This window comes from Diabrotica virgifera, chromosome 1, assembly GCF_917563875.1.
Source record: "Diabrotica virgifera virgifera chromosome 1, PGI_DIABVI_V3a".
Lineage (NCBI taxonomy): Eukaryota > Metazoa > Arthropoda > Insecta > Coleoptera > Chrysomelidae > Diabrotica > Diabrotica virgifera.
In genome coordinates this window covers 207254766-207366484 of record NC_065443.1, presented here as the reverse complement: position 1 = coordinate 207366484, position 111719 = coordinate 207254766, and the positions used below count along the sequence as shown (strand labels likewise).

General features: G+C 33.7%; 2 protein-coding genes and 1 long non-coding RNA gene across 5 annotated transcripts; all 3 read right to left on the bottom strand.

Annotated features, from left to right (window-relative positions):
- Positions 1-14264: 14264 nt before the first annotated feature.
- On the bottom strand, positions 14265-18223 carry LOC126882001 (myrosinase 1-like). Its single transcript, XM_050646769.1, has 2 exons — positions 15911-18223; positions 14265-15848 (listed from the first exon to the last, which is right to left on the bottom strand). The coding sequence occupies exons 1-2, from the start codon at positions 16389-16391 to the stop codon at positions 15745-15747; spliced, it is 585 nt and encodes a 194-aa protein (XP_050502726.1). The 5' UTR covers positions 16392-18223; the 3' UTR covers positions 14265-15744.
- Positions 18224-25194: 6971 nt separating this feature from the next.
- LOC126881980 (uncharacterized) lies at positions 25195-93481 on the bottom strand. 3 transcript variants are annotated; one of them, XM_050646754.1, is made up of 4 exons: positions 93143-93481; positions 33823-34204; positions 33668-33762; positions 25195-30280 (listed from the first exon to the last, which is right to left on the bottom strand). In XM_050646754.1, exons 1-4 carry the CDS (start codon positions 93190-93192, stop codon positions 30262-30264), a joined length of 546 nt encoding a protein of 181 aa, XP_050502711.1. In that variant the 5' UTR covers positions 93193-93481; the 3' UTR covers positions 25195-30261. The 3 variants fall into 3 exon arrangements, with proteins under 3 accessions (XP_050502711.1, XP_050502693.1, XP_050502702.1); XM_050646736.1 differs by lacking the exon at positions 25195-30280 and adding an exon at positions 30807-31913; XM_050646745.1 differs by lacking the exons at positions 25195-30280; positions 93143-93481 and adding exons at positions 30807-31913; positions 62716-63018.
- Positions 57244-58712, bottom strand: LOC126881997 (uncharacterized). Its single transcript, XR_007697076.1, has 2 exons — positions 57454-58712; positions 57244-57395 (listed from the first exon to the last, which is right to left on the bottom strand). It is a non-coding gene; the product is annotated as an uncharacterized LOC126881997 (long non-coding RNA).
- Positions 93482-111719: the final 18238 nt, after the last annotated feature.

Genomic DNA, 111719 nt, shown 5'->3' with positions numbered 1-111719 from the left:
AGCGTGACACCGACTAAAGTCGGTGCCTCGCTGCCCGGAACACACATTTTTAGGACACAAGTCCAAAATCAAGTCAAATAGGGAGAAAAGCTCTTCTAGCTACCCATAAAGTAATACAGAGGATGTGTTCCATTACCCAGTGCATCCAAGGTAACGTTCAGTACAAAGCCTCCTAAGGGTAAAAACATGCCGAAGATACATGGATAGCGCGGTGTAGGTCGCGATCGCGGTCGCTACATGGATATCAAAACAAACCTTCATTTTCTTATGAGATCGCACATACCAAGGATGTGTCACCAGTTCACCCTCGCGACCTTGCATCGCGGTTTACAGCGATGTCGATGCCAAAACAGGATACGGAAAGTATCTTTGGTAAGGGTAAAAGCATGCCGAAGATACATGGATGAGCTCGATGTAGGTCGCGATCGCGGTCGAAGTTTACATCGATGACTGGCAGAACATACCGAAGATACTTTCCGTATCCTGTTTTGACATCGACATCGCTGTAAACCGCGATGCAAGGTCGCGAGGGTGAACTGGTGACACATCCTTGGTATGTGCGATCTCATAAGAAAATGAAGGTTTGTTTTGATATCCATGTAGCGACCGCGATCGCGACCTACACCGCGCTCATCCATATATCTGCGGCATGCTTTTATCCTTATTCGTTATGTACTGCGATGGGGAGGGGTGGTGGTACAGCTTGGGGGGGATCAGATAGATACGGGGTCAGGTTACGCAGTGTGACCGGTTTGATCTTCGGACATGTGGGTCTCACTGTTCCATTTGAACACACATATTGTTCCCGAGGCTGGGGTTGTACGAGTATCTGTGTATGTGTGTGGGATGGGGGGCGCCTGTGCTAGTTTTGCAGGCGGGCACCTTATACCCTAGCGCCGGCACTGATTGGTCCAAAAAAGGCCTAACCCAGACATCCAAAGTAAAAGCTTTCATTCAACACCAAATTGTTCTATATGGTCCACGTATTGTTCAGTAAAAAGTTACACCATTTTGAGCGGCCGGTTTGGGGGGGAGATGGGGGAGAAGTCGGTAAATTAGTAGTTTTTTTAGATTTTGCGTCAATACTTCTAAAACTATGCATTAGCGTAAAGAAAAATTTTCTACATAAAATTTAAAACAAAAAAGGCTCTATACATAATTGTTATAAAATCAACGGTTCCAGAGTTACGGAGGGTGAAAAGTGGAGGTTTTCGATACTTTTTATATTTACCGATTTCTCCACCCTCTCCCCCCCCCCCCAAACCCGACACTCAAAATGGTGTGACTTTTTTCTGAACATTATGCGGACCATATAGAACAACTTGGTGTTGGAGGATAACTTTCATTTTGGATATTTGGGTTTTTGGTCAGGGCCGGCGATAACGGGCCTGCAAGGGATGCACTGCAGGCGGGCGCCTCTGCGGGAGGGTGCCAAAATGAGCTTTTTTCTGCTAGTGTTATAGAAAATACTAAAATAGAAAAATTAATTTTTTAAATGTTTAAATTCCAGCCCAAATACCCTAATCTGGGTACAGCTTGGGGGTCAGATAGGTACCACTCCATTATGGAGTATGATTGATTTGATCTTCGGGCATGTGGGTCCCACTTAGAGGCTAGAGCCTTATACAAGTGTGTGTGTGGGGGGGGGGGCGCCTGTGCTTGTTTTGCAGGAGGGCACCTCATGCCCTAGCGCCGGTTTTTGGTATAATTATACCATACATTGCCCAAAAAATATAAAAAGTATCGAAAACCTCGACTTTCACCCTCCGTAACTCTGGAACCGTTAATTTTATAACAATTATGTATCGAACATTTTTTGTTTTAAATTTCATGAAGAACATTTTTGTGTATAGCATTGTTTACGTTAAAGCATAGTTTCAGAAATATTGACGAGAAGCCTAAAAAAACTACTAATTTACCGACTTCTCCCCCATCTCCCTCTCAAACCGGACGCTCAAAATGGTGTAACTTTTTACTGAACAATATGTGGACCATACAAAACAATTTGGTGTTGAATGAAAACTTTTATTTTGGATGTCTGGGTTAGGCCTTTTTTTGGACCAATTATACTATACTACCTCTGTAACTTTTGAACCGTTCATTTTAGAAGGGTTATGCATAGGGCCTTTTATATTTTGAAATTTAATGTAGAACAATTTTGTATCGAGGGTTGTTCATGCTAAACCGCATAGTTTTAGAAATATTGACGAAAAACTTAAAAAACTACGAATTTACAGATTTCTGCCCCCTCACCCCCCCCCCCAAAGCCGACGCTCAAAATGGTGTGACTTTTTTCTGGACATTGTGTGGACCATATAGAACAATTTGGTGTTGAAGGATAACTTTCACTTTGGATGCCTGGGTTATGCCATCTTTTGGATCAACTATACTATACTATTAGAATTCGAAATATTTTTACGTAAAATATACTTACCTACCTACATATAACTAAAACTCACAATTAACAAAAATCTATTCTTTCAAAGAGGCCAACAACGTATACAACACAACAAATAATATTATAATAAATTAACTATCAATAAACACTACTTTCCTAAGAAACAACAAAAACGAATCCTTAAATTAACACACTACTGCACTGAACATATATCGATAAAGATGACAGAACAGATTAGAGAAAATCTGACGCAGGTTTGTCAAAATGACAGTGATAATTTCTCTATGTTGTCTAATTAGTTATTTAGTTATAATATGTTCGATTTCTTGTTAGAAATAAAAAATTTTAGTAGTTCCAAGATTACACAAAATCTAGGCATGGGATAAAAAAGTTTATTTGAAGAAAGTTTTTTTTCTTTTTATTGGCGGTACAAGCTCCTTTTTTCAATATTTTATTTAGTTATAGGCTAATTTCCACGTACTAACATATTTCTGAAATTGGGCTCTGTACCCCCATTCTTTATTATATTACGAATATGTGTGCCAAATATCTCGATAAAATATTCAAAATTAGTTCATGGAACGCGTTTGTTGCTACCTGTTGATCGCTACTGTAGCCTCTTAATAACCTATATGTTTCCTGCAGCCGATTTTGTTGATATATATATATATAGTTATAAACAAATGAAAATCAAAAAACAGTAAATTTTCGCTTTTTTCGTCTATTACTAAAAAGTGAAACATTCTAAACAAATTTGAGAATAAGAAACTCAAAAACCATATAAAAAACTTCAATATGGCGTTCACTAAATATGTCTATCCTTATTTTTTTCTTAGAAAATTACAAAATAAATCATAAATTGTGAGATTTTATAAATGTTCATAACTTATTTAAAAATTAAATTAGAGCCTTCTTATTACAAGGAATACTGAGACTTTTTGTGCTTAAATTATATTTTTAATTTCAACGCAATTGGTCAAATAGTTTAAAAGTTATTTAATTTGTTTATCTCAAATTCATTTTTTGCAACACTATAAGTCAGAAAATTATGAGGCTACAGTAATACTTCGAACAGTTTATGAAAGAAGAACATTTATACTATTAATTTAATTTAAAAAAATGACAAAAAGTAATTCTAAATACTGCAAAATTATTTTGCAAAAACATGTCGATTTTCTGCTTATTTATAAACAATTATAATAACTTTTTAACCGTTACCCGTAGAAAAATTATTTTTTTATATTTAGAAAGACTGAATTTTTATACACATTTAGAAAGAAAAACAATTGTCTTACAGGACAATTAGGGACAAAGTTAGCCTCCCTTTTTTTAATTCACATGTCCTTGCAAAATAATTTTGCAATATTTACAATTATATTTTGTCATTTTTTTAATTAAATTAATAGTGCAAATCTTCTTCTTTCATAAAATATCCAAAGTATTACTGTAACTTCGTCATTTTATGACTTATAGTGTTGCAAAAGAAATTAAGTTGGGATAAACAAATTAAATAACTATTAAAATATTTGACCAATTGCTTTAAAATTTAGGGTAAGATTTAAGCACCAGAAGTCTCAGAATTCCGTGTAACAAGAAGGTTCTAAGTTAATTTTTACATAAGTTATGAATATTTATATAAACTCAAAATTTATTTAGTTTTTACTTGTTCTGTATGATTCAAAATTTATGATTTATTTTGCAATTTTCTAAGCAAGAAATAAGGATAGACATATTCAGCGAACGCCAAAATGAAGTTTTTTACACGATTTATGACTTTCTTACTCTCAAATTTGTTTAAAATGCTTAACTTTTTGGTAATAGAAGAAAAATATATTATATTATCAAAATCGGCTGCAGGAAACATATACCACTTTAATACAATTAACTAATATTTGTGCAAAAATACAATTTAACCATATCGTGAAGATCAAATACAGACAATAGTTTTTGGATTAATAAAATAGAATGACAAATTAATCTTGTTTTGGCAAGTTGTATATTACATTCGTCATTCAGAGATATTTTGATTCATATTCCCATCATATTCGAAACCCGTCCAATCTACGACAAAAATTAATTGGCAACCTCGCACAATCATAACCTACAACTACAAGAAAAACATCAAAAATATGGTGCAAAATTTATTATTTGGTTAAATTTTAGCAATATTTCATTATAATCCAGTATTTTAATAAAGAATATGAAACATTTCGACATAATATAAAAAAAATAAAAAGTGAGTAGTAATATATATTTCTACTTTCCAAAAATATGTCTCAAATTAGTAACAGTTTAATCCTCTGACACCTTAAATTATTTAAACTCTTGCCTACATTGGATTTATTTTATTTAAAATTATGGAAATAAAAGGCAAATATTCAGCACCTAGTTTATTATTAGATGGATCCTAGACTTCCAAACAAACTGATAGAATATATTGCACATTTTATTGGAAATACAACATCAAATGATCCATATCATTCCAGTTATGTACAACAATATTTCCAAAGGTTTACAAAGTAAAGATAATTAATCCAGATGCTACTTTAACAGGTAATGAAAATTAAATCTCTTCATTTTTGTGAATTATGGGTTTATTGAAGTTGAAATAGGCAAATTTGTACTTTAATAGTGAAGTTTTTATCAAAATTATTTTACTTAAAAGTTAGTCTCTTCAAAAATTTAAAATCTCTTAACAAGATTACCTTGTTCTCTTCCTTAACTCAAATTCTGTATCTTTCTTCTCCATCAAAACCAATCAAATATAATTTTTGTCCATCGTCTTTCTTGTTCGCACTGGAACATGTGCATACCAGGTTGTAGCTATGATTATAAGGTGACATTCTAGGTTTCTTACCTATCCATAGCCCATGTGGAATTTTCCATTTCACCATTGACTTTTCTGTTCGATTAAGGATATAAATTGCTGTACCAGCTAGTTCTGTCCATAAATGTTCAGGAAACCATACTTCAGAATTGGAGTACATATATGTTCTGACCATTTCAACAATAGCATGATTTTCTTGTTTACTAGAACCATTTTGATCAGGTGATTAAGGAACAGTTAATCCCCAAGTGATTCCATTTTCTCTTAAAATTCTTCTGACATCTTCATTGTTGAATTCTCCACCATTATCACTGAGTAGTTCCTTAATCTTATGTCCTTGAGTTTTAGTATGAGCGATCATAGTGTTCAAAACGATTTTTGCTGTAACAGATATCCATAACGGACTCTGGTGAAATTTCTTCTCCAAGACATTTCAAATGGACCACAGATGTCAGTTGAAATTAATGCTTAAGGTGAAGTTACAGCATCTCTTGTACCAAAAGGGAGACAGTGGGCTTTACCATAAATGTAGGGCTCACATGCGTATCTTTCAAGCTTGATATTTATCTTAAGGTCATTCTTGAGCTTCTTGCACACGTTTCATATCTTGATGTCCCTATCGCTCATGATATGATACAGCTGCAACAAGGAACTCGCATTGTCTTCTGCAATGTTAATCTCATTCAATATTTTTTTCTTGTGAAATCATTGCTTCAATGGCACATTTGTTCCAGTAATAACATTTTTTTATTAATTGCTACTTGACAGTGTGTAACAGTAGATCTAAAAACACTGTTGGAATTTTTGTCTTGCACTGTTTGGTGAATTGGTCACATGTCTTGTTGCTTGGTTGTCAAACCATCAAGCATCTTTTGCATTTATATTATCAACCTCATATGCTTCTTGTGAAACTATCATCAGGATAATATTGTTAGTGTTTTCTTGGCTCAATTCTAGATTTGTTTTTGGATTTGGAGGTGGTCCATCGCCTCTGTCCATTTTCTGCAAACTTTGACCCAATGTCCTTTTTTTACAGTAATTGCAGAAATGATTGAATGTAGTGGGTTTGTTTGGTTTGTGGTAAACCACTAGGTCGATTTTTTGACCATGTATTAGCACATTCACTGACAACGCTGTCATTGTATACACGTATTGTTATGGAGCAAATGACTTCATATGCAGTCATGACTGTGAATGTGTTAAATAGGGATAATGCATATCAAAAAATGTTAATTAAAAAGAAAATAACTTCCGTTTTGGCTATTATAGCTTCTGAATTGCTATTATATTGCTAACAATCATTTTTGGTAAAATTCCATTCAAATCCACTTAGTTGAGAAACTGGTTCATCAAGAGTTTTATCTTTATCATTAGTTAATACAATATAGTAAAATCACATAAGCAATGCAGTAGATGTAAACATATAAGTTGACAGCAGTGTTGTCATCAGCCATGAATGAGAACAAGATCATATTTCCGTTCAGTTTTTGAATAACAGTTATGTACTTGTACAATCACGTAAATTATTCATTAATTTAAATAATTAATAGGATTATTTTTTCACTATCTATGTATTCAGTGATTAGAACAATTTATCTTCTTCTTCTTAAGGTGCCTATGCGTTCCAGATGTTGGTGATCAGCATGGCTATCTTTACTTTGCTTGCTGCTCTTCTGAATAGAACAATTTATATACTATAGAATAGAAACTAATAATCGAGAAAAAATTATATAAATATTTTAATAATATAGTGTTGTTGTGGAATGTTGAACATCTTTAACAACTTAAATCGTTTACATACACTGCATCGCTTATTGTAAGTTAGATTAGAGTTGAAGCTTTCATACTGATAAGGTAAAATATGTAAAATTTTGCATATAATCATTACATCTGGTACCTTACTTAGTTGCTTCATTTCAAGCCCATTATTTAGCTCTTTGAAAATTCGCTTTAACTTTACAATACGTGTTGACACATCTCATCTTCAATATTCCACAATAAAGAAAAGAAATCTGAGCAAAGTTTAAACAACTGATCTTTCGATGAGGCTTCAAACTATTGCTTCAGAGTGAAATAAATCAATAAAATACAATATAATGATTTTGCTGTATCCATTTTTTCCTCAGTCTGCCTTTTATTTTTTGTAGTATTCCTTGTTTTGTGAATTTTCCTTGTTAGTCTACTAGGTTTCATTCTCATCAGATGTCCATACCAGTTTAATTGTCTCTTTATTATTTTATTCATTATTAAGTAGTTCCTCTTTAGTTATCCCTAAAAGTAGGTAAAATAAAAGTATATTTCTTTTTATTTTTTCAGAAAATAAAGGCCATAAAATTTGGAAAAGAATGTGAGGATAATGGAATTTCAGTATGTGGAGATGACTTTACTGTCAAGGTCAAGTGCCGTTGCAAGTTCACAGAGTCCAAATCATTAGTTAATGATATGTTTTATAGGAACTATATCCTATATCATATATTTTAATGAAAGACAAAAAAGGACGACTGAAAACAAAGCACGATTATTACAACCAAATTCAAGGCAACTTATAATTAATAAAAAGGAAGGGGTGCCACCTAGTGATCTGGATGCCTTCAGAATCGATCATTTATGATGTCGGTATTGAAGAATGCTGGGAAAATAATATAAAATTGTTGAAAACATTTTCTTTGAATAAATAAGTATATAGATACCATTTTTATGTGGAAATAAAGCACTTTAAAATTACATTTTTTGTTTGTTTTATGTAGAATAATTTTTAATTTAGAATAATTTTTTATTTGCATAAACATATCTAAACATATACATATTGAAGATAGCAAAAATAGAAATTTATTATTTTTATTTTCCAGATTACATGCATAAAACAATTTTGATTTTAAAATGTTACTTGAAACTAATTAACTAGCTCATTGAATTAATTCATTCACTGATTCATTCTACAATATTTATTTCCATAATGAATGATAAAAAGAAAAATTAAAGAAGTGACTCTAATTATGTTACTGAACCCAATTGTGTTGCAAATTTCTAAGTAGATGTGGTTACCCATATTAAAAGAGTAAATCAATTGAAAGAAAATACCATGATTAGTAAGTCAATAACATATCAAGGATACATAATTTATATTTTAAAATAACATACATATAAAATCAAACTTTGGTGTTAATTTTGAGAGTAAACTAAATGTAAGATCAAATATGGGCCATTCAACGAATATAAATATGACTCTCTTGGATTATCTCAACAACAAATATTTTACTGAGCAACATAAGAAGTACGAAAGTAAATGGCCCTAGTAATTATTCCAATAAACAACAATGTAATTTTCAATTTACTTTCGTTCTTCATATTTTGCGCAGTAAAATATTCGTTATTGAGATAATCCAAGAGAGTTGTATATTCATAGAATGACCCATACTTACATGTCGGAATAGTATAATGGAGTTTTTTTCTAGTGATTTACTGTGTGACCCCTAACATGAGAATGTTACTGTCATCATTGCATGTGTTTTTTAAAGTCAAATCACATGCTATGATTTTTCTGACATGTATTCTTCCTTTAGCAATTATTGGTTTGGTGCAAATTGAGCAGTTGCTAAAAGAGTCCATTTTTTGAACTTACACCTGAAGGAAACAAATGGGAAACTAAAAATCATTTATCAGCAATTATTAAGTCACCTGATACCATCTGCTGCAATATACATACCAATTTTTTTTACTATCTTCTTGTCAAATACTGAACCTTACTTGCATAAGTAACTACCCCATTGAGAGCCACTCCAATTAGACATTTTAAAGTATTTCTATGTTTATATGAGCTATATGTTACTCAATCTGCTTTTCCAATTTTTTGGTTGGTTACAATAGATTTCGGTGCAGTCTAAAATTATTCTACAATTTATAAAAAATTTGAATCATTTTGGCATACAATAAGTTCTTTTTATTCCTGCTGTGAATATCCTTCATAATATTTTAAAATAATATTTCATGTAGGATGCTTAAACCAGGTTCAGTAGGATGAAATCCTCATTGAAATTTTAAATATAATGCCTAAATATTCATTCACAAGATTTAGTTTCAATTTCATCAATTTAAATAGTAACTGATCAATTTTAGGTACATTGACCACAGCTCAATCTTGATAAAAATTAATTGACATCAGTCTAAACTCATATTATAAACACATAAATACATCTTTGCATGGTAAACCAGTACAGTTCGTCCGCTCTACCTTTTCCCATGTGTCACGATTTATTTTCAAACAAATTAAGTCAAAACCTAAAGTGAAACGTACACTGATGTGTGTAGTATATAGTATAAGTATACAAAATGTATATATACACATTGACATTCGTTTCACTTTAGGTTTTGACTTAATTTGTTTGAAAATTAAGTCAAAACGGAAAAGTTGTGACGCATGGGAAAAGTTAGAGCGGACGAACTATATAAAACACAATTTTCTCATCACTACTTTCAGTACATCCAAATAAAAAACAAGAAGACTACTTTGCAATATTTACTGCTTCTTGAAGTACTTTGACATTCTACAAACAGTCATTTTCACCTTCCATAGTTGCAACCAAAGGAGTAGAAACTGAGTAGCTTCGTTGGCAGTGCCGGGTTGACTTTCTTCTTCATTTCTCACTGGAGAAGTAGGTGGATTTGCAACGAGAGGTACTGGGTCCTGGTAAAGGCCTCCTGGAAAGTACTGACTAATTTTTCATTTTTCACATTTTGAATTTGATTTCTACAAAATTTCAATACATTGCCGTGATCATATTGATGATGAAATATTGAATTCGTTTCCAAGTGCCAGCATTGGACCAAGAAACAAATTCAACATAAAATCGCCAATATCAACACAGCGAGCATGAGACCTTTATGGGTCCTTGTATTCTGCTCCTCTGCATCAGTAAATTAAAAAGGAATGAACTTCGGTATAAACACTTTATTTTCTCATTTTATTATGGTCACAATTCAAGATCTACATTTTAGAACTAATGAAGTTATTTTATATAAAAATAGTCTCTCTGTTTACAGGCAAGCTATAGATTTTATTAAGGAACTTAGCTTGTGGTCTGACGGCTTCTTCCGGTGCTGTCCTGGGTTATTTACACCCCAAGATCTTCTTCAGAAAGTGGCAGATGGTATGTCCAAAAAGAGACAATATGGTCACTGGATGATTGCCTGTGGAACTGTTAATTTTCCGACTATTCTCATTGGATGGTTGCCTGGGTAACTGTTAATTTTCTATAATACTCATATTTGAGGGTTAGGGTCATTTCCTTCTCCTGGGTGCCTAGAAGAGAAATTGAGATGTAGACAACTGCAACATAAATTTATAAAGGGCCTCTACCACCCAACCTAACAAAACCTTAATATTCCCTGTCGGCAGTACAGAAAAATTTACAGGTTACTTTTGAACTAAAATGTTTTAAAAATGAAGAACCATTTTCAATTTCGTTGCAAAACGAAAATACAGCCGAACAATATTCCAGTCCAATCAGAGAGTGCTGCAAGCACCTCTACCGGTTTCGAAACTTATTAGTCTCTCATCAGGAGGCACATATGCTGCTCTCCCTGATCCAACCAAAACAAACCCCAGCGTGCAGTCCCGAATTGCAACGAACGAAATGGCATAGATGCCCTAGCGGCAACTGCTAGCAAAAGACTAAGTTTTCACTCTAATGGCACATAGCATATCCCACCAGAATGAAAACAATGGGAACCTTCTCTGGTAACACCTCCGAGGCTTCTACAATTTGCAAGCCATACGGATGCTGAGACTAAGGAAGATGAGGGAATTCTACAATTTACAATTCACGTCCCATCTGCTCAGCGCGGTAAAGTTCCAACGAGACTGGTTCCCTTCATACTCCACACAGAGTAAATGTAAATCAAAAATGAATAACCATTTTCAATTTCGTTGCAAAACAAAACCTTAATATTCCCTGTCGGCAGTACAGAAAAATTTACAGGTTACTTTTGAACTAAAATGTTTTAAAAATGAATAACCATTTTCAATTTCGTTGCAAAACGAAAATACAGCCGAACAATATTCCAGTCCAATCAGAGAGTGCTGCAAGCACCTCTACCGGTTTCGAAACTTATTAGTCTCTCATCAGGAGGCACATATGCTGCTCTCCCTGATCCAACCAAAACAAACCCCAGCGTGCAGTCCCGAATTGCAACGAACGAAATGGCATAGATGCCCTAGCGGCAACTGCTAGCAAAAGACTAAGTTTTCACTCTAATGGCACATAGCATATCCCACCAGAATGAAAACAATGGGAACCTTCTCTGGTAACACCTCCGAGGCTTCTACAATTTGCAAGCCATACGGATGCTGAGACTAAGGAAGATGAGGGAATTCTACAATTTACAATTCACGTCCCATCTGCTCAGCGCGGTAAAGTTCCAACGAGACTGGTTCCCTTCATACTCCACACAGAGTAAATGTAAATCAAAAATGAATAACCATTTTCAATTTCGTTGCAAAACGAAAATACAGCCGAACAATATTCCAGTCCAATCAGAGAGTGCTGCAAGCACCTCTACCGGTTTCGAAACTTATTAGTCTCTCATCAGGAGGCACATATGCTGCTCTCCCTGATCCAACCAAAACAAACCCCAGCGTGCAGTCCCGAATTGCAACGAACGAAATGGCATAGATGCCCTAGCGGCAACTGCTAGCAAAAGACTAAGTTTTCACTCTAATGGCACATAGCATATCCCACCAGAATGAAAACAATGGGAACCTTCTCTGGTAACACCTCCGAGGCTTCTACAATTTGCAAGCCATACGGATGCTGAGACTAAGGAAGATGAGGGAATTCTACAATTGACAATTCACGTCCCATCTGCTCAGCGAGGTAAAGTTCCAACGAGACTGGTTCCCTTCATACTCCACACAGAGTAAATGTAAATCAAAAATGAATAACCATTTTCAATTTCGTTGCAAAACGAAAATACAGCCGAACAATATTCCAGTCCAATCAGTTCGTTGCAATTCGGGACTGCACGCTGGGGTTTGTTTTGGTTGGATCAGGGAGAGCAGCATATGTGCCTCCTGATGAGAGACTAATAAGTTTCGAAACCGGTAGAGGTGCTTGCAGCACTCTCTGATTGGACTGGAATATTGTTCGGCTGTATTTTCGTTTTGCAACGAAATTGAAAATGGTTATTCATTTTTGATTTACATTTACTCTGTGTGGAGTATGAAGGGAACCAGTCTCGTTGGAACTTTACCGCGCTGAGCAGATGGGACGTGAATTGTAAATTGTAGAATTCCCTCATCTTCCTTAGTCTCAGCATCCGTATGGCTTGCAAATTGTAGAAGCCTCGGAGGTGTTACCAGAGAAGGTTCCCATTGTTTTCATTCTGGTGGGATATGCTATGTGCCATTAGAGTGAAAACTTAGTCTTTTAAAATGTTTTAATTGAAACACCCCTTAATCAGAAAATACAATTTTCTGTTAAATTAATTGAATCGCGAATATTTCTATAAAGTTAACAAATTTTTAAGCCATTAAATGAAACTTGAGAAATTATTATTTAACATAACTGCCGATATATCAATGAATTAGGATTAACAGAAAATAAATACCCCACAAATATTTTCTTTACCTAATTGGATGAATCAAATTATCAAACAAATATATTATGCAAATTAGCAAATGAGTTAGTCAATTAATAAAAATGTGAACAGAAAATTAAGCAATATAATCAGAAAACCAACTAGGTTTGTTTAGGTTTCACTTGGCAGAATCTATACAAATGAACCTGAATGAGACCGGCTCATATTTATACGAGCAAAAGAAATTACCTGAAGGTTAATATTAGCAGATAGGGAAGTAGGTATTTCTATTAAGACAAAATTACAAAAAATTAAGCACTTGATAAATAATTTGTTTTGGAATAAAATATATAAAGAGAATGACTGTTTTACTGGAAATAATTTATAATGAAAATGGCCAGCTAAAATAGTATTTTCTCAATAAATACTATACTAAATTTACAATCAAGATATAGTAGAAATAAACAAGCCAAGACACATTATATGCTACACTAGGAGCACTCCTGAATCATAATTTACAATGTATAAACTTTAGAAATAATGATTTGGGATTTACAATGTATATACATTGTAAATTCTGTGCTCTGTGCGTAAAGCGAATTAAGTCCAAAAATGGTCGAAATTAGAAAATGCATTATCTGTATGTTAGAATTTGATATCTACATGTGTGTATAATTTGTCAAGTCCAATTCCATTTCTAAACTGAGATATTAAGGAAAAACAATATGTGTAAATCGTGTTAAGTCCGGAACTTAGACGCATGATTATTTAAGAAACAGGAAGACTCAGTGTGTTAAGTCCCACAATTTTGGGACTTAACACACTGTACACTAATGAGTTATTAAGTGCGCCACGGGACGTTGCAAACTTTAAACGCGTTTATCTCAAAACGGTGTTTTAGGACTAAACTCTCTTTACGCACAGAGCACAGAATTATGATTCGGGAGTGCTCCTAGTAGCATTTAACGTGTCTTGGTTTGTTTATTTTTACTGCATTTTGATTGTAAATTTAGCATATTTGAGATAATGGAAATAAATTTTGGAATTTAGGTGTACAAAATTGAAAATTTATATACCAGGCGGACAAAGTAAATATAAATGGACCAACACATATATTATAATACTAAAAATAAAAATCAACACGGCGAACTGAGAGGACCTCTAAAAAGTAGCAGATTTGCACTCTACAACATTGCAACAGATATTTCAACACAAGTAATAGCTATTTGTATAACAAGGGAGGAAAGTGCTACTTTTCCTCCCGAGAATGAAGTTTACTGCCCGACGCGTAGCGGAGGGCAGTAATCATTCAAGGGAGGAAAAGGCACTTTACTCCCATGTTATACATATGGTTTTTCCACCTTCCTCAAATAACAAGTCATTTTTTTATTTTTACTTAATATATTTATGTAACTAACCAACAAAATTTATTAGAACTAAAACCAACAAGTAGGTACATTATAACTGTCAACTGTCAAATATAAGTCAAATTATTAATGTAAACATTGTTAAATCAGAATAACAATCTACTGTTTTTTACCATTCTGCAAAATACAGAGTGTTTTTAAATAAACGTTAAAATCTATAGATACTTACGTAATAGAAAATAGATATTGTACAGGGCGTCAATAAGTTATATTTCATGAATGAAATACCATGACGTCACTTTCACTTTTCCTCCCTAGGGAGGAAAAATATTTTCCTCCCTAGGGAGGAAAAGTACAACTTTGCTCCCTACAATCAGGTCCGGAAAAGTATACTTTCGGTAGAGGTAGGTGGAAAAATTATTTACTTTAGTCTTTTAATTTGGATGTAAAGGTTGATTGTCCGTCAAAAAACCTTTGGCTTTGTTGTGCTCAAAAATTATTGGGCCATTTTGTTGGTCAGAATTCAGAAAATGGCAAGAGCAAACCAACAAAGAATAGACAGATGGTTCCCTATCTTTCCGTCTGTGAATCAATAATTATAAAACGATAAATTCAGTTCTTTCTCTTCACTATATTTTCTTACCTTAGTAATGAAATCAATGTCTTCTTTTTAACCAGATCTTGGGGAACAAGAAAGAATCTACATATCACATATCCCTCTTTCTCAATATTGTGTACAATCCGGGGCAAAGCACATTACCATTTTTATTATACAAAATAGAATGGTTCACAAAAGTTTGTAAACTTTGCTTGGTGAATATCACTAAAGAACTATATTTCATAGAAATTTAAGACCGAATTATGGTGGTATTATGTTAAAAACACTATACTTAAGCAGAAAAAGCTGCAGAGGAAGCAACATTTCAACTTTATAGGAATTAAAAAGGCTTTGAGATTGGGCAAATTCTGGCTTTGCAACTTTTGTTTACATTTATGAAGTCCTTTCTCCTTCTTGACAGTCGTAACCTCACATTTCGGCTGTTAACTTAAAAATCTCTTCCTAAGTTTGTATATTGAAATTATATTTATGTATTATATCAGACATTTTCTACCATATATATTATTTATAGCAAATTTCTTATGATTTATTGATACAATTGTACAAAAGTAGTAGTAATAATTTAAATAATCTCTTGTTTTTGCAATTCACCCATAAGGAATACACATAAGATCGTCCCACAAACAGCCACAGTGTACCACGTGACCATGTGTCAAAGTTAACGCTCCCAGCGGATAGGTTATTATTATAGATGTCCATACTACTCAAAAAATTTGGTTTCGGCCTGGAGGGGGTTGTGTCACCAACAGGATATTTTTTTCCTTATTTCTCTGAACTACACCGCTCCGGGCAATCTCGACCCTCGGCGAACCAATCGGTGGCTGTTGCTATATATGTAGAGGAGCGCATGCCGTATCCACACGGAGCACTGAGCACCAACGTAATGGATACGTACATTAAGATATATTCTGTTCACCAGAACAGAATTGCTGATCTATATTCACAATTTTTTCTTTAATCACTTTACCTCGAACTGAAACTTTGTATCTGCTGCAACTTTATCTTCTTGGCTATCCGAAGCTGGCACATAAGCGCTTGTATCAAGAACAATGGATATTTTTCCTTAAAGAAATACACATTATAAATAATTTAAAAGAATTGTTACAAAGAATGCATCTACGTACCGTTCTGAGTAGGTCTAAATTCTTCATCATATACATGCCAGGCTCTAGCGTGAGCTTTGAGCAAATTATGGGCACAGGTATATTCAAGAAGTCCCTCAGAATGAACAGCGGGTGGATAGTACCTGTAACCGTATCCACCCATACAAGTCTGCCTCGGTTTATTGAAAGTGATCCAGTATTTAACTTTTTCTCCAAAGTTCTGAAAGAGTACTCGGGCGTAATCAGAGAACCAGTGTTGTATATCTGAGTTCTGAAAACCTTCCAGCTTTTCAAGAGTCAGAGGTAGGTCCCAATTGGAGATGGTTACTAAGGGTTCTATATCATTGGCTCTCAGTTCTTTGATGAGCTTTCGGTAGTACGCTATTCCTTCTTCATTAATCTTATTTGGATAACCTAGAAATTCATGGATAAACATTGTTAATAAAGCGCAAAAAAGAGAGGAAGAAGGAAGTATATAGTAGAAAATGTGTCGATCACCCATCGCAGAATAGATTCTTCTAGAGAAATTAGTACAAAGTTATGGATACATTTATTATTTACAACATAATAAGCAAAAACCAATAAAAAAAATACCAACAAAATGGCATCAAAGTATAATTATTCCATCAAAAGGGCCATAAAAACGAGTGCTGTAATCATAGGATTAAATAGGCTAACACCTTCTGTATAGAAAATTTCAGGAGAATACCAAACCTGGGCCCGGATTACGTACACTCGATACGCATCGTATCCGCCATGTTTTACTGTAGCGCCTTATGGGAAAACATGGCGGATACGATGCGTATCGAGTGTACGTAATCCGGGCCCTGATTCAGAAAAAATAGATCGACCATAGATCAGATTTTCACTCTAAGGTAGCTTCTAGAAAAATAATGGGAATTAAATACTACTATCCAGAATATTTTCATATACCTATTACCGACAAGCGTACGACAGCATTAAAAGGAATCATATGTGGAATACAATGTCAGAGCTTTCAGTTCCAAAAATCTTATCCAGCTCGATATGTGTAAATAGATGTAGATTGAGGGTACGGACGGTTAACAAACTGTTAGAATCGATTGAAATCAGCAGTCGCTTAAAACAAGGAGAACCGCTGTCACAACACAACAGTGAACAGCACAATAGAACCCGGGTTGAGCTGCCCCCCGCCCCCTACTTGCAAAAATTAAAAAACAAATAATGCTGATTTATGAGCTTTCATATTCCGCAAATTAAAAATTTTGAGCTCGTTACACTGAGCAGGAATTTAACATTTTAGTGGGGCTGAGTCAGTCCCTACCCACTACCTTAAAAATAGGGATATTGAGTCGATCTTTGCGGCAGAATTACGAGCTATTTATGAGCTCTCGAAGTGATATAGTTTAGATTTTTGAGCTCATTCCCTTCACCCCCAAACAACCCTTTAATTGATTTAACTTAAGAGAAAAATGCTGAGAAAATTTAAAATATATCGTATCGCGGATATAATTCGTATAGCTTATATTATATTCTAAGAATAAACTGTTAAATCACGTGCATTTTGATTATTGAGCTGCAACCCCTTCGCAAGAAAACCACCCCATCGTCCCGGCTTAAGAGAGAATTGTACTTAAAACTACATATCGAATTAAATTAATTATTTGGCGACTACATATCGTTTAATAATTTATGGGCTTCCAAAATACGCGCATTTAGATCATTAAATTGCAATTATTTTTGTACAGTGCAGTCACTGAAGGTAAAAATCAACCATTACCTTAAATTTTGGTGAACCTTCACCGATTTTCACGAAAATCGGTGAGTAGTTAGACAATACCTCAAGAAACAAAGGTGACATGATGCCACCTTGCGCCTTTACCTTGAGGGTGGATACCATCCTTTCTCGGGGGTGAAAATCATTTTACTAAAAATAACTAAAATCAGAAAGTGGGGGTGGATAGGTCACACACTCCGAAAAGATAGTTCCAGTATAGCAAAAACTGCCCTAGAGTGGAATCCCCAAGGAAAAAGAAAAAGAGGTCGCCCAGCACAAACTTGGAGAAGATCCATCATGGACGAGATAAGAAGTCAAGGAAAGTCTCGGAATAAGGTGAAGGCCCTAGCGCAAAATAGAACCCGATGGCGCGTTTTCACTGGAGCTCTATGCTCCACTTAGGAGTTCAAGAATATTAATGGGGACCGCCCCAGCGTCAGCAACAACAGTATTGCAGTGAGTAGTGAAGTAGTGAGTAGTGAGTGTAGTGTCTGGAGCCTCAGGAGACTGAGACCCCGGAAGCCCTGAAGATGACGTCAGAGAGGACGTCGAAAGCTCGGCCTAGAAACCAACGACGCGGTTCAACCCGGAAGCCTGGTGAGTTTAATTTTAATATTAATTCTTTTGTTGATATTGATTTTAGCTTTAAGTTTCATATATATATATATATATATATATATATATATATATATATATATATATATATATATATATATATATATAAATAACTCCACAAATTGATAGAAGGACAAATTATAAGCAAAATTTGTTATAAGTTGCCAAAATAAATCAATACTTTTTGAGTTAATAAAGATCAAAGATTTTAATTTTTTGTGAAAAAAATGCATGTTTTAAAGCGGTTTTTCGTAAATCACTCGCTTTCGTAAAACAAAAAACTAATCGTTACGAAAATTATTGAAGCTAATAAAACATTGAGTAAACTCCTTACTTGAAAAACCTTTTAATATTAATAATTCAAAGTGAGTTACATATTAGGCCGGGCCGAAAAAATTTTTTTCTACTTTTTCTATACGGCTAGTTGCCAAAAGTTGTGACTAGTATTTATATAATGCTATACCAAATTTGGGCCGGTTTAAAAAATAATTAACCGGGCCCTGTGGCCCTTAAAATTTGTTTTTGGGTCACAATTTTTTTTTCAAATTCTTGTACAAGGTTAGTGGCTAAAAATTGGAACTACTATTTATATAATCCTACATCAAATTTGGGCCGGTTTAAAAAGTAATTAACCCGGCCCCCCGGCCTTTAAAGAATTTTTATTTTGTTAAAAAAATGCTGGGGTCTATTAAAAAAGCTTCTGTTGTCATATTCTATGGTTAAGCGAAAAAAAGATAATACAGTCGACAGGAAAAAATACTTAAGCTTTTAAATGCCGTTTTAGAAGATCTAAACTAAATTTTCAAAGATAATACAACGCTGGTCATCGACAAAAATAAAATTCGGAGAGGAGTTAAGGAAAACAGACGGCAACTCCAGCGCGAGAATAAAAATTTAAACAAGTCAATTGAAGAAATACTGTGATGAAAGAAAATATCAAACCATGTCTTCGGAAACGCGAGACGAATTATGAAAACCGAAGACCATAATAGCTTTAATCGAAGGACCCGGTAATTTATATTTTGGGTACTTAGCTCTTAGCCAGTCTCGTGTCATAGATATTGTCGAAGGATATCTATTATTATTTACAAAGCCATAATATAGATCTAAGCAGTTTAAGTGTTATGGGATGTGATGGTACAAATGTCAATACGGCTGGAAGGTGGAATCATTGGAATTATAGAAAGGCGAGTGCATAAACCATTACAGTGAAATGTATGCCCGTTGCACGCTACTGAACTTGCCTTGCGATATTTGCTGCAAAAACTAGATGCCCGCACAAAGGTCCCTATTCATATTCTGAGCTGATTGGATCCCCTCTTCCCAATTGCGAAAAAATGCCTGTTATTAAATTTAAACCCATAGAAGCTCTCCTGCCTCTTGTAAACGAAAATGATCTAAGTCCAGATCAACAGTATTTATTCAAATATAATTATATAGTTTTCTCCAATTATTATAATAATAATAATTTGAGATGGAATATGTTCTCAAAGTTTGGCAGAGAGAAGTCCGGAGAAGATGGCACAAACACGTTGGTTCACGACAGCGAATCGCATTCTTAGAGTTTATGTAGCTACAACTGATCCTTGTAAAAGCTTAAAGATTTTAGCTGAGTTTGTATTACAAGACAAGTATATTCTCGTATGAGGTTTGAGATAAAAACTCAGCCAAGATTAAAATATGGTGCCAGGCATCTATGGAAATTAATACAGGCCTCGAGAGATTTTCCGAGTAATGTCTCATCAATTATCAATAAAGTTATTCAAGACAATGCTTAATTTGCACACCCGGAAGTCATTCAAATTTGTATGTTAACAGATTCACGTTAACATATTAGAGAGGTTGCTGTCAGAAAAATTTTAAAATATAGGAAGGCTGGTATAAAAATTGCGTTTTCATAGTATCCCAAATCCCTAAATCAATTTCGATGCAGAAGATTACATACATCTCATAGTGGGCGGGTGGAACTCGCCATGCAGCTACCTCATCATGATGAGTTCTGGGTTAAATAAATAATAATATACAAAATAATGTTAAATATGTCCATAATAGTTCAATGTAACAACCTTTCATGCCGAATATTGATTCAAGCAAAGAGCTGCACAATTCAGAGCGCAAAAATAGTAAATAAATATGAATTGTTTACCCCTCTTTTATATTTTTAGTCCTGGGGGCTGGTTAAATTTTTTTAAATCATGATGAAAATTTTATAATGAGATAGTGGCATCGATATTAATATTTTCGACACTAGCCCGCCCCAAAAATAAAGCAAAAAAAATTATTTATTTTTAGGCCCCCGGGGGCCCGGTCAAAAATATTTTAATTCGGCCTATGTTTGGTACACAGTATTAGGACTACCATACACAACTTTTTTTACTAGCCCGTTTAAAATTTCCCAAAAAAATTTTTTTTGCCCTTTTTCGGCCCGACCTATTACATATGTACAGGGTGTTTACTAACTTACCTTAGTACAAAAGTTGATAATAACCGAAATACAGGATGTCAAAGTTAAACTTTTATTTTATTTATTCTTAAATAGTTCCTGAGAAGCATAGGATAACAACACGAAATTTGGTACGCGGGGGTTTATTGGGATGAGAAATTTAAATTCGCCAACAAATATGATGTATTACTGAGAGGGCGCCACATACATATTTCAGTGCTCATTTAATACGTTCAGTTTTTTTCATCCCCCACTCTACATACTTTTTGAATCAAAATTTTTATTCTCCCAATATTTTTACTCAAAAAAGGTATACTACATTCATCTCGCTAAACTCAACTGTTTTCGAGATAAACGCATTTTAAATCTGCGATACAACATATTTTTGTACATAATATTGGAGTTAGAATCGAAAAATAAACTTGAAACCAAAAAAATTGCGCCAGTGCTCAAATTTATGTCATTGCATCGCAAATTTCATTTGAAGAAATTTACGGTACATTTTTGTAAATTTTTATGGTTTTACGTTACTTTTTGGGTATAATTACAATGATAATAGCAGAAAATGATGTTGCCTCGGAGATTTAAAATGCATTTATCTCAAAAAAGGTCGAGTTTAACGAGATTAATGTCGTATACCTTATTTATGTAAAAATATTAAGATAATAAAAGTTTTGATTTAAAAATCATATCGAGTGGGTAATAAAAAAAATTGAACCTATATAATGAGCGATAAAAGGCGTATGTGGCGCCCTCTAGGCAACACATCATTTTCGGTGGCAAATTTAGATTTCTCGTTCCAAAAAACCCCCGCTTACCAAATTTCGTATTGTTATCCCATGCCTGTCAGGAAATATGTTTGTTTGCTACTGCTGCTTTCGCTTCCTTTTTCGCCACCATATAGTTCTGTAGTTCTGTGTCGGATCTGGTTTCTTGCCACTTTTTATATAATTTTCCCTTTTTATTTCCCACTTTTATTTTGCCTTGTACCTACTTCGTTTGACCACCACCAAGTCTCTTTATCGTCAAACTTTTTTCTTGACGTTTTACCAAGTATTTCAATAGCAGTCTCTCTAATACTACTGGCCATTATTCTTCAAATTGTATTAGGGCTCCTTTCATGTTCCAACCTATTTTTTTTACTATTCTTCTCCTGAATAGACCTTCTTTCTCATCTTTTAGCATCCACCACTTGATTTTTTGTGGTCTTCTCCGATATTTTTGTTTATTTTCGCTTTCTACTTCGATGTCCAGAACAAGCAGCTTATGTTGTTGGCTCACTATCTCACTAACTATTACCTTGCAGTCCTTGCATTCACGTGTGGCTTCTTTCCTTATCATGAAGTAGTCTATTTGGGATTGATGTTGTCCACTTTTGTAGGTAATAAGTGAGTGTCTCTCTTTTTAAAGAATGTGTTAACAATCGCCATATCCAGTGCTGTTGCTAATTCAAGCATGTCATCTCCAGCTTCATTTCTAGATCCAAAGCCTAATCCCCAATGTATTGCTTCGTATCCTGCCTTGGCCTGGCCCACATGTGCATTGAAATCACCTCCTATAATAACTTTCTCCTCTGATGGAATATCACTCAGGGCGTCTCCTAATTGGTCATAGAAAGCTCTTCTTTTATTCTCACCCAGACCTGTTTGAAGAGCATACACACACAACATTCAATACCTCTTTATCAATTACAAATTTCGCTGACATCATTCTATCACTCCGTCTTACAGCTTCCACTACGTTATCTTTCATTTCACTATCAGCAATTATATCAACTCCATTTCTAGTGTTACTACTCCCTGCATACCACAATTTGTAACCTTCACCTAGTTCTTTCGCCCTTTGTCCTTTCCACCTAGTTTCTTGAACACAAGCAATTTGAACTCTCCTTCGCTTGAGCGCATCCACTAACTCCAGACTCTTACCTGTAAGATTACCAAGATTCCACGACCCTATCCTGATTTTTCTAACCTGCAATGGTGTTCCCCCTGAGATATTCCTCACCCGGAGATCCGAACGGAGGCTCATTCTACTTCCGGCATATTTTACCTCAGCAGATGCCATCATTTCAGTATAAGTTTTTAACTAGGTACTTAGTACTAGGTACTTATTAAGACAGAATAGGTGCCCTGTCTGACACCTAGTCTGTCTTAATAAGTACCTAGTACTAATATTGTATGAGTGATGAACGCTTGTCTTCGTAAAGCTGGTTAAGTAAATTCGATTTTTTTCGATACACATTTTTCATTTTCTAAAAATATGGAAATAATCTCAACTGGTTTCAAAAAAATATCTATAAATACCCAAAACTTTTTTAAAACTTTTTGCAAAATTCTTTTTAATCTGGTTTTTGATGATAAAAAAATGTACATTAGCTAAACATATGAGTTGTATTTAGATTTTAACAGGTGTAACACTATCAATTAATAATCATTCACAAAAATGAAATTAACATGGAAAACATTATCATGCATTCCCAAATACTAAGACGTTTTGTTTCATTTATTCAAATGAACTACCTATAAATAAACATGTCCGATGAATCCATTTGTTGACAATAAAGTACCTAGTTGAAAAAAATAGTACTGATAGGCAATATCACTCCAAATTGTCAATATATGTTAGATATATGAGATTTTTTTTATTTAAATTTATGTGTCTCAGCAGCAATGGCCATTGACACAAACAATATTGGTTATACAATAATTAATTACAATAAAGACTTAAAACTAATTATTATAACAGTTAATTTCTAAATCTTAAATAACATTAGGTAAAAATTATGAAGAAAGAAATTGGATATAGGGTTAAAGATCATATTATGAGACCCGTTCCTAATATGAGACCCCTGCCTCTAGAGTCTTGTAGGTGCTGCAGCCTGGTGAGTGGGGTAAAAACTAAGCTCTGGTAGTGTTTCCAGTAGGCTGTGAATAAATCGAATGTCTTTTATTTAGTATTACCAGTCAGTGAAGTTTTTAAGTTTTTTGCGAGTCAGAAGTTTTTTAATCGGTGTAGCTCAAACTGAATTTTTATTTTTAAGGTGAGAGAAAAAAAATTACCTTAGTAATTAGTTGATAGCTACTTGAATCGGTTACAGAAACACGCAATTATAGTGGCGTGAAAACCAGTCTTAAATTCAAAATACGGACTAAAAAATTCACACGTGGTTGCTCCTAATATGAGACCCTCAAGTGTGCCTAATATGAGATATCACATATTAGAATACTGTAATGTTTTGAGTATAATAGCATCATGTCTTTTTACGATTTTATTAGGAAATAAGCCACAATTTAAGTTAAAAATGAAATTTATTGACCTTTAGACTTCCAATTTTTATTATTAGCTTAAATTGTGGCTTATTTAAAAAAAAAGAAAATTGCATAATATGCCACAAAGAAACAGCTTCAGAACAATAGAATCATGTCTACAGCATAGTATACAGTTTATATCCAAAACAATGCGTTACAATAATTTGTATCACCTTTTAAACCCATATAACGTGGTGTCTCATATTAGGATACCACATGGTCTCATATTAAGACACCTTTTTTAAGTTGGGAATTTTGACATTTTTAAAAAATTAATTTATTGGTAAAAAAATATTAGTTTAAAATTAATTGTAAACCTGTTGCAATATAATAGCATAACTATCTGACAAGTATTTAGTTTAAGACTTCTTGAATCCATACACTTTACGATTACCAAGTGTCGATTACCAAGTGTTGACCGTGCGATGCTTGAAATCTATATAGTGGCTCGAGCAATCGAACCAATTCTCCCTTCGCCGAACGTTTCAAGCGGTGAAGGGAGAAAGATTCCATGTGATTGCTCGAACCGCTATGTAGATTTCAAATATCGCACGGTCAAAATTCTTAGTGTGTGAAACAAGCGTAATAAGTATTTTTTTTAAATTTTTTTTCAAATTAAAAAAGCGAAAAATTTTCGAATCCAGAGGTAAGTATTTCTAGAAAACGGTGTATTCTACCTACTTAAAGCAAGATTACCTTTTAGAAATAGAATACATTATAATTTAATAATCCTGTATTAAAAATGCTTGAAAGTTAAAGACAAAAAAATAATGCCTTAAAATAACCGTTGCCCTACCCAAAATGGATGACTATGCCCGGTATTAGAAATTCGCAATTAATTGAATCGATTTATCTCTGGAAGATAAATAAGCGTACCAATTCTAGTTTTTTTTTACATAGAAGCGTTCTGGAGGTATTTAAAAAAACACTAATTACAAGACGCCATCTTCAAAGAACTCTAGCTCTCTAGTTCTCTAGGAAGCATTTTCGGACTAGGTGGTTTGGATTTAGCTTTAATAATTTGAGCCCAGGAACCTGTAGTTAAAATATTTTCAATTATTAATGAACCTCCCTATATTTTAGTATTTATGAATAATTGAAACGATCAATCTGAACATAAAATGTAGGTACTACCACTGACGCGAGTAATGTAGAAAAAATATTCATATTTATATAGTTTCGAATAATGTGAATAATGAATCAAATTATACTGTGTACTTACGTATATCCATACTGCCATTCAAAATGATCCATTATACTCCGTAGGGTATATCCAAACACTCTAAACTCCATCTTCTATCTTTAAAATTAAAATGAAAAAGAGCTTATGTTTCATTTCAATCATCCCCCTACATATGTTTCAGTCTCCTTAGACCTCTTCAGAGAGGATATGTGATCAGTTCTGAGGTGATCATATATCCCAGGGGTTTCCAACAGACGGCCCGCGGGCCTCATGCGGTCCGTTAGGCATATTTTTGCGGTCCACGAGAGTATTTACAAAACTAAGAAATAGACCTTTTTAAGATTTGAGAAAACAGGATACATTCTATTTCGTATAATGAGAACAGGAGACTAACCTCCTTTCCCTTTACTCTCGGAATAATAGACATTTTTAGTTTTGTTTACAAAAATCTAATAGCATATTATTATAGTGCGGCCCGCACCCAGACCAAAAGTTTCTAGTTTGGCCCTCAATACCTTGTAAGTTGGAAACCCCTCATATGGCCCCTCTGATGAGGTCTGGGGAGACTGAAACGTACGTAAGGGGATGGATGATCATATCTGAACTAGTGTTGCCCAAAATCGGTCTTGGTCTTGCAGTCTTGGTCTTATTCTTGCGTTTTCGCAAGACCAAGACCAAGACCAAGACTTACCGTGCAAGACTTGAGCAAGAACAAGACTAAGTCTGCGAGACTCTTGCGTCTTGCAGTTAGAACTGAGGGTCGTTTTAGGGAGTATATAAGTTCGGCTATATTCTTAGATACTCTATGAGAAACAAAAAAAATTGTAATAAAAATTTTGAAAATTGGACTTATGCGCATTACGAACAATACCATAAACATACATAGCGAATCAAAATATCCATTAAAAGATCACTCGACACATTTGACATGTACTGAGAGGTCATTATTATAATGTAAAAATAAAAATTTTTAGTCATACATTCTTTCTCAGCAGCAGTGGCGTACTAGTTAAACAGGGGCCCCGTATCAAAGATTTTCGCGGGGCCCTTTTCAAGAACTGATATAAGGTAGTGCTAGAAGATGTTCGATAGAACACCGTACTTATGTGAATGTGTACTCTTTTGTATGGTGTCGAAGGTTAGACTTTAACGGGTGCCCTTCTCAAAAACCTGGAAGCCTCTGAAACCTTGGTGTATCGGAGGATCCTATGAATAAGTTGGGTGGATAGAGTTCGTAACGAAGTTGTTATACATCGGAGGGGAAAAATTACGGGAAGTCATCAGAACAGTAAAAACTCTCAAACTTGAATATTTTTTGGCCATGTTATGAGGTTTCAAAAGGAAAGTACTTAGGAGAATACTAGGACCTGTGAGGGAAAACGGAATCTTCAGAAGTCGATACAACAAGGAGCTTTATCAACTTTATAAGGAAACTCCCCTGTCAGACTTCATTAGAGTACAAAGGTTGCAATGGGCCGAACACGTGATAAGAATGGGAGAGGATAGGCTACCAAAACGAGCACTAAATGCTAGAATGCAAGGAAAGAGACCGGTTGGGAAGCCACGAAAGCGCTGGGAAGACACAGTAAACAGCGACGCACAAGCCCTTTTAGGAGTCCGTGTATGGAGAAGAGCAGCCGAGGCAAAAAATAAAGGAGGCCAAGGCTTAATTTGGGCTGTAGTGCCATAGAAGAAGATGTTATGAGGTGCTATGTGCTATCCGTATTATACTACGAGACGGAAGCGTGGACACTGAAGAAAATTGACGTGAGAAGACCGGAGACATTCGAGATGTGGATGTACCGAAGAGTGCTGAAGATCTCATGGGTAAATAGAATAACCAACGTAGAGGTAATGAGACAGACGTATGCATAAGGAAAGAGAAGTACTTCTAACAATTAAGAGAAGAAAACTGAGATATATGGGACATGTGATGAGAGGAGATAAATATCTAATACTCTAGTTCATTATGTAAGTAAAATCCAGGAAAAAGATTTATAGGAAGCTGATAGCTGATTTAACTCATGGCTGAAGAATCTTAGGGCATGGTTTGGATGTAGTAACAACGAATTATTTAGAGCCGCACTCTCAAAAGTAAAAATCGCTTTGATGATTGCCAACCTTCGAAGCGGAGACGGTACCTAGAGAAGAATGCGCCACCCAGAGAGTTATAATATACTCCATTTAATAATAAAAGGCAAAGGAGACGAAATAAAAGGGCCAGGTCGAAGAAAAACGTCATGGCTTAGAAACCTAAGAGAGTGGTTTGAGAAACTCCAGCTTCCATTTTCCGAGCTGCCGCCATCAAAATTACTAGAGCCAATTTGATAGACAACACTCGATAATCGAGCACGGCACATGAAGAAGAAGACATGTGTGAATAATTTTATTTCACTTTAAAATTCCTGAAATTCAAATACTCATCAGTACGAAATAACCAGCATCTGAAAGAATTACTAAGAAGTGCTGTCACCATTTATTCGCTAAGATTTAAAGAATTATCAAAAGAAGTACAATAAATTTATAATATTTAAATTTAGTACAAATAGGTTGTACTTTTATTTACACGTGTTCAATTAATATTCTGTACAAATTTCTGTACATATTTTTTTAACACCTCTTTTGCATAACTTTTTAATACGCATTTAATGACGGCTTCTAAAAAATTTCAAATTTCTATCAAATAATATCAAGAACCTTGGCCACCCCTGTTACCGACGACGATTAGATAAGAATTAATTATTGTTTCATTAGTAGATAGAGATCTAGTACTTACCATTGCAACTTAAATCACTTTGAGAATCTGATTGATAGAAAAATGAAGAAATTTTGGGTATCTTCTTCAAAACTTCTTCCTTTTTTGTTTCATTTTTCTTTTCATCGCTCCACTCAGCTACTCTCTTTTTATTTCACTCATTTGTTTCACTTCAGAATTTAAAATTTAAACTTTCTGAATCGACTGCACAAATTGAACCTAATAAACCTAATAAACTCTAATAAACCAAACTCAAAAAATAGATTTGAAAACAGATTCAGTTTTTTCAACAACACTTGTTATATATAAGCCAAGGGTGACTGGACAATGAAAAAATGGGCTAAACAATAAATAGATTAAGTACACGAAAATATACCCAAAACAATACATATATCCACTGTTCCAAATCGTCAAGGATTAAGCGATGACAAAAATTGCAATTTGGCCATTTTACAGTGTGTCACCGTCAACGGTGAATGAGCAATGAAAAGTACCTAACTTGAAAACAAAAAAAGAGCTTTTTTGTTATGGAATACGGCGGCAAATGGATATACATAGATATATTATGATTTACAATACAATATTTTAGATAAAGAATCCATTACACGAAAAGGTCGACATCCAAACAATACACTGTTTCAAAGCGTTTTATTAGGGAAATTGTAGAATATTTTGTTCAATTTTTTAAATGGAAGTTTTGTTTCGACATGCAGCGCCGGGGCCCCGTAATTCATACGGTGCGGCGGTAGCTACGCCTTTGCTTAGCAGCCGACTTCTTTGCTCTGAAATTAATAATTGTCCTGGTTTTGAGAATAGTCGTCTTCTAATCATATTCATATAATACAACATTCCTGCGTTGCGACGCCTACAGTAATATGGAATATCGTATCAAAACTTTTTAAAAATATGTCACCTTAGCACTTATATAAATTTACATAAATATTTTTTTTCATTATTAGTTTTCTGGGAGTCTAAACACTAAATACAAATCTTTATCAGTATACATTATTATAGTAAGACTATTATGTATTGTTTTTGCTGACTGTGTCCTGTGTTCTGTGTTATGAGGTCACTTCGCTAAACAGAATTTGCCGAAACAGCGCGCCTATTATTTATAAGTGTCATAGCGAGACAAAAGTATAGAGATAATGCCGGATATCGTGTAGACATAATACCGAAATATTATTTTAACGATATAGGTACACTTCTCCAAGAAATTAACGCACCACCCATCTTTATTTATACGTCCATGGCACCACCTTAAAAATGGGTCATTTTTAATGTCTCAAATTTCCTAAACCTGTTGTTATTTAAATTTAAATGATTGTTTTCAATATTTGGTCTTATTCTATTCTTTATAAATATCGCAGTAATAATAGATATTGTTGCTAGACTGGTCAATTTTGTCAGTGTATACCGGGTGTACCAATCAAACTGTGTTTTTTCTCACTCGCATATCACATGCAATAAGAGCATACTGAAATTAAAGCCCAACTAAAGCCTCATATTTTCTTAACATTATGTTTTTTTATTCATTCACTTATACTGGATAATAAAAAAAGTTAGGTACTTTTTTAACTAGCCATGTTTTTCATCAATACAGAATGTTTTTAAATAAGTATGGCAAACTTTAATGGTTAATTCTGCACGAAAAACTAATGACAGTTTACTTCATAAACGTTTACTTTATAAATGCTTTGTTTACCAAATAGGAGGGGTTGAAATTTTTCTTACAAACTGACGATTTATTTATTGCTCTAAAATCGGTTGAGATATGCAAATGAAATTTTGTGGGTTTTAAGAGGTAGTTTTAACTTTAGTTAGTTAGAACATAGACAGCGATCACTTAGATCGTGGGTTTAAACCCCCCCGGTGTCAGTTGTTTAGATATTTATTAATTTGGCTAGTCTTTACTATGGTTATGATATTCAAGCTTAAAATGGACCTCTCTGTTACGTTGTTCTAAGATATGCAATAGGCTAATAGGCAACTGCGAGACTTGAAAGACTCTTGCTGCAGGACCAAGACCAAGACCAAGACCGGGAGCGCAATACCAAGACCAAGACCAAGACCAGGTCTACAGGCGCAAGACCAAGACCAAGACTGTCTAAGTCTCGTCTTGGTCTTGCATTTAGGCAACACTAATCTGAACCAAAATGAAATATAAGTTGTCATTAATTTTCTCAGTTTATTCATATTGTGAGTAGGTACACTGAAATAACTCGTTCCGTGTAGGTACCGACCCAACAACGAGCAGATTTTTAAGATTTCAGGATTTTCGTAGTGGTCTTTTATCCAATTTACAAGATTCCTTATCGTCCACGGGGCAATCTGAAATTAATAAGTAGGGAATTATGAAAATAGCTATAATCTATGGTTACTGAGATTCAGTAAAGTTGTCATGTTAATGTTAGTTTAAAATGTTTTCAGTTGGTATTTTTGCAATTTACTTTTTCCGATCCAAGTCGGATTCTGAACTAACTTGGAGTCAATCCGATTTGGTTTCAGTGCCTCTAAGCTGCCTGGTTATCAGATATAATTTTTATAGATATGTCCTGCAGTTTCTCGTGATTATTTTCTGCAGGCACCTCTATATGAGGAATGAGGGACTCCAACAAAAAAAAATAATAATAAAAAAAAACTTTTTTTTAGTACGAAGGGAACCATTCTCGTTGGAACTTCACCGCGCTGAGCAGATGGGACGTGAATTATAAATTGTAAAATTCCCTCATCTTCCTTAGTCTCAGCATCCCTTATGGCTTGCAAATTGTAGAAGCCTCGGAGGTGTTACCAGAGAAGGTTCCCATTGTTTTCAGTGTGGTAGGATGTAGAATAATATTTTAGGATGTTGTTTTATGTGCTATTAGATTGAAAACTTAGTTTTTTGATAGCAGTTGCCGCTAGGGCATCCCTGCCATTTCGTTCGTTGCAATCCGTGACTGCACGCCGGGGTTTGTCCTGGTTGGATCAGAGAGAGCAGCATATGTGCCTCCTGCTGAGAGACTAATAAGTGTCGAAACTGGTAGAGGTGCTTGCTGCACTCTCTGATTGAACTGGAATAATGATGCGGCTGTAGTTTCGTGTTGCAACGAAATTGAAAATGGTTAATCATTTTTGATTTACATGTTTACTCCAATTGAAGTACGAAGGAAACCATTCTCGTTGGAACTTTACCGCGCTGAGCAGATGGGACGTGAAGTATAAATTGTAAAATTCCTTCATCTTCCTTAGTCTCGGCATCCGTTATGGCTTGCAAATTGTAGAAGCCTCGGAGGTGTTACCAGAGAAGGTTCCCATTGTTTTCAGTTTGGTAGGATGTAGAATAACATTTTTGGATGTTTTTTTATGTGCTATTAGATTGAAAACTTAGTTTTTTGATAGCAGTTGCCGCTAGGGCATCCCTGCCATTTCGTTCGTTGCAATCCGTGACTGCACGCCGGCGTTTGTCCTATTTGGGTCAGAGAGAGCAGCATATGTGCCTCCTGATGAGAGAATAATAAGTTTCGAAACCGGTAGAGGTGCTTGCTGCACTCTCTGATTGAACTGGAATAATGATGCGGCTGTAGTTTCGTGTTGAAACGAAATTGAAAATGGTTAATCATTTTTAAAGTAATAATATTTTATTCCACCTTGTAAAATTAATTCGTATTTATCCGGTACCTTAAACCAACTGGGTTGGGTACTGTTGTCCCATTCGGAAGGTTGAAAGTCTCGAAAACCGATGTCTTGCCATTTAGAAGGGGGATTAGAAATTGCAGGGTCATCTATGTGACTGATCAAATTGGCAGTATAAATATTGACAGCAAAGAAACCTGCAGTTCCTTTAAGTAAGGCTTTCTCTTCCTCAGTGAATTCTGGTAGCCGTGATTGGTTCCTTCCTTCGCCTTTGCTGCGTTCGGCTACTCTGGTTTTTCATAATACCGGGGTAGTCCCCGAAGTGGAGAGGATTGGCGAACCATCCCAACTAAAAATAAATAAATAATAATAACTAATACAACTATAAAGGAATTGATTATTTGTAGTATTTTTATAACTGTTCAACTGGTATTTTTACAAATTTAATTTATTTTATTCTTTAAAATTTAAACGTATTCTTATTATGTGAAGTTAAACTTCGCCTGAGTGGACACTGGGTGAATTATTAAGTAACTTATAATAATAACAATAAGATGTAAGCACGAAGAGTCTAGTATGCCCATGGCTTGATGTACTTATTATTTCCCACTCCCTTTTGTCAGTTGCTTTTTTTCCCAGTTCATTACGTTAAGTCTTCTCATATCTTCTTTAAATACGTTTCTCTATATTGACCTCTGTCTTCGTCTTTGCCTTTTGCCTACCAATATACTAGCTACTACCATTCTGGAAATTCCAAAACGAACCATTCTCTGCACATGGCCCAACAATCTAAGTCTATCTGCTTTAATTACCGCTAATATTTTAGGTTCTAATAGAGCTTAGTTAGTTCAATATTTGTTGTTATTGTCCATTGTCCATTCAAGTTTTTCCCGCCAAAGATTTTGCGCAGTATTTTCCGTTCCAAAACTAATAACAACTCTTGGTATTTTTTTGTTGTGACACATGTTCCAGAAGCATACGTCACGGCTTGGCCTTATTAGGGTCTTTTATGTTCTTAGTTTTGCTCTTCTAGATAACAACCCCATTGAGAGCATATGTAGCGCGATTGCCCGACATAGTTCTTTTCTGTATTTCTTCTTCATAGTTATATTCTCTTGTGAAGACAGTTCCTAAGTACTCAAATTCTTCAACTTCTTCGAATTTAAATTGTATTCCCTTTGCTGTTGTCATTGTTATGTATTGACCCCCCAACGAATTGCTTATTTGACTATTCCATATACTGCGTGTTTTTACTTTATTTATATACAATCCTTTCTTTGCTGCCGCCTCTTCGAGTTTCATGACTGTTTCCATAAGTTATATTTTGCTTCTAACCAAGATTACCAACTCGCCGGCAAATGCTAAGCACTCATGTTTTTTGTGATAGATCAGTCCTGTTCTATTAATGTTTGCCTTCTGTATAACCTTTTCTAATATATCTGTAACTTAACTTAAGGAGAATAATTATTATAAAACGAGCCTAGTAATCTAGCTGGAGTAAACAAGAAAACGACATGATAGCCTATTAATGATTAAATATTTCAATGCTGCTCGAAATTGCGAAAAATATTATATATTTATTAACAATACTTTAACAACTCCCAATAACTAAGCCAACCGTGAAAGTGATCACAGCTTGTTTCGTGATAAAATACAAAGGAAAAACAAAGAAAAGCAAAGTACAAAATGTAAACAATTAAAAATTTGTGGTAAACATTAACCAAAAACGTATATCAGAGATCATAAACCACTTAATATTAGATAAAAAATGATTGAAATAAACACATGAATAAAACCCAAGAGCAAATAAATTAACAAACATAGATGGAAATAAATTAACAAAAGGCCAAAGTACCAGAAGACTAAAAAAAACAAAAATGTGGACTTGTGGACATCCAGTAAACATTTATTGGAAAATTAAACATGACCAGACCTGTTGAGGAAGTAGAAAGCTAAATGAGACCTAAAAATAACCTTATAAGAGACCTTAAGTTAAGTGCAATAGAATTAATATCAGTTCAAATAAGAAAAGTGATAAAGAATTGAAAAACAAAATTCAAAGCCAGTTTTATTTTTTACATAATTATGTTATACAAAGTTTACCTCGAAATGGAACTTTGTATCTGCGGCAATTTTATCTTCTTGGCTATTCGACGCTGGCACATAGGCCGCCGTATCAAGGACAATGGATATATTTCCTTAAAGAAATACAGTTAAACATTACTTATAAACTAATTACAAAAAATATTTTTATATACCTTTCTGTGTAGGCCTAAATTCTTTATCACACACATGCCAGACCCTAGCGTGCGCTCTAAGCAAACTATGAGCACACGTATATTCAAGAAGTCCTTCAGCATGAATGGTGGGGGGAAAGTATCCGAAACCGTATCCACCCATACAAGTCTGTCTCGGCTCATTGAAAGTGATCCAGTACTTAACTTGATCTCCAAAATTCTGGAAAAGAACTCTGGCGTAATTAGGGAACCAATTTTTTCAGGAAACATCCCAATTCTTCGAGGGTTAGAGGTAAGTCCCAATGTGATATAGTTGCTTAAGGTTCTATATCGTTGTCTCTGAGTTCTTTGATTAGGTTCCTTTAGTATGTTATTCCTGCTTAATTGATCTGTTCTGGGTAACCTAAAAATGTATGAATAAGGATTAGACAATTAGGAGACCTTTCAAATAAGGTATCTTGTGACCGAAAAATCGCGTCGCCAAAGTAAAATTGTGCATAACACGTTGCCATATTGTCAAACAACCGATGGACAAAACGTATTATCGAGTGAAGGCCACGAGAAGAAGCACTACGCAGCAGAGGTCGGCCACCAACCAGATGGGCCAATGATCTGAAGCATGTTATCGGTAACTGGATGCAAGCCGCACAAAACAGAGACAGATGGAAAGAGACCTATGTCCAGCAGTGGACGCAGTTGATTATGATGATGATCCAGTGACCTCGGTTTGTGTTCGATACTAATGATGTAATGGCCAACAAATATGAATTATAGCAATTTATGGTCATTCAAGCATTAAAATTGACGTATTTTAAGATTTTGTGGTAACGTCTATTTCTGGTGTTATGAATTTATTCTATACTTTTGCATAATATAATACAATACAAATTTGAAAAATACAATACTTGGGCCATGTATTGAGGGGGGGAAATATGAACTACTTCAAATCATATTAGAAGGCAAAGTACACATGCCCATAGAATGGAAAAACGGACATATCGCACCAATCTTTAAGAAAGGAGATCCAACTAAGTGCTGCAGCTACAGAGAAATTATGCTACTAAATACAAGGTATAAGCACAATTATAAGAAACCGACTAAATAAGTACACAGAAAAAATTATAGGACCATATTAACAGGGCTTTAGAAAAGAAAGATCAACAATAGATGCAATACACGTACTAACACAAACAATTAAAAAAAAGCTATGAACATGACATAGCATTACACATACTATTAATTGACTTCCAACAGGATTTCGACAGCATATACAGACAACAATTTATTAAAGGAAATGAAAAAAATTGAGATACCGGCAAAATTAATAAGACTAACTAAAATGACAATGAAAGACTCAACAGCAAAAGTTAAAACAAATGAGGGAGATACAAACGACATCAAAATAGAACTTGGGGTAAGACAAGGAGACAGTCTGTCAACGACACTATTTAATATCGCTCTAGAAGGAGTAATTAGGGATACAGAGCTAAAAAAGACAATTATTCAAAGCTCAACACAGATTACAGAATATGCGGATGACCTGGGACTGGTAGCACGAGATAAAAAAATACTAGAAGAGCCACTTTTAACCCTGGTAAGAGAAGCAAAGACAAGAGTATTAGTAATCAATCAGAATAAAACAAAATACCTTATTAGCACAAGAGGCAATGTAAATAGTATAACAGAAATAAAGATAGGTGAAAATACATTCCAGAGAGTAGATTGCTTCAAGTACCTGGGGGTGATGGTGGACGGCAAAAACGGAAGGTGTATAGAGATAAACGAAAGAATTAAAGCAGGTAATAGAGTATATTGGAAATATCATCGACTACTCAAGGACAAAACCCTGAGCAAAAAAACAAAATCAAAAATATATACAGCACCAATAAGACCAGTGATAGCCTATGGAGCAGAAGTAATGTGCCTTACGAAAAAGACGTAGAAAAGTTAAGAATAATTGAGAGAAAAATTATGAGAAGAATACATGGCCCAGAAAAGACAGAAACAGGGGAATATAGAAAGCTGATGAACCATGAAATAATAAATATAACTTAAGGAGAAGATATAGTAAAATTTATTAAAGCACAAAGGCTCAGATGGTTTGGGCACACACAAAGAAGAGGGGTAGAAGAACTGATCAGGAAGATATTGAACTGGAAACCAGTAAAAAATAGACCAAGAAGAAGACCAAAAATAAGATGGGAAGACCAACTGCTAGACGATATATCAAAGATGGAAATTGCAAACTGGAGAGAAAAGATTCAGGACCAGAGAGAGTGGAAGAAGATAGTAAAGAAGGCAAAAAAACATCACAACCTATGAACGACGACCTAAAGGAAACTGCGGACTAATTCACCGCGTGAAATGGATTAAAAGTGTTCATAGTATTTGAGCGACCTATACTCTAACAAGAGTGAACGGTCCATATATATGTATAAAGTACACGGCAAAATATCAGCAGGAAGACGCCAGAACTCGTGGCTAAAAGACATGAGGAGATGGTTTGACCGCTTATCTGCAGAAAGCTTTCATGCAACAGTTTCCAAAACTACAATGCCATTTTGATCGCCAACCTTCGAAGGGAGACGACGCCGACGTAATAAGAAGAATATAGTTTGTTGAGTACATAATTTTAGTTAACCTTGTAGAAATAAATATTGGAATAATACATCGTTGCACAAGCGATTAGACCTTTTAAACCAGAATAGATATCACAGTGATCTATGATGTCATGTATGATTATTACGTCAACTCTTATGACTAGTTGAGAAACCTACATCCGTTGATTTTCTTATTTCAAACTTATAAGTGTCACCATTCAAAAGTTACGAGAGTGGAGGGGACTTTTGGCTAGCGCTGTATACAGCGTGTCCAGAAACTCTCCTGACAAACGAAAACTGGAGATTCCTCAGATAGTGTTAAGACAATTTAGCGCAATGTTTAAACTCGGTATGGAAAAAACCTACCGGTTTTAACCTAAAACTGGTTTTTTTACTTCGCAATAACCGGTTTTGCCGGTTGTTTTTTTTTTGTCCCGGTTATAACCGGTTTTTTCTTTTTAAAGTAAAAACCTTTTATTACGTTTTTACGGTGATTAGGATTAGGTTAGGTATTATTTTGGATCACAATCATAATTATTATTCTCAAGTAATTATTCCAAACAAAACCATAATTCAAATTTTATTTTATACAGAAGCAAACTGAAAGTGCAAACTCACATCAGTCAGAAACAATTAAGTTTTATTATAAGATTTTGTTGAAAAATTATTTGTAATCATAATATTTACATAAGCATAAGAAGTGATCTGGTTGAAGTAGGCGCAAACATCATCTATTTTTTACACTTGACTCTTGACATTAAAAGTGGGTGAATGACTTTTTCTGAGTACAAAATAATGTTCTGACTATGAATATCGAATTACCGATTACGAATACGAATCTCCAAGTCTCCAAGGATTTCCCTAAGTTTTCAAAACGATACACCCATACAGGAAGTATTAAATGAGTTAAAATGTACCTATTATACAAATATACAAACGTGTTAAAAGAAATACATGATAATTGTTTTTGATGTTAGTAAAAATAAAAGATAAATTGCGTTATCCAATTTATTTTTAAGTAAAATATTTATGTTGATATTATCTTTTTTAAATCCCATTTGAAAGAGTCTGGGGAATTTTTTATAAGTTGAAATGGTTGGGTTAAATTGTATATTATTGCAATATGGATATATATTAATCTTACGCTATATTATATTTAATAATAATCAATAAATATATAATGATAATAAAATAATAAATAAATATAATAATTAATAGAATAAAATGGTTTTATTAAAAATTGTGTTTTATTTATATTGATATTGATGTTCTTTCGATAGTACTAGTTTGGATTATATTGATATCGAGTATCGAGTCGAGTGGAGTATCGCAAACTAAAGTGCATTGTAAATGTAACATTATAACCTATTGGATTAAAAAAACTAAAAACCGGTTTTTGGAAAAACCGGTTTTTTGGCCGGTTATAACGGCCAGGTTAAACCGTAAGCAATAAAAACCGGTATAACCGAAAATCGGTGTTTTGTCAAAAACCGCCATCCCTAGTTTAAACGGCAGCCTAGGTACTTGGCAACTTCAAAAATAATAACTTTTATATCAGTTTTCAAACCAAAACAGTACGCCTTTTCTCAATTTTCAGATCTTAATCCGATTATAACTCGAAAATTATCAACTTTTGACAAGAATTAAGAAAGTTTTTGTGCTTAAATAATCCAAAAAACCTAAAAAAATATTTTAGGAGCCAGAAAAGTGATCTTTTTAATTAGTTTAAAAATATTGTTTCAAAAATTTCGTCCGGCGCCCTTCTGATAAGTTTAAAAGGAACATTTTTGAACATGAATCCGCAAAGAAACAAAATCAGTTTTTTTTCATACGGGAGAAGGGTTTAGGACGCTTCATCGCCGGCTGATTCATAGCCGGCCGATTCATCGCCGGCTGATTCATAGCCGGGCGATTCATCGCCGGCCGATTCATCGCCAGTCAGTTAATCGCTAACTGATTTATTTCCGAATTTCCGACCAATTTTCGACAGTTACATTTATTATTATTTTAACCTAATCTAACCTAACACTACATAAATTTGAACTATATATTTCTACAAACGCCATTTAACTCTAAGGTGAAACAGTAGCGATCAACAGGTAGCGAAAACGCGCTCCAAGATTGCGGCTGTAATTTTGAATATTTATTTGAGATATTTGGCACACGTATTCGTAATATAATAAAGAATGGCGGTACAGAGCCCAATTTTAAAAATACATTATTATGTGGAAATTACTCTGTAATTAAATACAATATTAAAAAAACGAGCCTGTACCGCCATTAAGAAGAACAAAAAAATACGCTTTCTTCAAATAAACTTCTTTATCCAATGCCTAGATTTTGTGTCATTTTGGAACTACTAATGAAATAAAAAATTTTAGTAGTTCCAAAATGACACAACCTCTAGGCATCGGATAAAAAAGTTTATTTAAAGAAAGTGTATTTGTTTGTTCTTCTTAATGGCGGTACAGGCTCGTTTTTTTAATATTGTATTTAATTACAGAGTAATTTCCACATATTAATATATTTTTCAAATTGGGCTCTATACCGCCATTCTTTATTATATTACAAATACGTGTGCCAAATATCTCGAAAAAGTATTCAAAATTACAGCCACAATCTTGGAACGCGTTTTTGCTACCTGTTGATCGCTACTGTTTCCTCTTGGAAAGTAGAAATAGAACAGTAAATATAATATTTTTTATTTTTTTAATTGTCATAAGTTTTGAACTGAATTTAACGTCGTGTCGTCAGTGTCGTGTCATCTCCCATAATACAAAATCAACTGGCTAATTGGCGATTAAACGGACGGCGATTAAACGGACGGCGATTAAACGGACGGCGATTAAACGGACGGCGATGAAATGGACGGCGATGAAATGGACTGGCGATGAATTGGCGGCACCGAAAAGGCAGCGATGAACCGGCTGCGATAAAACGTCCCATTCCGCGGGAGAAGCCTCACAGCATGGAATAATGCACTCGTCGCAAAAAGTATCGCATAAAAAATGTATTAAGTTTAGAAGTTTTGATTAGGGTCTCCTAAATTTTTTTGGTAATACCAGGGAATTAAACGTGGGGATATTTAACAGTGGTTTATTCCAGTAAAATGAAAATTCAAAGGTTAACAGGCCAAAAAAATTAAAATAACAATTATTCAACAAAAATGAAAGATACAAATCTAGGAAACAGGACATTTCAAGGACAAATTGAACATTTTAGTATGTATCTGGTTCTGGTATTACCACCTCCGGCTCTAATGACGTCCCTCATTCACTGTGGAAGGCTTCTTATTAGAAACCGTATATACTCCAAACACAAATTTTCCCATTTTTCCGTTTCATTTTCCAATTCATCAAGATTATGTGGAGCGACGATACGGGTTCTTATGCGTCTTTCTAGGTAGTCCCAAATATGCTTAATTAGGTTTAGGTCTGGGCTGACTGCTGGGAGTTGGGAGAATCGAACTTGAATACCAACCCCTTGAAGATATTGCGTTGTTATTATAGCAATGTTCCTTCGCAAGAAAAAGAAATAGAGGTAAAGGAAGAATTTTATAACCTACTGGACCAACATCCTCAAGTATGATCTCAAAATAGTTCTTGGAAATACCAATGCCAAAATAGGTAGAGAGGACATATTTGTGCCTACTATAGGAAAATACAGCTTGCATCCAACAACGAATCAAAATGGACACATGCTCATCGATTTTGCAAAAGAAAAAATCCTTTTAATAAAAAGTACCTACTTCCAGAGAAAGGAGATACATAAGAGCACTTGGAGATCGCCGGATGGTCAAACGGTAAACCAAATAGACCATGTTTTAATAGAAAAGGATGTAGAAAAAAGCCTAATGCATATACGTTTATATAGAGGGTCAGTTTTAGACTCAGACCACTTTTTAGTGGGAATAAAAATAAACAAATAATACCTATAAATAGAAACAGAAACCGAGAAAAACGTAGGATGAACAAGCTAGTCAGGTTACAAACACAAGAAGAAAAAAAGGTATACCAGTTGACACTTAACAAGAAACTGGAACTTGTTACAGAAAATGACAATGTAGAACAAACATGGGACTTAATACAATGATTAAAAACACTGTAAAAGCCGTAGCAGATGATACTAACAATCAAGCCAATCAAGAAACAACAAAAGGCATGATTCGACGATGAATGTAAACTAGAAATAGAGAAACGGAGCAAGCTACAATTGGAAAGTCTAAGACTAAAAACAAAAACAGCGGAAAGACTGTACATAGAGCAAAGAAGAAAAACCAGCGCAACTTTAACAAATAAAAAGAGAATATTTTATGAAGATAAGTTTAAAGACATTGAAGAAAACTACAAAAATAAACTTATTAGAAATTTATATCAATGCATTAAAAATCAAAAAAGAGAACATAAACCACAGCCAATTTGTTACAAAGATAAAAAAGGAAAAATGATATTTGACGACCAAAAAATATTAAAACGATAGAAACAATATTTTGATGAATTGTTAAACGGGGAGTATACAAATAATCACAATGAAGAAGGCACAGATGATGGAAATGAAGAAGACATAAATCACGATAATGAAGGATACACAGACGAAATAATGAATATGCAAAGATACAGTCCGGAAGATCTAGCACCATCCCTAAATGAAGTTGAAATTATTATTAAGAATCTAAAAAACTATAAATGTCCTGGAAGCGATTCTATAACAGCGGAAATGTTAAAATATGGAGGAGCGCAGCTGACAGACAAAATACACAACTTACTAAAAAACATATTATGGGAAAAGGAAAAACTACCAATGGAGTGGAAGCAAGCAATGATATGTCCTCTTTATAAAAAGGGAGACAAAACAGAATGTCAAAATTATAGGGGTGTGGTACTATTAACCCTTAAACGCCCAAGGGTGGGTAAAAAAATGTCCACCTAATGCGTATTCCCTTGTAACATATTTATTACGTGTTTAAATTTGTTTTAAAAATTATTTATTATTAAAAAGACAGCCCATTACCGAATGTTAATTTGGTTCTACCAATATTTTTGAAAATAAAAGCAGCATCTTGAGTTAAATATGGATGGGCATAAAAAGTACACCCTTGGCAAAACTTGTTACTAAAGGTTTCTATATAATTTCTTGTTGGTAGGAAGATAATCCATATAATTATCGATGTATAATTACATAATCTACATAATTACCCGCCAATGAGGAGACTGAAAGAAAGAATATGGAGAAAATCGACAAATCTGAATTACTGGAATGTTAATTTTGATGTACATTGTAATTTTGTTGTAAGGTTTGTAAATTGTTTATATTAATATTTTAGAAGATGCTGTGTTTATTAAGCATAAGATTCTTAAGTTTAATCCATTTTCAACAACTCTCAATAAATATATTAGCTATTTTCTAGGTGGACATTTTTTACCCACCCTTGGGCGTACATGGAACCTAAAAAAGTTTGGGCGTTTAAGGGTTAAATGTAATATATAAGATATTAGTAGTCCACATCAAAAAGAAGCTAGCAAGAAGTCTTAACAATAGCATAGGTGAATACCAGTGTGGCTTTAGAAAAGGGAGAAGTACTATAGACAACATCTTTACTTTAAGAGAAATAAACGCTGAGAGCTATGAATATAATAAACCGACAATGACACTCTTCATAGATTTTAAGCAAGCTTTTGATAGAATAAAAAGAAAAGAAATATATAAAGTGTTAAAAAATCTGGAAGTCTCAACAAAAATAATAAGAATGATAAAGCTTACACTTACGAAAACAAAAAATAGAGTAAAAGTAAATAACAAACTAACAGGAAATTTTGAAGTGAAAGAAGGAGTAAGAATGGGGGATCCGTTGTCATCACTGCTACTTAATGTAGGATTGGAAATGATAATAAAAGAGGCTAATATTAATAAATCAGGACACATATATCATAAAAACATCAATGTTTGGCACTCGCGGATGATGTAGTAATTATATCCAGAAGCAAGACAGAATTAAAAGAGGTAGTAGAACAACTAGAAAAGGCAGCTCGAGAAAAAGGACTTTATATAAATGAAACAAAAAGTAAGTACATGGAATGGACCGACAAAGAATTTGAACAGAGGCAATATTTAATGATAACAACGAATGAAGGAAAAATGTATAAATTTGAAAAGGTAGATGGATTTGAATATTTAGGGACTTTATTTTCTAGTAGACCAAGCATCCGGAAAGAAATACACAAAAGACTAATATCAGGGAATCGTTGCAAGTGTAATATCATTAGGACAATCTATATAGAATAATATGTTTTAAGTTAATTTTAAATAACCTTATAAGATATGTATTAGTGAAGTGACATTGAACTCAGGTGAACCCATAAGACGTGTTGTTTTGAGTTAAGAATAAAATATAAAATAGACGACAAAACACGAGAGAAGGAATTATATTATTGTACGTAGAATTGCGAAATGGTTTGGCTGATATAATGTTATTGCTTATAATACACTTCAAAGACTTGTAAATAAAGTATGTTGTAGCAGATGAAGCAGTAATTATTTAAATAAGGACTATAAGGGTTAATGGTATACCAACCCTTCAACTTTCCTTACACAAGTATGCACTCAATAGAATACTCAGAAGCAAAAATATATCCAAAGCAGCTAAATTAAGAACGTATAAAACTGTGATACGACCAATAGTTACGTATGCCTCAGAAACCTGGACTGTGACAAAAACCGAGCAATCAATGTTACAAGTATGGGAAATACTTAGAAGGATATTTGGGGGGAAAATGATCAACAATCAGTGGACACGAAGAACAAAAAAGGAGTTAGAAAAATTGTATAAGGATTCTAATATAATTGCAGTTGTGAGAGCACAAAGACTTAGATGGTTAGGACATTTCCAAAAATTGGCCCAAGTTAGAATGCCCAAAATCATATTAAGCTCTACAGTAGGTAAAAAGAGAAAAGGAAGACCTAGGACCCGATGGAGCCATGAAGTTAATGATGACCTGAGGTATCTCAATGCAACCAATTGGAAAGAAAAAGCGAAGAACAAGCAAGAGTGGAGGAAGATTGTAAACCAAGCCATTTGTTTTGAAGATTGTGCAAGCATGACGCGTCTGTAACTGGAATTTGTCTGTCGGATCCACGAAGTGCAAATCTTGACTCATCAGTAAAAAGAATATTAGTCCAGTCGTTAATATTCCAATCAGCATATTCTCGTGCGAACCTAAAACGTGCCACTTACGGTGTGCTCTCGTTAACAGTGAAGCAGTAGTAGGCATTCTGGCTCTGATTCCAAATTCCCTTAAATTGTTTCTAACCGAATTGACACTTACAACCTTACGGAATGCCCAACAAGGTTGTATTTACAACCTTGTAAATACAAGTTATAAACGTAATATGTAATAAATAGGCATAATTTGTTAATGTGGTTTGAAAAAATAAAAAAAAATATTAAAAAAAAACACAAAATAAAATAATAACAAAAAAAATAATAAACAAAAAAAAAGAAAAAAAAGGAACAAAAATAAAAAAGAATAGAAAAAAAAAGAAGTAAAAAAAGTGTTTCGCACAAATTAAAATATATATTAAAAAAAAACACAGTAAAATAATTAAAAAAAAAACAAAATAAAAAAAAGCTACACAATGTACCAATGTATCTAAAAAAATAAAATTGTAGAATGTACTTATGTTATAAGAAATTTATGACTCTGAATCTGCAATCAATCAGAAACAAGTCTGGCTAATTGGCTCTGCCAAAGCAGAGCTAATTTTTCAAAAAAAAAGATCATTTTGTAGCTGCCTAGCTGTAACGGACGTGTATGCAATATCTGCAGACGTAAATAACGGTCATCTACGGTGTTCGTTAACCACCTGGGATGTCTTGTAACTGATCTTCTTGTTTAACTTCCAGTTTTTCTATACCCCTTGATAGCTCTTAAAACGATGGATTGGTGAATTTCCGGAAAATCAGCAATACGGTTGTATTAGACTGCTTGTTCTGACGTTGAATTAGGTACTCATTTTTTTCTAAGAACGCACCTCCTCGATGAAAAATGAAGCAGACCTAGTGTACAAACAATATTCTCGAACAATATGTCCAAATAATAAATGAGGCGCTCAGAGCAAGAGTGACATAAGCCCAAAAACGAAGTTTTGAGATAAATGCAATCTTTGCATTCGTATTTTCATATGGGAGGGCGCTACAAATGATATAGCGCCATATAGCCAAATATCTAGGCAGGTTGTGTAGACTCTTGTTAATCCGAAGATTTAATGTTGCTGATTTTATTGATATATTAATCTAAAAATGCTCAATTTTTGTGGCTTAGACCACTGTTGCTCTGAGCGCCTCGAATATTCTCCATTATCAATGTTTTGTTTAACTTTTTTTTCGGCAAAAACACGCTTTAACTTGAAATGTTATGGATTTGTAGAGCCCTAAGGGATAATATAGACGAGTGTTATAACTCGACTTGTCCAACGAAGACTGTACTAACTCAATTTATGGCGTTTTTGAGTTACACCCCTGAACAATTAGATAACCGTGATGCCTTTCAACGAACAAAGTTCTAAGTTAATTTGTTCACGTTTAGGCAACCAATTTTGCACTTCGATATCGTACTAACTTGTATATCTATACATTATAAAACGAAAACTATACTATCTCGAAAGTTAGTATAGTCTTCCTCGGCATTCCCATGGATGAGGGGGTGGGGGGCATTCCGAACGGAATAGTCGTTGTCTCGTGAGTTAGTAGTTTTCGCATTTTAAGGTTAAGTAAAGTACGCCTACATGAACAACATTTTTTACGTTATAAAAGTTGTACAGCCTATAAATTTCTATTAAAAATAATACATGTGAATAGAAGGTGCATTTTATAAGTTAAATAAGTATCCAGGATGTACTATCCAGGATTTTCCCAATTTTTTCCAGCGAATACTGTACTAACTCATTCAAAAACCATATAAATAAAAAAAATTGACATGTTCAAAACACAAGTGGAACAATATGGAAGCAAGCAAGCAAGCATAGTGATTTAACCCAGCCTGAGAGACTTGCTCACCCCTAGAGAATGACATTCGGGTGATACAATTCATTGGGGCGAGGAGGATTAACTCCCGTAAGCAGGAATCACTCCACCCCGCTTCAATGCTCCAGACCATCCACTTACCCCCCGATAGCACTCTGATGCGCTATAGGGGCTCTCAATCAGCAAAGTGCTTATCATATGGGAGTCTTGGGTACACGGACTCCCATATGAAATCCTACCCCGATCAATGCAGGCCAGCGTGAGGCGCTCTATACCCGCTATCTCTAGTGACTTATCTTCGATCTGTTTTGCTTGCTCGGGCGCCGAGTCCCCGCTCTGGGCTATGTCCAGTTCGGTGACTCGGCGCTCGAGGATGTGGGCCCCTCATGCTCGTTTTTTGGGTTTTGTTACTAATATTTTTTGTGGCTTTCGCCTATTGTTAATATTTTATTGATTTGTTTAGTGGCTGAAGCCGTTTTGAAGTTTTTGTATATTTTTTTTTTCAGGGATGTCTGAAACGTATAAAAATCAACATTAATAAATATAATGAGATGCCAAAGATGAGCAAGTTGTTTTCTTTTGATAGAGCTACGATTATCTAGCCTTTATTATAATTAACTAATATTTGCTGTTTGGGTCTCCTGTGTTTCCATCTATGATACACATCATACCTTAATATCTCTTGCAGGATCTGGTCTTCTAGCTCAGCAAATTTTGTTCTGGCTTTTTCCTCCATAATATCCAGTACTCTTATTTGTTTTAGGTCTCTAAATAAGAACCGTTCGGCGATATATCTGGGCACGTTTGCAGCTTCTCTGAGGCAGTTGTTGTGTGCCGCTTGTATCTTCTTTTTGTTACTTTGACTCGTGTGACCCCATGCAAGAGATGCGTATGTAATTATTGGCAGTATAATGCTATTTATAAGTCTTAATTTTGTTTTCATAGCTAATTTGCTTCTTCTTCCTGTGAGTCCTCTTATTGCCGCTCTGGCCGCTGCTGTTTTCTGGACTGTTGCGTTCACATGTGATGTGAATGTTAGACCTTGGTCCATTGTGACTCCTAAATATTTAGCTTTGTTTTGCCATTCGATGGGTCTGTCTTGCAATGTTAGCTGTTGTTCTGGGTTATCTCTTCTCTTTTTGAAGATAACCGCTTGGGTCTTATCTGGATTTATTGCTATTTTCCATTGGATACTCCATTCTTCTATTTTATCCAATGCCGTCTGTAGATTTCTTACAGCTATATCTAGGTTCATGTGTTTTGCAGCAATTGCAGTATCGTCTGCATAATGGAACAATACGGTAAACACAATGGATAAATATAAAAACAATTTAGTAAATAAGAACCCCTGATTTTTTGCATCAATCAAAACTTCATCTTGCTTTATTCGAAAACTTAAAAAAATGAGTTAGCACAGTCTTCGCTGAATAAGTCGAACTACAGTCTGGGAGGAAAGTATTCTAAATTTGCAGTAACTCGAGCGTTTTAGGGAGCTATTGGGTTGTGAAGAGTAGGTCCTAAAACCAAAAAAAGTTAAGTGGAGTTTTCCATTTTAGTGGGGACTTTCCATTTTTTAATTTAATTTTCCATTTCCAACAATCGTTTTTTCGATTATAGCGCCATCTGTCCATAATTCCGAAAAAATGTAGAATAAAAGTTGCTTATTTTTACGTAAAGAATCCAAATCTGCAATAAAAATTGGGGCTCCTATTTAAGATGTTAAAGTAATCCCTACCCCACCTCCATGGAGGTTCGTGTTGGGTACCATTCGATAGATTTTTCAAAAATATTGAATATGTGCATTTTGCATTTTTTGATCTGATGTTCATTTCGCGATCTATCGCGGGGTTCGTATTTTAAATTTAAAATTTACCCCCACCCCTCTCCGCGGGGGGTCGTGTTTGGTATCTCTCGATAGATTTTTGAAAAATATTAAAAACGTATTTTTTAGTTTTTTGGTTCTCACGTTCATTTCGCGAAATATTCGCTTTTTTGTGAAATTTTGTGACTCGCCCATTTCCTTACGCGCCCCCTTCAAATCGTCAGATTTTTGAAATATACACTTTTTTGCATGTACTTAACTTACCTTATCTTAATCTGACGATTTCGAGTTTTTTTAAGAATAGATTTTTTTTTCGGACCCCCTTAACGGACTTCCCCGTTATTAAGAGCCAATATGTGGTAGAGGTACCTTTACAGGGTACAAGGTTTCTCCCCATGTGATAACCTGACGCGCTCGAGTAACTGCAAAAATACCCGCTTGGGCTCCCCTACCTATAACATACTGCTAAAAATTAAAAATTACTTTTAATCTCTTCTAAATTTATGCGATATTTCTTGCGATTAGTGATTAGTGTATATTATGCAGCTTTTATGTCGTCGCTAGAGGAACATATTAAAATATATTAGGTACCTACTATACTCTATACTAAAATCACAATAAAGATGCACACCAAATAAACAAACTAAGACACGTTGAATATTACGAGGAGCACTTACGAATAATGATTTACAATGTATAAGTATAAACTTTGTAAATAATAATGATTTGGGAGTTCTTCTCGTAACACAAAACGTGTCTTGATTTGTTTATCTCTAGTGCATCTTTATTGTGATTTTAGTATAGTGACTGCAAATTTACCAAACGTAATGAAGTAATAGGGGAGGACTCCTTTACCATAACAATGTAATGTTAATATGGAAGGCTTCAATTTACGAGCAACACTTTAACAAAGAAACTATTGAGTAAATACCTATTGCGGTATTTTTGTTCAATTATCAAATTCATGGAAAGCAAACCGATAGGAAAAAGGCAACTGATTCGATCTTGGTACTTGACCTCTATTGTACATTACCCTCTGTCATACTCGTAACCTTTCACGTACGACGTAAAACGGTATTAATTTTGTTTATGTAGAAATTTCGCAATGTATTAATTAACCAGTAGATTCTAGAGTGGTCTCATTGCAATGTTGACCTTAACACTGGACTGGATAATCAATAAAAATATGATATTATAAATACGTTTGAATAATTATGTCAGAAGAGGTATTTAATTAATTTATATTTAAACGAGATAATTAAAGTAAATTGAAAATGCTATCAATGTAGATTGTTTTTTACAATTTTAAATAAGAAAAGTTTTTATTTAAAGAAGAAGCAATTGACCATTCCAAATCACGTGATATAATATGGCCGGCAGTGGGCAAAAATTTAATAATATAGGGTTTACACAAGGTTCATAAATAGACAGGTTGCATGGTAACTTTCCACCAATCAGCGTCGAGAATCTAATGGCGGGAGTGACGTCACCCAGAATGCTGCATTCAAATTCATTCACTTCACTCATTGAAATGAACTCGGAAAGTAGGAATGTATTGAAAATGTGTATATTTAAAAAAAATACGTTTGGATTTTTAAATGATTATTTATTTCATATATTCTTTAAAAAATGTGGTAGATACCTGTAGAGTTACAAAAATCATAGCATTACTATATAATCAAAGCAGGAGATTCTTTCTTGTGTATATATGGGACTAAATCATTCAAATATCCTAGGTATATTAATAATGGGTTGAATACAATTTATATACTTTTTTTAAATGATTTTGAGTAGGTATATAATAATTTTGAATTGGGGATAATGCATGTAATGTGTTTATTATAAATTCCTCCTAACATGTAAACCATGGTGAAAAAGAGATTCAAATAAAGATTTATGTATCAAAATTAGTAGTTTTTCCCTTAAGCTTAACATAAGAGCATCTGATTACGTTAGGTACTGGATTATAATATCTAAAACTAGTAAAACATTATGATTCTATTCAATAGGTACCTGTGAAGTTTTACATTAACGGTAAATTATAAAAAAATACAATTTCAGTGCAATAAAGGGAATTTTCCCCATTTTATATATTCATTTAGTTTACATCAGTTTTTGTAAAGAATATCCTGTTTGGTTTTGTTTTTTATTGTTAATTGTGCACCGAAATTGTGATAGCAAATAAATATAAACTAGTTTATCGCCTACAGAACTGAATTATCCCATAGTAGTTATTGACACAAACTGGTAACTAATATGGGATAATTCAGTTCTGTAGGCGATAAACCACTTCATATTTAATTTGTTATCACAATTTCGCAGATTTCCCTACACAATTAACATAAAAAAAACAACCAAACAGGATTTTCTTTACAAATTAATGTCGATGTAAGGTTAGATTTTGCCCACACCCGGCCATGTTTGACGTTTCATTGGAATGCCTAATTGATTCAAGTACTTATAACTTAAAAAATCGATAAAACTGATTACTTCATTCATAGGAGATTCTGACCAATAGAAAGCTACAGAAATAAAAATTAAAGTGAAAATTCCACACCTGTAATTTTGAACCAATCAAAATACGTTATTTTGACAGATCACCATGGCAACGGAGGTATTTTATCGGAAATTTTTTGCTCGTGGGGTACCCAACAGCGAATTATAGTGGAAATTTTTTGACGTTTACAATAACAGAACATTTTTGACAGACTGGTTTTTATTTGTTTACATAATTTAAAATAAAACGCCAAAAAATAATTTTCTATCACTTGTAGTTACTCAAAACTTATGTAAAATTGAAGAATATACTATTTTCTATCTTGAAATGGTATTCCCATGCAACTACAATGAGCAGAAATTACGAATTTGAAAGCCTAAATAATTGCTGACAAAGCTATGGCGCGCTATTAATCTGTTCATGCAGCTTTGGATTTTCAAATGCAAATTTGGTGTGGAATTTTCTTACCGAATACCACGCGAAGTCAAATTAATATCCGGAACTTTTTTTTTGATCATGAATATTTTTAGAAAATTTCCCTCGTCTGCGACTCGGGAAATTTTCAAAATATTCATGATCCCAAAAAAATTTCCGGAAATAATTTGACTTCTAGTGGTATTACTAGTGATAATTTTTTTTTGATAACATCCGGTCGTCAAGTATGTTACGTAAGATGCCGTTCGTTGCTACGAAAAAATGATTGATGACTTTCAACCGTCAAATATGTATAACAACTGTGTGTTTAATTGTACTAATTTGTACTCACATAAATAAATGACAATAAAATTTTGATTTTGAACAGTTTTATTTATGAAATAATCGCAGCAAATTGCACTCGAACTCTAAAATTATTATCGAATTTTTGCCCTCGTGACACTTTGACATAATTTCACTCCCCCTCCCACCCTAATTAAAACTGTCAATATGTCACTCGGGAAAAATTCGATATAGTCTAAGAGCTAGTGAAACCTCCGACTAACGGTCTTCCTGTAAGGTTAGAAATTTGTATAGTGATAATTCATAGCACACCAAGGCTAAAAACCATGACCTGGCAGGCATCAGCCCTGCACGTGTATCTACCAGGTGAATCGAAAAGTGCATAGTTTAGGGGGAAAATAAACTTTCTCCTGTAAAGTTTAAATTTAAGTATGTGTTTAAGTAAGTCATTTAGAAGAAATGTGTACAATGGCAGGCGATTCTGAATAGCACAAGACCTTGACAGGCGTGGGAAAAATTAAGGATTTTTCCTAAAATTATTTTTTTTGGCATCGAACAAAGTTTTTTTAGGTTTTTTGAATCATTCCAAACAGAAAAGGTCTTTAGTGATTTTTCTCTGAGGTTAATAGTTTTTGTTATACTATACAGGGTGTCCAGAAACTCTACCGACAAACGAAGACAGGAGATTCCTCAGATAATTTTAAGACAATTTAACCCAATTCACCTAGTCTGAAAATGCTTCCTAAGGGAGCTAGAGCTCTTTGAAGATGGCGCCATGTAATTAGTTTTTCTTAAATACCTCCAGAACGCTTCTATTTAGAAAAACGAAAATTTGTTTACATATTTACTTTTCAGAAATGAATCGATTCCATCCATTGCGAATTTCTAGTACGGGTCATAGGCGTCCGTTTTGGGTAGGGCAACGGTTATTTTATCGCATAACTTTTTTGTCTTCAACTTCTAAGCGTTTTTCATACTGGATTATTAATTTGTGAGGTATTCTAGTACTAAAAGGTATTCTTACTTTAAGTCGGTAGGACACACAGTTTTCTAGAAAAATCAACTTGAATGTTTTTAGTTTTGGGAATTTGAAAAAAAAATTTAAAAAATTTAAAAAAAAAACGATGTATTTTACCAACTTAAAGCAAGAGTACCTTTTAGTACTCGAATATCTTATGATTATCTATAATCTGAATAATCTAGTGTCAAAAATACTTAAAAATTAAAGACAATAAAGGTATGCTATAAAATAACTGTTGACCTGTCCAAAACGGACGCCTATGACCGGTACTAGAAATTCGCCATTAATGAAATCGATTAATCTCTGGAATATAAATAAATGTACCAGTTTTCATCTTTCTAAATAGTTTTTTTTTAATCTTTTTTTTTGAAATTCAAAGAACGAAAAATTTTCAAATCGATTTTTCTAGAAAACGGTGTATCCTATCGACTTAAAGTAAGAGTATCTTTTAGTAATAGAATACCTCACAATTTAATAATTCAGAGTCAAAAATGCTTAAAAACTAAAGACAAAAAAGTTAGGCGATAAAATAACAGTTACCCTACCCAAAACGGACGCCTATGACGGGTACTAGAAATTCGCAATGGATGGAATCGATTTACTTCTGGAAAGTAAATAAGCATACCGATTTTCGTTTTTCTAAATAGAAGCGTTCTGGAGGTATTTAAGAAAAACTAATTACATGACGCCATTTTCAAAGAGGTCTAGCTCCCTTAGGAAGCATTTTCGGACTAGGTGAATTGGATTAAATTGTCTTAAAATTATCTGAGGAATCTCCTGCCTTCGTTTGTCGGTAGAGTTTTTGGACACCCTGTAAAAGCAATTAAAAATTTTGAAAATTGCGAAATCGGCAATTTTTAACCCTAAATCGGACATTTAACTAAAAATTTCAATGTTGCCAAGGTAGGTAGATATTCTTTGAACATTGATTGATGAAATCCCGAAGAGTTTTTTGCAATACAATATTGAAAACCCCTTTGTTTTTAATTGCTAATCAAGCGGGCGCGACACTGTATAAGTGAGGCCGTTTGAGTTTGCATAAATTCATTATCTCGAGAAAGGGCAAATTTGAAGAGAAATTCTCAGACAGGTCGATTTTTATTCTCAAATTAGGACTTTTTGGCATATATATAATACTAGTGACGTCATCCATCTGGGCGTGATGACGTAATAGATTATATTTTAAATGAGAGTAGGGGTTGTGTGACAGCTCATTTGAAAGGCTATTTAATTCTCTATTCAGTAATATAAATATTAAGATAATTATTTATACAGGGTGCACAAAAGTTTTTTTTTTAATATTAATTTAGACAAAAATAAGAAAAAATTTTTCTACACCCTATATAAATAATTAAGTTAATGTTTATATTACGGAATAGAGAATTAAATAGCCTTTCAAATGAGCTATCTCGCAACCCCTACTCTTATTTAAAAAAATCATCGATTACGTCATCACGCCCAGATGGATGACGTCACTAGTACGACATATATGCCAAAAAGTCCTAATTTAAAAATAAAAATCGACCTGTCTGAGGATTTCTATTCAAATTTGCCCATTCTCGAGATACTGAATTTATGCCAACTCAAATGTCCTCACTTATACTACAGTGTCGCGCCCGCTTGATTAGCAATTAAAATACAAAGGGGTTTTGGATATTGTATTGCAAAAAACTCTTCGGGATTTCATCAATCAATGTTTAAATAATATCTATCACCTTGGCAGTATTGAAATTTTTAGTTAAATGTCCGATTTAGGGTTAAAAATGGCTGATTTAGCAATTTTCAAAATTTTTAATCGCTTATACCAGGTGTCCACTTATATTTTCCTCCATTTTAACTGCCTATAACTTCTAAACGGTTCAAGATAGAAATATGCGGATTTCGCTGAAATGTTTTATTTCAGTAAAAGTTTTGTCTGGATTAATTGAATTTTTTATATCGCTTTCAAATACGAAAAGAATAATGGCGGATTTTTGAAAAAAACCTAAATTTTTTTTAATTGAACACCCAGTATATTTTTTTGTAAATTGAAAGAAAGGTCATTCGCCTATCCAGCAATATAAAGTTTTTTAAAATCGGTTGTCGAATCCCTGAGTAATTAGTTTTTAAAATGAGAGGTGCAACGTGGATATCACATACCTAAATAACATTATAAGCAAATTGGACCGCGTTATGTAATAGCGGATTAAGTGCCAAAATGTAGTTTTGAGATAAATCGGTTTAAAGATTTTAAATTTGTTTTTGGTACTATTTCTAAAATATAGTACTGACATGTTTCATATTTAATATATTAATGCAAATGTAAATAGACTTTTACATGTATTTAAAATTTTTTTAAAATAATTTATATTTTAAAAGCTATTCGATCAAATGTCGCTTAATTCGTTAATGATTTTTTAAGATATGCATGAGTTAAGATCCGAATACCGGATTAAGAGACATATTTGGCGCTTAATCTGATGTTTCCTGACAATGGATGTCTTTATAATTCTTACGATGTCAGTTGGACAATTATAAAAACAAAATTTGACACCAAGTGTCGGCTTCTTCTGTAAAACATAGGCGGCGCAATAGAAATTAATAAATTTTTATTTTTAAATTATTATTAAGGTCTAATATTTCTTTTTTTTTTTTTATTTAGAAATAACCGCATTAACCACGAAGGTCATCAGCGGGGTAACGAGAATACAATTAATAAGTTTACAAAAGTATGAGATTGTGTACAATTAAATCTTACTTGCTAGGTTACATTTATTAAGGAATTGAAAAAGAGGTTTACAGTCGGTTTGCAGGTTAAGAATGTCTTTCATATTGTTTGAATAACCAGATATAGATTGTTTGTAAGCGGCAAATTCATCACATTCTGTTAGCACATGTTTTACTGAAACTGGTATATTACACCTTCTGCATTTTGGTGCTTCGGTATGGGTAATGAGATGCTCATGAGTAAATTTACAGTGTCCTAACCGAAGACGAGATAAGATGACTTGGTTCGATCTGTTAGTTGTATGTGGATTCCATGGACCAGTATCTTCTTTAACGTCTCTTAACTTGCTCGTGGATGTTTTCCATTTTTCACTCCATAAATTGAGAGTCATTGATTTTAGTAATTGTTTTGTATCTGCGGCTGGAATTGATTGTTCTGCCAATGTTGGTAATTGCGCAGCTGTGTAAGCCCAACGATCAGCGTTTTCATTTCCCTCGATTCCAGAATGAGAGGGAACCCATAGAAAAACTATTTTTGAGTCTGTTTGATGCAGACTGTGTAATATTTCTTTGATTAATATGACTATAGGATTTTTCGTGAAGGTTTGTTGTATGAGTCTCAGTGAATTGAGTGAGTCAGATATTATTAAGGAGTGTTTGGTTTGTGCATTGGAAATGTGCTTCAACGCTTGTAATATGGCATAAAGTTCACCATTTAAGATGCTGTAGGAGCTGGGAAGCTTAAATAAATATTTGGTTTCATTGTTTATGTATACTGCTGCTCCTACACCTTGGGAAGACTTAGACGAATCAGTGAATAAGTGGGTATAATTTTTATATTTTGCGACTATTTGTTTATAATTTTGATATATAAGACGTGGATTGGTATCGTATTTATTATATTGCGTCAATTGGGTGTTTACATGTGGGGTTCTGATAATCCATGGAGGAATGCTGTGTTCATTCATTAACCACGTTCTGGGGAAATTTTGGAGATTTAACGTTGATATATACCGGTGAATTCTAACATAAAAGGGTGGTGGAGAGGTGCTATGTTGAAAAGTTGATTTGAAACGATTACAGAACGTGTTTTTGTGAGCAGGAATTGATGGTATTGATGCTATTCTGGAGGCATAGGATAAACTAAGAATTTGTCGTCTGAAAGATAGAGCTGGTTCGCCCAGTTCGCAGTATAGGCTTTCTACAGGCGTTGTCCTGTAAGCCCCTAGAATTATTCTTATTGCGGTGTTGTGTATAGTATCTAAGCATTTTAATATTGAAGGGCGAGCAGATGTGTATGCAATACATCCATAATCAATTTTCGATCGAATAAGGCTTCTGTATATTTTTAGCAGCATAAGACCATCAGATCCCCAAGACTTGTTTGCTAAGCATCTTAATAAATTTAAGCCCTTTTGACAAGAAAGAGTTAGTGTTTTAATATGATTTTTCCACGACAGACGTTCGTCGAATATCATGCCCAGAAAATTTATGTGTGGAGTATAGCTTAGTTTCTGGTTGTATAGGAATATTGATGGTCGATGCTGCTCTGGTATGTTTCTTTTTGAGAATAATATGCAATTTGTTTTGTTTGGGGAGAAATTGTACCCAGACATTAAAGACCAACGTTCGAAGGATGTTATGCATTGCTGAAGGCTTTGAGCCATGGTGCTAAGACATCTTCCCTTGATAAACACGATCATGTCATCTGCGTAAAGTCTGGCTACAACTGGTTTCTTTAAATCTTTTAAGACATCATTCATAGCAATTAAAAATAAAGTTGGGCTGAGAATTGATCCTTGTGGTATGCCGTTTAATTGTTTCTTGGTTGATGATATTGTTCCAGAAATTCGGACTTGGAATTCTCTTTGAGATAAAAAATTGCGTATGAAATTTATTATATTGCCTTTCAATCCCCAGTGATGTAGTTTATTTAGGATGATTTTATGGCATGTAGAATCAAAGGCTTTACTAATGTCAAAATAAATTGCTAGACATTTATCTTTAGTAGCAAATGCTTCGTAAATATGACTTTCTAGGTCAATAATGTTATCAAGTGTGCTTCTAGATGGTCGAAATCCGGATTGTTCGGGAATTAATAATTTGTGAGTTTCCAAAAACCATATTAGTCTCTTGTTGATTATTTTTTCTAGCAATTTACTCATGGAGCAGGTTAGGGAGATTGGCCTGTAAGATTCAGGCAAGAGTGAAGATTTGTTAGATTTAAGTATGGGGATGATTGTTGCTTTCTTCCAGATTAAGGGGAAGTCACTATTATTCCACATGTGATTAAAGATATTAAGCAGGATTTGTTTCGCTGTTTCTGGGAGATTTTTTAGAAAAACTGGAGGGATGTCATCGGGACCAAAAGAACTGTCTTTTAGTGATGAGAGAGATTCCTCCATTTCTTCTTTTGTCAGTGGCTTGTTTAGAGAATTAAGGTTTTCCAGCTCTTTGAATTCCGTAGGGAGGGCAATGTTATCATTAGTTATATTTCTGTTTATGGAAAGCTTATGATAAAAGTCTGCGAATGCTTCACCTATTTCTTTTGTTTGGTTTATTCGTTTGCCGTCATAATCTAATGCTTTAATGACATGGTAAGTTTTGTTTCCATAAATACCTTGTATCTTCCTCCATGCCGATGATATTGTAGTGTTTCTGTTTATGCTTCCTACGAACTTCTTCCATGACTCTTTTTTACTTTTGTTGGTAATATATCTTGCTTTTGCCCTATGTTTTTTGTATTCAATTATACTTGTTGCGGTTTTCTCCCTCCTACATCTATTTAGAGCAGATTTGCTGTTTTGTATTGCTTCGGCACATTCGTCATTCCACCAAGGCACAGGTTTAAATTTCTTGATATGTTTTGTTTTTCCTATTGAAAATTCAGCGGCTTTTATGATTATTTCGTTAAGTTGAGTTACTGCTGTATTTGCGTCCTTCCACTCATTAATTTTGTATATGTTATTCTCAATGGTTTTTGAGAAAGAGCTCCAGTCGGCTTTCTTTATTTTCCATTTCTGATGGATACTATCTCCGTTTGATATTTTGTCTTTTATAATTGAATAGAAAAAGACTGTTTGACTTGTACACACTTCTATATAAATCTAAACGGGAACTGGTGTATGTTTTCAAAAGACTGATAGTGTGTAAATTAATTTATTAAATCAGCTAAGTACTTTCAGCATATTAATGCCATCATCAGAGCTATCCTATAAAAAGACTAAGTTGAAAAATCTTATTCATAAAAAATTATAAAGTGAAACTTACGTCTTATAGGTGTAAAAACCTCAAAAGAAGAGAAAACTTCGAACAAACACATTCTATATTTTAAAAATTAACCCAGGGATATAACCACTGGTTAGGGTAAAAAACCCTTAAATGTTAAAAATCACATTTAATGTGTTTTTTTTACAAAATGGCCACCATTCGTACAAAGAACAGCTGTTACTGACAATATTCAAAACGACAGCCTGCTGACGGAAACAATAGTTCCTAGCGACATCTGTGTTATTAAAATTATTTAAAATTTTTGAAAATGACTAAGTTGTCATATGTAGTTAACTAATTGGTATGACGTTAAAGTTAATATGAAAAACTAAAGTTAAATTTAAATGACAATTGTTAAGTTTAAATTAAAGTTAAATGTGAAAATAATCAAATTATCAAAGTATTATTAATTATTAAAAAAACCAAACAACCAGTCAGTTCTGACCAAATATAGAAGTGAGATAGATGAAAACCAAGGAGAAGCACCGTTGGACAAGCTCAGAGTTCCAAAACTGTTTGAAAACAATATTATTATTAAAAAATCCAAATCGAAAATATTTAATTTAATTGTAATCAATGAAAGAAAATTCAAATATGTTATAAAGTAATGTTCAAAAAACTAGAGCAATTGTTGGGCATGCTGAATATAACAGTATTAAAGAAACTTCTTAAAGATTGGATCAAATTTACAATTTAATTGAACCTGGGTGTTAACACAATTTTGAGGATTTCTTTTTAATTCCCTGCTAATTTCTAAGTCTTCTAATAAATTCATTTTTGTATAGTTGTTAATGGGTATACTATGTAGAATCCTACTATCTCTTTGGGGACTGAAGTTATGTTTAGAAGCATGTAAGTGATTGCCAAAACTAGATTTGTCAATCTTAGACAAATGTTCTTTGATGCGTGTTTCCAAAGGTCGCATAGTTCTCCCCACATAGGTAACAGGGCAGTCTCCACAGGACAATTTGTATATACCACTTTTTGATGTTTTTCCAATTTTATCTTTGGTGTGAGAAAAAATAGATTTGATATTTTCCTTACATTTGAATGATAGTTTAAGGTTGGGGATGTTATTTAGGATTTTGGCTATATTATCTGAAGGATAACCTATGTATGATATTGATCTATACATAACTGCTGTAGTGGAATTATTAAGAACAGGATTGTAAGCTAGGGATCTATTCCTTTTACTCCTTAATTTGTTGAGGATGTTATCAACTAAAGTAGGGGAGTAACCATTACTATATGCAAGTTGTTTGATATTAATTTGATAATATCAAACAACTTGCATATAGTAATGGTTACTCCCCTACTTTAGTTGATAACATCCTCAACAAATTAAGGAGTAAAAGGAATAGATCCCTAGCTTACAATCCTGTTCTTAATAATTCCACTACAGCAGTTATGTATAGATCAATATCATACATAGGTTATCCTTCAGATAATATAGCCAAAATCCTAAATAACATCCCCAACCTTAAACTATCATTCAAATGTAAGGAAAATATCAAATCTATTTTTTCTCACACCAAAGATAAAATTGGAAAAACATCAAAAAGTGGTATATACAAATTGTCCTGTGGAGACTGCCCTGTTACCTATGTGGGGAGAACTATGCGACCTTTGGAAACACGCATCAAAGAACATTTGTCTAAGATTGACAAATCTAGTTTTGGCAATCACTTACATGCTTCTAAACATAACTTCAGTCCCCAAAGAGATAGTAGGATTCTACATAGTATACCCATTAACAACTATACAAAAATGAATTTATTAGAAGACTTAGAAATTAGCAGGGAATTAAAAAGAAATCCTCAAAATTGTGTTAACACCCAGGTTCAATTAAATTGTAAATTTGATCCAATCTTTAAGAAGTTTCTTTAATACTGTTATATTCAGCATGCCCAACAATTGCTCTAGTTTTTTGAACATTACTTTATAACATATTTGAATTTTCTTTCATTGATTACAATTAAATTAAATATTTTCGATTTGGCTTTTTTAATAATAATATTGTTTTCAAACAGTTTTGGAACTCTGAGCTTGTCCAACGGTGCTTCTCCTTGGTTTTCATCTATCTCACTTCTATATTTGGTCAGAACTGACTGGTTGTTTGGTTTTTTTAATAATTAATAATACTTTGATAATTTGATTATTTTCACATTTAACTTTAATTTAAACTTAACAATTGTCATTTAAATTTAACTTTAGTTTTTCATATTAACTTTAACGTCATACCAATTAGTTAACTACATATGACAACTTAGTCATTTTCAAAAATTTTAAATAATTTTAATAACACAGATGTCGCTAGGAACTATTGTTTCCGTCAGCAGGCTGTCGTTTTGAATATTGTCAGTAACAGCTGTTCTTTGTACGAATGGTGGCCATTTTGTAAAAAAAACACATTAAATGTGATTTTTAACATTTAAGGGTTTTTTACCCTAACCAGTGGTTATATCCCTGGGTTAATTTTTAAAATATAGAATGTGTTTGTTCGAAGTTTTCTCTTCTTTTGAGGTTTTTACACCTATAAGACGTAAGTTTCACTTTATAATTTTTTATGAATAAGATTTTTCAACTTAGTCTTTTTATAGGATAGCTCTGATGATGGCATTAATATGCTGAAAGTACTTAGCTGATTTAATAAATTAATTTACACACTATCAGTCTTTTGAAAACATACACCAGTTCCCGTTTAGATTTTTATAATTGAATTCGTTAATTTTATAGGAAAGTGGTCACTGCCTAGTAAGTCATCCATAACTCTCCATTCAAGGTAAGGACTAATAGTTGGGCTACATAATGAAAGATCGATGCAAGAAGAATTGCCAGTAGCTATATTGAATCTAGTATTGCTGCCATCATTCAGTAAACTTATGTTCATGGTGTTGAATATGTTTGATAGAATTCGTCCCCTTCTGTCTGTTTTTTGAGAACCCCAGGAGTAATTGTGGGCATTAAAATCTCCTAGAAAAATGAAAGGAGTTGGAAGTTGATTAACTAGAGACTCCAGTTCATCCTCAATTAAATAATGGTCAGGAGGAATGTATATGTTGCAGATGGTGTAATTTAGTTGTGCTTTAATTTTTACGGCTATCGCTTCTAGGTTTGTATTTATTCTAATTTGTGTTGCTTGTAGATTCTTTGAGACGTAAATGGCTACGCCGCCACTCGCAACTTGTACATTTCGGTTTTTAACGAATTCATTGTATCCCCTCATTTTGTGGACATTTTCGTCTCTTAAGTGAGTTTCTTGTAGACACAATATGTCCAGAGAATGGAGGGCTATGATATGCTGTAGCATATTTAAACGGGTATAGTACCCATTTAAGTTCCACTGGAGTAATGACTCGAATGTATTTATTGGGTATCTTGAGATGTATTTGAGATATCAGATTGGGTATCACTTAAATCTTGGGATTGCTTTAGTAATTTCTTTTTTAGCCTTGTGACACGAGTTTTTAGTTTCTTAGTGTTTGCGTGAGGATGAAGTTCTTCTAACATATCTATTAGTTTTGGAATATCTTCTGTGAAGTCTTCCGCAATGCTAAGAACATCCCTCGATCCGTATGTATTTTCTAGGAGCTGTTTAAGCTGATGGCTGTTGATTATGAAGTGAGGAGAATGAGAGTCGATATAGTTTATAATAGATTCAGTAAGTTCTATTTCTTGATCTGATGTATTAGATTTGGGTTTTTTGTTTTTCTGAACGACTGTTTAGGGAAGAGAGAAGGTAGAAATATTGGGTGGCATTTGTTCTTCCGGAGTGGCTGGGGTCATATCTTCAGCTGTTCGTTTTGTTGCGGATGAAGTTGTTGACTTAGTAGTTTTGTCCGAGGTTGGGATATTTTCAGATTGAGCAGTGTGATCTGGATTTGTTACCAGATTGGATGTGATCAAAGCAGTATTGGCGACTTTTGCACAATTTTCTACTACTGAGGAACTTTCGGGTAGAATATTATTTATTGAGTGGGAATTTAAGTCATTAGGAGATGTTTCATCCGGTTGAGATATTGACGAGATTGGAACATTATGTGTGGGTTGTGATGATTGTTGGGAATGTGGGTTAATATTGCCCGAAGGGCATTGGGATGCAACATGACCCGATAATTTGCAGGTGAAGCAGCGTTGACTGTCTAGGGCTAAAAAGATATGATATGATAGATTATCATGTGTTATTTCTAAGAATTCGGGTATGGTAATATCTGGGGAAGGAGCGATATACACCTGTCTTCTGAAGCTGAGTATGTGTTGGTATTCTGGATTTGATGCACCTATTCTAAGAAAGTTTATTGGAGAAACTAATTTTAATCCAATATTTTCCAGTAAGGTTACAAGAGTTTCGTGTGGGATCGTTGGGCTTACATTCGATAATACTAGTCTGTCTGCTGGTGAAATTAGACGTCTTGCTTTGATGACTTCATTATTGACAACAATTTGACCATGATTAGTTAAAAACTCATCAACCAGTGATTTATTGGTTAGATAAACACATATTCTGTTGTGTGAAATTCTGCTACAGAAAATGATGTTTATTGGTTTTACCAGAGGTCCCAATTGGAGAAGATAATCTTGAAGTTTTGCTCCCTGAATGGAGCCGAAGATAAGTGCCTGGTCTTTGTTAGGATACTTGTAGATATTTTTTGAGACAGTGCTTGCATAAGATGTGTTGGAGGTATTCATATTATTTAAATTATTATCTGGGTGAGTGTTGGTGGATGAAGATTGATTTGTAAATGTTGGTTGTGACATTTTATTTAAAATATTCAAATTTGCTAAGTTATTTTGTTAAATATAATTATTGTCCAAAACATTTTTCCCAGGCCGACCCTGCCTTTTGTTGTTAAAAATTCTTTATTTCGCTAGGCGAGTTTTTTACTAGCTAATTACTTTTCAGTCTTGTGTATCTGATATCTAACCTCAATCAGCCTAACAAAAATCGTCTGGATGCAGTTAATATTAAAAATTTACTCACAGTTGCTGTTCTTGGTATTTTATGTCACTGCACTAGTAAAACTTAACTATTAAAAGGCTTTTATTTAGCGGTAATTTGTTTAAATCGACCGTAAATTATAAAACGTGTGTTTACAAACAAGTCTCACAAACAAGTCCCTAATATTTCTTAAACAGTAAATATTCACATTTCTTTATGAAATTGCCATCAAATATGATTAAAAATACATAATACAAATGCAATTTAATGTGCAAAACTAAAGAAATGAGACTACAATTTGAATACAAAAATAAAATACTTACATGAAAACGACCAATTCGCCTTCCATATTGTAATACACTTAGAATTCTAATGTTCAACAATATGCTCATGCATAGGTAGTGGTTACATATTGTAGTTTCTATGACTCATAAGCAGTGGTACTTATTTTTATATTGACCATTAGCTCCGATGATGACAATTTTGTCGAAAGCGCTTAACAAAGGAAATAAAATACTACTTTTACACACTTTAATACATAATATATATCATACGAGTGATGTCATCCCTATTCGTGTGATGACGTAATCGATGATTTTTAAAATGAGAGTAGGGATCGTATGATAGCTCATTTTAAAGGTTACTGAATTTTGTATTCAGTAATGTAAATACTAATACAATTGTTTATATAGGGTGTCCAAATTTTTTTTTCAATTAAATTAATTGACTCTACTCGACAAAAAAATTGACTGAAAGAAAAATGTATGTAATTTATTTAATTCAAAATACAATTTTACTGTTGTCACAATAGACAAAAATGTTTATATAATAAATAAACATTGTTTTTCGCTAAAATTCAATGTTTAAACCAGCTCCCGCCAACCACCTACCTCTTGGAAGTCTGAACATTTAATTTAAGCGAAAAGCAATGCTTATTTGTCAAATAATTATTTTTTCTATTTTCTGACAGCATTAGAATGTATTTTGAATTAAATAAATTAAATACATCCTTCTTTTTTTGTCAATTTATTTAATTTAAAAAATATTTTTTGGATACTCTTTACAAATAAATATGTTAATATTTATATTACTAAATACAGAATTAAATAACCTCTCAAATGAGACATCACGCGACCCTAGTCTCATTAAAAAAAATCATCGACTACGTCATCACACCCATATGGATGACGCCCCTCGTATGATATATATATATATATATATATATATATATATATATATATATATATATATATATATATATAGATAAAATTAAAAATATATATATATATATATATATATATATATATATATATATATACATCCTACTATCAATTTGGCATCGATACATTATGCATTTACCATCGATTTGGCATCGTCTTGCAAAGTGGCATCTGTATATCGATGCCACTTTACACTACCTTAATAACTTTTTTTCTGCACTTGTTACCAGAAGTCTAATCAACTCGGTAGTTAGAGATTTGATTTCTTGATGTTACTTTAATATATCAGCTTTCTTTGTTTATCCCTTACTAAGTTATATAAGTTTATTCCATAAAATGTTTGAGTCCAAAATGATGGTACAGTGAAAATATTATATACATTTAGTTCAGTGTTTTACCGTTTTGTCGCTGCCGCTATATACATGAAAACGTATATCCCACTTTCATTATCAATCATTTTGGCATCAGAAATTTGGCATCACTGTTGAATATAATATTATCCACACCGAAAAATAGGCAATTTGAAAACGTATATATTATTTTCACCAACAAATCATTCTGGCATCATGTTGTTTTCACCCAATTTTGAAAAAATGTGAAAACTTTGTATTATCCACGTCCGTCTGTCCGTCCGTCTGTCTGTAATCACAACTCCTCCGTCAACATACCAGCTAGAATGACAAATGAGGTGTCAACTGAAAGCTGATAATCCAAGGATGGTACTAAAGGTGAGATATTTGACCTTGGCGGTCTGTTTGTCGGTCTGTCCGACCGCGAATATAATTCCTCCATCATTATACCAGGTAGAATGACAAATGAGGTAGAATGACAAATGAGGTGTCAAATGAAAGCTTATAATCCAAGGATGGTACTAAAGTTGACATATTTGACTTACGCGGTCTGTGCGTCGGCCCCTCCGACCGCGAATATAACTACCAGCTTGAATGATAAATGAGGTGTCAAATAAAAGATTATAATCCAAGGATGGTACTAAAGGTGAGATATTTGACCTATGCTGTCTTTCCGTCGGTCCGTACGACCGCGAATATAACTTCTCCGTCATTATACCAGATAGAATGACAAATGAGGTGTCAAATGAAAGCTGATAATCCAAGGATGGTACTAAAGGTGAGATATTTGACCTTGGCTGTCTGTCCGTCGGTCTGTCCGACCGCGAATATAACTCCTCGATCATTATACCAGGTAGAATGACAAATGAGGTGTCAAATGAAAGCTTATAATCCAAGGATGGTACTAAAGGTGAGATATTTGACCTAGGCTGTCTTTCCGTCGGTTCGTACGACCGCGAATATAACTCCTCCATCATTATACCAGCTTGAATGATAAATGAGGTGTCAGATGAAAGCTTATGATCCAAGGATGGTACTAAAGGTGAGATATTTGACCTAGGCTGTCTTTCCTTCGGTCCGTACGACCGCGAATATAACTTCTTTGTCATTATACCAGGTAGAATGACAAATGAGGTGTCAAATGAAAGCTGATAATCTAAGGATGGTACTAAAGGTGAGATATTTGACCTTGGCGGTCTGTCCGACCGCGAATATAACTCCTCCATCATTATACCAGCTTGAATGATAAATGAGGTGTCAGATGAAAGCTTATGATCCAAGGATGGTACTTAAAGTGAGATATTTGACCTAGGCGGTCTGTCCGTCGGTCCGTACGACCGGGAATATAACTCCTCCGTCATTATACCAGGTAGAATGACAAATAAGGTGTCAAATGAAAGCTTATAATTCAAGGATGGTACTAAAGGTGACATATTTTACTTAGCCGGTCTGTGCGTCGGCCCCTCCGACCGCGAATATAACTCCTCCATTATTATATCAGCTTGAATGATAAATGAGGTGTCAAATAAAAGACTATAATCCAAGGATGGTACTAAAGGTGAGATATTTGACCTAGGCTGTCTTTCCGTCGGTCTGTGCGACCGCGAATATAACTCCTCGATCATTATACCAGGTAGAATGACAAATGAGGTGTCAAATGAAAGCTTATAATTCAAGGATGGTACTAAAGGTGACATATTTGACTTAGGCGGTCTGTGCCTCGGCCCCTCCGACCGCGAATATAACTCCTCCATTATTATACCAGCTTGAATGATAAATGAGGTGTCAAATAAAAGATTATAATCCAAGGATGGTACTAAAGGTGAGATATTTGACCTACGCTGTCTTTCCGTCGGTCCGTACGACCGCGAATATAACTTCTCCGTCATTATACCAGGTAGAATGACAAATGAGGTGTCAAATGAAGGCTGATAATCCAAGGATGGTAGTAAAGGTGAGATATTTGACCTTGGCGGTCTGTCCGTCGGTCTGTCCGACCGCGAATATAACTCCTCGATCATTATACCAGGTAGAATTACAAATGAGGTGTCAAATGAAAGCTTATAATCCAAGGATGGTACTAAAGGTGACATATTTGACTTAGGCGGTCTGTGCGTCGGCCCCTCCGACCGCGAATATAACTCCTCCATTATTATACCAGCTTGAATGATAAATGAGGTGTCAAATAAAAGATTATAATCCAACGATGGTACTAAAGGTGAGATATTTGACCCAGGCTGTCCTTCCGTCGGTCCGTACGACCGGGAATATAACCCCTCCGTCATTATACCAGGTAGAATGACAAATAAGGTGTCAAATGAAAGCTGATAATCCAAGGATGGTACTAAAGGTGAGATATTTTACCTTGGCGGTCTGTCCGTCGGTCTGTCCGACCGCGAATATAACTCCTCGATCATTATACCAGGAAAATGACAAATGAGGTGTCAAATAAAAGCTTATAATCCAAGGATGGTACTAAAGGTGAGATATTTGACCTAGGCAATCTTTCTGTCGGTTCGTACGACCGCCAATATAACTCCTCCGCCATTATACCGGGTAGAATTACAAATGAGGTGACAAATGTCAAAGTTTAGTAAAAATGACTCAAAATTAGTAAATCCGTATATCAATCCACGCAAAGTTACACGTAAAATTCAAATATCGTCTTCCAGTTCTACTTTCGATTACTTTGGGTGAAAACCTAGGACTTACGAAGTCCAATTACTTGTTTTGTTTAAAAATAAGGCATATCATAGACATGCCTTAGGCATCATAGAAGACAATGACACAGAAAAATCAAAACACAGCAGCATGTCAAAAAGGCCTTAGTTATGTATCTTCAGTCCTGTTAGTCCAATCGTGATGTATAGCACCTCAAATGATAGGATTTGACAAACAGAATACAATGACATAGAAAAATCAAATACAACAGCATGTCAAAAGGGCCTTAGTAGCGTATCTTCTGTCCTATTAGTCCAATCGTGACGTACAGCATCTTAAATAATAGGACTTCATAAATAGAATCAAATTTGACACAAACAAATCAAATACAGCAACAAGTCAAAAGGGCCTTTGTTATGTATCTTCGGTCCTATTGGTCCAATCGTGACATACAGCAACTCAAATGATAGGGTTAAACGAACAGAATACAATGGCACAGAATAATCAATTACAGCAACATGCTAAAAGGGCCTTATTTACGTATCTTCGCTCCTATTGGTCCAATCGTGGAGTACAGCACCTCAAATAACTGGATTTGTCAAATAGAATACAATGACATAGAAAAATCAAATACAGCAGCATGTCAAAAGGGCCTTAGTCTTGTATCTACGGTCCTATTGGTCCAATCGTGATGTACAGCACCTCAAATAATAGTATTTGACAAATAATATAAAATGGCACAGAAAAATCAAATACAGCAACATGTTAAAAGGGCCTTAGTCATGCAGCTTCGCTACAATTGATCCAATCGTGACGTACAGCGCCTCAAACGATGGGATTTAACGGGCAGAATGCGACTGTAGACAAATCAAAATGGCGGCATGTAATAGCACCTTAAAATTGTAGAAATAAAATGGATTAACGCACAGAGGTGCATGACATATTATGTGACAGTATTTAACAAATTGAATACGATTACATATGTCCAGTTTTTGACAAGTGACTTCTCTACATGATAAACGCGAAAAGGCTCCGTTCGGTCACTGTTCGACATAGGCCTCCCGTTCACTGCATATATCCACTGCTTCCTGAAGCCGTGACATAAGAGGATAGAATTTAACGAATTAAACGACAAAGAAGACTAAACAAGGCAGCGTGCGGGAAAAACAAGACCATCCTTTGTATACTCCACAGGAAAGCATTATATATTCAACGTTAGAATTATGTTATAGTATAAGGGTATATATTTTTAAATGATAAAAATATATTTTTTTATTTAGTACATTCCGTACGTTTTTTAAACATGATCAGGAGAATTTGTTGCCTGAAGTCTATAAAAGAGTTTCCTAACAATCCTTGTGTTATGGATAATTTTTGAGAATGTGTTTAAAAGGTAGCTTACATGCTTATTGTTCAATGGTCTTATCACTTTTAAGCGCTTGTCTTTTTGTAGGGCTATTAATTGTGATTTCAACCATTCTTGCGGGACAATGCCTTTTCAGTAAATGAAGTGAATATTGTTATACATTTAATTTTTTTCCTCAATTAATTGGATGCCCCCTACTGGTGTTTGGTCTAAGCTTACAGCTTTTCCCCATTGAAGCTATTTTATAACTAATTATAGTTAGGGGTACGGAATTTTCGCAAACAAAAACATGAATTTCGCATTTACTTTTTTTATAATTACAAAATTTCGCATTTATTTTTAACTACGAGTAAAACAACAGAAAACATTAATTAAAAGCTAACATCGTTGTAATTTCGACATTCGACTCTTTAAGAGCTGTTCTTCGATCTGTCACTACAATATTATATGTGCTGAAGAATCGTTCTGCGTCTACGCTGTTCGTTGGACTCCAAATGCTCTGTAATGCTGCTTTAGCAAATGACGGAAAACTGCACTGTGTAGCAATTGTGTCTTGTGTCACACAGATATAGGTCATCTGTTGCAAATTCTTTGACTCGATCACTCAAAATTGTTTTAGGGCGTCCCATTTTAGGGGATACTTTAAGTAACTTTATGTTACTATGAAAACTTTTTTGATAGACCATGTTCTTAATAAAAATTGACGGAATGAGCACTGATTGTCATGTTTGACTAATTTATATGTTTAGAAAATAAGAATTAGCCGACTTTTATTCCTACTTAGATTTTTAACAATACAAAAGACCGAAATGCAGATAACAACAGTCGGATTATTTATATTTCTCAAAGAATCAACATTGAAAAATATCAATTCCTTATCTTATCTTTATCTATTTAATGATGAACAATGAAAGTTCCTTCTGTTTCAACACGTGTTAGAAAAATAAACAACCTTTCAAAAATTATGTACAATAGAAAACTTTCCGTAAAATCTTTCCATGCCTTATTTACTACGTAACTACCTACTTATTTACGGGCGAGTTGGGCACCTGCAGGTATTTCGCGGAAATAAACAAAAACTCCATATTTCACATTTATCGCATTTATGTTCAAAATTTCGCCGAAATTCGCATCTATTTCGTAAAAACGAAAATTCCGTACCCCTAATTATAATAAAACAGTTGGTCCAGAATCATTATCTCGTTGACTGTTTCTTGTTTATCGTTGATAATTCTGCCGTTTGAACCTTCTGATAATCCATATATTTTCTCTATCTGCTCTTAAAGTGTGTTTATTATATTATTTTCTTTCTCATTTAATTTACACCGATCCAGACTAGTATAGCTCCATATAACAGTTCTAGTTCTGCAGTAACGAATCAATACTTTTATTTAGCACATTAATTTTTGTTTTGTCTTCGGGTCTATTAAATCATTTTCTTGCACTGTTTCTCGCAATTTTTAATTATCCATTTATTACTCTACTTGTCTTATTTTTTGAATATACGACTTGAATAAAGACTTTAATGTTTTTCCAGTCGTTACTGTTTAGTAGACCGGAATATTGAGATATTAATTCTTTACATTACATATTTGTCTTTCGGTGATTTTCTATTATTAATATGAAGCTGGAAGTGTTAGGTTACACTGGTTTTTGATATTTGGTCCAGAGTTCCCTCTCAATTCTTTTGTCGGATTTCTCTTTAATATTATCGCAGCTGCATGCACTGGTACTAGGTTCTGAGTGCTCAGGTGACCTTTGAAGGACTCCCAATTACTCTATTTCGTCCACTTCTTCTGAGGTGGGTTCAGAAGTGGATATCAACTTCTATTCCATTATTCCATATCTATTTATATGCCATCTAATGATTTTACTTTAAATTTAGCTGCTTGATCTTCTTCATGAGTAATAAATTTTTTGTTATTTTTTCTACTTAGCATAAAGCATTAGAAAGTCTGTAAGCTTTTTTTATGAACTGCTGAAGTGCGTCCTATAAAAGTAGACATATTTTCAAGAAAAACATGTTTTCATGAAAATTCTTTAATTTTATTCAATATGTTCAATACAGCGATTTTAACGGTTTTACAAATTTTTTATGTCGATGCCGTGCGCATAATACGATTCTGAAAGCTCTGAAAAATATTTATTTTTTTCTTCAATTATCTCAGCTGATTTTTTTATTTACGAGTCATTTCTTCAGATTTGGGAACACTTAATAATCGGAGGGGGCCAAGTCAGGAGACTAAGCCGCATGAGAAAGTAATTCGAACCCCAACTCGAATTTTTGCTACTGTGACAACGCTCTTGTGAGTCGATGTATTGCCTTAGGTCTTGAGAACACTTTAAAGAACACTTTTTTCTTCTGCTTATGGAGTCGTTTTTCATTCATCACATACCGGAACTCACCACATAAATTTTGAAGCCCCTGACATCAAAACTGTATTAAATTATATGTGATCTAAGTAAGTTATAGAAAAAGTCAGAATAGATAGAGTAGAACACTTATAAAAAAATTGTAACAAGCAATTGGACATCGTAAGTTCTAATTTTTCACCCAAAGTGACCGGAAGTTGAACCGGCAGTCGATATTTGAACTCTTCGTGTAACTTTTTGTCAGTTGATATGACGGATGAATTTTGTTCACCGACAGACATGGACGAACAGACAGGCATGAAACCGGAAATATGTATTTGTTCTGGTCATTCTTAGTCGCGTTGAATAATAGTATGTACTATTTCGACGAATTTAAAACAGTACTTTCGGTTGCAACTCTGGAACCGCCAGTCCGAGGTCAAACTTCTCACATGTAATATCATATTTTGATTATAGGCTTTCATTTGACACCTTATTTGTCATTCTTTCTGTCCTACTAACAGAGGAGTTGTGTTTATTGACGGACAGACATGGATAATTCTAGGTTTTCACATTTAATAATAAAAACAATAATTATATAATTCAGTTAACCTGACTATGTTATTGTAATAATGACTTCTTATCTAAAAGTGACAACGGCAATCATTCCATTCACTCACGGTAAAATATCGCAAAACCTCCAGATTTTAAAGAACCGCTTGGATTGACATGAAATTTGGCACACACGTAGCTAAAATGCCAAAGAAAAAAATGAGATTATGCCGATATGTTCTCTTGTCCTGGATGTGACTTTCGCCCCTTCTTGGGGGTGAAAAAACATACGTTCAAAATAAGTCCGGGAGTGGATAAACTGACTAATTTTAATTCTAAGCAAATTTTGTTCTATAAAAGTTTTAAACGGCTGAAAATATTATAAGAATTTTTTGCTCTACATTGTGATTTCTATCTATACCTTTAAGGAACGCACTATTTTCGGGGACACCCTGTATATGATCTGTAAGTTGCATTGGTTAAAAATGCTTATTTTTGAAAGGGGTTTTGTTGAAAGGGCTCGAACGAATCACTAGTCACGAGTATGTATATGCAAATTTTAAACAGCCATATCTTAACCAAGTTTTGTCTTCCAGAAAATCAAAAAATCCCAAATATTTAAAAAAGCAAAACCTACATTTTTTACTCTTTAAGATATTTGGTATCACTAATAATTTTAAAGTTATTTTGAAAAAAGTCTTTTTTTCCAAAATTAAAGATTTAAAATTTACTTTAAAACCAAATTTTTTCACAAATAAGCACTTTGAACTGATGAAACTTACAAACACAAACAATACATAAAGTTACTTGTGAAGTGGTAACGATTAATTCCATTTGGGCTGTTAATTAGAGGGAGATTTTTACGATATTTTTAACCAAAAAATAAGGAACAACTGTATTTTGAGCGTAACTTGCTTACTCTTGCTGCTAGAAACTTTTTAAAAAAATAAAAATAAACGTTTTCTTAAACACTTTAAAAAAGTTGTAATAAGTTTTCCCAGAAAAGTGTTTCATTTTTTTTATTTCACGTTAAAATATTCGATTTGGAATTTGACATATAAGAGCTTATTTTTCACTATAGTCTGTTTTTAAACCAAGAGGAGTAATTCAAATTTCCCGCGCCATAAACCTTGTTTGTAATTGGTACAACCTCAGGCAATTTTACTCATATCAAATTTTGACAATAATGACATTTATAAAATTTTAACACTATTGGCATTTCATAGGTTAGTTTATTTATTTTATTAGCGATTTTTGCATTTTCTGCGTTATTCCTTTTATTTTTAGATTTTTAGTCAATATTACCGTCAAAGGCCGATATGATTAACCAAAAAAGAAGATGTATCTGAAGATATTTCTAGTGACTTTCTTGGGTGTGAATCTGTCTTTTTACCCTAATAGCACAAGGACGTCCAATGGACGTCCATAGGACGTCCTTTACGGACTTTAAGGACGTCCGTTTACGTCCGAGGAACGTCCTTTATACGTCCTATTTTGGTCAAAATGTCGCGCTACCGAACGTCCATTGGACGTCCATCTAAGGTCCGAGGGGACGTAAATTGGACTTTAATCGGACGTAAATTGGACCTTAATCGGACGTCCTAGGGGACGTAAATTGGACCTTAACAGGACGTCCTAGTTTGGTCCAAAGCCACATTGCCAAATGTCCAATGGACGTCCACCTAACGTCCGAGGGGACCTAAATTGGACCTTAATCGGACGTAAATTGGACGTTAATCGAACGTAAATTGGACCTTAATCGGACGTAAATTGTACCTTAATCGGACGTCCTAGGGGACGTAAATTGGACCTTAACAGGACGTCCTAGTTTGGTCCAAATGCCTCGTTGCCAAACGTCCAATGGACGTCCATCTAACGTCCAATGGACGTCCACCTAAAGTCCGAGGGGACGTTCGGTGGACGTCAATTGGACCTTCATAGGACGTCCCAGTTTGGTCCAATGTCGTGCTGCCGAACGTCCATCTAACGTCCTGAGAGGACGTTCGGTGGACGTCTAGCGACGATATTTAGACCTGTGGAGAATGTATTGTGGGAAATAAAAAATACATTTTTTAAGGAACTTATATTACATCTTATATTAAATTACAATTATTGGATATTACATTATTTACATTAAATTACAATTACACTTCTCCAAGAAATTAACGCACCACCTTAAAATGATGCATTTTGATGTCTCGAATTTCCTAAACCTGTTGTCCAATCTCAGTGATTTTTTTTATAATATTATAGCCTAGGCCAGCGGTTCTCAACCTTTTTTACTCAACGACGCACTAACGTACTCCTTACAGATTTGCGACACCCTTATATGTACAAATTTTTGCTAGTGGTAGGTAAGAACAGATGAATATATTAAAAAGATATACAGTGCGTAAATCGTTCAGCTGGACATAGGGAACATACATTGTATATATTTAGATACATAAATACATACATTGTATTATATTAAGATAATTGTGGCAACTTCGCTCTCTCAATGACAATATAGTATATAGTTGTTAGCATTAGGGCATTAACCTCAAAATTGACAATTAATTTTGGGTGACACAAATAAACGTCAAAACATGACATTGTAGTAGAACTATTTTTGACCTAATGGAAAAACTGAGTCTGTTTAATTTGGAAATTAATTTTTAAAAAAGATATTTTAAAAAATTAAAGTAAAATTATTAATTCATCAGTCAAAATCTTTGTTTTTGATTTATTTATAGACTACCTTGCATTCAAAATCACTCATTCTATTCGTTCTAACAGCTCTATTGCACCAGAAACTCGTACTCGAAAAGAAGTTTCACCTAACACAGGTTGGCGCAGTTGCCACAATGATCTCAATGTATAATCCCTATGTTCAGCAGAACGATTAACGTACTGTATATTAAAAACAGTTACAGTCGGAAAAATGAAAGAATAGGGCTTTTCATCGATTGTCATTTGTTTCGAGCTTCTGTCATGTGTCACATAATATTAATATATCTACGTCATACTTCTTTGATTTGTAACATTGTATATACCAATAACGTATGACGTAGATATATTAATATTATGTGACACATGACAGAAGCTCGAAACAAATGACTGTGAATGAAAAGCCCTATACCCATGAACGATCACATCAATCACTTATTTTGTATTTGCTATCTTTTTCTATAACAAACGTTTGTTATTTATAGAAAAAGACAGCAAATACAAAATAAGTGATTGATGTGATCGTTCATGGGTATTCTTTCATTTTTCCGACTGTAGACAGGAAACAATTACGGATTGGCACTTTATTGATTGGTATAACGTGGTATATACCTAATAGTTAAAAAAATGGTTGAATGCATGATTGGTATATTATAACAAGTAAAAAAATATAAATAAAAATATCGTATTCGTAAATCTCGCGACACACCTGATAGGTTCTTCCGGCACACCAGTGTGTCGCGACACGGTGGTTGAGAACTGCTGGCCTAGGCTACAGGTTACCTCCTTAAGCCTGTCATGAACGGGGAGCTATACTGTAATATATTATGTATATTATATCATATCACTCCCTATAGAAATGAGTGAGCCTGGAGACACGGAACTAATGGTTCCGTGTGTGCAGGCTCACTCATTACTATAGAGAGCGATGTGATATAACATATATTACAGTATATAGCTCCCCGTGCATGACAAGCTTAAGGATGTAACCTATAGCCTAGGCTATAATATTATAAAAAAAATCACTTAGATGGGACAACTGGTTTAGGAAATTCGAGACATCAAAAATGCTCAATTTTTAAGGTGGTGCGTAATGGGCTCTATATTATACATATACATATTATTTCAAATCGACACCTTGCTCATTTGGAGATAATGGATAATTTCTTAAAAAGAAGATATTTTATCTATGTATACTTATTATACAGAGAGCACGTAAAGGTTGGAATAAATTCATTTTTTTTTGAGAATGGAGGATTTTGGAGAAAAATCCCGAAACAGGTCAATTTTTGTTTTTAAATTACGACTTTTTGGCATATATATCATACTAGTGACGTCACCCATCTGGGCGTTATGACGTCATCGATGATTTTTTTAAATGAGAATAGGAGTCGTGTGATAGCTTATTTGAACGGTAATTCAATTCTCTATTCAGTAATATAAACATTAACATAATTATTTATACAGGGTGTCCAAAAATTTTTTTTTGATTAAATTAATTGACATGGAATGAAGAATGTATGTAATTTATTTAATTCAAAATACATTTTACTGCTCTCAGAAAACAAAAAAATGTTTATTTGAAAAATATTCATGGCTTTTCGCTTAAATTAAATATTCAAACTGTCACGAGGCTGGTGGGTGGCTGCTTTAATATTGAATTTAAGCAAAAAACAATATTTATTTGCCAAATAAACATTTTTTGTTGTCTTCTGATAGCAGTAAAATGTATTTTGAATTAAATAAATTACGCACATTCTTCTTTTTATGTCAATTAAATTAATTCAAAAAAATTTTTTTTGGACACCCTGTATAGATAATTATGTTAATGTTTATATTACTGAATAGAGAATTGAATTGCCTTTCAAATGAGCTATTATACGATCCCTATTTTCATTTAAAAAATTCATCGATGACGTCATCACGCCCAGATGGGTGACGTCACTAGTATAATATATATGCCAAAAAGTCGTAATTTAAAAATAAAAATTGACATTTTTCAGGATTTTTTTCCAAAATCGTCCATTCTCGAGAAAATGAATTTATTCCAACCTTTACGTGCTCACTGTATAGTGTAATATTATATTATAATAATCATTCAACTTTTGTCTAATTTTTTTTCATCCGCCTTCGCTTTCTGTCTTTAGATAATTCAATATTATAAATAGATTATAAAATACTGAGATAAATACTTTTTGCTTACTAGGTACAATAACCAACCCAATCTGTTTGACAAAAGAACTTTATGGGTAGAGGTAATAAGTTAAGGCGAACAAAAGGCGACCGCGGTAGCGAAACTTTCCTTTAACAATTGTAATTCAAAATTCAAGGAAGTCTATACTTTATAGAAAATCAAAAAGATTGGCTAGAATACAAATATGTACTTATACAGAGTGTTTGGTAAAGAATAGGCCATAGATTAACCTTAGATTTCGGAGGGTAAAATAGGTCGATTTAAGTTAACTTACGTTAGTACTAAAGTTGATAATAACCGAAATACAAGGTGTCAAATTTAAACTTTTATTTTATTTATTCTTGAATATTTCCTAACAAACATGGGATAATATCACGAAATTTGGTAAGCGGGGTTTTTTTGGGACAAGAAATCTAAATTCAACACTAAAATTGATGTATTGCCCAGGAAATAATCAAGAATAAAATAAAAGTTTAAATTTGACACCCTGTATTTCGGTTATCATCTTTCGTACTAAAGTAAGTTAGCTTAAATCGACCTATTTTAAGCTCAGTAATCCAAGGTTAAGCTATGGCCTATTTTTTACCAAACACCCATAAGATTGAAAAATGTATGAAAAATATACCAGAAAGAATAAGAAATATATATCAAAGAGCATGAAAAAATATGCAAATGTAATAAAAAACGTAAATAATACCAATGTTTGGATACCAGTTGTCCTGGCTGGTGGTTTTTTCCATCATTCTCGGTGAGTTTGTCCTCTAGGCCATCAGGGATCGATAGGCTATGTCCAGACGGTGGTAGCAGCAGAGTCTGAATGCTTCCTCTTTGGCGTTCACTTACCAAGAAGTGACTGGCTGCAACGTGGAGCTTCAGTAGCTGTCTGGGGTTGATGTCTCCGAAAACTCCTCATCTGATCGAGGAATCAGGAACATAGACTGTTTCGGCACTTCAGAAAAACTCCAGGAGCAGGAATCCTCAGGGTGGTAGATTAAAATGTTGTGCGCCTATGTCAAAGGGGCACATAATAATCCATTGGATGGGCTTATGCATTGATGCTCTAAATGGCCCGATGAGGCGGTCGGACTCTGTGTCATGTTGTGAAACAGCGTCTTCATAGTTTTACGTAATATATAGTATATGTATAAGTATATTATACTTTAATTCATATATAATATAATTTCTTACATTATGAAAATCAGTGGTTAATGAATAAAACTCTACGCGGGAGCCCTAACGACGACAACGACTGAGAGATCAACTCTCCAACTTCGAACTGATATCGGTGGGTGAATCGAAAATCTATCGCCTATCGTTATAGTTTTGTGAACAGAGGAACCAAGTAATGGGGGTGATTTTCAGACGTCCACAAAAAGTCCGTATTTCGTCCAGTACGGACGTCCAAAGGACGTTCGTATTTATTCCACCATCGGACGTCCACCATCGGAAGTCCGAAGGACGTATATATTCCAAGTCCACCGTATTCATATTTATTCCACCCGAAGTACGTCCAACGTCGGACGTCCAAAGGACATCCATTTATAGTCCATAGACATTAGGACTAAGACTGGACCTATTTTGGGCACGGCCACGTATATTCAACTTCAAAAAGATGCTCTTAAGATTCATTTTTAGTACAGATACATTGATAAAAATTATATTTCTGCTTACTAGAATTAATTAGCAAACTTATGTCATCTTGGTAACTAGAATAATAAAACATTGTAACAAATAATTTACAAATAAGATTTTCACATTTTACAAAAAAAAAAAACAAAAACATGTTTAGAATATTAAACTGTGCAATTTTGAATTAAATATAATTATCTTTTCGATGTAAACTATTTTATTAACATAATTAAGTTAATATTTTATTGAATTATTTTGCTATTTTATCCCGTAATTCGTATAATATGTCGAATATGGACGATCAGCAAACGTCCGTATTTCGTCCAGTACGGACGTCCAAAGGACGTTCATATTTATTCCACCCGAAGAACGTCCAACATCGGACGTCCGAAGGACGTACATATTTAGTCCACCGAAGGACGTCCAACGTCGGACGTCCGAAGGACGTACATATTTAGTCCACCGAAGGACGTCCAACGCCGGACGTCCAAAGAACGTCCATTTATAGTCCATGGACGTTAGGACCAAAAATGGACCTATTTTGGACGTCCAGAGGACGTCGTGTGCTATTAGGGTTAGTTTACCTACTCCTCTTGGTTTTAAAACAAAGCTTAGCAATAACTCTGCTTCTACTGGGTCTACAGACCTAAGACATATACCATTTTTTCACTTTTCTATAAGCTATATTTGCTATTTGCTATTTTTTTTTCAATAAAGTAGGTACCTACTTTTTGAGTTATTTGCGAAAAACCGTCTAAAAACGTGTTTTTTTTTTTGTTGAAAAATGAACATATTCACTCGCAAATATCTATAAAAGTATTGACTTAGTGAAAAACTCTATAAAACTCTATAAACTCTTTTGTTGAAAAATGAACATATTCACTCGCAAATATCTCTAAAAGTATTGACTTAGTGAAAAACTCTATAAAATAGAAGTTGCTTAGAATTAGTCAGTTTATCCAATTCCGGACTTATTTGAACGTATTTGTTTTCATCCCCGATAACGGACGAAACTCACCTCCAGATCAAAAGCATATATCGGCACAATATCACTTTTTTTCTTTAACATATTAGCTATGCGTGTCCCAAATTTTATGTCAAACCAAGCGTTTCTTCAAAATTCTGAACAAAAACCGTAAGTAAATTAAATGAAAATGTAAAAGGTACATTCCATGTCAAATCACTCAGGCAAAAAAATTTGGATCTCCGATTTGTCTGAAAATTGGTATATAGCTTCTGCGGGACGTAAAAAGAAGATATTTAAGGTCAAAAAATCTTTTTCTTCTTTTTTTCTCAAAATGTTATTTTATGCGATTTTACAGTGATTTGGTGTTTATTTAAACAAATTTGCATTTTCTGTCGTAAAGTATCAATGAAAAACATAATATTTTAATAGAAATGACTCAAAAATGTCATTATATGGCATTATAACAAGTTATTTTGAATCAAAACAAGATTTTGATCAAATTTTATAGTGTAAAAAACGCTAAAATACCGTTTTTTACATTTTCCTCCATTCCCAAAATACATCATCATCGATTTGGCTAAAAATTTGCCCGCAGATAGCTAAAAGATAGGACTTTAAGTGGTTAAAAGGATTTGAATTATATTACAATACCAAAAAAGTTACATGCAGTAATATCATACTCAAAAGTATATATTAGTCCAGTCGGGATAGCATTTGACCTTGAATGCCAAGCTGCACAAAAATTTATTTTTCTGATCTTTAGGGGAGTCAATAGTAGCCTAAATTTAAAATCGCGAATGAATTCCTCCGTTACGTTAGCGGCCATCTTGATTTTAAAGGAGAACCTGTTTTGCTCAATATCTCCGCCATTTTTAACTTTTCGACAAAAATGGAAGGAACTGAAATTGTTCCAAATAAATCGTATTTACAATTATTACAATTTCTTTTTAAAAAATTTTGTCGTGAGGTCGATATTTTCGAGTTAATTTTACTTACAGTAGACGCCTATATTTTTGACTATAATATTGCATGTAACTTTTTGGGTATTGTAATATAATTCAAATCCTTATGACCACTTAAAGTCCTATGTTTTGTCTATCCGTGGGCAAATTTTCAGCCAAATCGATTATGATGCATTTTGGGAATGGAGAAAAATGTAAAAAACGGTATTTTAACGTTTTCTACACTATAAAATTTGATCAAAAGCTTGTTTTGAATCAAAGTAACTTGTTATAATGCCATATAATGACATTTTTGAGTCCCTTCTATTAAAATATTATGTTTTCCATTGATAGTTTACGAGAGAAAATGGAAATTTGTATAAATAAACACCAAATCACTGTAAAATCGAATAAAATAACATTTTGAGAAAAAAAGAAGAAGAAGATTTTTTGACCTTAAATATCTTATTTTTACGTCCCGCAGAAGCTATATACTAATTTTCAGACAAATCGGAGGTCCAAATTTTTTTTTGCTCCAAAATTGAGTGATTTGAAATGGAATGACACAAAATTAATTTTTCAAACAAATATTTTAAGTCGTTATGAGAAAATTATAATTTAACAGATGAAATAAAATAAACACAATTCAACTCGTAAAATATTTGGACCCTTACCAGCCGAACAGGTAAAGAACCTACCTTTTATATAGTTCATAATATACCTTTTCTACCTGGCCTCAAACGCTCGATATTTTTAACTCGTGGCAACATCGATTGACGGCAAATACACCGCAAATACACATTTTTATGTGGTGGAAGTCAAAATGGCTGTGAAGTGTAAAAATTTTTGTATATAATTTAAATTTTTAAAATCAAAATTTTAGAAAACTGAGAACGATACAGGGCATTAAAAAATGCGCTCAACAAACATACACGAATTAAAATTCGAAAATGATAGTATTTCTTAGTGATGCCAAATGACTGCAACATGAAAAGATGACATAATGATAGCGGGATGTATATATATATATATATATATATATTTCTTTCATTTCATTGTATTTATTTATAACTATATAATAATTTTAGCTAATCCTGACGAAGCAAATAAATTTTGCGAAAGCTTGATTATAACACAGAGTTTCTCTTACCCTGCCCCTTAGAAATAAATGACTGCAACCTCAATAAAAAACTAAAGTCTATATATATATATATATATATATATATATATATATATATATATATATATATATATATATGCCAAAATATCAAAGTTTAAAAATAAAAATCGACTTGTTTCGGGATGTTTCTTTAAAGTCGCAGGTTTACGAAATAACGAATTTATTCCAAACATTTGCAACATACTGTATTTATATTAAATAACAATTATTGTTTTAATTAAATAAGAATTTACATACCTAAATCGTCCATTGGATTGTCACTAGTATTCTCGTTGGTATCACATTCAAACGGTCGCCAAAAAGCCATATTTAATAAGTATTTACAACAACTTATTCCTACTGTATAACTTAAAACACAAGCCTGCCTTTTGCAAAAAAAATTAAAAATATACGTGCGCTTACTGTCGCATTACGACGATACTGGATATATCGCTGAGAAACCCGAGATCGCATTTTTTGCCAGATAACGATAAAGTCTTAGCGTAAGCATTTCCGAAGAATTTGACTAATTACACTTCAGCAATGCCCAATAAGATAAGTTAGACAGCAATATGTCACAGCTGCGTCCATCTGGATAATACCTGTAGTGATCAATTACAAAAATGTTTATATTTATTTCTATGCTCGTCGTAGAATCAATGACTGGACCCCAAAAATTCGTCTGTTCCAGTTGACATCGTATTAACTTTTATTAAAATTTAAAATTAATAATTAAAAGTACACAATACAAATGACATTTAATGTACTTATTAATTTGAAAACTAAAAAATAAAATACAATTTTAATATAAAAACAAAATAATTATAAGTATATCACGACGGACGACGACACTGTTTATTTGTGTTTATATTGCATGCCGGCTTTGAAAAATGAGAAGGCATTTTTAAGAGATAACGATATGCTTTAAGCCTAAGTATATCCGAAAAATTTGACCAATTACATTTCAGTATTGTCCAATAAGATGCGTTAGAAAGTAATAAGCCACACCAATGTCCATGTGGACAATGTACGGGGAATGATCAATTACAAAAATGTTTATCTTACACATTACACATTATAAATCTCTATGCTCGCGTAGAATTATTGACCGGACCCCAAAAATTCGTCTGGTCCAATTCAGATCGTATGAACAGTAAATTCGATATCTTAAACGTTAGTAGATATGTTATGTTTTGTAATAAAGAATTAACCGACTATTCATGGCGCTTGATTCGTTATTACACTTACAAAGATGCGGATTTTTGTTTATGACAATGAATTATGCACCATTATTGGCGTTTAGTTCGATATTACAGATCCTAGTGTGAGATTTTTTTTAATAAAATAAAAAATGTCGCTTAATACAGGCATTTAAAAACAGATTTTTTTTAAATTTTTTTACAAAAAACATATTTTTATACATAGATTTGCACCCTAGCTGCAAGATGGCACTATTATCTCGATTTTGGACTTTTGGCGGTTAATCCGTTATTACATAACGCGGTCCAATTGATGTTATGTTATGTGATTTCCACATTGCATCTCTCATTTTAAAAATTAATTGCTCAGCCATTTGATAACCGATTTTAAAAATTTTTATACCGCTGGATAGGTAAATGACCATTTTTTCAAGCTATAAAAAAATATACTGGGTGTTTTAATAAAAAAAGTCAACAGCGTTTTAGTTCCAAATTCCGCCATTTTGTATTTAAAAGCGATATAAAAAATGGTTATTTACCTATAAACTTGAAAAACCGTTCATTTACCTATGCAGCGATATAAAATTTTTTAAAATCGATTATCAAATGACCGAGCAATTTATTTTTAAAATGAGAGATGGAATGTGGAAATCACATAACATAATATCAATTTGCTTATTTATGTTATTTAGGTATGTGATATCCATGTTGCACCTCTCATTTTAAAAATTAATTACTCAGTGATTTGACAACCGATTTTGAAAAACCTTATATCGCTGGATAGGTGAATGACCTTTCTTTCAATTTACAAAAAAATATACTGGGAGTTCCATTAAAAAAAAGTCAACAACGTTTTTTTTTTAAATCCGCCATTTTTTTTCGTATTTGAAAGCGATATAAAAAGATTCAATCAATTCAGACAAAACTTTTACTAAAATAAAACATTTCAGCGAAAACCGCATATTTCTATCTTGAGCCGTTTAGAAGTTATAGGCAGTTAAAATGGTGGAAACTATAAGTGGACACTCGGTATAAGAAAAACTATTAACCTAAGAGAAAAGTCCCTAAAGGCCTGTTCTGTTTGGAATGATTCAAAAAACCTAAAAAATCTTTGTTTGATGCAAAAAAAAATAATTTTAGGAAAAAACCCTAATCTTTCCTCTCGCCTAGCAAGGTCTTGTGCTGTTCAGAATCGCCTACCATTTTACACATTTCTTCTAAATGATTTACTCAAACACATACTCAAATTTATACTTTACAGGAGAAAGTTTATTTTTTCCCTAAACTATGCACTTTTCGATTCACCTGGTAGATACACGTGCAGGGCTGACGCCTGCCAGGTCATGGTTTTTAGTCTTGGTGTGCTATGAATTATCACTATACAAATTTCTAGCCTTACAGGACGACCGTTAGTCGGAGGGTTCAGTAGCTCTTAGAATAATAATTTTAGAGCTCTTGTGCAATTACTACTAATGATCTGAATAAATTTTTCGATTGAACGATTAAAAATAAGGACTACTGAAACAAGAAGGTACTTTAGATTTAAGCTTACTGCAAATATCATAAAAAAATAATACATTGACAACTTAAGGCTGAATTATCTTACACCGGGACGTGGATGGCACGGCGCACATAGAAAATGCACGTCCTCGGCACTTCCCGGTGTCACCCCGTTCCGTTGTAGAATAAACTAGCCAATGCTTTTCATATCAGACGATTTCTTGACGTGCCCCGTGCCGTCCACGTCCCAGTCGTAACATAAATCCGGCTTTACAGAACCTATAGAGAGATGTAGGCAGCGTATAAAGACAGAGAGACTCATGAGCCCTATGCTCTTCATTTTGATTATGGAACAAATCATCAAAACAAACGAAGGGGATACAGAATAGAAACAAAGAAGTAAAAATACTCTGTTATGCAGATGGCACCAGCTTGATATCCCAAGATGTAGAGAGTCCATAGATTTAGCATAAAATCAAAATAATTTAATATGATAATCTTATCTCAGAAAACTAACACAATAGTAGTTATGGTAGCCCAAGCGGGGATTTTTGCAGTTACTCGAGCGCGTCAGATTATCATATGGGGAGAAACATGGTACCCTGCAGATGTACCTCTACCATATATTGGCTGTTAACACAGGGAAGTTCGTTAAGGGGGGCCCGAAAAAAAATCTATCCTTAAAAATACTCGAAATTGTCAGATTAAGATAAGGTAAGTTAAGTACATGCAAAAGAGTGTATAGTTCAAAAATCTGACATCTTGAGTGGGGCGGACGAAAATAGGTGACATTAGGTGAGTCAAAAAGTTTCACAAAAAAAGCAAATATTTCGCGAAACCGACGTCAGATCGAAAACCCAAAAAATACGTCTTCAATATTTTTCAAAAATCTATCGAATGATACTAAACGTGACCCCTCACGAAGAGGGGTGGGGGTAAATTTAAAATTTTAATCAAAAATGAATATCCATTTTCAATTTGGTTGCAACACCAAACTACAGTCGCATCATTATTCCAGTTCAATTAGAGAGTGCAGCAAGCACCTCTACAGGTTTCGACACTTATTAGTCTCTCATCAGGAGGCACATATGCTGCTCTCTCTGACTCAACTAGGACAAACCCCGGCGTGCAGTCACGGATTGCAACGAAGAAAATGGCAGGGATGCCCTAGCGACAACTGCTAGCAAAAGACTAAGTTTTCAGTCTAATAGCACATAAAACAATATCAAAAAATGTTACTCTACATCCTACCAGATTGAAAACAATGGGAACCTTCTCTGGTAACGCCCCCGAGGCTTCTACAATTTGCAAGCCATAACGGATGTTGAAACTAAGGAAGATGAGGGAATTTTACAATTTATAAATCACGTCCCATCTGCTCAGCGCGGTAAAGTTACAACGAGAATGTTTCCCTTCGTACTCCAATCAGAGTAAACATGTAAATCAAAAATGAATATCCATTTTCAATTTCGTTGCAACACGAAACTACAGCCGCATCATTATTCCAGTTCAATCAGAGACTGCAGCAAGCACTCTCTGAATTATAAATTGTAAAATTCCGTCATCTTCCTTAGTCTCAGCATCCGTTATGGCTTGCAGATTGAAGAAGCCTCGGGGGTATTACCAGAGAAGGTTCCCATTGTTTTCAATCTGGTAGGATATAGAGTAACATTTTTTGATGTTGTTTTATGTGCTATTAGATTGAAAACTTAGTCTTTTTTTTTTAATTTTAAATACAAACCCCGCGATACTTCGCAAAATGAACATTAGATCGAAAAACTGCAAAATACACTTTCAAAATATTTTGAAAAATCTATCGAATGTGGGTTACTTTAAAATCTTAAATCAGATCCAAATCATTTTGAGCCAATCAGATTTTAAACAGAAATTGTAATTTAATTAAACAATTCATTTATTGTAATCATTATTACAGATTGTAAGTAAAGGTTATGTTTTATCTCTATTATTATTTTCTGACTTTATAAGGTAGTGGGGAGCTTCTTCTTCTTCTTTAGGCGCCGTGTCTATATTCAGACGTTGGCCGTCATCATGTTTACAATTTCCTGAAATCTCTCTCTATCGGCTGCTGCGCGAAATAATTCTTCTACTGTGCAGCCACACCATTGTCTAATATTACGCAGCCATGAAGGTTTCTTTCGACCAATCCATCTCTTCTCAAGGCAAAGCAGATGGTATTTAGGTCCTCTAATTATATGGCCGAAGTATTCTGTTTTTCTCCTCTTTATGATGCTTATCAACAGACGTTCCGAATTCATCTTTTGAAGAACATCTTCATTGGAAGTGTGCGAAACCCACGATATCTTTAGGATTCGTCGATAGCACCACAATTCGAATGCTTCTATTTTATTTAGCATTGTGGTTTTTAACGTCCATGTCTCACAACCATACAATAGGATAGATCACACATAACATTTCAGCACCTTCTTTCGAATATTCATCGACAGGTTTCTATTACATAAAACTGGTTTCCAGGTCATAAAATCCTTCCGTGATATTTCGATCCTAGTTATTATCTCTTCATCAGAGTCACAATTTACATTTAACCAGCTGCCAAGGTACTTGAAATGATTTACCCGTTCCAACTCCTCTCCACCAAGAGAAAGCTGACCCTGATCTATATTAATCTTTCCAACTGCCATCCACTTTGTTTTTGAAATGTTGATTTTAAGGCCTCTCGGATAGCTTGCTTCACTGACTAGATTTAGTAGTGTCTGAAGATCTTGTAAATTTTCAGCAAGAATGGCTGCATCGTCAGCGTATCTAATATTGTTGATTACATCTCCGCCTAGCCTTACTCCCTCTTGTCTGTCATCCAAAGCCTCCCTAAAGATTTCTTCAGAGTACAGATTAAAAAGGGTGGGTGATAAAACACAACCTTGTCGTACTCCACGTTTTCTCGGTAGTTTTTCAGTACGACTGTATCCAATTTGGATAGAGGCTACTTGATTGTAATATAAGTATTTCAGCAGTCTTAGTGGGGAGCACTATTCTGCAATCCCAGTAGAAGACAGGCTGTTGCACAAATCGGTATCCCTGCCGTATGCTAGCTACTGGTACTCCATCCTTCTTTGCCTGGGGGTGCCAGGTCCCCATACTCTTTACTGTCACTCCTTTTAAAAAATCCCACTATCACCTTCATCCTACCCTCTACCAATTCATACTGGCTAGCACGGTAGGGTTTGCGAGAAGCATACTTGAGATAAGAATACACTACCCTGAATCCCCAGCAGTGAGCTGATCCTTGATGTGAGAATAGTGAGCTGAGATTGATGTGCTGAGTGAGAATAATTCCTGGGTCATATCAGACTACAATGGACGACGACAAATGCATATTGCCATGTATAATGTAAACACACTCTTAAGATACATGAAGTGCGACGTTTTGAGTGTGTGTGAATTCCGACACGAAGAAGAGAAATTTATAACTCTGAAATCCAACTTGGAAATAAATAAAAAATAAGACGTGTTGAAATTATAATACATAACAGACACACTAACCATATCCAACAACTTGATGGGACTAACCAAAAAATAATATTCTGCACATTGAAACTAAACAATAAAACCACCGTTATAATAATTCAAACACATCCCTACTACAACCACGCACTCTTTGCTGTTTAAGTAATACGCCAGGAAGATAAGGCAAAAATATACCATGTTCGGGACACTGGAGTAGCCAGGTTGGAAAAGGGTTTTTTTGGGTACCTACTATACAGGGTGTTTGGTAAAGAATGGGCCATAGCTTAACCTTAGATTCCTGAGCTTAAAATAGGTCGATTTAACCCTTAACTACAGACATCCGGTATTTTTTACCGGCGGGCATTCCCAAAATGTGGATTTCGTGGTAACCTCACAACTTACAAGTTCATGTGTCTCTGTACCTCTCGGGCAGTTTGTATAACAATGCTAGTCAAAGCGTGTATTGTGTATTGTCAATATTTTCTTTTCTGGTTCACATCAAAAATCTTAACCGGTAAAAATTACCGGATGTCTGTGTTAAGGGAGTATTTTTATATGAGTACTATATTTGTAAATCTGAAATGTTTACATTATTTTTTTGTGTTTTTGGGGAAAAAGTAAAGAAATGGACTGTGGAAGACATCCTGGACCTTCAATGAAGGTTAAATTTGAAGATAAAATTTTTGAGGCCACTTTGCAAAAATGAAATTGCCATTTAATTTTATTACAATTTTACCCCTTGCAGCTTTTTTTTTCATGGATGTAAAAATTTTCGTGGATGCTATTTTATATTTCCTTTGTGATTCTATGTTACGTTTATTTGTTAAAGAAAAGTTTAAATTATTGTCCATGGCATTTATGGCCGTTTGTTTTAATAGACCAAAAATGTTACCAAAATTCTGGTTTAATAGATTATTCTTCAAAAATCTTGTATTATATTATTAAAATCACTCATTTTACCATTTTTCCCATATCTAGAGACTCCATAAAAACACATAATGCAAAATGTTTTTGTTTTTTATTATTAACTTTATATTTTGACTCTATTTTATAATGAACGGTAAAAAATACCGGGAGTCTGTAGTTACGTGATAATATTGGGATGTCTGTAGTTAAGGGCTAATCTTAATCGTTAAGCTAACTTACCTTAGTACAACAGTTGATAATAACCGAAATACAGGGTGCCAAAATTAAACTTTTATTTAATTTATTTTTGAATATTTCCTGACAGGCATGGGACAACAACACGAAATTTGGTAAGTAGTGCAGATATTGTACAATCTACTAAATTATGTTAAACAAACGTTTCTGGCTACTGCCAGAGGCGTACGACGGGGGAATGTGAATTCCCTTCCCAAATTCTACGCCATTGGCGAAATTGCTATTTTAGTGCAATTTTTTGATTCACCACTACTTTCTATGTAAAAATCATACTCTTTAGTCGTAACGATAAAGCCATTAGTTTTTGAGATATTTGAAGCTAAAAACGAAGGAGCATAATACATTAATGAAAATAAGTGTGCCTTTTCATTTTTAACTTTATTGTTACGGATGAAGAGTATGTTATTTACATAGAAAGTATTGGAGAATCAAAAAATTGTACTAAAATAGCAATTCCGCCAGTGGCGTAGAATTTGAGAAGGGCCAACAATTCACGTTCCCCCGTCGTACGCTTCTGGTAGTAGCCAGAAACGTTTGGGTTGACGATTGTGCCCAAAGGAATTAAATAATCCTGCAGTTTAGCATTATCAATACAACTAAATACAATTGCTTGGGTCTTACTCGGAAAAGAATGTGAAGCGGCTGATGCATAACTGTTTGTAAAGTTTGAACGTTGATTTACTGGACTGGTTAGATCGGAAGGTGTATTTACATTGTGTGAATTCATTTTAAGCTGTGGTGGCGAAATCCGACTCTGGTAAGTGACAAACCAACCGCATGGTAACTAACCTCACAAAGTTATTGTACGATGGTGTATATTTATTATTTGACGTTTTCTTTTCACAATAATAAAATAATAATTACGTATAGATAACTTACAGTAGTATCTAGTAGATAAACACTTTTGTTTTTAAAAACTATTTAATAATATTACTTGTTTTTACTAAAAACTAGGAGTACAAAATCAGTACAACTTAACCATACCTTGCCAGGGCCGGTCTCCAATATATTCTGTGATCCAAGTATTTTGTTGTTAAAGATATTCAAAATTGTAAGCGTTCCGTAGTAACAATAGGTATATTATTAAAAAATCACTTTAACACTTTTCCTCTTTTCTCGATTGAGTATTAGTTTTTGTTGTATGTACATATAAATTATTACAATCACTGAATACATAGTTAGAGAAAAAATAATCATATTTATTATATATATATATATATATATATATATATATATATAGTTTAGCTCTCCAGGCCTAGAAGGCCCATGGCTTGGTTTACTATTCCTTTCCAATCTCTCCTATTTGCTGCTTTATTTTTCCAATTTGTGATTTTCAGTTCTTCTATGTCTTTTTCAACATCTTTCTTCCATCTGGTTTTCGGTCTACCTTTCTTCTTCTTTCCTCCTATTCCTCCCGTTAGTATTTTTTTGGGAAGTCTCGTGTTTGGCATCCTTTGGATATGTCCCAACCATCTCAGTCTTTGTGATTTTACGATCCCTACTATGTTTGGTTCACCATACATCCTCTCCAATTCCACATTTGGTCTTCTTATCCACATTCCATTCCATATCTTTCCGCCAAATATTTTTCTTAGGACTTTTCTTTCCCATACTTTAAGCATGACTTGCTCGGATTTGTTCATCGTCCATGTTTCACTGGCATACAAGACTATAGGTCTTATCACTGTCTTGTATATTCTTATCTTAGCCCCTCTAGATATGTTCTTATTTCTCAATAAGTTGTTTAGAGCAAAGATACAACGATTACCAGCCATAATTCTCGCTTGGATTTCTTCTTTTATATTTGGTCTCCTAGTGAATGTCGCTCCTAGATATTGGAATCTCTCTACTTCCTCGAATTTATATATTTTTGCCTCTGTGTTTATTGTCAGGTATTGTCCTTGTGTGTATTCTCGTTTTGTCCATTCCATATATTTAGTCTTTTCTTCGTTTATGTATATCCCTTTCTTTCTTCCTATCGCCTCTAGTCTTTTTAGTATTTCTTGTAATTCTTGTTTGCTTCTGGCTATCATTACTATGTCATCAGCGAATGCCAAGCATTGGTGTTTTCGTTGGTATACAAGTCCTGTCCTGTTAATTTCGGCTTCTCTGATGACTATTTCAAGAAGGATACTAAACAACAGCGATGACAGTGGGTCTCCTTGTCGTACCCCTTCACCGACCCTAAACTTATCTGTTTCCTTTCCATTTATTTTAACCCTGTTCTCTGTTTCTCTGAGTGTAACTTTTACCATCTTTATTAATTTTTTACTAATTCCAATTTCACATAGTGCTTTGTATATTTCTTTTCGCTTAACTCTGTCAAAAGCTTGTTTAAAGTCAATGAATAGGGCCATTGTAGATTTTCCGTATTCGTAGCTTTCCGCTTGTATCTCACGCAGCAGGAAAATTTGATCCACCGTGCTGCGTCCTCTTCTGAATCCACATTGATATTCTCCTATGTCATTATCTATCTTTTGTGTTATCTTGTCTTTTATATGTACTGCAAGTATTTTATATGCAACGTTTAGTAGGGCTACTCCCCTGTAATTATGGCATAAACTTTTGTCGCCTTTTTTGTGAATTGGACACAGTGTGGCTTCAGTCCATTCTTTTGGTATGTGTTCTTGTTCCCAAATTTCTTTTATCAGCTTTTCCAAATGCTTAATTAGTACTGGTCCTCCATATTTAAACATTTCAGCTGTTATTTCATCCTTACCTGGGCTCTTGTTTTTCTTTAGTTTTTCTATTATTTCTTTTATTTCTTTTTCATTAGGCGGTCTTTCCTGCATTTCTTCTTGATCAATATTTTCATTCGGTCCTTCTTCTTCTTCTTCTGCATATTCTGTTGTGGGAATTTCATTTAGAAGCTCTTCGAAGTATTCTCTCCATCTGCTCAGTATTTCTTCGTCGCTTACTAAATTCCTTCCATTTTTGCTTTTGTAGTGTACAGGTTTTCTTTGGAACCCCTTTTTCTCATTTTTTACTCCTTGATATAAGTTCCTGACTTCTCCATTTTTATAGTTTTCTTCTATGCATTTCAATTTATCTTCGTTGTACTTTCTTTTCTTTACTCTTATGATTCTTTTAGTTCGTTTTCTTTGTTCGTTGTATTGTATCTCCATCTCTGGTGTTTTCACTTGCATCATTTTGAGTCTTAACTTATTTCTTTCATCCAGTTCTATTTTACATTCTTCATCAAACCATTCTTTGAATCCATCTTTTATATTTCTATTACTGACTTGCGCTGCTTTGGTCATACATACTTTTATTTGCGTCCATTTTTGTTCGATGTTTTCATTTTCTGCAATATTTTCCAGTTCTCTAGTGACTAGTCTTTCATATTTACTTTGTTCTTCTTCTGACAGTAGTCTAATAGGTTTAGTTACTTTGTACCTTTTTTTCTGTTGATTTCTAAGAACTGGTATAACCTGTTTAAGTTGTATTCCGACTATAAAGTGATCTGTGTCTGCATCCGGTCCTCTATATGTTCTTATGTTCTTTATACATTTTTCCATGTCTTTTTCGATGAGCACATGATCTATTTGATTTATGGTTTTTCCATCTGGTGATCTCCATGTTCCTTGATATATTCTTTTGTGTTGAAAGTACGTGCTCATAACGATCATGTTTTTTTCTTTTGCAAAATCTATTAAGAGGTGACCATTTTCATTCGTTGTTTCATGCAGACTATATTTTCCTATGGTGGGTGTGTATATTTCTTCTTTTCCTATTTTGGCATTAGCATCACCTAGTACTATTTTTATATCGTATTTGGGAATATTTTCGAATACTGTATCTATTTGACTGTAGAAGTCTTCCTTTATCTCTATGTTTTTCTCTTCAGTCGGTGCATGTATGTTTATAAATGTTATTTTTTGGTATTTTCCTCTTATTCTTAGTATGCATATTCTCTCTGAAATTGGTTTAAAGTCAACGATTAGATCTTTCAGCTTTTTGTTTACTACAAATCCTGTGCCTAACATTCTATTTTCGCCTCCGCTATTGAAAAATAAATAGTCATTTATTTCCATTGAGTTTTGGCCTAGTTGTTTCGTTTCTTGTAGTGCTACTATTTCGAATTTATATTTTTTACATTCATCTACTAGGTGTTTCAGTTTTCCTTCTTCGTATGTTCCTCTTACATTCCATGTTCCTACTAATATATGTTCTTTTATGGGCTGCTTTTCATTATTAATCTGTACATTTTGTCTATTTCGTGTACCTGTACTTTGCCATGTCATCTCCGTTATTTCAGTCTGCTTTCGTTGTATTGCTAGTTTTTTGGTTGTATATTTTTCTCTTTTATGAGTTGTTGTTGGTTTTTATTCCATGTCCATATTTCACCATTAATGATTAGCTTCTGGTATCCTATTTTTACATTTTTTCCATTATGCCTCTCTACCATAGCCTTGCTTCTAATTTCTTTCTGAATAATTCTTTCTTCTTTTGACATATCATCATTAATATAGATTCTTTCGTCCTTTTTGGTTTTTAATTTACTTTTATTTTTCATTACTTCTATTTTGTTTTTCACGCTGTTGAGTTCCACTATGACAGTATTTTCTCCTATTTTCCTTGCTCCATTTACATCTACTGAAACTTGTAGCTCTTTTTCCATAAAATTCTCCATAGCCCCTCGTAAAACTTTCTGATCATTTGTATCAATTTTTATTCCTTGTATTATTACATTTTTTCTCTTTCTTTCTCTTTCCAATTTCTCTATTTTTTCATTTGCTATACTAATTTCTTTTTCTAATTGACCTATTTGTTTTATAGCTTTTTCGTTTGTTTCTCGCAGCTTTTTTATTTCATCTTTGTAGCCGCTTTGTTGATCTTTCAGTTCTTTAATTTCATTCTTTAGTTGTGTGATTTCGTCTCCAGATCTATATTGTTCTTTTTTTATGTCTTTTATATCCATTGCTAATTCCCTCATCATTTTCATCATTTGTTCCATTCCACTTATGTTATCTTCATCTGTTTTTTGTGATGTTCTAGCTGTTATTTTTGATTTTTTGCTGGGATGTTCCTCCTCTTCCCTTCTCCTTTTCATTTCATCATCTAATTCGCTATCTGAACTCATTGTTCTTAATTCCTAGTTATTTTTCGTGCTAGAGTTATTAGTCAATGCGTCACGGGTGAAGTTTCGTGGAGAACTCTACTCACAGTTCAAATTCCCACCCGCACCCGCGCTAGCCGTTACTAATTTTCCAGCACTTTTATTCCTAGGTAAAAATCAAAATCAAAATCCGGCCCTGGTTATCTGTTTATAATAAAATTAATTATATTATAATAAAGTTTTCTACTTACAGCTGATTCTGTTTATTAATATGCTTTATTTTCCTGTAGAAATACACCATTCACAATATTGTTTTGTTTCCACCTACTGCAAAAACCTGCTTTGTTTATATTCGATATCACACAAGTTTTTATCACTTTACACAAGAATTTAATTCCTTATCGTTGGAATTACTTTTTTCCGATTTTTTCACTGTATAATTAGTTAACTAATTAGGTTGTTTATTTATGTACCTACATATATTGGTTTATAGTTACACTGCACTTTTGTATAACACAATTGTTTTATTGCTATATCTGCCCGAGAATCGAGTTAAGATACGAGCTAAACACGTGTGTTCTATTCGCTGGTCAGCGACCGAATCATCATATTTATTAACTGAATTAATAATTTGCAATTACACAAAAAACAGTTATCCAAGCACATTCAAAAGCCATCTCTTTAGTTAATGATGGCATTTTCAAGTAGAATGATTCTAGTAATGTTTACATATCCATACCAGTGTGAATTTTACTACAGGTAATTTGCCGTGTAAAGACAGAAAAAGTAGGGATAGCCGTAAAATATTTTGCGAATTATGTACCCATGGCCTTAACTAGAGGCTAAAGCTACAATGGCATTTGAAATGCTGGTGTTTTTACACGAATTTAAAAAAAAACTTTGCGCCTATATTAATAACGGTCAAAGTTATTCACTTTTTGAAGTTACACTTCTTTAGCCGCGTTTGGGAGTAAATGTAATGTGCGCGAATTCATCAAAATCTTGGTCCTGAGCGCAGCTCAAACATTATACGGGATCTGATAGTATCTGTCAATAATTGTCCAATAGGCCGTTCCAACATGCTGTCAAAATTAAATCAATATGGCTACTGGGAGTAAAAGATAAATGTTATTCTATCTGTTCTTAATGTATTTTAGATAATTTTAGTTGTATTTCTTTGTAATTTTGTGTTGTACAAAGATTAATTTAACATTTTCTCTGGAAGTATTAATTTAGAAAGATAATATGCTTCATTGGTGTTGTGTTTTGAAGTGTGAAATGCAAAGTAATCTTGATAAAGTCAAGATAAAGTTCACTTTTAAACTGAACTAAATAAGGTATCATCTGAGAGAAAACAATGGTTAAATGCAATACAATGTAAAGGTTTTACTAGCGAAATGAAAATTCTCCTGTCTGCTGTAATCATTTTATATCTGGTAAGTTACAATTACAACAGTAACGATTTTTGAAGATGTTAACATTTTAATCTTATAGGAAAACCAGCCGACTTAATCGATAATAACAATCCAGATTGGGTTCCTTCAATAAATATGGGCTATAAACACAATGAAATAAGTGCCCCAAAATCTAAAATGGAGTGGTATCAAAGGAGAATTAAAAGAAAAAATATTCATATTGAAATTATTTATAAGGCACTTGACTGTCTTAAATTCTACAAATACTAGGTGGGTAAATGATTTTAGACATTTTTCATTAATGATTGTAGGTTACTGTTACTGTAGGTTACTGTAGTAGATTTAAGACTTGTTTACACGGGTAGAGTAATGATGCAAGTACTTGATAGAGTAGAGTAACTGTACCTGTAAAAATGCTCAGCACAGTAGAATAGCAAGTAGAGTGTATAGTAGGAGTTAAAGTAGAGTGACCAGCAACATATGGCAAAGTAACTACTCTACGACCACCACCACTGCCAAAATGTCTACTCGGCTGCACACTCTACCCATGGAACACGCTCAATTATGGCAGAGTAGAGTAGGTAGGGGAGTACATGGGGGCGCTGTCATTCTGGCTGGAATTGTGTTTTGTGTAAATAGTGAATATGAAGTTCACCGAAGATGAAACTTTAAAACTTGTAGAGCGATAATACGGCGAATACCAGTATTTATGGAATTTAGGTAGTGTATACTATAGAAATAAAAGTATGCAGCAAGCTGCGGAGGATGAAATCGTCGAAAGAATGGCAAAGGGGGGCTTTGGAGTAAACGAGCTCAAGCAAAAAATTAAGAATTTAAGGTGCACTTATAATCAAGAGTGTTTAAAAATACAAAAATCGGTTTCACTATACTAGCATCAGTACTATATATACTTGTACTCTCCTCATGTGAATGGTATCAAGCCATTTTTGATAGAGTACTACTGCTACTCTACTCTCCTCAAAACTCTACCCATGTAAACAAGTCTTTAGAAACAGTGGAAAATGATGTAGCTAGTTTAGTGTAGCTAGTAAAGTAGTAGTAGGGTAAAATATACTGGTTTAGCAAATTACAATGTTTTAAGATAGTTTTAATAGTTATTTATGATATAAGTATTAAAAGTACAATTTTAAGACACGCATGTGAAAGTTAACTTGAAAAAATAATTTTATTAATGTTTTGACTTCCACATCAGATGTCATTGTCAAAATAAAAAATATTCATTATTATTAGGTTTGTTCTCGCAAACAGTCAAAAACCGTCAGCAAACAGTTGGTCAGTGAGAGAACATAATACAGTCACCAATGCTATCCCCTCTACTTGCGCTGGTCCACTATTCGCTGATGGTTTCAAACTGTTTGAAACTGATGCTAGAACAAACCTATTATTATTATGCATATCATTATCTGTAAATAATATTTCTTCTGATTGTTAATTGTAAAGGATAGAAAAATTACCATTTTAATTTTTTGTTTTAGAATCAGCTGAGAGAAATGGTGTACAAAAAACCAAGAAGGGAATGGAATATGTGGCTACAAAAGGCAAAAGAAATGATTACAAAGCAAATGTGACACATTTTTTTTAAATATGTAGGAATATCAGTAAACTACATTAAAAATGTATGAAAAGATTTTGTGCAATAAAAATGTTTATATTTATCAAGGATGTATTATTTGGTATGGCCACATATCGTCGGTGATGTGACAATACATCCTCTCTGTTTTTTTATGTGTTTTGTAAGAGAGACTAAAAACTTGTTTTAGGGTCACCACCTGTTTCATATGATATTTTTTAACTTGTTTTGTAGTAAATTACACTATCTATTTACTACAAAACAATTCAAAACTTACATATGAAAACAGGATGTGACCTTAAAAAAGTTTTTTGTCTCTCCTACAAAACTCATGAAAAAAGAGATAGGAGGTATTGTCACATCAGCAAGGGATATATTTCTGGTATATCCAGGGAATGTCTAAAAGATATACTTTGAATGACCAAGAACATTCGTGGACATTCATGGATTCAGGGAATATTTAAAATGCTGACACAGAATTTTCCTGGGATGTTCAGGGTGCTTTTGGGGATATTCTAGGAATTTTTTCAATGTCCTGTGTGTACCTTCTAGGACATGGAATGTTTTGGTATTAGCGCCGGACTCCACTTGCCATTTGTAGTCATGAAGATTGAACACATTGTTTCAAATAGGGCTTTTCATCGATTGTCATTTGTTTCGAGCCTCTGTCAAATGTCGTATAATCCGTGTATAACATTAATATACACGGATTATACGAAATATGACAGAAGCTTGAAACAAATGACTGTGAATGAAAAGCCCTATACAAGTCAATCCATTTGTGACTAAATAATCATGGATTGACTTGTATTTGAAACAATGTGTTCAATCTTCGGGACTACAAATCGCAAGTGGAGTCCAGCAGTGAGAGTTACTTCCTCTTCGGCATTATTATGTATTACACTACAGAAATCAGGAACTTCCCTCCTAAATATAATGTATGGCCATCAAACAAATTCTTCCAACTACTTTTTTAATGTTTGCCCTTTCCATGCTGTAGCAAACTTGTCAAATTGTTGATTTTAAATTGTAACAGTTAAGTTTTGCAAGGTATGCTGCCCTCTTGTATCTTCTGCGTTATCTTCATCATATACAGTAGAACCCCGCAAATCCAAACTAATTGGGGAGACAGCCTGTTCGGATTATCCGAAAGTTAGCCTTAACTAGTAGTTCAAAGCTATCATTGCGATTTTGAGTACCCAAACATTCTCGCAAGAGTGTGGACAATATTTTTGGACTCAAGTTGACTATGAGAGAACCAAAGTAAGTTTGTGTTTAACCTTTATAAACACTTTATAAACCTATATATTAATGTATAATATTTATTTTTAAGAAATTTTAAATGTCAAAAGTCCTATTAATCCTACATTATCCAATTTTCTAGCTTTACTCTGTATAATAAACATGTTTTTAAGTTTTTGTCTTGAATTTTTAAATTTTTTTCACTTTCCGTTGGTTCGGATTTGCTGAAAGTTCATATTAGCGGGGTTCGGATTTACGGGGTTCTACTGTGATTACTTCATCTAAAAACTTTCTGCGATATATTTGTTTTCCGAATCCATAGGTTGAATAATCAATGTATTTTTTGGCAAAAACCTAAAACTAAAGTTGCCATGTTTTGATCATAGAATATTTTCAGAGGGAGGAGAATTGTCTAAAATCAAAAAACATTTCACCCCTTCCGGCAGTATTCCCAGTGTCTTCTCTTGAAATGTTTTCACTGCAGGTACAAATTCTTTAAAAAGGCAATTTTTGAAGATATCTGAGCTGAACCATGCCTTATTAGAGCTAATAAAATTTAAACTTACATTACCAACCACTATGATGAAATTATTTATTTTAATAGCTCCACAATTATATACAAATCTTGCCTCAAAATATTTGTAAGAATTTAAACTCTTAAATGCCTTCGTTTGTTGACCTGTGTAGAAACTATTACTAAGCCCTAAATAAGTAACTATGTCTATGTTAGTTACCCTTGGAAAACCTTTTCTACTGTAGGATAACTCATACCCCTTGAGGGAAAATAGATCTATATACCAACAGCTTTTGAAAATATTCACTCACGTTTATTTATTCACTGCGTAAAACTAAATAAAGTCGTTAAAGAACTTCAACAGTTAAAAGCTACACAATGTCAACAGCAAAATGTTGGGAAAATACAACTAAAAAAAACTATTTTACAACTATTAAACTATTATATAAAAACTTTTATATAAACCACTATTTTATAACAACAATAACTATTTTATAAAAAACCTATTAAACGTAAAAAACTCAAAAAACTCAATGCAGTACAAATATAAATAATTTCAATGTTTGCCTCCCAGGTCTCATATTAGTGTCATAAACGTCAAAGTCTTGAAACGGCCTATATGGAGGTTATGGGTAAACAAATGTTGTGTATATTAAGTTTTATGGTTGTGAGGACAGAAACAAAAGCAAGTTTATAATAATTGTAGTGATTTTTAAATAGTTTTTAACCCGGCACCTGCCACGTTGGGTGCTACCAGCACACCATAACACATTTTTATCAAATATTTGGTATTTCAAATTTGGTAACCGTGCTGTGCGTCATAGTAGCTTTCTATAATATTATATAGCATAGATGTGTTAGCGTTTGAAGTGGTTATTTAGTGTTATTCTGAACTTGTAGCTCTAAAGTCGAATTGAGGTGTCATTATTTGGCACTTTAAGTTTTAATTTTTTTTGTATTTTTGATAAACAGGTCAAATTTACATTTTTTTTTAATTACTGATTTAAATTATTACACACTAAATCCTAATTCTTCTTAGATATTTTACTTGACTTCATTTATTATGGCTTGGTACTTGCTAATTTGCTTATAACACATTTTTCATTTTATTTTTTAACTTTTATAATGTATTAGTGGCTAATAAGTTAATAAAACATGGTTTTTTATATTCTTGTATTACTCAACACATTATTTTGTTTTTTAAACAAGTAGATCACAGAAAATTTTTAAGGGGTGCTGTGAGCACCCCACGTGGCAGTTGACACCTTGCAAAGCCACGTGGCAGGTGCTGGGTTAAAAGCAACAGGGACGTAATTGTAAACGTTTCAGTATTGTAATAAAAAATTATCTACATACCTAAACTTACGTGCATATAAATCGGCCCACTTGAAAATTTGGTCATTTTTGATGTCTCATAATTCCTAAACCTGTTAACGATTTAAGTGATTTTTTGAACATATTGTAGCCTGATTCTTTAAGAATACCACTAAAATAATATTGTTGCTAAGCACAGGGCTGCTTTATTCATTAGGCAATATAGGCAGTTGCCTAGGGCGGCACATTATGAGAGGGCGGCACAAATACTATACAAAAATATTTGTATATTAAAAATTATGGATCTGGGTTCTGTCATTAAAGAGTATGAAGCTCCTTCAAATTACTTTACCGCAAGGAAGCCAAAAAATTGTGCCCAGATAAAACATATAAAGAAATAAGAAAAAGAAAAAGAAAAATTCAATTTGACGAGGGGGGCGATCATGAACTAAACTTTTCAGCTAGTGATGAGATGAAAATCCACACATTCTGTATAGGTCTGGATCCGGCGTATGAAAAAAAAGTTGATTAATAGCAAGCTGAAAATTTGTTAATAGCTTAAGGGTGTCTAGTCGGATAAACTTTGTTATATGGGAACACTGGAACAGGGGCAGTTTTAATTATGGAACAGGTTAAAAATTTGGAACGGTCAGATCACGAAAACCGCACATTTATTTTGTCCGACAGAATAGACTTAAACTCTCCGAACAGAGATTAAACTCTCATGCAAAAATCAGACTGCTATTTATCACCTGTCATAATTCCTGTCATTTGACATATTCCACATGTTCCACTCATTAAAACGCCCATTTGGTGATAAATAGCAGTCTGAATTTTTCATGAGAGTTTAATCTCTGTTCGGAGAGTTTAAGTCTGTTCTGTCGGACAAAATACATGCGCCGTTCTCGTGGTCTGACCGTTCCAAATTTTTAACCTGTTCCACAATTAAAACTTCCCCTGTTCCAGTTTTCGTATATATCAAAGTTTGTCCGACTAGACACCCTTAAGCTATTAACAAATTTTCAGCTTGCTATTAATCAACTTAATCGTCACTCTGATAAGAGACCTGAACAGACGTCTGGAATCTTATCGACTTATTTATCAACCTTTTCGTGTTATTAACCGATTTGCCAAAATTAAGCAATGAAGAAATTATTAAAGAAGCTGAAAATCCGGTAAAAAATAAAGACAACCAAGATACATCATTCATGCATGAATGCATTCGGAATCCATTTGTATACCACAATAAAATCACTAATTGACATATCTTAATATTTCAAGAGAGTTACTGCAGTCACTGAAGGTGGATATGAGCTATTACCTCCGATTTCGTTGAACCTCCATCGATTTGCTTGAAAATTGGTGAGTGGTTAGAGGATATCTCAAGGAACAAAGGTGACATGGTGTCAACTTGTGCTTTTACCCTGGGGTGGATGCCACCCCTTCTCAGGAGTGAAAATTATTTTATTACAAATATCCCCAGAATTCGATAAAGGGGCAAATTCTAAGCAAAATTTGTTACATAAAGTTATTAAAATAAATCAAAACTTTTTGAGTTATTTAAGATCAAAGATTTTAATTTTTTTTACTTTCCCCCAGTGATAAGTCGTTTATCGAAACTAGCGTAGAGAGTATATTCTGCTTCATCCACTCATAGACGAAACCCTTACCCACATATCAATACCAGTTCTTTTTGAATTGTGCGTAATACATACACCGCGCTAAGTGCCCCGCCCAGGTCGACCTTTCAGAGACGTGACGCTTCTCAGTGTTGTTGAAATTTACCGTATTTTAAATTTAAAAAAAAATTTTTTAATTCACTATTATTTTGGAACGTTAGGTCCCACCTCTATCTTTCAAAAGACCAAATTATCAGTTCCAGTTTTTACACTAATTTGGATTTTAACTGTACAGGTTAAGCATAATGATACTGTAAGTCTACTTACAGTAATATAATTACGAATCCTTAATTTTTTGCCCCTTTCTATGCACTGCGGCCACCTGTTTTCACTAGACACCACTGAATTTTAAATTTTGCTTGTGACAGCCCAAAAAATGAGTGAAATCACGCAGCTATTTCCAAACACGTTTACCTGTATCACTGTTGATAGAGATGGGTACTCCACAAGATGAGGTAAATAGTAGGTACCTTGGGCACCAGGTACTCCGGAAATCACTTTCGACGTCATATTCGTTTTCGGCGACCCCAGAAACTCTTGAGTAACAAAATTGAACTCATTTCCGCCGATAATTGGCGAGTTCTGAATTTTTTATTGTCTGTTTGAGATGCACTTTAAGAATGCATTTTTTGTATACAGTTTTTCAATATTATATCATGGCTCGGGGTCACAAAGTTTCCTGGCGAATTCACGAACCGAATATTTCATAATAATATGATATTTCAAAGTTCACCACTCACAGCAATTTTGGGCAATTTTCCTTGTTATTTCGCAAATATTGTTCTGTAACTTTTTTCTACGCAACTTTAGGCATATGCAATGGTACATTTAAGAGGAATAGAAATTAATTACCTTTGAAATGTTCTACGACTCCTTTTAAAGAGGTTATCTTTTTCAAGATTTTATACTTTTAACGAGTTTTTATATTTTTTACGATTATTTTTTAAATTTCCCATTATAACTTTTTTTTTTCTACATTTACGTATATGTATATTATATAATAAAAAAGAAAGCTTATTCTGTTTACTTTAAAATGGTGTATTATAAAAACTTCTAGGATTATTTTGTAATAAGATATGCTTTTTCAAAATGTAATAAGTACCTACTTGCAACCATTTTTGATGTTAGGATTATTTTTTAAATTTCTCATTATAACTTTCTTATGTGATTGTGTGTTATAATTGAATCTTATTTTTTTATAGGTAATATTTTGGATTCAATTGACTCGGCCAGGCAAACTTCAAAATATGGATTAATTCCAATATTTACTGTCAAAACTCCTGCTTTGCTTGTAAATGTACCAAAGGATCTACAAAAAACTGCGGTTGTAGGAAGATAGGAATTAGTTGTTCAATATTCTGCAAAGGGTGCATGTGCATGCCTACTAATTGTGGGAACTCTAAGATAACTGACGTGTCAGAGGAAGATATTGAAGTTAATGCTAACGAAGAGATGGAATTTGATTTTGAAAATTTTTTAAATGTCAACGTTGAAATAATTTTAACTAAAGTGATGTTTTCTAAGACTAATGTTTATGTAATTTTTGCAAAAGAAATAATTTTAAATAATACAGGTAAAAAAATATCAAAGAATCACTCGGTTTCCATTAGTTAAATATAGATGATACACCATTTTAAAGAACATAAAGTAAGCCCTCTTTATTGAGCAATATATAGTATATTCATGTACAAGAAAAAAAAGTTATAATGAAAAATTTAAAAAATAATCCTAAAATCAAAAATCGTTATTTTATTTTTATATTATATTATAAAAAATCGTTAAAAGTATATAACTTTGAAAAACCATATTCTCTTTAAAAAAAAAGTCGAACAAAGTTATACAGTAGACCATTTTAAACGTAATTTATTTCTATTTCTATTACGTGTACCATTGGATATACCTAAAGTTACGTAGAAAAAAGTTACAGCACAATATTTGCGAAAAATCAAGGAAAATTGCCCAAAATCGCTGTGAGTGGCGAACTTTGAAAAATAATATTTCGAAAACTGTAAATCCTAATTACCTCTACTAAACAACATTTTAAAGAAGAAATATGTAGGTTTTTTTTTCTGTAAAGAAATGTCTATACCTATATCCTCGTGGACAAAAGTTATGGGACAAAAAACAAAATTTCTTTCTTTTGAGTTTCTTTGTGCTTTTTCTTTTGAATATATTTTTGTAAAAAAAAGTATCATTGACTTTAAAAAGTGATATTTAGATAGAAAATTTAACCGGGAACAATTTTTATGTAGGTATGTTTGTACCAAAAGTGCATAGAACTCACCCTAATGTAACCTGTGCCCAGGGACTTATTCACCCATTTCTCAAAAACGCACCCCTTTAAATGGTAGCACTGCGCGGTTTTTTCATATTATACAGGGTGTAACGAAAATACAGGTCATAAATTCAATCACATATTCTGGGACCAAAAATAGTTCGATTGAACCTAACTTACCTTAGTACAAATGTGCACATAAAAAAAGTTAGAGCCCTTTGAAGTTACAAAATAAAAATCGATTTTTTCCAATATATCGAAAACTATTAGAGATCTTCGATTGAAAATACACATGTGGCATTTATATGGTAGTAGTATCTTAAGAAACAAATATAGTGAAATTTGTGCACCCCATAAAAATTTTATGGGGGTTTTGTTCCCTTAAACCCCCCCGAACTTTTGTGTACGTTCCAATTAAATTATTATTTTGGTACCATTAGTTAAATTCAATATTTCTAAAACTTTTTTGCCTCTTAATATTTTTTTGATAACGCTGTTTTTATCGAGTTGCGGCTTCCTTTTTAATATGTTTACATAAAAATTTTATGGGGGTTTTGTTCCTTTAAACCCCCCAAATGTTTGTGTATGTTCCAATTAAACTTTTACTGGGGTACCATTAGTTAAACACAGTGTTTTTAAAGCTTTTTTGTCTCCTTGTATTTTTTCGAGAAGGCACTTTTTATCGAGATATTACTTCTTTTTTAATATGGTCCAAAATATACCTAAAAATGTAAATCATAAATAAATTTTCATATTATTTCCTAGTCTCCATAATCGTACTTAGCCATATACAAATATGTGGTGGATTTGACAAATATTTAAAATATCTCGATAAAAACTGACTTTTCGAAAAAGTACTAAGAGGCAAAAAAGTTTTTAAAACAATGTGTTTAACTAATGGTACTACAATAATAATTAAATTGGAACGTACACAAAAGTTTGGGGGGGTTTAAAAGAACAAAACCCCCATAAAATTTTTATGGGGTGTCCAAATTTCACTATATTTTTTTTTAAGATACTACTACCATAAGAATGCCACATGTGTATTTTCAATCGAAGATCTCTAATAGTTTTCGATATATTGGAAAAAATCGATTTTTATTTTGTAACTTCAAAGGGCTCTAACTTTTTTTATGTGCACATTTGTACTAAGGTAAGTTAGGTTCAATCGAACTATTTTTGGTCCCAGAATATGTGATTGAATTTATGACCTGTATTTTTGTTACACCCTGTATAGATGTCCATTTACCATATGAAATAATAAAACCCCGTTAACGTTGTAGTTCCTTTTAGCTATCTTATTTTGAATATAATCAATAGCCTATTATGATCTTGATATATTAGATTGCATTGCTAAACCTGAAAGTCATTAGGTGCTTTTTGACAATTTATTTACCAGCAGAGATTTTTAATTCATTTACAAAAATGTGGATACCGACCAACAGGAACCTTGTGGGAAAATAGATTATCGAAGTTTCCTATAATACAAGATACAAAAACCCTTAGTAAAGAAGCTAGTGGTTCATATGATTTTCAGTGTGATGTAAATTGAAAAATATTTTTTGTAAAATGGAACGATAATTAATGAGTGTGTTACAGGATTGGCACAATATCCCCCAATCGGATATCCCAATCGGCTATAAGAAGTCCTAAGGTCCAGAAGCGGCAACACCTATTCTTCTTCTTCTTCTTTCTAGCATCATCGATCGTGCTAGTAGGCTACTGCCTGTTCATTGCCATTAAGTCTTCCCCGGACGATGAGGTCCAAAATTCTCGCCATCTTTTTAGTGGTCTACCTTGTGGTCTTTTACCTACTGGGTTATTCGTTTTTGCGCTTTTGACGAGTCTGCTGGCCTTAATTCTCTTGATATGTTTGTTCCAATATCTTCGTCTCTGTCTGACCTACCTTCCTTTGTCCTGCATTCCACAGTTTTGTCAGATGTCTTCACTTTTTATTCTGTCACGTAGAGTTTTACCTTGTATACTTCTTAGGGTAAGAACAGAGCAGGTAAGTCGCGGTGGAGGTTTAGCGCGATGCCATCCAGGAGGTTTACATCGATGCTTTTGAAAATAAAATGAGTTTGTTTTACACGGATGTCTAATGCGCGGCCTACAAGGATTCTTTCCTGTGATTGGTCCGTTCGAAGCCAAGTTGTCATTACCTTCGCTAACTGAGTTGATACTTTTTATATAATGCCTTTTTTATATTGTTTATTTTTGCTATCAATATTTTGTTTGATCAAATACTTACTCTTTGAACTATTTGCGAAAAATCACCTAAAAACGTGTTTTTTTTGTTGAACAATAAATATTTTTACTCATAAATAACTCGAAAAGTCTTGAGTTGACCACTTCGGTGGTGACACTGAAGATTACACGGTATCGCCATATTTTAAGTTCATTTATGGGGCTGTAAACATATAGGTATTTGTTACACATGTCGCATTTAGTAATTTTTTAAAGGGGCCCCTTTCCAATTCTGCGGGGGGCCCCGACGGAGTTTGTTACGCCACTGGTATTACTATAGCATCTGATTTTGACAATATAGAACCTCTCGCACAAGCTAGTAGATGGGATCCCAAGCTCAAAAGAACACATTTGATTTCTCAACCACACGTGTTAAAAATTTTATCATAACTACATGGAAGACCTGGATCAACACGACCGGTTTGTTGGAAAATAGGCCACTAAAATCAGAGTCAAGAAATGGTATTCTCTACAAACGAGGCAATAATAAGTCATATTACTTTATTAGATTTTCGTCGATCTGTAGCAGTTTTCTACCTAAATTGGCTATTGGCTATTGACATTGACCCCTTGACTATTGGCTCATCATAGTTCAAGGAGTATTATAGAAAGACCGAGTACATCATTAGCAAACGTTTTAATGGGCGTAAGATTAGATGAGAAAGGACACTTCATGGAAAAACAGAGCAGAGACGATGTCAAGTAGAAAATTGTAAAGCTAAACCACTAAGATACTGTGGGAAATGTACTGTAATATTATGTAAAAATTGTTTTATACAATTATAAAAAATAAACGTGTTTTCATTAGATGTAAAAATGTTTTATTGTTTTAATCATACCTATTCTGTAACTCATTTCGATGATAGAAGTCAGTAAAATCGAATAGAAGTGACCAAGTCGAATAGAAATAGTCCAAATCCGTATCCATAACTACCTCGGAATCTCTACAATCGTAATGTGAATAGAAATCACTTCGACAGCATTTACCCTGTCGAGATGAGATTTCGATTATCGGAATTGTGGTTGACGCAAGCGCATTTTGTTTTGTTTTGACGTTTATATTTTATATATAAAAATAATTAATTACATACTACTTATTTATAATTATTTATAGTATTTGTACCTTTTTTTAGCTGCTTAATTTTTAGTCTGTGGTGTTATTTGTTTAGAGAACTATATATATTTCATTTAGACATGTTGTACGAGTATGAATAATTGGACCTAACCTTATTTATTTGCTACTTGGCTTGGCGTCTGAATGTTTCCCATTCACATTGTTGCCATATTTTGTTCGTATATTTCTTGTACAATTGCAATCAATGGTATAATGCACAAGAATAGCTTGATAAATAAATATTATACCAGTATACTTGTATATTTATCAGTCAACGCTCATAGCCTGAACAAATTATAGAAAAGATGCAATTTTTGGGAAAAGTTGTTTAGCAGTTATTTCAACTGAAATCGAATCTTAAAGATTGCATATTATTAGTAATATCAATTTTAAATAATTTATTAATAATAATGAATTAATAACATCAATTTAAATATCTTTGATTTAAAAGCATTTATACTTCTTATCTTCACTTATCTTTTTTATTTATCAGTTTATCTTCTTTTTTATATCAATTTTAATTAACTTTAATTTAAAACCATTTATCCTCTTTTAAGCTCTTTGCATCCAGTATTTACACGAATATTTTATTTACTTCTCAAAACTTTGAGGATAGTATGAAGAAAGTATGAAAACATTGAGGAAATGGCAACGGTGTCATATCTCAAGTAACAAAATAGGTCACAGAACACAATTTCGCTGGTTACTGCGCGGCTGCCACCTCCTCAGAACCGCGTGAAATAGAAGTCAGAGATTCCGATTACGATATGAGTTACAGAATACCGATCCAAACACAAAAATGACGCGATAGATATCAAACATTCCGATTTTGGGTAATTACGATTCGACTTGGTCATTTCTATTCGATTTGTTAAAAGTTACAGAATAGGGCTGAATCTCATTCATACATACCTTCAATTATGATAACCCTAACGCCCAGCGTCCTACTTATAGGACGGGTCATAATTCAAAAATGCAAAGATGTAAATTAATTTCATGAGTAATTCCTGATTAAGAACCAGATTACTGATAAGTATGTACAGTAGACTCCCGTAAGTTCGGCCACCTCGGGACCGGACCCTAGGCCGAACTTAAAAGTGGCCGAACTAACCGATGCTTATCTAAAAAATGGCCATTTATTGTTTGTATGGATCTAGCAAAAACAAAACACTTGTACATTAAGTAGAAGACAACACAGAGGAATACTCTGACATATTTAACACATATTAAAAGATAGACCGTTACAAAAATAGTATTAAACAATACTTACAGAACTCTAGGCCTAATATTTAAAAATATTATTGTACGTACATGGGTGGTTTGGCTTCTTAAGCACTTAAAAATTCAGTAATTTTTTCTGAATTTTCTTTTCTAATGATTTTTGATGTGCAAAGTCACGCCAGTTTTTAATAATCATTACATCGATGGCAGTTGCTTCTTTTTGCTGTTCGACGTAGGTCGCTGCCAGTTGCAAAGCTTCCTTCAGCGTGGCTCATTTTGTTTTCTTCATCTTCCTCTTCATTCTCAGCAGCATCTGTGTGGTTTTCCTTCTCATTTTCTTGGCGGATGACACACTCGGCGATTTCGGCGTCGTCCAAAACCTCGTTGTATCATATTTTCAAAGTCGATCCACTCCAAAACATCTTCGTCAACAATGGGACCACAGTTCGGTAGTTTCTGAAGGTCGTACGTACAATAGAGCTGCATTGTCATCAGGTTCGTTCATAAGAATGTTGTTTGGCTCATCTGCTGATGCGTTTGCTTGGTCAATCTTATCTTCTATATTTGGCCAAAAATTTTTCCAAGACTTTACAAATGTCTAGGGTGGTATGTCGACGTATGTTTTGGCCGAAATATACACAACATCGTTCATATTAACTGACTTCAGCACTTTTAAGAGGTCTAAGTTGTCATCAGCCTCCAGTTTGGAAAGAACTTCAGAAAGCAGTTTTCGACGATACTTTCCCTTGAAGCACTCAATGACCCCTTGGTCCATTGGCTCTTGAGGACTGGTTACATTGGTTGGCAGGAACAGCAGTTTAATTTCTTTTTCATCGTTACACTGAAGACCTTCCTGGTAAGTAGGCGCGTTGTCAAGCAGTAGAAACGCTCTCGGTTTTGCTGCTGTTCCAATGACAAATAGGGGTATCTTGTGGGTCCCCGAGGCATTTGAAAACAAGGTGAGCGTTATCCTCTCTTTGCTGACTTTAAATCCTGCCGCAGATGTTTCTTGTGGGGTGGCAAAGGTTTTTCTGGGCAGATGTCTAAAATGTAATCCAGTTTCGATGATGTAGATTTGCTCTGGACTCAAGTTTTGGTCACCAATGATTTTTAAAAATTTTGCAGAACAATTTTTGGCCGCTGTTGGGTTTGCTGACAGCTTTTCGCCACAAACTCCAATAAAACGGACCCCGTGTCTCTTTTTCCATCGGGAGAGCCATTCCTCACTAGCCAAGAACCATCTTTCACCAATCCTTGTTTTGCTTCTCTCAGTGTGCAACGCTTTTGTAGAACTTTTTCAGTTTCAATCTGTGTACAAAAGCCTTCGATAGTTTTTCTATTGCGCCGCCAGTGGTTGATTGCACTTTTGCCCACGTTTAAATCTCTGCAAATACTTTGCACGGATTCTCATTGTCCAATCTTTCCAAAAGCTTGTAGTCTCTGTTCCATTGACTTGTACTTACGTTTACGCGTTTCACTCATTTTAAAGCAGTTTAATACACGACGTCAAACAGTTATTATCCATACACACAACAAGTATACTGTCTATATAAACAGTAAAAATCGCAAGTGAAACAAGAATGTGTGTGACTAATGCTCAGAGAGCCGGCCGGACTAAGCGGAGACCGAACTAACTGAGACCGAACTTACAGGAGTCTACTGTGTAACCAAAATTTTGAAATTTGAAAAATAAATAATTTGGGCGTTAATGAGAAAACGAATGGACGTTGGAATGGTACACTTGACTTTGTAATGAGAGAACTAGTGTAGTGTGTGTGTGTGTGTTGAGTAAATGTCTTGTTACTTTACTCAAAGTTTAAGTGAAAATAAGAGATATTTTCAAGAAAGTATGTAGGGTTTATATAGGGTGTCCCAAAAGTAGCGGAACGGTCGACTATTTCTCGAAATAAACATGGTATCGAAAAATTGAAAAATACGTGTTCAATAATTTCCAAAAATCTATTGAATGACAAAAAACACGACCCCCCACTACACCCCCTAGAAGTGGGGCGGGGGGTAACTTTGAAATCTTAAATGGAGACCTCAAGTTTTTATTTCATATTTTGATTCTTTACGTAAAAGTAAGTAACTTTTATTCGAGACATTTTTTGAACCATGGATAGATGGCGCTATAATCAAAAAAAATCATTTATCCTGATGTCATAGATAAATAATAGACACGATCTAATATCTCAAGAAATGCACTTCCAAAGAAAAAACAAAAAAATACATATTTAATATTTTTCAAAAACCTATCGAATGGCACCAAACACGACCCCCACTCCAAAACCTAGAGGTGGGGTGGGGGTAACTCTATAATCTGAAATAGCAAAACGCGTTTTTTATTGCAGATTTGGAATCGTCATGAAAAATTAAGCAACATTTGTCCGAAACAATTTTTGAATTGTTGATAGATGGCGCTATTAAATAATCTTTTTCCAATTATAGCGCCATCTATCAACAGTTCTAAAAAATGTTTTAAATAAATATTGCTCAATTCTTCATGATTAATCCAAACCTGTAATAAAAAATATCGCTGGCCATTTAACATTTTAAAGTCAACCCCCACCCCACCTGTAGGGGGTGGGGTACAGGGTCATGTTTGGTGTTATTCGATAGGTTTTAAAAAATATTAAATAAATATGTGTTGGTTTCTCATTTGAAAGTGTATTTCTCGAGATATTAGAGCGTTTTTATAATTTATCTATGGTATTACAATAATTGGTTTTTTTCCGATTATAGCGCTATCTATCCACAATTCGAAAAAATGTCTTAAATAAAAGTTGCTTACTTTTACATAAGGAATCAAAATATGCAATAAAAACTGGCGGTTTCTATTTAAGATTTCTAAGTTACCCCCCACCCTACTTCCAGGGGGTGGAGTGGGGGATTGCGTTCAGTGTCATTGGATATATTTTTAAAAATTATTGAAAACGTGGTTTTCAGTTTTTCGCTCCGATGTTTAGTTCGCGAAATATTCGACCGTTCCGCTACTTTTGGGACACGCTGTATAACGCGATCATTATTTAAGTAATAAAAAATGTGTTATTTTTGCAAACATTTAACTTTTTTAATTACTGCGGTAATTAATGCTTGTATGACACTTTCTACGACTCTTTTTTTAAGTTAAAGGAAAAGCTTTCATTTAAGACTTGCTAAATTAAATGTGACCTTTTATTTAATGCAATAATTATAGATAAAGCTTGAATAACAAATTTGCAAAAAATTATTATTTGGATTATAAATGCGCAATAAAAATATTTTGTTTTGCAGGGAAAGTTACCAATATAAAGTAAAAAAAAAATTAGTGAAAAATACTCAATAGCCTATGATTTTATTTAATTTGTTATTATGTTGCTATTTTTTCAATTGAAAAACGTGGTTGTTGTTGATAGAGGTACACTTTTTTTTATTAATGGCTTTGACATAGCCAATTAGCCAGACTATTTGTTTTTTTTTTGTATGGTATACAATAACAATTTTGAGTTAATATCTAAGCCTACTTATTATCTAAATTTACAGGGTGTTAGAATATATTAATGGATACATTTTTCAATTTTGTGTGATATTTTTACAATTTTTAATTTTATTATCTAAGCCTATTTAAAATTTAAATTTACAGGACGTTACATATTCGTAGACATTGTAACGTCTGCTTATTTTTTGGAAAAAGAATTTCGTTTAAATTGACAGGTAAAGGACAATTTAGATCAATTAACTTTTCATACATTACTTTAATATTTTGTCTGTACTGTACACACTCCAATATGAGGTGCTGTAGATCTCCCATTCCACCACAGGCGCAATATGGGTTATCACTGATACCTATGCTGTGTTTGTATGCTGGGGTTAGTGCGTGATTTGACCTCATTCTGTTTATTGTTTTTTATAAATAGCCTATTTGATTCTTGTTTAAACCATCTCTCATTGGGAATTAGTGGTTGGCAATTTCTAAAATTTATTCCCGTTGTACTTTGGTTATATATACGTTGCCAATTTTGTTTGCAATGGTTTTTACTGATATTATCTATATCAGTTACTGGTAGAAGTATGTTGTTTATGTTTCGTTTGGTTAAAGCTGCAGATTTAGCTAATTTGTCGACTTCTTCATTTCCAAATATTCCAGAATGTCTTCTAACCCAACAAATAATAATTGAACTGCCCGAGGAAGTAATATCATAATATAGACTCTTAATTTCTATCTCAATGTGGTTTA

What these genes read in the sequence shown, in the direction of transcription:
- LOC126882001 (XM_050646769.1), bottom strand. Translation starts at nt 16,391, where the DNA reads ATGGGTGATCGACACATTTTCTACTATATACTTCCTTCTTCCTCTCTT. An exon ending in ATTTAGACCTACTCAGAACG is followed by an intron (nt 15,849 to 15,910) that starts GTACGTAGATGC and finishes TATTTCTTTAAG; the next exon opens with GAAAAATATCCATTGTTCTT.
- LOC126881980 (XM_050646736.1), bottom strand. Translation starts at nt 93,192, where the DNA reads ATGGTGTATTTCTACAGGAAAATAAAGCATATTAATAAACAGAATCAG. An exon ending in ATTAATAAACAGAATCAGCT is followed by an intron (nt 34,205 to 93,142) that starts GTAAGTAGAAAA and finishes ATACATTTTTAG; the next exon opens with GTTACCCAGAACAGATCAAT. An exon ending in ATACAAAGTTCCATTTCGAG is followed by an intron (nt 31,914 to 33,667) that starts GTAAACTTTGTA and finishes ATTTATTTTTAG; the next exon opens with TTGGGATGGTTCGCCAATCC.